This window comes from Hemicordylus capensis, chromosome 2, assembly GCF_027244095.1.
Source record: "Hemicordylus capensis ecotype Gifberg chromosome 2, rHemCap1.1.pri, whole genome shotgun sequence".
NCBI classification, from domain to species: Eukaryota; Metazoa; Chordata; class Lepidosauria; order Squamata; family Cordylidae; genus Hemicordylus; species Hemicordylus capensis.
Window position 1 is genome coordinate 320,674,347 of NC_069658.1, and position 144,179 is coordinate 320,818,525.

At 44.3% G+C, this 144,179-nt stretch overlaps 1 protein-coding gene and 3 long non-coding RNA genes across 4 annotated transcripts in view; all 4 read right to left on the reverse strand.

The window, feature by feature from the left end:
* Positions 1-369, reverse strand: part of LOC128341646 (uncharacterized) — a 21,223-nt gene extending 20,854 nt beyond the window's left edge. The window contains exon 1 of the long non-coding RNA XR_008314500.1: positions 247-369. This is a non-coding gene — a long non-coding RNA (uncharacterized LOC128341646). The remainder of the gene's footprint in view (positions 1-246) is intronic.
* Positions 370-36,588: 36,219 nt separating this feature from the next.
* LOC128341645 (uncharacterized) lies at positions 36,589-94,449 on the reverse strand. Its single transcript, XR_008314499.1, has 5 exons — positions 94,255-94,449; positions 88,541-88,645; positions 76,096-76,184; positions 40,948-41,089; positions 36,589-38,270 (listed from the first exon to the last, which is right to left on the reverse strand). It is a non-coding gene; the product is annotated as an uncharacterized LOC128341645 (long non-coding RNA).
* LOC128341648 (uncharacterized) lies at positions 57,284-59,252 on the reverse strand. Its single transcript, XR_008314502.1, has 3 exons — positions 59,229-59,252; positions 58,963-59,097; positions 57,284-58,865 (listed from the first exon to the last, which is right to left on the reverse strand). It is a non-coding gene; the product is annotated as an uncharacterized LOC128341648 (long non-coding RNA).
* Positions 94,450-123,284: 28,835 nt separating the features above from the next.
* DUSP7 (dual specificity phosphatase 7) lies at positions 123,285-136,257 on the reverse strand. The gene is made up of 3 exons (XM_053300284.1): positions 134,003-136,257; positions 129,690-130,118; positions 123,285-125,689 (listed from the first exon to the last, which is right to left on the reverse strand). The coding sequence occupies exons 1-3, from the start codon at positions 134,415-134,417 to the stop codon at positions 125,382-125,384; spliced, it is 1,152 nt and encodes a 383-aa protein (XP_053156259.1). The 5' UTR covers positions 134,418-136,257; the 3' UTR covers positions 123,285-125,381.
* Between the last annotated feature and the right edge of the window lie 7,922 nt (positions 136,258-144,179).

Consider the following 144,179-nt stretch of genomic DNA (forward strand, 5'->3'; position numbering starts at 1 on the left):
CTTGAAGGTAAAGCTTTTAGATAAAGAGGCAGATAATTTTAAAAAGTGTTTGCTCAGGTTAAGCAACAGTCACCTTGACTGATTGAATGATTTCAAACAGCCAGCACTGACCCTTTTTTTAAAAAAAGGCGAGTCAGTAAGCCAGCAAAGACAAAAGCCTTTTGAACCAATACACTTGTCACTCTGTGTGTTCTTTTCAGAAAATGTGTGCTGTAAAGGCAAAGCTGCAAAGAGGGAGTGCTTTACCTTGAAAAGTCTACCTTCATCAGTTCCGTGTTTCGTTTCCTATGAAGAGCCACTTCTAGTCCTCAACAGGAAGTGTAGGTTAATTCAGATGGGGGAAGAGAACATGAGAGTAACAAAACAGGAAGATTAATTTCCTGTATCTCCAGGGGTTAGCAACACTGTTCTGCTGCTTTGGGTTTTTTTGTTTTGTTTTTAAAATACTTTCCTGTGCCTTTCAAAGAAATTCGCTGAGGTGGCAATTGTGTAAATACAGTTTGGAACAGGGGCAGGTCACCCGTTCTGTTCCACCCCAGCTATAGCAATACAATTTATGAATGAGAGTAAAAAATAAGCCGTCATAACAACCAGAACACCAGAGTACATCAGCTGCTCTAGGGAATTGCTGAAGCTTGGTTCACAAGAGCCTGGTTTGAGCAGGATAAAAACTAAGGCCATGCTTCCCCTAGAGTGCCCTCTGAAACCCCATCCCTGCACTATCCACAGGCATGGAGTGATTTTTCATGCGATGCAGACTCTTGCGGCACCCCAGTGTTCCAATCATAGGAAGAATCTGGCCATGTTTTGCTGCACGTCTGCAGGCAAACACTGTCACTATGGGCAGTGCAGGGCAGGACTTCAGAGCACACACGCAGGGATTCTGATGCAGGTGCAACATCCCTAGTTTGTATGCCTGAACAGGGCTATAGTGTACAATGAAAGAACAAAGCATTGAGCAGCTTAAACTGTTTGATTTGGCAAGGCACATTAGATTAGATGTACAATCTGTTAGATGTACAATCTTATGCCATCACAACAATATTCCATGGCTCAAAACACGACTCACATGTTATGCTTATATAGGGCTGTTAGAAAACATCCTAAATTATCCGGGACATCCTCATGCCCAATCTATACTTGGCTTGAACCTTAAGAGATATTTGACTCTAGACCAGATAGTGCCCTCCCATAACCAAGTCCCAGGGTATAGTCTGAGGACACAGGATTGAGCAGGGCTGCAGATTCTTCCCTTAAGCATTAAAGAAGTCCCCCCACATTTTATTGGAAAACACCCCCCCCCCAAAAAAAGCACCATATTTTTCCTCCCAAAAGTGTCTTTCCCACAAAAAAATTAAATTAAATGAGGAGTTGCTCCTCAAGCCTTCCCTCTGTGTGTACACCGGATTCCAGAGCTACCTTCCTGAACTTATGCAGGACTAGGTCTGGTCAGTGCCTGGATGGGTGATCACCTAGGAAACCCATGTTCACCACTTTGAGCACCATGAAAGATGAAAAGCGGGATATATATGTAATGAGCACACAGACATTACTGTTGTTAAACTTGTGGTTAGAAGCGGGCTGGGGGTCCCATTGACCATGCCTGGAGCTTTCCCAGACATCAGGCTTTACTGCAGTTTAACTACGAGTTACAGATATTTCAAATTTGCCTTTAAAACTGATGCAAAAAAATGAATTTTTTTTACCCCAGACATAAATCAGGCTACGTTCCAATGCACAATCAAAAATCTGAATCATGTATGGGGTGCTCCCTGATAGCTTGCATGGACTTCAACTTAAAGCTGGACGATATGTGAACACACACACTTGCCCTTCTGTGGTTAATCAAAGTAAAACCACCATCTGGGAACGCTCCTGGACTCAGCTCTGACAGAGAATCCCTGCCTCACAACAAGCAACCACCATCCTGAAGAGTCAGGGAGGTAACAGCCATCCCCTCTCCATTTGAACACTTCTACCCTATGCAGATTAGAACTAGTTCTCTGGATGTTGCTTGCAAGTTATTAAACGTGGAAGTATCTTCTTGTAGGCAACAAGCCTTATGCATTTTTTATAATCCACCTTGCACCCTTAAGTGGAAAGGAGGACAGATATGTTATAAATGGTCAAATATATGATGTAGCTACTGTAGTGGTTCTCCTTCATTATCCTTGCCTAGAGCCAGAGATGCCCAGTGTCCCTTATAGGAAAAGGGTTTTCATTGTTCCAAAACCTCACAGCCCTATAGAGTAGAATTGATGTTCTTTTTTTATACACTTCACATTTCCTAGAGCAGAATAAAGGTAAAGTGTGCCCTCGAGTTGGTGCCAATTCCTGGTGACCACAGAGCCCTGTGGTTTTTCTTTGGTAGAATACATGTCCCTTAATTGGACACCACAATATCAGTTCCCCAGAGTTTAGAATGTCTGTTATCTTGCTTTCCTGAGTTGTCTCTGCACATCACAAGAAGGAGCTGACAGACTCAGAACTGGAGAAGACCACTTCCTACCCTGAAATCTTGGGCAATGGATCTAAAACAGAAGCCTCTCCATTGTCATAAATGCAGATCAATTGCAGATCAACTACAGTTGGTCGAGAATGTGGCAGCCAGGTTGGTCTCTGAGTCATCTAGAAGAGTCCTGTGTTGAAAGAACTATACTGGCTGCCGATGTGTTTCTGGACAAAATACAAGGTGCTGGTTATTATCTATAAAGCCCTAAACAGCTTAGGCCCTGGGTATTTAAGAGAACGTCTTCTTCGCCATGAGCCCCACCACCTGTTAAGATCATCTGGAGAGGTTCTGATTCTGCGGTTGCCGCCAACTTGTTTGGTGGCTACTCAGGAACGGGCCTTCTCTGATGTTACCCCTGGACTTTGGAATGTGCTCCCTGCTGAAATAAGAGCCTCCCCATCTCTGGCAACTTTTAAAAAGGCACTGAAGACAAGTTTATTGGTCCTAGATTTCCTGGCAATCAATTTCATGGGGTGACCCCTGGTTCTAGAGTTATGTGAGAGATACCCTTCTTTCCATATCCTTGAAAGCATCCTACCACTTCCCATTTCTCTCAGCACATAAGAGAGAAGGAAGTCCTCTCAGGCCACAAATGAAGGCAAGTTTTGTTGATGTACTTCAGGGCTCTTTTTGCACATTAGAAAATAGGAAGCAAAGGTGGGTGTGCAAGTTACTCACTCTTCCGCTTTTTGTTGCACGTTGTCTTGTCTGAAAAGGAAACTCACGCAGCTCTTTCACAGGAAGCTACATTAGCTCCACATGCATCTTTTGCATTCTCCTACATGGGGGATAAGCAAGTCCCACTTTCAGGGTTTGTTTGTTTAACTAAATAAATTGACTGTCATTATGAGGATGTTGGGACTCTTGCTCAATGCCCAGCAGGGCGGGGCACTCACCTGCCCGAGTGGCAAGCAGATCGACAGCCAGAGATTGCCTGGGTGCACATGAAGCCAATGGCAACCATGCTGGGAGGCAGGGGAGGGGGAGGAAGCTTGGAGGAGGGCTGCCCTTGACTGGGCCAGAACGACCTGAGAAGCCATTGCCTGGCTGCAGCCAAGAGTTAGCAGGTCCCTCCACTCTGCAGAGACCCTGGGGGATGATGCAGGAAGTGGAAATAGTCCTGTAAGGCAGCCCCTTTAAGGGCTAACAGGCAGAATACAGTAGGCTGGGAATGGAAGGCAGGGGTGGGGCTAAGAGAGGTGGCGGCTGACCCTGAGAAGCCAGTGATGAGGAGGCCAGTGGGAGATGGAGGGTGCCTGCCTGCCTGTATGGGCTCCTAGGGAGGAGCAAGCCAGTCCTTCTCCCTGGCAGATGGGGGGAGGAACAGGGTGCTTAGGATCCCCTCCCCATCTTTCTGAAGCCTGTATGCCCAGGGTTTTGGAGGCTTGTGCAGAGGAAACGCCACAGAGGAAAATCACTCTTAAGTAGTTCCATTGAAATTAAAAGGATAAGTTAGGCAATGCCTCAGTCCTTTTAATTTCAAAAGGAGTACTTTGAATACTTTTCCTCATCATGTAGGCCATGCAGCGGCCGGTGGGGGGGGGAGGGGAGTCATGGTACTAACAAACCTTAGCAACATGCAATTAAAGTGTTGAAGAAAAAATACAAAGGGAAGCATAGAATATTGGAATTTAGTGTTCCAGTAAATTAAAAATACAAAAATGTTGAATGCTCTTGTCTTGTTGTGACTCAATGTGTCCTTGTATACAATATGTTAACCTGAACATTTTTGCTGCATTCTAAATCCTCAGAAGGCCCTTCTGAGAAAGGAGGCACAACAGCCTTTTCCCCAGTTAACCGAGATACAGATTTTTGCCCGTGTCAATAAGTTAATTACTAGTTTCAGGTCAATCTCTAGCACCTCATTTTGGAGATAACATAATGAAATGACTTTAGGGACCTGAGGCAGAACAACCTGTTATCTCATTAATCTGATCAATTATAGATCTTCAGAAGCCTTGTATAAATGGACATGTCCAGAATACATGTTTAAAATCTGCTTATATTGCTGAACACCACCAAGAAATGCAGGTTATAAATATGGTTTATTCTATGAGGAGTGAAATATCACTCAAACTATTTTTTTATTTAAAATCAGCAGAGATAAGTCTAGAAGTTACACTTCTCTAGACCTGCATTCTCATTCTTCTTGCACTAATATTGGACTACGGGTTTCCTGCCATTTCTTGCAGACACAGCAGTGCATAAAAAGACAAGACATGGGATTTGGGATGGAGAAGGTCACGCAACTTAATTAACTGTTTCACTGGTTCTGCACTATATATCTGCTATCCTCTATAATAAAGTCCCTGGCGTGTGTCCGTGTCTTCGTTGGATTGTGTGCGTCCGTGTCTCCCTTGGCTGTTCTGGGCATGCGTGGAGCACATGCCCAGAACAAGCCAAGGGAGACACGACCGCCAGCACCAGGCGGCCATGTTGGGAGCGGGCGGTTGGATCCAGGAAGGCCTCGGGGGCCGGAGCGGGGCCTCATGTGAAGGGAGCCTGCGGAAAGGCAGAGACGGCGCTCTTCAAAGGAAGCGCCGCCGAAGAGGCCTGACAGGAGGAGAAGGAGACGGCCAAGGCTGAGTCTGGCGAGACAGCCGTCGCGGTGGGAGGCGGAGCAGAAGGATGGCGGGGCAGCGGGGAGGACAATGGTCTACGGTGGTGGGGCCTGGCCCGAGAGGAGCCGCCGCCCCAACTACAGCAGCGGCCGTGGCTGAGCCAGGGGGAGGGAGCGAAGGCGGCGCCCGCCAGAGACGCAGCGGAGACGGCCATTGTCTGCGGGTCGGCGCAGTGTTCAAACGGTGTCGCGGAGGCGGCTCCGCAGCCCAGTGAGAAGCCAGCTGGGGTGCGGGTGGGAGGGCGAGCAGCAGCTACATCCATGGGGGGGGAGGGCGAGGAGATGCCGCAGCAGCCGCCCTGGCCTTCATTCTGCGGAGGGGTTCGAGGCAGACACCTGCATGACAATAGCACTGGCATTCCTCTTCCGTTTGTCAGCTCAGAGCGGAGAAAGTAATGCTGTCAGTCAGGGGTGGGGGAATAGATAGATGCGATGCCTCCTTTAATTCGTCATCCTCGGAAGCAACGCCCCCCACAGCCCTGGCCCGTTGCCCTAGAAACTGTCGCTTAGGGGAGCCTCCCCCCCATTGCTGCTTCTAGCGCCCATTAAGCAGAGCGGGCGGCGGCCGCCATGTTGGGAGCGTCAGAGCGATGAGGTGACAGGGCAAGAGTGAATGCCGAGCCCAGAAAGGTTGCGGGGGAGAGTTGGGCACCGAGCGGGGGAAAGTCGGGTGTTACTGTGAAGGGGTCACTGGGGTAGATCTGTGGGTGGGGGCTGGGTGAGGTGGGTACCGGAGGTGGGGGGAGGAAGGGGGAGAGTCCTTGAAGACTTGCTGCCCATGGTGGGTAGGGGCTGTGTGTGTGTGAGAGAGAACATGTGTGAAAGGCAGCTCTGATGTGCAGAGACTGCCAGGACTGTGGCTTGGTACAAGCCAAACAGAGAAAGGTTGAAAGGGGCTGCAAAAATAATTGCAGCGACAGCCACACAACTCTTCTAGCGCCCGTTAATGTGATGGGGGAGGGGCAAGAGGGAGTGGGGCGGGGGAGGGCAGGAGGGACTGGGGCAGGAGGCTGACAGGGAGGGGAGGGTGAGAGAGAGGGGGAGAGAGGGCAAGAGAGTGGGGTGAGAGGGAGGGGAAGAGAGGCAAGAGTGTGGGGCAGAAGGGAGGGAGGGAGAGTGGGGCAGGAGAGAGAAGGGAACAGCCAGCCCCAAAGAGCGAACCCATTCCGCGGCCTCGGCCAGAGGAGGCGGTGGGCCCGGCCGGGTGGAGGAGGACACGGTGCGGTAGCTGGCCCCAAAGGTCTACTAGCGCCCGTTAATTTAACGGGCTTAAAGTTACTAGTCTAACATAATATACCATGTGGGACCGTCCTGTATAAGGGAGCACAGAGAAACAGTCTGTACAGTTCCCACCATCTTTGGGTGTTCCCACCCTACTCTGAACTGGAATCAGTTAAGCACTGCTCTCTCGTGTCCTCATCGCTTCACACCTGAATCATGTACTGAGGGCAGCCATGCGCAAGTCACCCCTCACCTCATGCCAGCTAACTTTGGCTGGGGGAATCAGATATGCAGTGGCTGTTGCTGATGTCTCTCTTATGAGCCCTTGGGGGTCAGAAAGCCATTTCATTCATTCATTCATTCATTCATTCATTCATTCATTCATTCATTCATTCATTCATTCATCCATCTATCCATTCATCCATCCATCTATCCATCCATCCATCCATTCATTCATTCATTCATGGTTTGTTTCTATGTAAACTGCTTTGGGAACTTTTGTTGAAAAATATTATGAATAAATATATTAAAAGTATATAAATATTCGCTGTAATACGTGCTGAGACCACCTGTTTCTTTACTGAGGGTATGTATTCAGAATTACACCCCCCCTCCTGAGAACAATTGATGCTGTACCTCCAAACTTCTCAAAGACCAAGGGCAAATTAAACAAATGTTGAAAGGCAGACTTTTAAATGGCCAGCCGCCCCAGCCCTCATCCTCATGAGAAGTACAAACAAAATGTCTCTGAGTATGTACTGTGTGCATTCTGTTCACAGTTGTATGACAGCCCTTTGTACACATCTGAGGTCAGCTGGTAGCTTCAACCCACGTGGCTTTGATACATTAGGAAGCATTCTAGTACCAATAATGCATTGGATAAACAACAACCTTAAATGCTAAGTACCAACAATTTGCATTGGACGTCTTTGGTCCTGAAATAATATTTTGGTGATACTTGTTCACTGAAATGGCAGCTAATTTGGGCCAATTCTTCTATTGACCAGCCAAGATTGTATATGGGTACTGCTCAAGTTTATTTTTCACCCCTCAAGTTGCTTCTCCCTACTCCACTTAGATGGCAAAAAGTCATTCAACAAATCAAGGTTGTTCATATTAAACTCTATATCTGCAAACACATAATGTGTAATTTGAAAGTCAGCCAACTAATCTTCTACATCAAAAGCAATTAATTTTTTTCGCACCTGCCAAGCAAAGAGAGTTTAGATTACTCTTTTTAAGGTTGATGCAGTTTTCTCTGAACTTTCAGAAGAAGTTTTGCAGTGCCCTTCATTAATGTTGCCAATCCAAGCTGCGAACACTTGAAATCATGATGCTCAGGCAGGATATTATCAACATGAAAACAGAATAGCCAGTTTCTGATATACTGACCTCGCCTAGGATTGTATCCATAATGGGGTGTGTGTAATGAAGAGGCAGCAGAAGTCATGGCCTTCTTCTCCTCACCTTCCTGTTGATATCACCAGAAAAGCTGTTCCTGAGCAGCACTCGCTCCTTGCTCTTTGCCGCTTGAGGGAATGTTTTTATATTTGAGCTTAATATTCTAATTGTGTATTTGCATAGTCTTTTTAAAAATTTTCTGTGAACTGCCTTGGGGTTGTTTTAATGAAAGGCAGTATATAGCAATTCAACAATAAATAAATAAATGGCAGTGAGCTCCTCTGCCACCCTGCACTGGCCCTGCCCCCTTGGCCCGAGATGGCAGCTGATGCCACCCTGCCCCCTTGGTGGGCCTACCTGCTGGACCAGACACAGCCCTCTTCCCTGTTGACACCCGATGTGGCATACCATCACTGCTCGTATGCCACAAAGCAGCAGTCAGCTGGCTTATCTTCTTGATCGCTGCCCTAGGGCCAGCTCTTTCTCTCTCACTCACTTTCTCTCCCTCTCTCCTGCTGTCTGTCCCCTTCATCAGCACCAAAGCTGTCTGGACACAAAGTGGACAACTTTGGAGATTGTAGGGGAGACGGCAGGAGGAGGAGAGAGGAAAAGCCAGCATTGTGCAGCAATGAAGAAGAGAGCCCAGTGTTCAGCACTGCTGGTGCTTGGATGCACACCAACTACTGCCTCATGATGAGCAAGCAGCGATGGTACACCCCATCTGGCAGCAAGGGGGAAGAAGGCAGCCTCTGGCTGGCAAGGGAAATGGGGGGTGAGGCCAGGGAGTGGAGGAAGCATGGAGGCAGGAGCGGTGGTTGCACAGAGGAGGTGGGGGCTGTGGCAGCAGGCAGTGAGGTGAGGCCTGTGATGCAGAGGGAGCTGCCTGCACTAGCCACCCCAGAGTGCACTCGCCGCCTGCCATCGCCTCACATGGCCTCGTGACAGAGCCACCCGTGTTCCTGGTGGTTGAGGGCCACTCAGCATTGAGAGAGGATGTCAGACGGGTAGCTGCAAGAGGAGTGGGGAGAAGCATTTTTCTGTGTAAACTGCTTTGGAAACTTTGTTGAAAAGTGATATATAAGTAGTAGCAGCAGCAGCAGCAGCATGGAGATGCCAACTGCTACCGTAGTGGCAGATGAGACTCCATGTGGTTTCTGGGGTCTCTCCCCTCCCTCTGCTGCCACCAGTGCAGCATCCCACACTGTTGCTGAGAGTCCCTTAAACCTCAGGCATCCCTTCCAGCTGCAGGGAGGAAGGCGGGATGGGGAAAATTGCTTGCACACGTACATGACTGTGGACCCATAATAATTCCCCTAGGCTTTATGCCTACCTTGACTTGCCATGAGCTGCTTTACATAGCAAGAAATGGTATAAAGCATCCACAGATTCCCAGAGCCCAGCTTGTTCCCAATGAGCTGCTTTTTGTAGCCCCCCAAAGACAGAGATCACTAGTTCTCTGGCCCCAGTGAATTCCCTCCCTGCCCAACTGCTCATCTGCCCCCTCCCCTCTGCCCTGTCTAGCCTTGCGCCTGCTCACAACCCTGGTCTGGAATCTCACACTCATGAGCTTTCCAGGCCAGCCGGATATTGCTGTTTCAGGGCAGTGTGGAAAGCAGATGCTGAAGCACACAGGGTGGGAGAGGAGAGGAGAAAGTGATTGGGGGCAGCAGCCCAGAGGAGTCTGGCAGAAGACAAGCCAGGTTGGTCTGTGCTGTAGTGGGGTCCTTTAATGGCTTCCCCTGAGCATTACACCAACGGATGTGGGCACCCTGCTCACCTCCCTCATCCTGGCCCTGCAGGCATGTTCCAAGGAGTTCTAGTTCCAGTTCTCAATACGGCAATCCCTCAGAAGCTGGTCTGATGAATACCCCCCACTCCTTTGCTTGATATCCCAAGGCACTCATCAAATTTTCTCCAACATTACCCACACTATTCCTGCCAGATATGAACTTAAAAGGGGGGCTGTTTAAAGGCACACACCCGCACTTGCTGCTGTCCCTAGCCTAGCTGTACAGAATTGGGTGGGGGGGGGACACTGTCCCAAACTCAATGCAAGTTAGGAAGAAGAATTCCTATTCAGCCCCAAAGTAACCAGCCAATCCTGCCAGAGAGGGTATGTTGATATGATGCTGTTTCCAACTGCATTGGGAATGTGAAAGAAACGCTGCACAGCTCCAATTTTGAGAGGTTTCAGCCAGTTATGAGCTCCCAGCCTGGCCAGGAATGCCTCTCCCTGCCTTTGAAGGCAAGGAGAAGCTGTCCCAGCCACACTGGGAGTCTAGCACTCAACAAATTTTACTTCAAAATGTGGCATGTAGCCCCGTTTACTATCATTGCCACGCCCCCTGCATCTGATGTGAGACACGGGGGTGTGGCTGGGGCGCCAGGCGTAGCCCCTAGAACATGGCAGTCTAGGTTCTTTGAACCTGTTCGCTCAATGGACGCTACGAACCTGCCTGTCTCATTTCTCCCCTGTCTGCCCACCCGCAGAACTGCTCTCCTAGCCCACAGCTGTACTGTAACCAGGATGAGAGCACCATTCTGGAAATGAGAGGGTTCATTCTTTATATTTACAATCTGGATATAGATTTCACTTATCAAGCTCCTAGGGTTACCCAGGGTTCCGATTTTAAAGTATTCAATTATTTAGATATTTATATCCAACCTTTTGTCAAGGTGGCTAACAATCAATACTTAAAACAAATAATAATGGCAGAAACACGATAAATGCAAGCAGCATCAGAGAAAAACCAGTATAAGCACTGCCTAAACACTTCAAAATGAAAGTTCGGTTTTAAGGGTGTGGGTGGTGGGGTAGAGAACTAGGGCTGCCATATGGAAAAGATGACCGTCTTCCTTTAAGAGATGTTCAGAAGCAGGGATTTCAGCAGGAGCCCTGCTGGGTGGTGATTTTACTTTGGAAGGGCAGGTGTGCATTCACATATCGTCCAGATTTACATCGTAGTCCCTGAGAACTATCGGGGAACACTCCATACATGATTTGGGTTTTTCATTGCGCATTGGAGCATAGCCCGATTAATGTCTGGAGTTAAAAATTTCACTTTTTGCATTGAGTTTTTGTGCAAATTCGAAATATCCAATATGCCCCATAACTCGCAGTATTTCCCCTTCTTAATCCTGCGGAAAAGTCTGCTGTCTGGGAAAGGCCCAGGTGCAGCTTGTCAAACAGGTAAGAAGAGCTGCCCCTGTTGAAATTCCCTCTTTTGTGCATCTATAAAAGGTAGCGGAGAGTGGAGACCAGTCCTCTTTTCCACATGGCCGCCCTAGAAGATCAAAATAACATGAAAGTAATCAAATGCTGTTGAAAGCTCTAGAAAATGAGATGGACTTTGTCTGGTGCCAAAAAGATCATGGCAAAGGCTCCTGACAAACATACTTGGAAAGGGAGTTCCACGCTGAGAAGGCCCTTCCTCCAAGAGCCTCCTGCCAGGCTTCAAATGGGACACTTGGAAAGTGGCCTCAGTTGAAGATCTTAATGACTGGGCAGCTTTTCTAAAAAGTGAGAGCCACTTGAACACCTTTGAACATGGAGCAGGGAATGGGGTCGCACCCACTGACCATGGCCTCAACCTCTCCACGTCCCAGGGTCTCATGTGCCCAGAGCCTACATGCATATAGTCAGGCATGGTAAGCTCCTCTACATGTGACTCATACCCTCTGTCCTTTCTGCATATAGCTCGTGCATGGAGGTTGGGTGTATATGTGAAGGCTCTGCACACAGCTCCCTTGAAGGCACAGCAGCTGTCAGAATAAGGGGCATGGCCCCAGTCCCCCTGCCATGCATTCTCTCTACCTGAGGGGCTGTTGTGCTGTGCAAATGAGCTCTGCGTTTAGCCTGAACTGGCTGGCTAGCTTGCTGGAGCTCCAGTTTCTGTTGCTTATGCAGCTATCCTAAGCAGAGTTAGGAGAGAATAAGGACCATTGAATTCACGGGGATTCAGTTCTGAGTCATCGGGCTTAGGCCCATGCTGTAGAGCCAAGCAGCTCAGTGCACGAGTTGGAACCTTTGCTCTACTGGCCCAAAGCCCACTGTCTGCACAAAAGCTTGATTTATTTGTTGTTTCTAGTAAAGTCTCAAGCTGCATCTTGGCTTCAGGCTTTCCAGCAAAGGGTCTCACAGTGTTTAGTCAGATCAACAGGAAAATATTTCTGCCGTATGGTTGCAATAAGAACATTATTGTTCACAAGGGACTGTTCAGTTCTAAATTTATCCAGTCTCTGATTTGTCTAGATCATTTTTGTTAACTCAAAATGTGTGTGCGTTTAAACTAAATGTGCATTAATATCACACACTCCGCCAAGATCTGAAGGACCCACAGCTGTGTTATTCTGCATAAGACTGCCATAAGAAAGACATTAGGAATCTAGGCACAAGTCTGCACCAGTTCCCTCCCACAAAGCTGGATTTCGTTTTAGTGTGGAAAGAAAAGGCCTGGCAAGTGTGTAAGGTCAGAGACTTTTTAAATTACATGTTTACCCCACCCTTCCTCCGAGGAGCTCAGGGTGGTATACAAGGCTCTCCTCACCCCATCTGATTCTCACAACAAACTTGTGAGACCTGTTCGGCTGAGGGATACGGACATAATGCACACGACTGCTGTTCTTGGAGCTGGGCAGGAACAGGGGAAGGCAGGACTGCTCCTGCCTTTCCTCACCACAATCGCAGCTGTAGCCCTGCTCACCAGGGGTGGAGCCTCCTTGTGCATATGGGTCCAAAGAGCTCAGCTGCCACACCCTGGGGAGCCGCCCCATCCCACCTAGCTACTGCTAGGTTTACTGACTGGCCCTAAAGATCACCCAGTGGGTATCATGGCTGAGTGGAGACTTGAACTGGGTTCTCCCCACTCCTAGTCTGATACACACCACTGCTACTGCTGCTACGATGATGACTACTATGACTACTGCTTTTTCTACTACTAATATGTATATACCACTTCAACAAAAGTGTTCAAAGCAGTTTTGCCTTCTCTAGGACTGGGATTGGAGAAAGTCCTGTCACAAATGGGTTATTATCCATCCCAATTCACATTTCCACCAGTGAAAATTTTTTTGGTCTCTGCAGAGCATTGGATTGGTTCACATTAGTGTCTGGGCCAGCAAAAGGGCAGGGTGGTGTCAGTGCCAGTTGGGAGGATACATTTAATCAAGATGATATAGTGGACCAGTTTGATGTATCCATGGGGGGCTTATCTGAAACCAAGTGGGCTCTCTTCAGGCATCTACAGATCTATTTGCTGGCTTGTCAGTGGCAAGTGCTCCTAGCCCTCTGGCAAGCAGGACACTCAGCACCACACAGAACTCCTCACCAAAAGTCTCATTTCCACTATCATTTTTGAGAAGGTAAAAGCTGCCAGAATCCTTTCTGAGCAGTAGGAGAGGGCTTCCACTGTTTCTTACCATCTCCATGTCTCAGAGCAAATGACAGAAGACCCGCTTCTCTCTTCTGCCTGTATGCCAGAAAAGGATCTAAGGTAGAGTTTCCATGCCCCCCGGAATTCCGGGTATCACCTGGATTTTAAGCATCTCATCCCAACTGCTTAGCCCACCCGGATTCACCCAGACTTCAGCTTTCATTTTTTAAAGAAAAGCTAAGCTCTAGCCCTTGTGGAAGCGGAGTTATGGAGCAAATGCTGCAGTCACTATTCAATCAATCAATCAATCAATCAATCAATCAATCAATCAATCAGCTTTATTACGGTCAAAGACCAGCATAGGTAAATACTTACAACTATCAGTGAATATAAAAATGTCTAAGAAGCATAAAATATTTAAAATAAACTATAAGATATACTAAAGGGTAAAAGTGGGATAGCTAAAAAATGCGTCGTCATCCTGTTCAACGGCTGGACTTGGATTAAGAGAGGTAGCATAGGAAGCTAGCTAGGAGGATTTCACTTTCACAAGTAATCCCCTGAGAAATGTTGCCTAGTTTGTTATCAGCAGGGGATCTCTATCGGGCAGTTGAGAGGATAGCTTGCTTTTGATGTGACTCACTAGCAGGCTGTGAGGCAATTCTCATGGCCGCAGAAAAGTGGGCTAAGGGAACCTAGCCCACTTTCCTGCAGTTGTGTGCTGCAACGGGAGCTGCACAGCTCCTGGCAGCAAACCGCAGAAAGTACTCCCACCCATCTATCCGATTGCATGTTGCCATGGCGTGGCTCTGCACCACTGCGACTCATGAGTAGACCCCTGACCGGGAGGCTACAACAAGCCTCCAGGCATGGAGGTCTCCCCAGCATGCCCCGCACACTTGCACGGGGCATGTTGGGACTGCCAGTGTCCAGAAGGCCCCCCGATCGCCACCGCCCCTACCAGATCCGTGATGGAGCTGGCAGTCATGAGGGTGGCTGATCCACCCACCCAGCGCTCGGCACTGAATTGTCTGCAGGGAGAGCGGGTCAAGCCCGCTCTCACTGCAGAAGCCCTGCAGGCTCATGTGTAGAGCCTCTGTGGATCATGTGTAGAGCCTCTGTGTATTGTGATGTTTAAGGACTTCCTTGGCTTTACATTCAATGCATGCCTACTTAGAAGTAAGCACCATTGGTTTCAATCAGATCTTCTCTCAAATAAGTGTGTACAGAATTTCAGCCTTAATTAAAAAGCTGTGCATTTTTTTTGTTCCATTGCTGCTGTTAATATGTCAAGGAAAACAGTCAGGCAAAGATATCTTCCCGAACTGTTGTTGGTAGATATCCAGAGCAAATACAAGTCAACTGTATCTATTGTGATATTTATCTGTTTTTATGAATTTGAAATGTTTTATATTTTATATTATGTTTTAATCTGTACACCGCCTAGAGATTTCCTTAGCCCTCTTTCCTGCGGTTCCCTTAGCCCGCTTTCCTGCTGTCATAAGAATTGCCTCACAGCCTGGTAGTGATTCACATCTATATTAGGCGGTATAGAAATTCAATAAATACATAAAATAAAATAATAAACTGGAAAGTGCGGCTGCTAATTTGCACATGCAAATTATTTTCAAGCCATTTTACATAATATGTAAATTAGGCACCCAGATATGGAGAGCCAGAATATGGCAACTCTAATCTGAGGGAAGAGAGGGTGTTGGTGGTGACTATAAATAATGATTGGCTAATAAGCTAAGCCTAAATTTGTGGATCCCTGACTCTCTTCCATGCCTTCTGGGCAAGTGCAGTGGTGGTACTTTGAAATACCATTTTTTTCTGTAGGCTCACTCCACAATACTCCAGGAAAGGAAGTAACGTCATGACATTGCATCCTTTCCCCAGTGTATTACTGGGAAAATACGGCCACACCATGTAGGGGAACAATGCACCAGGGAAAGGACACAGCCGGAAAATGGATGCTGAACATTCCCCTATTGCTTTCCCTACCTGAGGCATTGTGAGACCGGCAAGTCTACATTTTAAAAAGGCAGCATTTTACAGCACTGCCACTGCAGCTGTCTTAAAAATAGCCAATTTCCATATACGTAGGAGATAGAAGGGAACCCACTTCTGGGTTTCAGGTAAGCTCCCATTTCCCAGACTATGGGGAACACCTATATCGGGCAGCAGCAATATAGGAAGATGCTGAAAGGCATAATCTCCTACTGCACAGGAGAAGGCAATGGTAAACCCTTCCTGTATTGTACCAAAGGCAACCACAGGGCTTTGTGATCACCAGGAGTCGACACTGACTCAACGGCACACTTTACCTTTACCCCACTGATACTACTACTACTACTGTGAACATTTATAAACCACTTTTCAACAAAAGTTCTCAAAGCAGTTTACTTAGAAAAATAAATAATGGATAAATAAGATGGTTTGATCTTATTAAATCTAAGACATAGTTTGATATGATACAGTGTGATACTGTATTGGTTCAAATTGTATCTGTTCATCAGATTTATTTTTTAAAATTGGCCCTTGTGCAATGAAAAATTGTCCAATAAGGCTTGTAATGCATCAGTTCCAATTACTGTATGAAACAATTTAAACATTACATTAAAATGGTATCATAAGTCTGTGGGATGGCATGGCAGGAGGGTCATGATTGGCCACCCAGTTTTGCAAATCATAAGGAGACACTTTCCCTGGCTTCAGTCCTTGGCCCTGAGAACAAGCACAAAAACTGGGGACAACAGATTACATGGCCAAAGGGTGTATTAGTGCCAGGGGTATGGCCAGCTGGCAAACTTTTGCTCACCCTCTCCCTGCATACACTGCACCCAGGTACAAGCATCTGTAGAGGGCTCTTGAAGCAGATCATTTGGCTAACCAAGATCTCAGAGTCCTCTCCTGTAAAGAAAAGGAATTTATTTATTTGCATTTATATCGTGTTCTTCCTCCAAGGAGCCCAGAGTGGTGTATATGGTTATGTTTAGCCTCACAACAACCCCGTGAGGTAGGTTAGCTTGAGAGTTAAGTGACTGGTCCAGAGTCACCCAGTGAGTTTCTGAGCGGGGATTTAAACTTGGGTCTCCTCCCTGGTCCTAGTCCAGCACTCTAATCACTACGCCATGCTGACTCTGTGCAGAGTGCAAGTGGAAGTTGTGCCTCCCTGATTGTATCTGCTGTGACTGGTGACTATGATTGTGGTGATGTAGTAGTATTGTTTGTGCTTGGTTTGTTCTTTATGCCATTGCCACAGACCAAGGGTTCCTAGCCTTGAGTCCCCAGATGTCATTGTACTACAACTCCCATAATCCCTAGGTGAGAGTTGTTGACCTAAGATTGGGAGCTCTTGCCATCAGAGCCAGCCCTCGAATAAGCAGCAACCTGGATGAGGAGTGCCTTCAGCGCTCCCCACCAGTGTTCCCTCTAAGGCATACGCACATGCTGGCACTCACAAGTTTTGTTATGTCCGCTCAGTTAATTTTAGATCCCACTAAGGTTGAAACAGCAAGGCCCCGTTCTGAATGCAGGTGCACACACCCTGCCTTGATACTGCTGCCCATTCCGCACACAGATGAAAAAAATTAGAGAGAACACTGCTCCCTAATCTCATGGTTAGTGTGTAACAGGCCCTTTAGTGTCTGTTTAGCAGCCTCACCTCACTACTCCCAGTCCTGTGGGCTGATAGGTTCAATTGCTTCCTATTTATTTATTTATTTATTTATTTATTTATTTATAAATTCATTCATTCATTCATTTACACAGTCAGACAGGTGTTATTGACTGGTTTGTTTTATCCAGACATCGAGTCCTTCCCAAGGACCTGGGATGCCAGAATTTTATTGTCAATGCTGTTGCTGTTGTTATAGATATCGTCGCAGAATATAGGCTGTTCCCAGTAAAGCTGCTTTTTGTAACTGGCCAATGGTGATTTCTGTGGCCCCAATGGTGATGAGGTGCTCTTCAAGGTCTTTTGGAACTGCATCCAGGGTGCCAATTACCACTGGGATTATTTTGGTCTTCTTCTGCCACAGCCTTTCCATTTCAATTTGTAGATCTTTGTATTTTGTGATTTTTTCTATTTCTTTTTCTTCTATTCTGCTATCCCCTGGTATTGCTATGTCGATTATTTTAACTTGTTTTTCTTTCTTCTTGACTACAGTTATATCTGGTGTATTGTGTGGCAGATGTTTGTCTGTTTGTAGTCGGAAGTCCCACAATATTTTTACATCTTCATTTTCTACCACTTTTTCAATTTTATGGTTCCACCAATCTTTGGCTACAGCTAGCTTGTATTTTTTGCAGATGTTCCAGTGTATCATCCCTGCTACCTTGTCGTGCCTTTGTTTGTAGTCAGTCTGTGCGATCTTTTTACAACAGCTGATTAGGTGGTCCACGGTTTCATCTGCTTCTTGACAAAGGCAGCACTTACTGTTTGTTGTTGACTTTTCGACTTTTGCTCTTATTGCATTTGTTCTTAGTGCCTGTTCTTGAGCAGCCAGTATTAAACCCTCTGTTTCTTTCTTCAAGTTGCCATTCTTAAGCTATTGCCAGGTCTTGGTGATGTCTGATTTTCCTCTTATATTGTGCAAATATTGACCATGCAGTGGCTTATTTCTCCATTTTTCTCCTCAGTTCTTGACTTGTTCTTTCTTGTAGGCCTGCTTTGTTTCATTGGTGTTGAATAGTTTCGCATTATTGACCATTTGAAGTGCCTCTTCTTCACTGTCCTTGATATATTCTTCAAGGCCTCTTTGCTCCTCCTCTACTGTTTGATGGACTTGCAGCATTCCTCTTCCACCTGAGCTGCGAGGGAGGTATAGCCTATCTACATCACTGCGGGGGTGCAGAGCATGATTGATGGTCATGATTTTCCTGGTCTTACGATCCAGCGTCTCTAGCTCTGCCTGGGTCCAGTCTATTATCCCTGCAGTGTATCTGATAACAGGTATAGCCCAGGTGTTTATGGCTTGTATGGTGTTCCCGCCGTTGAGTTTGGACTTGAGGATTTTTCTAACTCTCCTGATGTATTCACTTCCCATTTTTCTTTTAACTTCAGTGTGTGCGATGTTATCAGCCTGGAGAATGCCCAAGTATTTGTAAGGTTCTTTCTCGTCCAGGTTCTTGATCTTGCTTCCATTGGGCAGTTCTATTCCTTCTGTTTTTCTTATTTTCCCTCTGTTCATTATTAATGCAGCACACTTGTCTAGTCCAAACTCCATTGCTATATCGCTACTGAATATACGGACAGTGTTTAGCAGTGATTCGATTTCTGACTGGGACTTTCCATACAACTTCAGATCGTCCATGTACAGCAGATGGTTGATTTGACTTGATGTTTTAGATGTTTGGTATCCGAGGCCTGTTTTGTTTAGTATTTGTGAAAGTGGGGTCATGGTGATTACAAACAACAGAGGGGATAGTGAGTCCCCTTGGAAAATGCCTCTTCTAATGCTAACCTGTCCAAGTGTCTCGCCATTGATTGTTAACTGTGTACTCCACATGCTCATTGGTTTTTTTAATAACTATCTGAATGTTTTTGCTGACACCAGTTGTTTCTAAACATTTTAGTATCCATGTGTGAGGCATTGAATCGAAGGCTTTCTTGTAGTCAATCCATGCAACACTTAGATTGGTTTTTCTTCTCTTGCAATTTTCTAATATCATTTTGTCAATCAGCAGCTGGTCTTTTGTGCCTCTGGTGTTCGGGCAATTTCCTTTCTGTTCAACTGGGAGCCTTTTGTTAGTTAATAAGTGTTGCGTCACTTCATCTGCTATTATGCCAGTTAATAATTTGAACATGGTTGGCAGGCAGGTGATCGGTCTATAATTACTTGGAACTGCACCTTTTGCTGGGTCTTTCATGATGAGATGAGTTTTCCCAGTTGTTATCCATTGTTCAATATCACCTCCTTGCAAAATGTGATTGAACTGTTTTGATAGTTGTTTATGAAGGCTTGTTAGGTGTTTAAGCCAAGAGCCATGCAGTTCATCGTCGCCTGGCGCAGTCCAATTTTTAATTTTCTATGCTCTTTCACTTATTAATTCTGGTGTTATTATTAGATCTTGCATTTGTTGGTTACATTTTTTGACCTCTTTCATCCAGCCTGCTTTTTCATTATAATCTATTGGATTGTCCCATAATTTCCCCCAGAATTGCACTGTTTCTTCTTTATTTGGTGTCTCTATGTTTCTTGCAGTTTCTCCTTCTATGCTTTTGTAGAAACGTCTCTGATTCAACTGGAATTGAAGATTCTGCCTGTGTTGTGTAGTTCTGGCTTCATATCTGCTAATCTTCTTTGACACTGCTGTTATTTGCTGCTTTATTATTTCCAGGACTTCTCTAATTTTCCTTGAATCTAAGTGGTATTTTTGGATCAGATACTGTTTGGTGTTTTCATTCTTCAGCTTCTTGTCTTTCATTTCTTTCAATTTACTAGCATCTGCTCTAAGCCTGGAGATTTTATTTTCTAATCTAATCTTCCATTTAGGTGATGTACTACCTTCTTTTTTGACAGGTCCATTGATCTTATATCCGAGCTCTTTTGTTGTTATTGTTGCTGCACTGTACATTAGTTGGTTTGTTTCTGGCAAATTATTAGTTGTTATTTCTGCAAGTGCAGCATTGACATCTTTTAATACCTGAGCAAGCTGTTTTTTTGGCAACTGTTTTTAGAGCTGGAAGTCAAACCCTGGTGGTTGTTTGGTTCATGTGCTCAGTTATTTTTTGCTTTAGTTCTTGTTGCTTTTCTGTTAAACGGCATTTGGGTTTTTGAGGTGAAGGCAAAGGGGAGGTTGCCTGATTTTGATTTTGAAACAGTTCAGCAACAGTGGTATCCTCTATTTCCAACACCTCCTCCACCTGCGCCTGAGCAACTGCTTCAGTTGGTGGTAATTCTTCTTCCATATCTTGAGCCTGTATTGCTCTTTGCAGTTCTTCCAGCTCAACTCCTGTGAATACTTTATTTCTTATTATGAATCTTCTCTGGTCTGCTAGCCTTTGTTCTGTTATTTCTGTATCTGGGTGCTTCTCTTTCCAGATTTGGTACATTCTTTTTAAATAACCTCTTCTAGTTGGACTAGACTTGTAATAGCAGATCATTATTTCCTTGTTGGCATGTTTCGTATATATTTTTTTGGTTTAGCGATGTTTCTTCCAGTAACTTTGCTGTCTTCAGCCCTGGTTGCTCAACTGAAGATCCTGAGTCCTGTTGCCCACTTGCCACCAGATGTCCAGGGACTATAGCACCTGGCGCGGTCCTTGTTGACCCGGGCGACGACCGATCCGGTATAGATTTATTAAAGTTACATCTCACCATATTGTTGATGGGAGAGGCACTCTTTGTCTGGCTCCTCTGGTGAGACGCGTCCAGTATGGTTGGACCTCTGGCATAGCTCTCACCTTCCTCAGAGCACGCAAGCCCCACAACCATGCCAAGGTAGTGCCTCACGGGGGGATGATGATGATGATGATGATGATGATGATGATGATGATGATGATTATTGGAGGATTGAAAGTCTCAGTGCTTGTCTAACTTCTGAAGTTCCTGCATCTGAATAATTGCTTATATTCAAATTGTGATTCATCCTGCCAACACACACACATTCATTCATTCATCTGCCATTCAGATGGGCTCAGAGGTTCTGAATGTGGTGGAGCACAGAAGTTGTATGGTTTGTAGCAACTGGATGCCTTTTTCCAGCAGAGCTTCTGATTCCTGAGAATTCCCTGGGGCAGACACAACCTTCATGTCCATCATTCCACCTTATATCTAAGTGGGTGTTAGCAGAATTGCAGTGCAAAGCAAGCTGGGTTTTGCCTATGCACAAAACCGCCCTGAGCCATTTTGGAAGGGCGGTATATAAATCAAATAAATAAATAAATAATAAAATGATGGTCATCTACTTCTGGCTCAAATGCATGGGGAATTCATGAGGGTTTTTTAAGACAGCTGACCAGGGGTGTAGCTATAATTATTATTATTATTTATTTTTACATTTATATCCCACTCTTCCTTCAAGGAGCCCAGAGCGGTGTACTATATATAACAACCCTGTGAAGTAGGTTAGGCTGAGAGAGAAGTGACTGGCCCAGAGTCACCCAGATAGTTTCATGGCTGAATGGGGATTTGAACTCGGGTCTTCCCGGTCTTAGTCTAGCACTCTAACCACTGGGTTCAAAGAACCTGGGTCCCCAGCTCCTGAAGGCCCCCCAACTCCACACTTCCATATTTTCTTCATTGTCTCCCTCACTCCTAGGGGTCGCTGGGGAGAGGGGTGAACATGGCCCACCTTACCCCTAGCTACACCCCTGCAGCTGACAGATAACAATCAGGTAGATTTGTGACAAATGTACAGCTGCCCAAACTTAGCTCATATTCAGCATGAGAACCATGTGAAAAATATGACAGAGAAAATAACCTATGGCTAGAGTCCTATGATTTTGAGTGAGCCCCATAAGTCAATGGGATGTTCTTCAGCATAAGTATGCCTATGTCTGGGCTGTATATCCCAGAGATCCTACAGCTCTAATTCAATTGTATTTTCCAAAGCACTCTCCAAAACTACTGTTTATTGATAATTTTCTAAGGCCTACTCTTATACAAGAAGCCTCTTTTGCAAGGCCAACTGGCTATTTTTAATTTAGAATACACCTGGGAAAACGCATTAACTGATTTAACCAAAATTTTTTTTAAAAAATACAGAGACGGTGGCATAATATCTTTATAAGGACCAACTAAAAATTGCAACATTCTGTTATGCTGCTTCAACCGCCCCACTTCTCTGACTGATGAGAAGTCCCAGGGGTTTGCAGTGCATCTTTACATAAGAAGAGCCTTTCTGGATCAGGCCCAGGGCCCATTCAGTCCAACATCCCATTCCACACAGTGACCCACCAGATGCCCCTGAGAAGCCCACAGGCAAGAGCTGAGGGCATGCCCTCTCTTTTGCTGTTGCTCGCCTGCAACTGGTATTTAGAGGACAGGGGGCGCAATTTCAGTGCTTGCCCTAGGCGCTATTTTTCCCAGATACACCTCTGTCCACATGCCTGCTGACACTCTCAAAGAACTCCAAAAGGTTGGTGAGGCAAGACTTGTCCTTGCAGAAGCCATGCTGGTTCTCCTTCAGCAAGGCCTGTTCTTCTATATGTTTGACAATTTTGTCCTTAAGTATGCTTTCCATCAATTTACCCAGCATAGAAGTTAGGCTAACTGGCCTGTGATTTCCCGGATCCCCACTGGATCCCTTTTTGAAAATAGGAGTTACATTAACTACTTTCCAGTCTAGGGACGTGTGTGTGTGTGTGTGTGTGTGTGTGTGTGTGTGTGTGTGTGTGTAGATAGAGATAGAGATAGAGATAGAGATAGAGATAGAGATAGAGATAGAGATAGAGATAGAGATAGAGATATAATATAGCTAGGAGATCAGCAATTTCACATTTGAGTTCCTTCAGAACTCTTGGGTAGATGCCATCTGGCCCTGGTGATTTGTTAATTTTTAGTTTTTCAAGACAGTTTAGAATGTCCTCTCTCATCACCTCAATTTGGCCCAATTCTTCAGCCTCCAAGCCTGAGAAGCTTAGTTCTGGAGTGGGGATATGGTCAGTATCCTCTGCCATTAAGACAGATGCAAAGAACTCATTCAACTTCTCTGCGATCTTCTTATCCTATATAATAAAACGCTAGGGTGCCTGCGGCTGTGTCTGCGTCCGTGTCTCCGGCGGGTGTTCTGCGCATGCGTGGAATGCGCGGACCCTGCCGAGGGCCGAGGCCGGCAGCGGGTGGGCAGCGAAGCGGTGGTGGGCCCTGCCGAGGGCCGAGGCGGGCAGCGGGTGGGCGGCGAAGCGGTGGTGGGCCCTGCCGAGGGCCGAGGCGGGCAGCGGGTGGGCGGCGAAGCGGTGGTGGGCCCTGCCGAGGGCCGAGGCGGGCAGCGGGTGGGCGGCGAAGCGGTGGTGGGCCCTGCCGAGGGCCGAGGCGGGCAGCGGGTGGGCGGCGAAGCGGTGGTGGGCCCTGCCGAGGGCCGAGGCGGGCAGCGGGTGGGCGGCGAAGCGGTGGTGGGCCCTGCCGAGGGCCGAGGCGGGCAGCGGGCGGGCGGAGAAGCGGTGGTGGGCCCTGCTGAGTGCCGAGGCAGTGAGGTGGGTGGGCGGCGAAGCGGTGGTGGGCCCTGCCGAGGGCCGAGGCGGTGAGGCGGGCAGTAGGCCAGCGGGTGGGCGGGCGGCCCCGATACTGGGACAGAAGGTGGGGGTGGGGGGGAGAGATGGCTGGCCTGTGGCCGGCCGCAAACACTGGCAAGCGGTGCTAGCGGGCATGGCAGGCCGCAGAGGTGGAACTAGGTGTGGCGAGCCCACCAGCGTGACAGTCCGCGGAGGCGGCTCTCAGCCGGGGCCACGGCGGGGGGACTGGGTCCACTGGCGGCGGCCGCCACACTCGGCCCCACCGGAGACGGGGGGGGCGGGAGGAGAGAGAAAGGTAGCCGGCCCCACTAGCACCCGTTAATGTAACGGGCCTAATGACTAGTCTTCCTTAATAATATCTTTCAAGCCCTCATCATTGAAGTGTCCAACCGGCTCCCTGGCTGTTTTTCTGTTTCTGATATATTTGAAGGAGTTTTTGTATTTGCCTTGGCACTTCTAGCTATCTACTACTCAAACTCTCTTTTTGCATCTCTTATTGTCTCCTAGCATTTACTTTGCCAGAGTATTTATTTTTATTGTTAGATTTCTATACCGCCTTTCATTCAAACAATGTCAAGGCAGTTCACAAAGAAGTTAAAACAAGACTACAAAAAATTACAGAGTTAAAACATCAGCTAAAATATAAAAATACAGATCTGATTAAAAGATTAAAAACAAGCACAATATAAAAAGATACAAAGCAGCAGCAATAGGAACAGTCATGTTTTATGTTTATGTTCCTTTCTGTTCGCTTCATTTGAGCAGGACTTCCATTTTCTGAAGGAAGCCTTCTTCACTTTTATAGCTTCCCTGACCCTACTTGTTAGCAATGCTGCCATCCTCCTGAACTTGGTACCTTTCCTCTTTCTTGGTATACATGCCAACTGAGTTTCCATTATTGTGGTTTAAAATAAGTTCCATGCTTTCTGGAGTGATTTAATCCTCCTGACTTTCCCTTTCAGCTTCATTTTTACCAATCCCCTAATTTTTGAGAAGTTTCCTCTTCTGAAGCCCAACACAGTCACACAGCTCTGTCTCTCTTTGACACCTCTCTGATTTGCTTCTCCAACTCCAGGTCACTCTCAGTATTTTGATCCAGCGGGCGATAGCACATCCCGAGTAACACATTTCCTTTTAGTCCTCATATTGTCACCCATAATTATTTTGTGGAGGACTCCGGCCCTCCTAGGTTTTCTAGCTTGTTGGAATCTATCCCTTCTTGTACAGTGCTACTCCACCCCCAATCCTCCCCTCCCTGTCCTTTCTGAAGAGTTTGTACTCAGGAAGAACAGTGTCCCACCATTCCACCAAGTTTCTGTTATGCCCATTATATCGATGTTTTCATTAATTCTGATTTAATTCTGATTTCCCTTTGGAGGAGAGATCATGGAGGCTTCTGGTGCAATACTGCAAGATGTTGAGAGAGTGGATATAGAGATACATTCTTCTCTCTCTGTCACAACACTGGAACCAGGGGTCATCCCATGAAACTGATTGCCATGAAATTACTGAGAAAAGAATGTACTTTTTCATACAGCACACAATTAATCTACAAAGTTATCTGCCATGGGATGTAGTGACAGGCAGCCACCAGCTTGGGTAGTTTTGAAACAGGCTTCGACAAATTCACGTAGGACAGGTCTATCAATTGCAACTAGTCTTGATGGCTATAGGCTACCTCCAGGTTCAGAGGCAGGATGCCCCGGAATACCAGTTGCAGGGGGAGCAATGGCAGGAGAGTGGGCATGCTTTCATCTCCTGGTTACAGACTTCCCAGAGGCATATCATGGGCCACTGTGGGAAACAGGATGCTGGACAGGATAGGCCTTGGGCCTGATTGTGCAAAGTTCTTCTTATGTTCTTATTGACTTACGGTTGTAATATTTGGTTTACTTACACAGGTATACAGATTGGGCAGGGGATGAAGTTGGAGGTGAGCAGAGCATCCCTAAAAGTCAGCAACAAGTTAAAGAGAGCCCCAACTCTGCATCCTGAGTAGGGCTGCCAACAGTCACAGATTACCCGGGACATCCCATATTTCGGGGAGGGGGGGTGGAATGGTTGTTCCATCCGGGCCACAATCCCCCACCCCGTATTTTGGCTAAATTGTATCCCAGTGGGGAGGAGCACCACAGGTAGGCAAGGAGATGAGGTGAGGGGATGGCAGGGATAGATGGCAGGAAGGGCTGCGCAGCCATGGCAAGGCACAGGCCAGACCTGTTCCTTTTCAGCTGCAGTTGGGCTCAAGGATGGATGAGCAAGCAGGCAGGTGGGCACATGGACCCCACTGCTTTGCCATAGCCCGGCTGGAAGGGAAACAAGTGGTGGGGAGAAGGTGGGGGCTGAAATAGCTCAACCCTCTGCCTGGATCATCCACTGTGCAGGCGCCTCTCAAATCCTCTATCTCTCTGTGTCTCTGTCTTTGTTCAAAGTTGCCTGCTGTTTTCTTTTCACTGACCAAAACATATCTCTGGTGGGAAAGAGAGAAGATCACACTACCCCTTCCCAGAAGCCTCTGCCATGAGGCAGAAGAAAAGTGACCCTAGTTTCCTTGATGGCTGGCTTCGAAGGTGATAGCAGCTATTAACAGAGCCATTCGACAGTGATTAACTGACAAAAGAACTGTCAGCCAGAATGGCTGCTTAGTACTTTACTTAACAAAAAGGAAATGGCCAGCCAATATTAATGCTCAGACCAGTCTCGAACAGCCTTTTGAGATTCCCAGCCAATACCCTTCCACAAGTTTGACATTAAACAGCAAACGGTGGCAGAGCTGTGGGGAAAGAACAAAATAAGCTGCTGGTAAGAATGAAGACTCAAGAAAGAAGGCCATACACAGCAGGAGGTGCATGATTAGACACTGGTGAATGTAGGGGCTACAGAAGGAAAGGGGGCTGCTTTGAACTATTAGTTGTCCCAACTGATACCAGTAGGTTTTGCTTTTCCTCAGGGAATCCTAATCATTTGGGGCTAATTTTGGGGAGGGGAGTGTATGAAAGCAACCTGTTATGATAGCAGGCCATTCTCCTTTTGGCCTTGAGCAAGTCACAGGTTAATAATGTCTTCCTTGCTTCTGAAGGGTGTTTTGAAGATTAGTTCAAAGCTTTGAAATGTGTAGATGAAAGGTGCTGTAGCTGTGCAATTAGGGGAGACTTTTGTGACTTAATAGCTGTCTTTGTGAGCTGGACTTCTGGTCTTCCACACTAATCAATTCTCTTCAGCTTGCAGGGCTGTGTCTCCTTGTTCATATGTAGACCTTGGAGGAGAGAGGAGGAGGAGAGCGAGTGGCTTTTCATCTTGATCTCTGAAGCCCAGACTTTGTCGTCATCTGCCAAAGGGGAGCGCATGACGGGCTTTCAGGAGAACTGTAAATATCACACACTAGCAAACTGTAAACTTGTCCTGCGTGTCTAACAAGTTGAAAAGGAACTGAATGTGTTCCAGCTGGCATCATCACAAGCCTTCAGACTCCACTTATTTATTCAAGGTAAAAGAAAGAAAAAGAAGCCCAGGGTTTCCACTGGAGGATGCTGGCAGGCAGCAGAGCTCCAGGTCTCACACGGCCAATAAAGCCCTTAATAAAAATCATGCTTTCTTGTTTCATAGCCAAAGGTTTTCATGCTGTGTGTACCTCTAAAGAACCAAATCTAGACCAGACCTGTAGCCGGGGGCAACCTACGCTCACATAAAGCTTTATGCAGTAATAATAGCAGCATCACTCAGGGTTTTCCGATAAGTTTGGATCAGCTTTTCTGCATACTAAACCATTTCCAAGGTGGGCACCTCCCCCTACACACACACACACACACACACACACACACACACACACCTCACAATGAAATAGCCAAGACAAAGGAAGCATCTCCCATGTGTCAGAGAGATGGGGCAGATAACTCAGAGAACTCACTGCCTTCATGTTTAGGTGAATTGCCCAAAATAGCTGCAACAATCTCAGCATAGCGGAAAAATGAGGAGATCTCTCTTAAGACCCAGCCCTTATATTAATCAGAAGATCATTTTTGCTGCTGAGTTATATTGTCCAAGCTGACTCACCATGTCCTGATTACAGTCAAAAAGAAGGTTCCAGCACTTATGTTCACTTATACAGGAAATGTAGCAACTGGTAACTCATGGAACTATTTAACCATAACAGTACACTTTTTTTTAGTCCTCTACCATAGAGGCTGCAGGCATATAATACAAAATGTTATTTGCAAGGAGAGGGGGAGGTTTCAAAAGCTAGGAGACATATGGATGAAATCTGTAAAGATCTGAAGAAAGGTAAGAGACAGAGAGCTTCTCTAACCATTTCACATCAAATACTTTGCACACAACATGTTTCTTCCTACAGTGAATGCAAAATTCTACCTTTCTTTTCTCAAAGTTTCTCTTCGCAGCAAAAGAAGCACCAGCCTGGAACTTCCAATGAACTTGGAGGACATAGCTGCTGACAGTACTACTTTCACAGGGTAGCTCAGTGGTGAAAAGTGAGAAACAGAAATGGTCACCGGGAAATCGAATTGATTTGATCTCTACAGGGAGGGGCCATAGCTCAGTGGTAGATCATCTGCTTTGCATGTAAACGGTCCCAGCATCCATCCCAGCATCTCCAGGCAGGATTAGGTAAATCCGCTTTCTGTTTATAACCCTGGAGAGTGGTTGCCAGTCAGTGTAGACAGTACTTAGCTAGATGGACCAATGATTTGACACAATGGCCACATTCACACGTAACGTGAAACCAAAGGTTGGAGAACCCGTGGTTTCAGTTTTAAACTGTAAATCACATATCACAGACGTCTGTCTAACCGCAGTCTGGCAACCTCTGGATTCAGGGGACTGCCAAGGCCAATTCCAGCAAGCTCCATGGCCAGACTGGGCAAAGCGTCAGCACGTCAGTAGAGCGGCCGTGATTGGCCACGATCTTGAAGGGGGGGTGTTGATCACTCCGGCTTCCTCAGGCAGATGATAGCTTAACCCCTTCCTCACTGTACTCCCAGTGATGTTGTCTGAACATGGTACTGTGGGCTGAATACTTGACAGCAGAGGGGCACATCCTCATGCGGGGTGGGCAGGGCGCTCTTTTATTTAAAGCTCTGTGCATTTTGCTGCATGTGAGCGGCATTGGGGTGGGAGGCCTTGGGGAGGGATGCTTGCCATTCCTCCTCCACAAATAATTTTGCCAAATAACTTTGCTTTCCCCTCCCTCCACATCCTCTACTTTCAGAACCTGGGGACTCATGGGCCCACACACCTCCAGATTAAGCAAATCCAAGCCCTACATGCACTGTGTACCACCAGCACAGTCCACGCTGTACACCGTGAATCTTGGGGTGGGGTGGGGGTTCCCATCAGCTTTCCTGCCCCCACCCAACCTCCAAAACCACACATCACCCTCCCTGCTGCCACTGGTAAGGGAGATCCCATGTCCTTGTCTGCCCCACCCAACCCTCCAAACCATTTGGCCACCCATGTCCATCTCCCCACCCATGTCACTCCCTGCCCCATCAAACCCCCCAAACCGCTCATCACCCTCCCTGCCACAGGCCAGGTGTGAAGGGGGAGCTCTGCACTTGCACACACATTTGGAAAGGAACACAAAGGTTTAATAAATAATGCTTTCACTTCCTATCACATTAACACACTAGCAGCCATTTCATAAACAAGGTGGGGACAGGTATTTGCAATCTCTGATCCCACTGCTGCTGCAGATGTGGGCAATGACCCCATGCTAGCATCAGTGGTTTAAAGGGCAGCACGCACTTCCCACCACACACACACACACACACACACCCCTTGGTGATGGGTTGGAGGGAGATGCTCCCAGAAGTGTCTTGAGAAGGCAGCGCCCACTGCCCATGCCTCTCTGCTGCTGCCAAAGACCCTCATGGGCCAGGGGGTCCACCAGCACAGCATCCTTGTCTCTACCAGGCACCCCTCTGCCACCATCACTACCCTCTGGATGTGTGGCCAGGTCCACGGGCTCCTCCAGCAGCATGTCTCCCCTGGACTCTCATTCATTCATTCATTCATTTAACATATTTTTATACCGCCCAAACTTACATCTGTGGGCGGTTTACAACAGAAAAGTTAAAACACTCGTTAAAACAGAATAAATTATAACAGAAAAAGTAACACAATACAATAATTTTAGATTTTAAAAATACTTTATAACAATGTTAAAACTATTTTTAAAAATACTTAATTAAAAGCCTAGGTGAACAGATGAGTCTTTAAAAACTTTTTAAAAGTTGTCAGAGATGGGGAGGCTCTTATTTCAGCAGGGAGTGCATTCCAAAGCTTTGGGACAGCAACAGAGAAGGCCCAATATATTGGGCCAGAGACACCCAGAGACGCAAGTTTGGGGCAGTATAGAAATATTTTAGATAGATAGATAGATAGATAGATAGATAGATAGATAGATAGATAGATAGTGCAGGATTCAGCAGGCCACGATCACCTTCAGTACAAAATCTACCTTCACATCCAGCAATGTGTAGAGGGTGTGCCTTCAGCCTCCTGAACACCTGCTCTACCATGATCCTCATGCTGCTGTGCCCGTGGTTGAAGTTCCTCTCCAGGGCATCTCTGGTGTGCAATAGGGGGTGTCCATCCACTCCTGCAGACTGTATTCCTGGTCCCCAAATATCACTGGCTGAACAACAGTCATAAGTGAACTACAGTTGTAAGAACAAAGAAACAAGATTTATTCAAAGAAGCAGACAGACAACATCCTCTTTGCTAACTTTTGAGAGAAGAACCGCACACTTTGGGGGTTTCAAACTCGTGGGTGTGGGCATTGCTATGGAAGCTCTGTGCAGGCTTGAATGCTTGTGGTTCTGGACTTTGCAGACTTGAGTGGGGGTGGGGGTGGGGGTGTGTGTGTCTATATCTATAGTTCTAAACACAAGGCAATGCAAGGCAGGCTGCAGCTATGTCCCCTACATGGCAACCTCCTGTTCTAGGACATGTACTCAGAGGAGCAATGGCAAGCCTAGGTGGTGGGGAGGATTGGGTGGGGGTTTCCTAGGAATCCCTCCCACTCTGTTCTTGGGAGCAGCAGCCTGTGCATGGCCATCTCCTCCTGTCTCCCTTGTATTCCCCTTTGCCTCTGGGCAGCCCAAGCATAAGTGTGGCTGCGCTGTGCCCTCTAGCACTGCAGCCTTCTTCTTGCAAGGGGAGGAGTGGGTGGGTGCAGCACATTTCTGGATGTGGCCTTGGAGACCCTTGGATGCAAGGTTGCTGGTCTGGGTGGTGTGTTGTGCTTGAACTTTGTGTTGGTGGTGGCCTTGCATGGTGGCGACTGGGATGTCAGGTGCCGAGGGGCTTGCGGTGGGTAGGGGTGTTTGAGTCGATTCAGTTTGCGTCAGGCTCAGCTTGAGCTGGGCTCAAGTTCAGAATAGAACTGGACCAGCCTCAGCCAGTCCAAGTCCAAACTGAATGGGGCCCTGTTAGAACCAAGTCAGTTCAGAACTCTACTTGTAAAGGGGAATCCGGTGAGGATTCCCAGTAAATGGGGTAATAACCAGTAAATGGGGCTATCCTAAGGGTAGAGGGGGTGGGAAGGAAGAAAATAGGTACTTACCAGTGCCTGCAGCAGAAGTGGTAGCCATGGCGGGGGCAGCAGGGGTGGTGGCAGTGGCTGCAGTTCTCCTCACCCCACCAGTCTATTCCAGAATAGGAAGGGCCACCACTTGGCCCAATTCCAGCCTCTGCACATGCGTGGAGGCCATTTTAGTGACCTCTGTGCATGAGCAGAGGCCATTTGCCTGGCCACACAAATTGTAGTGAGGTGGTACCTACAGAGAGCCATCTGGTTGGAGATTCAACCATAGGTGGCCTCATTACGGAAGTGGTTCTACAGTTGGGCCTGCACCCCCTCGCTTGTCCACAGTTCCACAAATAGCCTGGTCTCTGCATCCATCCAGAGTTTCCCTCGGATCTTTCTGGCAGCATCTCCTCCTTGACTGCTTCCTGTGGCACTGGCAGTGCCAGTGCCACCTGTAGATGTTGTGGGAGCAGAAGACTGCTGGGACTCCATGGTGGGAGCAGCTTGCCATCCGAGCAAAACCGGAGTTCGTGGGCCACCAAACTCCTGTGGTCATTCAACTGGCAATGAGGGGGGGTGTATGCAATGGGCTGTCCGCCATGTGCATACTAGTGCAGGACTAGACATGTGTGGGTGTGCCAGGCAAATGGTCATAGCAGCATAGGGGCAGGTGCAAGGACATTGACGGCTACTAGTTGGAGGGCTGTAGGCCACCTCCAGCCTCGGGGGTGGGGTGCCTCTGGGTACCAGTTGTGGGGGAGTAACAGCAGGAGAGAGGGCATGCCCTCAACTCCTGCCTGTGGCTTCCAGCGGCAACTGGTGGGCCACTGTGTGAAATGGGATGCTGGGCTAGACGGGCCTTGGGCCTGATCCAGCAGGGCTGTTCTTATGTTCTTATGACATTGCCCTTGAGGCCCCATCAAAAGTATGTACTGGTGGGGAAAGCCCCAGATAGTGCAGTGGAGTGCAACAAAGAAAGGGGCAGCTGCAGGGCAGTAGATACCGCCAAGGACAACTGGGATGGGAATCAATGACAGATTCATTGAGTGCTCATAGGGAGGAAGCAGGCAGGGGCAGGAGCATGGTGAAAGGTGGCCTTGGAGGGCCCCTGGCTCAACATCTGTGCCCTATTCTTGTAGCAGAATAAGGTTCTTCTGGTGCACCGACTCCCTCATCCAAGCATCCCTGCTGGTTCAGAAGTTAATAAACAACCTTCTTAACAATTGTGAGGCTCGTGTATGGGTAGGATTGCACAATGGATGGGTGAAGGGCACAGTGATCAATTGGAGGGGGCCCTGCTGGGTGCAGTACTGCCATGCAGCGCTGTGTGGTGCACACCTGTGTTTCTACATGGATGGCTGTTGGCTTGGCTGGAGTGGCAAGACATGTAGCCATGGGTGGAACTGCCTCCCCACTGCCCACCATCCCTGTCTTTCCAACCTCTGGATCTGGGAGATGATGCACAGTCCCCCTTGACAACAGCAGAAAGCTGAGAATAGCTGAAAGGTTTGTGTTTCTTTAAATTCTCCAAATGTGTCGCTGTTGCCAGGAAGAATGGGGAAGAGAGAGGATAAGGGCAGGGGGTGGCGCTGTGGCCGAGAGGCAGCCAATGAGAGCCATGGTGTGCACAGAGCAACCATGTCCCTGGGCGGTTCTGCACTGCAGCCTTTATTATTGTGGTTCCAAAACTGGCACAAAACCACAGTTATGGCGGCATCTGGGTTCAGACATAACGCTTCAGCAGCCAAACAGAGGTCCCGGCCTGCGAACCTTACTGCAAACCGAAGGTTCAAATTGGAGTTTGGTGAGGCAAACCAAAGGTCACTTTTGGCTTGAAACCGCGATTGCATGAATTCAGAAGTAATGGAGTTCCAAACTCTCCAACCTCTGCCCCGTTTAACTCCAGTTTTGTGTTACATTTGAATTTGGGCAATGTAAAGCAGGATCTCAGTTTCACGTCCAGCTCACTGAATTTGCTGGTGGCCATTTCTCCCTCCTGCACTTCAGCCTCATGGTGCTCTGAGAAGCAGTAAAGTTGATAGTTCTCCTATGGGCCATGATACACTTTGGCCATCACAATATAGCTGTTATCTGTTCTAGGCTGGCCCATCTCAGCATGACCTAATTTTCAGTTATTCTAGGAGACAGCATGTGTGATTGTTCCAGCTATTCCCTGGAGATATGGGTCAGCTGCCCCCGAAGAAGAGTCTTATGATTTGCCATGCATTGGGCCTTAATATATTTAGTGCACCTTGAAGATTTCTTCTTTCTTTGGTTTCTGTGTTGGTGCCTTCCCTTCCCCGCTGCAGAGCCACAGCTTGCAAGCTAACTGACTTGGGCCAGAGAGTGGGCTTTCTAAGAATGCATCCCTGCAAGAGCTGGTTTTAGCTTTTTTTAGTTCTAAACCAGAAGTCAAGAAAGCAGGACTGCAAAAGAAAACTTTACAATGTGTGTTTTTTTTTTTTAATTGTCCATCTTTTAATTTGGACGGTGCCACCTGTGCTGATCCTAGTGACTCCCAAGTTTGCTATCTGGGCTAGTGGGAGGGCAGATTATCAATGCAGCAGCCCGGGCAGCCGAATCAGCCGCCCACAAGACTCCATCACGGAGCCAGAGGGGGGCTGTGTGGATTGGGGGTCATGTGGCCCCTGGAAGTTCCAGAATGCCCCACGTGAGCGCGCGGGGCATGCTGGAGAGACCCCTGAGCCCGGGAGGCTACTTACAGCCTCCCGGCCAGGGGGTCTCCTCATGTGTTGCCACACCGCGGAGCCGCACCATGGCAATACACAACCAGGAAGCCCAGGTTAGAGGAGCACTCGCTCCACTAACCTGGGCTAAGGGGAGGGCTACTTTGGCGGGCTAGCCACCAGGAATCCACCAGGCTCGCCTGTGAGCCTGCTGGTTCTCACAATGACTGGAAAGCGAGCTCCCTTAGCCTGCTTTCCAGTGATCTTGAGAATACCCTCCTTATGTTGTACAAGTACATGAACACGTGTGCATATTTTTATGTGAATTAGTGCACGTGTATTTATTCTGAAAGTGAAGCTGGGTACAGGCCCCCTCTAATGCAAGGTACAAATAGGAAATTCGCAACTGTCTGTTGAACATAGAATGTAAATAATTGTACATGCATACATATCTGTACATGGATTGCACATGTGTTGAACATAACATGCAAACAGGGCTAGAGAAATTTACACATAGGTGGCAATTAGTTCTGTCAGTGACTGAAGCCCTCATCACACATTTGGGAAAAGCTCCACATGTTCAATAAACGCACATCAGGCAGGAAGTAGCAAAGCAGTGGCAGGCTCCACTCCCTGCCCTACATGCATTCATTGGCACATATGTAATCTACCTATGACCATAGAAGTATATGTGCATAGGCACGTTGCAAACATGCAATGAAACACACATAGGACAGGATCCAGACTGTCAAACATGACAGGGTTTGAAATTAATGGGTTATGCCACAATTTTTTCAATGGTGCTTAACGATGTCTAGCATAGTCCAGGTCCTGCCCATAGGGCAGAGGGGGCAGAGCATATACATGTTCCAGAATGACTATAAAGTGCTGAAGATGTCAGGGATGATTTAGTGCATGGATAGCCCTCCTTTCTCCCGAGGATCTCAGGGTAATGTACATGGGGGCTATGGAAGTCAAGCCTGGGAGGTAGGTGTGGCTCAGAGAGTTTGTCTTGCCTTGCCCCAAACCACACAATAATCTTCATGGGTGAACAGGGATCGGGTCCCAGCCTCTGTGGTCCAAATCCAACATTTCATCCACTATTACACACAGGCTCTTCTAACTTTACTAATGTTGCTAGTCTGGTTACTGATTGCACAAGTGCTTCCTAGAGAAATGTTGGTGGTAAACATATGTGATGCCAATATAAATGTTTCTGCAAAAAAGTTGCATAAATATGTCTGTATATAACCATTATGAAAAGTAGGTCTCCCTTCTTTAAGATTCTGGATCTGGTAGCCTTAAACTGGGTTTACATGGACTCTCATAACGTCACTAATGTTAACTGTTAATTATAATTTGGATTATTTCCCATTTTAAACTAGTAGATACATTTTATTCTGCTGGGATTACTTTAGCCTGAATTTGGACTAGCTGTATATGCAGATCAGAATCTACTGGTAGATCTTGGAGTGATTTGCAGTAGTTCAGGAGAGGTTCCTGAGTCCCAATTCTTTAATACCTGCAACAACAAAAGAGCCTACCACAACCACCCAACTTAGGCTGCAGAAACAAAGAAAACTTGGCGAGAGGAAAACCAGGAGTGTTATTTGTGTGCAAACTGTGAGCTCAGTTCTGGTAACGAAAACAAATTCTGAGCATGTGCTCAGAGGCATCCTATTCATTCAGTCTGTATCGGCCCCCTGAGCCACTATTTTTGCCCCTGGCTCCAGCTGGTGCATGTTGGGGTTCTCCTAAAAAAAAGAAAGTAGAAAACGTAGACTCAGCAAGTCTACCCACCCCCAATCTAGATTATCTTGGGTCTAGGATGGGCTTGAACAAATTTCTCTAAGGCTTTATTCATCATATTTTCCAGCCAGCTAATTGAATGCTCATGATTCATTCTTCTCTGGATATGCATTAAAAAGAACTGGCTGATCCAGCATCTGCACCCCTAGTTCTCCCTGTCTCTCCCCTCATCTTCATTTCATCTTCAGCCCCAGTACGTTCTCCCCACTCCCTTCAGCCCTAGTCCATTCTCCCCCCTTCAGTCTGTCTGATCTCCCCTCCCTCCCTTCAGCCCCAGTCCATCCTCCCTCCTCTTCTGCCCCAGTCCGTTCTCCCCTTCCCAGTCCAATTTCTCTCACCGCCCTCCAGCAGCACTTTCCCTCACCGCCTGCCAGCCAGCCAGCCAGCCCACATCTGTCCCTCCCCGCCCACCAGCCGACCTGCTTGGCTGCCATCCTCCTGTCCCTGCCGCTATCCAGCAGCTACTTGCGAACTCTCACGAGAGCTGCCACACATGGGATTAGTGATGGGTATACCTAAGTGAAATATATATAGATAATGTAGATGTATGATATAGATAAATATAGAAAATGTAGATGTATGATACATAAACATGAGGATGGTGCTGCAGCTCAATGGTAGGACATGTGCTTGCATGCAAATGTTCCCAGGTTCAATCCATGGCATCAACAGGTAGGGCTAGGAAAGACTCCTGTCTGCAACCTTGAAGAAGCTGCTGGCAGTCAGTGTATACAATACTGAGCTAGATGGACCAATGGTCTGACTCAGTATAAGGCAGCTGTCTGTTTAATCCCCCTGGTCTATTAGCATTCTAGAACTGAACCTTGAAATCATTGACTCAGTGCACAATTTGTATGGGGAAAGTGTCATAATCTGTACTGGTGTGTTGGTGCACCCATGGGCATTCTCTGGACAATGTAACATCTGAACTAACTTCCAGTATAGTATGGCCCCGCCTCCCGGGCCCCACGTATGGAGGGGTCCCCCTGTGTCAGCAAGTGGCGGGGAGCCTCGCAGATTGCCCATGTGCTTGGCTCCAGGAGGAGGCTCGCGCAGCAGCCGTGGCAGCTGCCCAACGCCACCATGTGTGCTTGCCTGGGGGAGGGGGGAAAGCCTGACACAGGGGGCATGGCTTCGCTCTGAAATGGGGCTGTGTGCTCTGTTTCAGAGCAAATACCGGGCGCTGGCCAGCATTTGCTCTGAAACAGGGCATGCAGCCCCATTCCAGAGCAAGGACATGCCATCTGACGTCCCTTCACCCCAAAGGGGGCAGGTCCCTTCACCCCAAACCCCGTACCCCATAAGGGGTGGCACTGAGTATGGCTTGCAGGCATGGGGATTCAGGATCAAAATACCTTCTGGGGATTCAGGACCAAAAGACCCTGCTAACTACTGAGCAAAGAGGGACCTTTAAAAGTAGTGATTCTCTTATATTTAGCAGGGAGAGAGCAACTGGCCCTATCCAACCCCAGCACACACACCCCAGCCACTGTTGCTGCTATCTGTCTTATGTTTCTTTTTAGATTGTGAGTCCTTTGGGGACAGGCAACCATGTTATTTATGTAATATTAATTTTTCTATGTAAACCACTTGAGAACTACTTCTTCTTCTTCTTCTTCTTCTTCTTCTTCTTCTTCTTCTTCTTCTTCTTCTTCTTCTTCTTCTTCTTCTTCTTCTTCAGAAGGTTCTATATATGCACAGCAATTAAACATTCCATTGGTTTGCCCACTGCTCCCCTCCTCCTGAAATACCAGACTTGTTTTCAATTGGAAGAAAGAATATATTGTCTGCTATTGGCATTTTCAGTCAGTCTATCTCTGACTGTCACACAAAGCAATGGTTTATGTCTTCATAGTGGGGTTGATGTCTGTGGATCAATGCATTTTGTACAGTAGTGTTCTGAGGGAGAATTACAGCATTCAAAAGGGGAAGTACAACATTGTGGTTAAACGGATGTCACAGCTGGATCAGAGAAAGTTCTAGAATTTTAATACATCTAGAAATGTGGCCACTGTAACCATAGCATAGGTTTGCTTGCTTGAACAAACAGTGCTGGAAGTGGGACTGTCCTTTCCAAAGAATGTGGTGGGGACTTGAATATGTCCTTATCGCAGGCACCTTAAAACGGAAGGAAGCATGCCCACCTATGGGTTTTACAGTAAGATGCTATGTGTCAAAGCACCATCACAAACTATTTTTCCTCACTGTAAACAAAAATAAAAGGATTGGCAGGGAAACAAGGAGATTTCAATAGGCAAATTGGGGGTTCTCAGGCATTATGATCCTCCCTATGAACTTCATAATCCATAAATAAAGGCAAGTAATTAGGTACATTTCTTTCTCCTCAGGAAGCCATACCTGGGAGTTACACCAGTTTATCCTCACAACAGTCCCATGTCACCAACTGACTTGAATGGTTGTGCAAGTATTGAAAACAGACTGATTTTCTGACAGCCAGTTCCTGCCACAACAAACTTTCAGGATTCTATGGTGCCACTATTCTTGTGCTGCTATAGACAGATTTTGGAATCCATAATGCAACTGTTTTGCAACTGTGTTTCCATAAACAGAGGCATCGTTTCAGACGTGGCAGGGTATCTTCAGGGTAGCACGATGAAAGAGAAGATGGTCATTGCCTCTGGGAACATTTCAACAGGCTTTGGAGAAGAGAGAGCGGAGGGGAAGATATCCAAAGTGGCTTGAATGAATCGTGCTGCAAAGTCTGAGATGGTATTTTGATTCCAGTCCTACAGCAAGGCCAAGTGGGGGCAGATGACACGCTCCTTGAAAGATGCCTTTCACTTCAGCACAACGCATCCTCTGTACGTCCAAAGAGCCTTTCGGGAATGAATGAAATAACCCTCTCCAGTGCTTCATTGTACCCTGAGCACAAACAAAACAGCAGAAGCAGCAGCCATGCTTCCACAGGGAAGAAATTAGAGGTAAATGGGAAATCACTCCAGGAGCCTTTTCAGACAGCAACTTTACCACAACTTTACTGTGGAAGTGTGGGTGTGCGTTCACATATTGTGCAGATTTACTCTGAAGTCCATGCAATATTTCAGAGAGCACTTCACACATGGGTTTTTCCCTCCATATTGGAACCTAGCCCAATTTATGTCCGGGGTAAAAAAAAAACCTCTTTTTGAATCCCAGTATCCATTATGCCCCCGAACTCTCAGTAAAGCCTCAGACAGCCTGCTGTCTGAAAAGCCTCCAGGTGAGATGGTTTGCCAAAGCAGGGCTTGAAAAGTGGTGGGATTGCAAATGAATGAGGGCTTCTAAAACAGAAACCCAGAAAAGGTTTGGTTGAATCATCGTTTTGGATAATAATGGATCTGTTATTCTTTCTTATGCTAGAACTGCAGCTCTCCTGCCAGTTCATACAGTTTTCAGCCATATCTGAAAAGAAGCACAACTGTTCCAGCCAAAGACAAATGGGCATTGTGGTCTCCACTTGACAGCTGTGTATATTTTCCATACAAAGGTTTGTCATTTTCCTTTTTAAACAAGTAGGGCTGTTCAGACCGTCAGCCTTTCCTGCTTGGCTTATAGCCAACACCACCACTAGACCAGCTCTTGGGGCTCACAGGACCCCAAGCATCACACCACTCTCATTTTATGGTAAACAAACGATCAGAAGTGACGCTTGCTGGACAATCCTGTGACAAATGCCGAAGGCCTCTAAGTAAGAAACTAAAAAAGGGGGAAACATACAAGTAACCTAGCAACTGAGCCAGGTTTATCACTGAGTAGATGCATTCGACAGGAAACTGAAGCCAATCTTGGCTCTCTGACAATATTCCTTTGTCATAAATGTAATTTGTGAACAATTGTTGATGACATTCACAGACAGTATTTGTAGGTATACATCTGAAACCTATAATGTGTGAAGTGGTCCTTAAAATTGAATATAGGAGGACCGCAATATTCGCAGGGGTTCCATTCCCAGCTGCAACTGCGGATATGGAAACCGTGAATATCGAGGCATTGGGGACTATGAAATCATGGGGGTTAGGTTCCCAGTCACCAGGATAATGGTAAAAAATCCAAAAATTGGCTAAAGCGCAGGGGAGGGACAGAGGGAGCTCCTTACCATGCTTTGCTGCTCCCCACAAGATGCACTGTGCCTTGAAATGCCCCCAAATTGACCAAACAATTCTTTTTTTTTAAAGGGAGCCATTTTAAGGCTCTGAGACACAAAATAGTGGCTGGAAATTACCTCCACAGTCATTTCAAACCACCCCCAACCTGTGGATTTGTGAGGTCAACATGGGTTTTTTCCCTTTTCCCCCACGTATGCCGAGTTTGGGTGTCTTTTACCTGATTGTGGATATGCAAATTCGCGGATAATGAATCTGCGAATATTAAGGTCTACCTGTAGATTGAGAATCTGTAGTGGAAGCTGCCAAAGAATATTAACAGCTTTCTGTATTTAATACTACTGAGTCCCATGTACTGGTACATGGAGAGACTGATATATTTAGTACCTTTTCCACAACCAGAAATACATAGCATAGGGTACCAAAGTAGTTCCTATTAAAAAGAAAGCTTAGTTGTTATGCATATTACAGGCATGATAGACTCCCACCCTACTAAAATCAAAGAGGGATTTTAAAGACATAGTCATACACGCTATGAGACACAGGAAAAGAATACTGGATCAAAAGTGTGGATACGCAGATCCAATTAGCACGAAAACTAGCTTGTATGGTATCTCAGAATAATGTGACACATTCTACAAGAACACCATCACCAGAATATCCTCTGGGGTATTCACATGATCATTTCTACAAACTGTTCTCACAAAGGCATCATTCTCTTCCATGTTCTGTATGACATCACACTAGTATAATACGTTCAGTATTTTGTTTGTTTGTTTGTTTGTTTGGTTGGTTGGTTGGTTGGTTGGTTGGTTGATTTCTATACCACCCTTCCAGAAATGGTTCAGGGCAGTTTACATTAAAATAAAAACAATTAAAATCAATTAACGGTTAAAATTAAAAAAAACAACCTATGAAAAAATATAAAGCCAATTAACAATTAAAACAATTTTAAAACTCTGGAAGGCCAGGCCAAACAGATAGGTCTTAAGGGCTCTCCTAAAGGCCAATAAAGAATTCAGATTATGGATTTCTGCAGGGAGTGCATTCCACAGTATGACATTATACCCACATTAGCTCTGTTCACTCATTATACTTTGAGATACAAGCCTTCTTCACATGTTATTTTTGGAGACTATACTCATGCACAGCCTCCAACAACACACCGGAAATCCCCCCCTCCAGCACATCCCTCACTCACCCTCTAGGAGAGCTACTCATGCTTATAGTGTTCATTTGAAGCAGCGAACACAGTGAGCATTATAGCAGGCACTTCAGTGATTGGGAGGCTCAGGGAAAATATCCGAAGAGGGCTACAGTGTACCTGGGTAGAGGGGGAATGGGAAGTGTGCTGACTAGCCATACCCCTATGAAGACAATCACTGGGAAAGGCAGAGTATGTGGCCATGAAGCATGTCAGCATGGAGAAGGATGGCTAGCTGGCACACTCCTGTCTCCTCTCCCCAGACATACTATACTCAAAATTACAATACCTGATACTGTCCTCCAGTTTTTCCATTGGAAAAGTCATTCAGGAATCAATTATGTGGAGGCCACACATCAACTGGTATGCACTATGTTTAGTGTTTCTTGGCGTTACGAGTGTCATGTGAAGTACCTAGGTTGTCTATGAAACTGAGAGAGAGAAAAGAGAGAGGAATTGTAATAGGTGGGGTTAGGTTTAGGTAATTATTAATAATGTAAAAACTTCCAAAACATTTTTAAAGTGTTATAGCAGTAGAGAAGCTAAATCCAAATGCAGTGATAGCCATCATAACAAAATAATCATATCCCAGACTGCCAAACTTAACCCAGCTTCTTTGAAAAATACAGTTGTGGAGATAGCCACACAAAAAGGGATGGGGTAAAAGGACACTGGTATCTACTCCCAGCTGTCAAGGAACAATGCCTGTCCACTTCTTGCCTTTTGGGAATAGTTTGAGATATCTTTTAGAAATGTAGTATATGTGCATGTGTACCATCACCACCACAGCTACCACCACTATGGTAACTGTGATTTGTATCTACTATTGTAGTTAGTTTACTAACTCACCTTGCTTCAGCAGCTGCATAGGAGAGTGTAAAGCAGACAAAGAACCTCCTTCAGTGAATGAAGTTTTATATGAGTTGAACCACTATGGCTTCCCCCAAAGAATTCTGGGAAATCTAGTTTAGTTGCTGTGAATTCTGTTAGAAATACTTAGCCACTACCCCATCCCACCCCCATACACAGATTAGAGCTATCAGTCCAAGAGTTTCCTGGTCAAAGAAAAAGTTTAAAGTCTATTGTTTGGATATATCTTTATGGAATCACATAATCTGACACCTGGAAGCAAATGCAAGCCTTGTCTCAGTCAATGGGTGCAGTGGAGATAAAACAAAAGTGACAAAGGGAGATCCACCCACCTCCTTGGAAAAGCCACAGCAAGAGACACACACAAACATATGCACACATAAATAGTTCCTTTGACTGTTTATCAAACGCAGGAAGGAAGTGGAACTCAGACAGAAAGATCAGAAGTTGCTGACCCATCATATGACACTCCCTCTCAGAAACAAAAACCGCAGCACACCCACGCAGGAAACAACAAGGAAGGCCTTGAAATAAGCTGAGGACACCACAACCACACCCTGGAGGTGGTGAGTCTATCAAAATTCTTACCCAGAGATTAATAAAAAGCACACATGAAACAGATTTCAGAGAAGAGGGCAGAACTTCTTCACAACACATGCTAGTCTACGGTTGCCAATTCTGACTGAAATCATCCCTGGAAACCTTCCCCCTCAACATTTGTTTCCAATATAGAGCCCTTCAGGGTGACCCATCTTCAGGGTCACTTTTCAGGAGTAACCTGGAGACTGATGCCAGTTCCTGTAGACTCCAGGCCCGTCCTGGAGGGTTGGCAATTCCATGCTACTCATAGTCATACTGAAACAGTAAATGACATATTTTCCAGTATATTTTTTTCAAACATAAATATGTCTCCATATTAAATCTTATTTGTCTATAGTTATCGTTACATCTGTCTTCAGTGTGGAAGTTGTAGGGCAGATACTGTACCTGTGCCTAGACCAATGTTTTCAGAGAAGGAGTCTGAGGAACTGAGTCAAATAAAGGTGGCATGAGATTATATACTAGGGCTTGTCAAGAAATTAAAAATTAATAGATTGTCAGGTTGGGAAAACATCAACCTGATAGTTCTTAAATAGCTCAAATGTGAAACTGTTGAGTTTCTGATATGTAATTTTCCTTCTAAAATGGGTCACCATACTAGAGGACTAGAAAGTAACACTGAGGTAGCACCATTCTTGCAGTGGGGCAGAATCCTGGAAATTACAGGCCAAATAGGTTAACATTTGTTCAGTGTAAATTGGTGGAAAGCATTATTAAAGACAAAATAATAATAATTATTATTGTTGTTGTTGAATTTATATACCACCTAGTATAAAAATCTCTAGGCAGTGTACAGAAAATTATAAAACATGAAGAAGAATCAGCATAGCTACTGCAAAGGAATGTCATACTCACAAACCTTTTAGAGTTCTTTGAGAGTGCCAAGGATATAACGGTAATTGGGCAGACATGTTCTGAGAACATGGGCCATCCCAGGCTCCCCCCCCCCGCCCGAGAAGAGGACCCTATTGAGGGCCCTCACTTACTGTATCACCTCCTCCACTGGTCACTGGCTACCCATCGCCAAAAGGGGGTTGGGCAAAGTTCAGTTATGGAGCACGGATCCCTTCTGTCCTTGCTACGCCACGGGAGAATGTCAGCAAGTATGTGGAGATATGATAGACTTTGTATACTTGGACTTTTGAAAAGCTTTTGACAAAATCTCTCACCAAAGGCTTCTACGTAAACATGGCAGTCATGGAATAAGAGGGTGGGCCCTCTAACAAATTAGTAACTGGTCAAAAAAAGAAGTAAAGAATAAGACCAAACAGACAGTTTGCACAATGGGGAGAAATACATGAATCTATACTGGAACTGGTGCTTTTTAATTTGTTAATAAATGATTTTGAGTTAGGAGTGTGCAGTAAAGCAGTGAAGTTTGTAGGCAATACCAGCTTATGCAGGATGGTGAAAACCCAAGTGGACTGTGAAGAGTTCCAGAAGGATCTCTTCAAACTGTGTTGTAATTGCATGTGTTTTATGTGTTTTTACTCAGTGTTTTAATGCTGTGTTGTGAGCTGCCCAGAGAACAATGTGTTATGGGGTGGCTAAGAAAGTTTATTATTATTATTATTATTATTATTATTATTATTAATTCAAACTGGGTGAATGAGCAATAAAATGGCACATAAGGTTCAATGTTTAGTAAGTATAAAATAATACACATGGGTGCAAAAGAATGCCAACTTCATATCTATACACTTATGTAGATTGAATTGATGGTACTTAACCAAGAAAGAGATACTGGGGTCATGGTGGAGTGTGTGAAGCAGCTGTGAAAATGTCTAGGGATTGTTAGGAAAGGGACTAAAAATATACCTGCCAGTAGTATGTGATTATTGCTGTTTATTTTAAAGATTTATAAAGAGAGATATAAAGATTTATATTTCAAAGATACTCAAGGCAACTTACAATAAGTTACACAATACAATAAAAACGATGTTGCTGAGACAACTAAGAGAGATACTGTAATTGCAGCTGTTGGTTCGTTTGCTGTCCTTAAGGTCCTGTGGTGAGCCCAGGAAAAAGTCCCCTTCCAGGAGTGTGCTGCCAGATAGCACCCGGTGATGTAATAGCCTTATACAAGCCTACAGTGTGGCCACACCTGGAATATTGTGTACACTTCTGGTCACTGCATCACAATAAGGAAATTGCAGAGCTGGGAAAAGTGTAGGAAGGGACAACTAACATGATCAGGGAGCTGGAGCACTTTTCCTTACAAGGAAAGCCTAGTGTGTTTGGTGCTCTTTAGTTCAGAAAAACAGGCATGATAAAGATTTATAAAATTATGAATAGTATGGACAAAGTGAAGAGAGGGATATTATTCTCCCATCCTAAGAAGGCTCATCCACTGAAAGTGACTGGCAGCAGATTCAGGACAGATAGGGGAAATTACATCACATAATATATACTTAATTTCTGGAATTTGATGCCACAAATATAGTGATGGTCACTGCTTTAGATGATTTTTAAAGGGGATTAGACAAATTCATGGAAGAGCGGTATTTTGCTGGCTATTAAGCATCATAGTTATGTGGAACCTCCATGTTCTGAGGCAGATTAGCTTTTAATACTAATTGCTGGGGAGGGGGGCAACAGCAGAAAATGGCTATTGCTTTTGTTTCTACTTGTGGGCTTCCCAGAGGCATCTGGCTAGCCACTGTCAGAAGGAGAACGTTGGATTTGATGGTCCTTATTCTGATCCAGCAGGGCTCTTCTTCTTATATCCTTGCCTATTTGTTTAGGCTCTCACAAGTCTGCATTGGGAAATATTGTGGGGAAATATTGGTCCTTCTGCTGTCTGTCTTCCTGCCCACCGTCACTGCCCACCTCCCACATTTTATCTTTTTGAATTTTTTGGCAGCGCCCTTGTACAATAATGAAGCAGTATGTTATCACAGTCCAAGTAAAACCAGCACCTACACCACTTCCCCCACTTCCCTTTAGAAACATTTACTGTCATTTTTGGCCAAGATTCCCCTTTTGCATAGGGAGTTAGGATGCAAAAATTGGCACGATGGCTAAGGTTTTCAATTGGCATCACCACTGATACTTAATACTTAACTTCTTTTGATCCCCACTGGACTGTCCCTTTTACTCCTCCTCATTACTGACTGACTAAAGGCCACTGAAGTTATTTACTACACAGCAATCAGACATCTCCAACTTTATTTTTAATTAGTTATCTTCTGCTCTTCTGATTACTTGAGAGACCAAATGATTGTGTTCTTGCTGTTTTTCTTTTCATAAACAGCATTTCTTTAAAAACAAAACAAATATTAACATATACAAAGAAACATATTTGGAACAATATGGTAGCTGGGGTGAGGAGGAGGAGGAGGAGGAGGAGAGGAGGAGGAGGACCTGTTGCCTGACAACGAGTGTGCGAGTGTGTGGAGGCTTAGCACTTCCAGTCTTTTCAAAGGTCTCTTAGAATTGCCCCCAATGAGAGCAGTAACAAGGGAGTGGTGAGACAGAATTTTTTTACATAACATCCTTTGATGTTCTTTGCAGTGGCTTGTGCTAGTGCACAACATTGAATCATACAAGAGCAAGAGCAATTTGACAGTGATAGAAGGAGAGGGAGAGGGGCTGCTGTGGATGGAGAGCTGAAGAATGCTTCTTTGCCTAGAGGTTGATTTGTAAATGAAACAAAGTACATTATGGGAGGAAATGTGTGCACGCCCAGAATGTGTGTACATAGACTTGTTTATTTAAATTTCCTTTTCTTATCCAAATTGCATTATACACACTTCCACATATTCACCCATCCATTTCACCCTCAAATACCTGTGTCTTCCCAGAAGAGGAAGAATTCACTCAAGGGATTCAGTCATGCCCCTGAAGACCTACTCAGGTGTATTGGTGGCCACTTTTTCCTCCTGTCCTGGCAGCTTCCAGCACATAGCACATGAACAGGAGCTCCAGTTTAGGACGATGCTCCAAACCACCTTTGGAGGTGATATGCAGCACTGCCAGTTTTGCTTCTGGCCCATTTGACTTGTGCAGGAAGCTGCCATGTTAAAAGAAAGATGTGACCACCACCACCACCACCAACACCACCACAAGTCAGGTAGCAAGCAGGATCCATTGGCCTTTGGCTTACAGTCATTAGAGGCTTAAGGACGCTTGAAGCATGGGTGTCTGTTCTTCGCATGCCTTAGCTAATTGTCACGCGTACAGTGTGATGTGGCTTTGTAGGTCAAAACTGAAACTATATGTGGAAAAGAAAGACTCACTGGATCATATCTCATTCCTGCCAGGGTGGGAGTGTTTGTTCCACACAGCTCAGCAAATATTAATCCAACAGGTCCCTTTTATGTATTGTACTTGTGGTAAGTTTATTCACTCTGTTTATGACTGCTGGAACAAAAGCTTCAGAACAATAGCTGTTTGCAGAGGTACAATGCAAAATGGTCATGAGGGGGAAACATCCTCTTTTGAAGTTGGTCAAGGGGGACTGCTCCCACTCAGAAGCTCACCACAATAGTCTGACTCTGATTCCTGATTTTTATGTCTCATTCGCCATCCCAACCATTATTCACATGTAATTTAAAGATCATTTAAAACTGGGAGAACCCAGTGCACAGTTCAGTCCTGAAGAATAGGCCAGGAAACCTGGCATAACTGAAAGAAGGGAAGCTGCTGTAGAATTCTATCTAAATCTAATTCAAGCATTTGGCTTGCAATCCTATGCATACACTGAGGCTGTTCTCACCAGCAGCCAAGACTGGGCTAGGGCAGAACAGCCGGGAGCTGCATGGCAATTGATTGTGGCTGGGGATGGTGGGAGTTGTAGTCCAGCAACTGCAGGGGAGCCTTAGGTTGGCTACCTCTGGCAGAGTTGTCACCAATTAATTCACCTGAACTGGTTGAGGTAACCATGGGATGACCAGGGCCAGAGTCTGGAGACAAGACAAAGTCAGTCATCAGGAAATCATTCTGAAGGGTAGGGAACAATAAAGGCAGTAAGAATGCAGGAGCACAATTGCATAATAACCTGTTACTCATGCAAGACCTGATGACTGCCTTGGGAATATTTGCAGTTGACTTGGGTCAGCAAGATCCAATCAGTGCCTTGCAGGCTGAGTCTTCTCAATGGCTCCGATGCTGGAGCAAAGTTGCCTGGAGGTTTGTATAAGGCGGTTTCGATCCACATTTGCCACATGATAAGTACAAATGGCAAGATCAGAATAAACCTGGAGCTGTGGTATATCTTAGTCTCCAGTGACTTTGGAATAGAGGGAGCTGGACGTTTTACACTCATAGATCAAATCAAGGCCTTGTACAGTGAGACTCTTTAGCTTCCTCCATTTTTACCCATCACACATGGTGTCCAGATGGTAAACCATCACTCCAAAGTCAAAGTTGTGGCTGAGGCAGTTCATGCATATTTCAGCCTTATCATATGCTGCCCAGGCATTTTGGACCTGATCCAGTTTCTATTTATTTCAGTGGGCTACTGATGTGGCCCTTTCATCATAAAGCAGCATCCAGCCTTAGATATTTTCCTAACTTATGAGTTTATTGCCTCCATATGATGCATATTATGCCTGGAACAAAGCTGACAGTCATTTTTGTTGTTTGGGCTCCCAGGCGGTTTGCAGCCTGAAGTGTTTTGACCCTTGTTATACATAACAAAATTCAATACAGCACCCTGGAGTCAGTCTAGCTTTATTAATCACATTATTCAAAGGGATGTCTTTTGCCAGCTTTTGTGATTGAAGCTTTTTTATGGTTACCCAGCTCATCAACAGAGAAGAAGCACAACTATCTAACTCTGGGGTGACTTCAGTGCTAGCATGAGCCTTATATGAAGAAAGAGTTTAGTCAGGTTTAGATGCCTTGTGTTGAAACAGGATGGAGCTCCAGGCCAGGGCAATTTCAAACACGCACATCCAGCACTCAGTGGCCTGGTTCACACAATCTGTGGGTTACCAACATTGTCATGATTATGTGAACCCATGCCGTGGTGGTTTATAGCCCAAGATGATTCCTGCTTTGGTGTGGGTTCACACAATTATGGTAGTGTTGGTGAGCTACATTAAACCTAGATTCAGATGATTGTGTGAACCAGCCTATTGTTTTTCAACATCAAGTCATTATTTGCATGGTCAGACCAGCCATCACAAATAATCATACGCCACAAAAGTAACTTGTATAGTACTTCAAATACAATCATCATCCCATCATCAAAAGAAGTTCATACATGCAACCGCATGGAGCTGTGGCCTCCACCCATACCACAATGCATTGCTGGAGCAGCGGAGAGGCAGCCCTCAGAAGTGCAGCAGCTCTCTTTTCCCTGGCTCTGCCATCCACAGGACTCTGTGATTAATATGGCCACTAGCTATCCGGGAGCATTTTAAATACATGCAGCAGCACAGACAACCAGAAGATAAGGTAGTAGGATTGGTTCCATTTTCTTCCTACCTAACATTTAAACTGAGTAGTGGATTTGGGCTACCCAGGTTCAGAGCTGCTGGGTCAGGTGGCCTCCCAGCTCTCTAGATAACCACAGATCTCTGGATTAACCCCATCCTACTCCGGAATATGTGTTCATGAGAACAGGCTCACTGACTGTGGAGAGTTGCAGAACAAAAAATTAGGGTTTCCATGCCTGCCACTGATTTCTGACAAATATAGAATTTGAAACAGACTGGTGGAGAGTAGATCTGTTATTGGTTTTCTTACTAGCAGTGGTGGCAGTGAATTAATTGCACCTTAGCAAAAGCCACCTGAAGTCTTTAAAGGACTAATATAAGACATAATTTGCTAAATTGCAACATATACAAGTATTGACTCAATTGCATTGCCTCATATGAACAGTGGTCAATTTTAAGTGAATTGTATTTGTGCATATGCAGGGGCATGATTATAAGCTTTTAAAGATGCTCTCAACATTCATCCTAAATAGGAATGCCACAGGAACCAGAATGTCATATTTATTTGTTCAGCCAGAAGTTGTCACAAATTATAGAAATAACCAATCCTCTCCTGTACATAAGGCATACAGAGCTCCACAGACAGGAGGCTTGATGGAGCATTAAAGCTCCCCCTCCTGAACTGACTCTGGACTGCAGACATACACATTGCAGCCCAACAACCATTGCCTGGGATGGGAAGTCAGTGTGTACCACCACCCACAGTGGCATCCGCAGCCCTGATCAAAGCAGCTTGATCCATAATTCACCACTCTGAGAAGGGCAAAATTCCTAGGTGGGCAGAGGGTACAATTCTGCAACTATCTGGCACCCCATCTAATTACAGTATGTGGATATTTCTGTGGAACTCCTCCATAGGTTTCACCACCCCTGGGTTGGGGGGTGGGTGAGATAGCTATCATAGATACAAACAAGGGTAAACAGTGTCCTCCTGATTCTCTGAGTTAAAATGGAAGAAGAAGAAGAAAAGAATGAAGAAGGAGCTATGCTAGTCATAAGGGAGAACTTAGGAAGAAAGGATGATCATACTAGCAACACTTCCACCCTCCCCATTCAGCAACCCTATGGGGTAATTAAAACTAAAAGGCTAGACAGGCTAGCAGACTTCTCAGCTGGTGTAAGATTACAGGTAAAGGGCAACTGATGTGATTTTGCCAGCAGTAATTCATAGTAATTTTGCAGGTCTACCAAGATCAGCATTTGTTTAACTCCCCAAACTAATAACCGTGTTGCAAGTAGATGTCTCAGGCACATTTTGATCTAGATGGGAGAGACTAATCAAAGTGAAATGTCTCCCTGTTTGCTAAAGGTAATGTTGTGTTCATGTTACCAGTTGGTTTGTCACAAACAAAAAAGATACCTAGACATGCACCAGTCCTGTGAATCTGCTGTGAACCTAGTAGTAGCCTCCAGGATAAATTTAGAATGAAATGAATCACAGCAGCATGTCTGATCAGGACAAGGGAACAAGTGCAGATGTAGAGAGAGGATGAAGATGTATCCTTGTTGCCCTGACCGTCCACCTCCCTACCTCTATGAATCTTTTTCACTTAATATTTAAAATCAAAATAACCCCCCACCCCCCAAAAAGGTAAGAGAAAAATACATAATTCACTTTTTAAAAATGAAAGAATCTTTATTTACATTGTTGAAAGGTGTACAACAGAGATTTTTCAGTATGAAACTATATAAAGAATAAGAAGAGCTTCATGAATAGATGAAAAAATGTGGAGCTCTGCAGTAATGGCAAAATTAACAGAGTTTGTATGAGTAAGAAGAGAGACAAAAGTGGCACACCTATGTGGTTAAACGGAAGCCATTTATTAAGTTTTGAACAACTAATCCCTTATTACCAGATTTTAAAAAAATTAATGTTCTAATGAGGCACTGATGCTATATTGTTAGTTACAATGGACTCCTTGCCTTAGCTCACGGCTGCTCAACTTCAGCCCTTCTGCAGATGTTGGCCTACAATTCCCATAATCCCTGGCTATTAACTACTGTGTCTGGAGATTATGGGAGTTGTAGTCCAAAAACAGCTGGAGGGCCGAAGTAGTTGAGCAGCCCTGCCTTAGCTGCTCCATTCCAGGGTCTCACTAAGATCCTTCCTTGAGTCTTTCCCCTCCAGCAGCTGCCTGAATGTTTCTACACTGACTTAACACACACACCTGGCAGGGGAGGGGGGAGGGAACCAGGTATTCCTACACCTTTTTCTGAGTCTCTCCCAGGTGGTGGGAAGTCTGTACCTCTCTCAGATTTTTCAATGTGGCCAGGAGCCATCCAAGGTCATTTAGAGTCAACATCCTCAAGACCTCTTCATCCTACCCCAGTAAGTAACTGACAAAAGACAGCCGGCCAGGTAGCTAGCTATCCCATAACATAATTGTGATTGCTATATAGGCTTGAATATCCCATAACAGTAACATAATTGTGATTGCTATATTGGCTTGATTTGAAAGCATTTTTCTAAACATTGCACTCTTATTGACTGTGGGATTTTTTAGGCTGTGAACTGCTTGGGAGAAGAACCTGTTTTCTAATCCTTTGCAAAGCACTGAAAAGGTAAGTGTGCCATCAAGTCGATTTTGACTCCTGGCACCCACAGAGTCCTGTAGTTGTCTTTGGTAGAATACAGGAGGGGTATACCATTGCCTCCTCCCACACAGTCTGAGATGATGCCTTTCAGCATCTTCCCATATTGCTGCTGCCCGATATAGTACCAGCGGGGATTCAAACTGGCAACCTTCTGCTTGTTAGTCAAGCATTTCCTTGCTGTGCCACTTAAGGTGGCATAAAGCACTGAAAAACAGTCTAAGAATTCCATGAACAACACTGGGACAGTTACTACAGCTGCATTCCTATGCCCACTTGCATAGGAGTAATAGAAGTAAATCCCATTGAACAAAATGAGACAAGTGCATAGGACTGAGCTGTTAATTTGTGTTTCGGATAAAAAAACATGATTCAAAATGTATTTGACCAAGATCTCTGGTTGACTAGTTCATCTGAATCAACAGGGAATGGGGTTTAAAAGGTCAACAGTTTCCCAATACAATTTCAAATCTTCTGTTCTGCCTCATTTTAAATGGGGTTAAAAGGTCAACAATTTCCCAATACAATTTCAAATTTTCTGTTTTGCTTCATTTTCATGATCCACACTTCAAGCACCGAATGAGAAAGGTAATCAAGTGGGTTGATGAGGTCTAAACCAGTTCAATGCCATGGGGAGGCAGGGGGCGGGCAGCCGCAAGTGGGATCTTTAAAATGGAGGAGAGCTCTCAGCCGCCACATACAGCTTCCTGCTGCCATGGTGCTACCCTCAAGAACCCGCATGTTGTGCCAGGATGCACATGGCATCCACGCATACGTAAGGACCTGCTCTCCTCCTTTTTAAAGATCCCACTCACTGCTCCCCACTTCCGCCGGCAGTGCTGAACCAGTTCAGCTCTGAAGCTATGCATGAACCTCGGTTCGTTCTCATTCCTATGTAATAGCCACGTGAGCTGTGTCTAGTTATTTGTTACCTATCTTGTGGAAGTACATTCCATTCCAATAAAATGCATATGTCGGAGTATGATTTGGATTGCCAAACACATTTGATTTTATATAGTCCATACATCACAGTCACATAGAGGCTAAGGAATGCCCTTAATTTCAAAGCATCACTGTTTCAGAATATTCTTTGTTTTTGAGAATCACTTAAGCCTCAGTTTACATGCTAAACAAAATGCCAAAGCTATATGTTGCTTGAGTGTTGGTATATTCATTCATTCATTCGATTTCTATACCGCCCTTCCAAAAATGGCTCAGGGCGGTTTACAAAGAGAAATATAAATAAATAAGATGGATCCCTGTCCCCAAAGGGCTCATATTCCAAAAAGAAACACAAGATAGACACCAGCAACAGTCACTGGAGGGTACTGTGCTGGGGGTGGATAGGGCCAGTTACTCTCCCCCTGCTAAACAAAGAGAATCACCATGTTAAAAGGTGCCTCTTTGCCAAGTTAGCAGGGGTATATGGTATTCTACATGCAGGCTTTAAAAAAAAAATCAGTCCTCCATTCACAACAATGTAATCTTAAACTATTAATGTAACCTGTGGACTTCTAGCATGATAGACAATCGGTGGAAATATGTCCAGTCATCAGGTACACATTTTCTCCTTCACTCTCTAGACCAAACACAAACCATAACAGACCATGATATGAACTTGGAAGTGATTAAAATCCAGATCCTGGAGTAAACACATGGAAAGTATTTTGTCTACAGGTGCCATTTATTGCATTCTCCCAAGCCATTAGCCGTGGCACACAGCCTATGTTTCCCCCTCCCTCTAAACAGATATTTTTCCTCTATCATGCTTGCACTACTATTACCTGCTAGACCATCTTAAGCCTTTCGGACTGAACTTTCTGCTTCCATTTACCTCTGGCCACTCCACTGCCTATACATACACATAAATTAAATTAAATTAAATTAAATTAAATTAAATTAAATTGCATCTCTGATTTAAACATACACATATTGTGAATGTGCTGCAAGTGATCATTGCCTTCAGCTGTGGTCATGTGTGGTGGTGCTGAGAGGTGATGCTGAGCTGATGTTGCAATTATGCTGAAGTGTTTTGAAAAGATGGTTTTCAAACTTTGCACTTTAATTGTGATGTAGTTGTTTGGGAAAACTAAATCTTAGAATAAAATTATTGAAGATTTTGTCCACGGCTGTCCTCTGAGACTTATTGGTAGTATGATATGATTACACATATCTCATAAATGATCCATCAGAACTAAGATATATTCATAGTATTGGACTAGGTCTGGGGAGACCCAAATTCAAATCCCCATTCAGATATGAAACTCACTGGGTGACCTGGCCCAGTCACTTATCTCTCAGCCTAACCTACCTCACAGGGCTACTGTGAGGATAAACACAAACGCGTATGCCGCTCTGGGCTTCTTGGAGGAAGAGCAGGATAAAAATGTAAAAAATAATTAATTAATGCAAGGAAGTCTCTGAAGTAACAATATTCATTAGCGGGACTTTCTCAGAGCAATGAGATTACTTTTGCTTGACACAACTGCAAATGTTGGTAATATAGTACAGTAGGACCACATTATCCACAGTTCCAAATATCCATGGGGTATCTAATAGACACTTATTTCCAGTATCTATGGATACAAAAGGGTTAAAACCCATGTATCTGTGGTTCCTAAAGGGCTGGAAGTGAATGTGGCGGTCACTTCTGCCTGCCATTTTGTCTGCAGGAGCCCAGGAGGAGACAGGAGGAGCCATTTTGTGGCTCATTTCTTTTAAAAAATGAAATGGTTGGGGGGGGGGCTTGCATCCTTTGGGAGCATTCCTGGGCCTATGAGGGGATTCCTGGAATATGGATATGCCACAGAGTACAACAACTAAGGTTTTTTAGTTGGATTTTTGCCATTTTTGCTCCAGCCCAGAACCTAACCCCCCTTTCCCCATAGGAATAATGCCTCTATAATTGCGGTTCCGTTACCAACGGTAGTAGGTGAGGATCAGAAGTCCCACGAGTAATGAGGTTCTCCTGTATTCAATGTTTCTCTTCATGTGAGGCCAATAGAATCATTTCCTAGCCAAGGCAAAGATCCATTTACTACCAAGATGTCTCATTTCTTTGTGCAGTTCATGATATACTAAGGTCTCACATTTCTGTGGTAACACAAGTTGATTCCCTGACTTGCACAAGTTGATTCCCTGACTTGCACTTGATATAACAAGCCTTCAGAGTTCACATACAATCGGTTCCATTCCCTCAGTAAAATAAGACTTCCCTTAGTATGGACAGAGTTGGTAGACTTGTGCCCCAAAGCCTTATGCCATAGGATGTACGAAATGTCAGGATCTGCTCTCTGGCCTGCTCGGGGAGTTCTTCCCACAAGATGGGATGCAGTGTACAGTCCACACCTTCCTCAAACCCATCCACAACCCATGGATTGCTGGTCTCAGCCGTCACCCAAGATATAGTTCCCTCTTCCTACCTATCTGCAGCTTGTAAAATGGCATCCACAGTATCAGTAGTAGTTGTTTCTTTAGTACACTGTCCATATCAACAGGCATCCTAGATAATGCATCAGCATACATATTTGATTTTCCTGGCCAATACCTTATGCTGACATTCAAATCAGCCAGTTCTACTACCCATCGATGAGTTGTGGCATTGAGTCTTGCAGAAGTAAATATATATGTTAATAGGTTATAATCACTGTACACTTGAAACAGTGGGCATAATATAGATAGTCTCGGAACTTGTCCGTAACTGCTCACTTCAGGACCAGAAACTTTAGTTTCCCTGAATGTATAAGATATTTTTTTCCTGTTGCTGTTAATGTCCTTGACCCATACCCAATAAGATGGAGTCAGCATTCCTGCCGTTGATAGAGAAATGACAAGAAACAAGTCCTTTGTTGGAGGCATCTACAGTGGTCCCTCTACTTACGAAATTAATCCGTTCCGAATGCACATTTGTAAGTCGAAAAGTTCGTAAGTCGAAAAGCGGTTTCCCATAGGAATGCATTGGGAACTGATTAATGCGTTCCGGAGCCTAGAAAAAAGACCCAGACCCCCAGTAAGGCTTGCAAACTGCACAGGAACATTTCTTTTCAAGAATAAACAGGCAGTAAACAGGCAGGCAAGTCAAGGAAACCGCATGTAAAATTCGTAAGTCTAGGAAACCCCATCTAAAAATTTGTAAGTCGAAAAAACCGCATCTAAAACCGGATCTAAAACTGCCGTTTGTAACTCGAAAAATACTTATGTCGAGTAGTTCGTAAGTCGAGGGACCACTGCACATGTAAAATAAAGGGCAATGACATATCTGGGGTAATCCCCATTACTGGGGCTTCCACTAGGTGGTCAGTTGGCTCAATCAACACCCAGTAGTGTTGATGATGTTCAGTCCAAGTGATTGGTTGTTTGGAGGGTATAGGCCCTGAAATTCCTTGTGTTCTTGCCATCTTTGTGCCTTTTTAGTCACTGTGAGAATAATTCATGTCAGATCTGAAAGGAGAATTTAACAAGTCATAGAAAGGTTTAGCTGTTCAAGAAAAATCTTGGATATACTTCTAGTCCAGATAGAAGCTATCTGGAAGGGGAAAGAGATCTCAGTCTCGCAAAACTGAGACACATTATGAGGTCCTACAACCAGGAAAAAGATGCAACAGAGCTGTATTTATCCTTGTCCAAAGCAGTGCAAGAACCCCAAGAGACATCCCAGGATTTCCTAGTCAGACTAATGGATTTGATCCCCCCCCCCCAAAAAAAAAAAATCTGTTTGCCTCTCAGGAAGCAGACTCTGGCTTAGAGTGTGACCCTGACCTTGTACAAAATATATTACTCCACTCCTTTCTGACAGGACCTAAAAGTGAGAATACCCAGATCTTGATGCAACCTCCTTTAGAGGACAGCCAGATCACTGATGACCTTTTATTTGAAAACCTGAACATGGTTGTCAGTAAGGAATGAGAAAAGAAATAGGGAAGCAGGGCCTGGGCTAAGACTGGGGAAACTCTAATGGTACAACACCTGCATCTGAGGCCAAGTGCCGGGGAAATAGCCTTAATTACAGCTTCTATGCAGGGGTCTAGCTATAACTGAGCTGACGGATTCAAAGAACCCAGGGCCGCCAGCTCCTGAGGGCTCCCCAGCGCCAACCCTCCCTATTCCCTTCATTATCTCCCTCACTCTGAGGGGCCGCCAGGGAGAGGGGCAAACATGGGCCCCCCTCCCCCTAGCTACGGCCCTACTTCTATGATTCCTGCCTCACGGTAACCCTTTTGAGCTCCACCCTCACACTTATAGGCCAAGCTGGTGAAACTCAGTCTGTCCTTTTGCAAAGTGTTACCTATCTATCCAGTTATCTTATAATCTTTCCTCTATTTTGATTGCACTCTCAAAGGTGATTCTTTTTCTCCTCCAAACGTTTCCTGTCTATCTCCTCCATTATTTTTTCTGGAGCCGATCTTCTTCTAATAGTTTTACTTTCTCAATATATTATTTCTGTAGTCCCTTTTCTTTAGTTTCAGTTCTGAACTCCTCAATCTGATCTTTCACTTTCAATAATGCAAATAGGCCCTCATCTTCTAGTTCTCTTTGTTCAGCACTACTCAAATGTCGCACTGCATATCTGAGTAAAGAAAAATGGCCCTTGCTTGCAATCTTAGAACGATTCGGCCCAGAAATGCTCAAGGAGTCACACACTTCTTTTAACTTTGTGTGTAGACAGTGTGGTTAGTGTGTTGGACTAGGACCAGGGAGACCTCAGTTCAAATCCGCATTCAGCCATGAAACTCACAGGGGGACTGAGCCAGTCATGCATCTCTCAGCCTAACCTACCTCACAGGGTTGTTGTGAAGATAAACTTAACCATGTACACTGTTCTGGGCTCCTTGGAAGAAGAACGGGATATAAATGTAATAAATAAACAAATAAATAAATAAATACTGTTTTTCCTGCAGTTGATACAAAAGTCCTTCCACCTACATAAGCAAGCTTTATAAATCATTACCAGTCATAATGCCTCTTGCCTGTGCAAGGCCCCTCTTCAGGAATTATGGTCTTCAGGAATTCCCTATTGTAGTACTTGGTCCTCCAGAACAGGATAAGTTCATCTCTTGGGGGTGAAGTCTGTTACATTCACCCTTCTTCCTGGCTTGCCAAAAAGTCACACGACAATGCAAGGAGATGGTGAAAAAAACCAAACCTTTATTGCTTCACAACTCAGAAGATACTTTTACAAGCTTGTTGCTCTCTGTGTAGGGCCAACCCTAGAACTATTCTGAGGTTTCCCCCTTCCTTTTCCCAGAGTTTCACTAGGCTCTCCTTTTTAAACTGACAGTGCCATATTAACAATTAATACCAACAAAGCCTTAACCACTCTGGATTGCATTTCAGGTCCTTTCACACAAACAATACTGTACACTCTCCACATTCCAGTCAGAAGCCAGCAGCTTGCAACTGAGTCAGGGAGGCAGGAGGGGAGAACAAAGAGTGGGTGGTTAAACGGGCAGCGGACCCCTCTGCCACATTTGTCCCTCCCGTGTTCAATTATAGCTACACCCTTGTTTATGTGTTCAAATGTGTGAAGGGTATGAACAGTGCTGCATTCACTGAACCTACTCCCAACCTCCTTGCATTCAACCGAAAATCTGAACAGAGCCTACATGCATTCAACTGTGCTGCCTGTCAAAGTCCATAGTCCTCAGACCTTGATTGGTTCCCAGGTCGCCTGTGTGATTGGCAGAGAACCCTACATAAACCTGATGCCTCTGGGAGACACTCAGTCCTGAACATAATGCCAGTAACCTGGACACTTGCACACCATTCCCAAGAATGACTGACTACTTTTCTTGACTTCTGTTTTTATCCTCTCCTGCCCTCACACAAATAGACTGATTCTTTGGCAGGTAGCACCTGCTTAGCCTGCTAGATCCTGGCAAATGTTTTGTCTTTGCAACTGACAGATAAATGGATCCCTTTGTTTTGACCCAATTCACAGGATTCAGCACTGCTGTGGGACGATAAATTATGCTTTTGTGGAGGATCCTGGAACCCAACCTCACCCAAAGCACAGGTTCCCCAGGTAGCAACTCCCCTTCCTTGTCATCCTAAGAGCTGTTTATCAGTCTGCGAGTGAAAAGGCAGGAGTACAACTAGCTGGCTCCCTTAGAGCCGGATGGCATTGAGGCATGTGAGGAGGACACCACAGGAGATCTGCTCTGTGACCCAAATGACAGTTTTCACTGTGGCAGCTGAAGCCGATCCATACGTTCTGTCTCAAAAATGTTAACCCTGCAGACTGTGATCATTTTAATAAGGCTACACCATTAACACTTACAACATTAAGGTCATAACTCAAACAGGTTAACTTTTCCCGAGATTTTATCAACTTGTGTATTTCAGATGCAACCTGCTGAGGGCAGGCCCAGAGAAGTGATAACACATCTTTCATACTGAGGAAGTCAGTGTAAACACCACTTATCATGCAAGTGCATATTGGGCCTGGGCTTGGTTTTCTTCCTCTTTCCAAACGTTTTTGTACTGTTCATGCACAGATAAAAAGTAGTACGTAGTATGCTTTTCAACTGTTTTGCCGATTAAGAAACTGGCTGGCTTGCATGTGACAAACTGACATCATTCTGCATAAACTGCCTCCAGTTTGGTTCAGTTCATGCCCTTCTTTCATTCTCCAGCATGTGGATCCAGTTTCTCGCTTTCAGAGTAGTCAAAGAGTCCAGCTTAAAAAGAATCTACTTCAGCTATTCTAAAGAGACAAACAACAGGGAATGGGTATGAACTTTCTGCCCTGCTTGTGAGCTTCCAATGGTATCCAGTTGGCTACTGTTGGACTAGAGACAAACCTTGGTCTGTCCAGGAAGCCATTTCTTCCTCACTGCCTGTGAGGAGGAGAAAGGAAAGCCAGCAAGGTGCCCACCACCACCACCATCTGCTGTTTTTATGGTGTTTAATGCTGTCTGTCATCAGCCTTGGAGTTTCTGAATAAAAGGCAGGATACAAATGCAATAAAGAAATAAAATAAATGCCACAAAGAAATGTCAAGTATTAAAGAAGAATAGGTTAATGCTTTAATGCTATAGCATAGTGGAATGACTCTATCCATACATACCTTTTAAATGGCAAAGAAGAAGTTTAGAATTATCCTGAAAAACAGAATTAGGAATTCTGGAGACCTGCCTGTAAAACAGCTGTTCTTATCTAAACTCTAAATGGCTTAGGACCAGGTTACCTAGGAGAGCGCCTCCTTCTGCATGATCCCAACCACACATTAAGATAATCGAAAGAGGATCTCCATCTCCAAATACCGCCAATGCGTCTGACGGCAACTCAGGAGCAGGCCTTCTCTGTAGTTACTCGCTCCTAGGCTGTGGAATGCACTTCCTATAGATATTTGTGGGTTAACATCTTCACCAGCCTTCAAACGAGCCCTAAAGCCAGGCTTTTAGTAATTTCTGAATTTTAAACTTTTTTATTGCTGTTTAGATTTTTTTATTGCTGTAATTTCTGAATGTGTTTACATTCAGATTGCAGTTTAAAACCTGTCTCAGAGCATCAATCTTGGCAAAACACAGAGATAAATGAACATCAATAAAATAGGCAATTCAGAAAGATTAAAGAATAAAAGTCTACTCTAACTTCTCTACTCAAGTGCTATGGACTAGATTATTTCCAGCGCAGGCCCAACTCACATATCTTTATTAAATATGACAGCCTTTTGCAGGATGAAATCTCTCTCCTGCTCTCACACAGACAACACAGACCCAGACACATATATGTAAAGAATGTATACACCTGCACAGAAGTCCATGAATCTGAGTATGGAAGCCCAGCGAAAAGTGTCTGGGTTAAAAAAGAGGGAGAGGAAGAGGGAGAGAAATGAGATACTATTGTGGACGTTAATTATAGACCATCTGGCCAAGTGGGACACATGGACAATGTCTTTCTTAGGTGGATTACCAAATCTGCAAAGGGGCTAGCTATCTTGACATCTGCTGGAAGTCTAACTCTGCTAAGAGTGGGAGGTTGAATAAACTCTTATCCTTGCTGATGGTAGCTTCCTATATTACACAAAGGCCAAGTGCCTGCAGTGGGAAATTTAGGGATCTCTCTTTTCTCAGGATCCACTGGAGGCACAAACATAAATACAGACACTGGGGAAGAGAATAAGGAGAGTTATGGAAGTACAGAACAAGGGATAGTGTATACATTTAAGGTGAAAGATAAACAGTAACAGGAGAAAAAAATAGCTGGATTTATGTTATCCCATTAGCTTTGCTAGTGCTATACATCAGACTGCAAAGTAATTAGCACTCTTGTACGGAAGAATTTTGAGAGCCTTTTACATTAAATGTTGTCATCATAATTAATAAGCCCAACCAAATTCCCTGCCACTATTTATGTACTTAACATCAGAAGATCAATTATTGTCTCTGTTGTAAAAAAACAAATGCCATGTGGCATCTTGAAGTTGAACCAACTTATTGTAATTTAGGTGGACCATAGTCAGTTAAAGCTACAGTACATTTCTTTCACTGATTGATTGATTTTATTACAGTCTTAAACCAAACAACAAACAAATACATTTGTTAGTCTTTAAGGTACCATAAGACTCTTTGGGTTAGGTTCCAGCTTTGCACAAGTAGCATGGAACTTCCATTTGCCCAAGGAAGGCAGGATTTCCACCCACTCCCCCTCCATCAGCACTTGACACTATTCCTAAGGGTCCTCTGATCTTCAGGTTTGGATTGGGGGGAGCACTGAGGGTTACAGGGCAGAGGTGGTGGCAAGAAAGCTCTGTTCTGCATGTGGTGCAGCACTGCTCACAGTTCTCTGGCTCCAAGCTTTTATTGTTTGTGCTGCAACATGGCTTAATCTCTGGAAGTTCTTTTAAGGAAGAAATTGTGCTGCAGAGCCTAAAAGACTCTGAATCTTCAGGGTACAACCCAACCCAAACCCCGTTGTACAGAATCTCTTTGAATACTGTCTTACATATGTTTCAGTTTGTTTCAAACATTTCTATCCCTTTTTTCATTTCTTGGGGGTGGGGAACAACCTCTTCTACAGTAGCTAAAATCAATCAGTCCAAAACACACACAATAATTTTTAAAGCCAGATAAAAAGCAGTACAGAAAACCCCAACATAAAACAATCCATCAGCAGCAATAAAACAACACAAGGAATGAGGGTGTACTGAACAGTTGGTTGGAAGAGATTGTGGAATGTAGAAACCTCTTCCTACTTATTTGAAAAGCTCACATTTGCCAAGGCACATCATCTTATATTGATGACTAGAGCACAAGACCCAAGGGAAGTGGGATGGGGGGTGCAAAACCACCCCTCCCACCACAAGGTTCCATATCAGCTTCTGTTAAGTCACACAGACAGGCTTCTGGCTGAGATAAACACAGAACAGCCGTTTACAGCAAAACAAAAACACGTATTTTCATTTGCTGCCTGTGGAGAGGCAATGTGCTTCTGACTAACACTGGAGACAAACAACCAAGGATGTCTAACTCCAGACCATGCACTGCTCGTGAACTTCCTGGGGGCCTTTGGCTGGCTACTGTTGGGAAAAGTCATAAGAATGTTTGTTTGTTTGTTTGTTTGTTTGTTTGTTTCTATACCGCCTGATATGTACATCTCCAGGCAGTGTGAGATGTAATACAAGGAAAGCTCTGCTGAATCAGGCCAAAGGACCACCTGATCTAGTATCTATGGCCAACCAGTGGCCAACCAGATGCCTCTCTGCAGCCCACATGCAAAGCTTGTAGGCAAAGGTCCTCCTCCAGGGTTTGCCCTCTAGATACTGGTGTTCAAAACCAAGCTGCCATAATATCTAGAGTTCTATTTAGCCTAGAATGTCATTGGGATGGACTTGTTCTCTATGAATTTGGATATCCCACTCTCTTTTAAAACCATCTAACCCAGTTGGCCATCACCAAATCTTGTGACAATAGATTTCATAAATCAGGCAAAGCTATGTTGCAATGCAAACTAGTCCATCACTTGTGTCTGATGCAAAGGGACCCTGAAGTCTTTGCTTACTTAGGGCAGATTTTCACAATATTTTTTTTAATATCACAAGCAGAATTTTTGTAGTCACCTTATGATGGATATCCATACAAATGTCATTTCTAATCTCAACATACATGTTATACTATAGATGTTATACATCTATATAATATATATATACAACATACATGTTATACTATACTATATATTTTTCTATATATATAGAAAAAGAAAAAGATCAAGACTTTCCAAAGTGCACTGGGCAATAGGGATGTGCACAAAACCGGTTTGCCTGGTTCGGTTTGAATTCGAACCAGGTTAGAACCAGGAGGGGGTGGTTCGGTTTTGGTTTTGCTCGAACCTCCCCCTGGTTCGGTTTGAATGCAAACAGTTTTGAACCAGTTTGAACCAGTTCAGAAATCCAAAAATTGGTAGGATGGTAGCTGGCACCCAGGGGTACCTGCCACCCAAACCCCAAAGCAATCGGACACTTGTACAATTTTTAATGAATTTTTGAAAATTATTTTTATTTTTTTCTCATAGGTTATAATGGGACTCAAACCAGCCCATTATTCCCTATTGTGGAGCACCCATGGGTGCCAACAACCATGCAAACCCCGAAGCAATTGGACACCCCTATGATTTTTTATGAATATTTGAAATATTTTTAATTATTTTTCTCATAGGGTATAATGGGACCCAAACCAGCCCATATCCCCTATTGTGGAGCACCTAGGGGCACAAAAGTGGGATGGGTGGTAGACAACCAGGGGTGCCTACTATCCACAAATTTCCAAGGCAATCAGACACTCCTCTGATTATTGGTGAATTTTAAAATTATTTTGGAATTCCTCATAGAGAATAACGAGGATTGCAGCAAATGTATCGCTTCACGTCGGGGAGAAAGGGGTGTCCTAGAGTGGAGTGTGGTGGGTGGTAGTTCCCAAGGTGGGCAAGGAAGCTATCAGAATTATTTGAAAGGAATTGGGCAAAAGGCTGATTTTTAAGTGATTCCTGAACTTTACGTGACTTTAAGGTTTTTCTCCATAAAGAAGCATGGAGGTGTCAGCAAATGTATAGCTTCACGTCGGGGGCAAAGGGGTGTCCAAGAGCAGAGTGTGGTGGGTGGTAGTGCCCAAGGGGGCCAGGAAGCTATCAGAATTATTTGAAAGGAATTGGGCAAAGGCCTGATTTTTAAGTGATTTTTGAAGTTTATGTGTCTTTAAGGTTAGCAGATGAGCGTGGATTCATGGTTTGTCACTGAAAATCTTATATGCTACCAAAGAATCTACACTCAGAACACTTCAGAAACAACAAAACCCAGTACCCCATGGGTTAGCAACCCATGGAGGTGGTTGGCACCCTCGCTCTGGGCCACCCCAGCACCCCCCAAGTGCAGTTATGGGGCTGCTGAAACCTGCATTCTTCCCTATGGAGAAAAACCTTAAAGCCACTTGTGGGGTGCTGGGGTGGCCCAGAGTGAGTGGTGGTCTAGTGCAAAGAGGGTGCCAACCACCCCCATGGGTTGAAAGGGGGGCACCATTTTTTAAAATGGAAAAAAAAATTTAATGGCCACCGAAAACAAAATGGCCATCGTGCATGCTCAAATGGCCTCTACAAGGCCCTAGGCCAGGCATCCCCAAACTGCGGCCCTCCAGATGTTGCTGAACTACAACTTCCAGCATACCCAGCCACAAAAAATTGTGTCTAGGCATGCTGGGAGTTGTAGTTCAGCAACATCTGGAGGGCCGCAGTTTGAGGATGCCTGCCCTAGGCTATGCCAGGCCTCTCAGAGGCCAATTGAGCATGTGTGGTGGCCATTTTGTTTAACGCAGCCATAAAAAAAAACAAATTTTAAACATGGACACCTCACATGCTCAAATGATGGTTGTGAGGCCCTCAGCCCAGGATGGGCTGCAGCAGTGAATTAAGAGGCCAGCAGGGGCAGGGGGAACCTTTGCAGATCCCCCCCCCATAGTATTTGGGTATTTCATGAGCCCCAGCATACTGAAGTTTGTAGTTTTACAGCATTTTTTGGTCTGGCTATGTCCACCGCTAAATAGTTTTTGAAATATTAAAAGATGAATGAGCTTGACTTGTATTTTTCACCTGATATTATGGTAAAGTTATCTGAAAGATGGGTGTCAGTTGTTTGGACTGGGGGCGCAATTTCAGTGCTTGCCCTAGGCGCTGTTTTCCCTAGATACGCCTCTGCACCCACCTGCCTTTCTTGGTAGTGTTACTACAACTGAGATGATCCATCCAATAGGGAGGCACAGCTCAATTCTGTGGAGGCTGCAAGTGGTGTCTTCTCTGTGCCCTCTCCAAAAGAGGTCAACAGAAAGAACACTGCAGCCGTGTGCTGTGTGTTCTTTCTGTCCCTAGCCATTAGGGGCCAAGAGTCAGTCCACCAACTAGTTTTCCACCTATATGTGTGAGTAGTTTCCATCGTTACCAGGCACACACCGCTCAGGCAAATGCAATGTGTGAACCAGATGAACTGATGCCTAACCTACTGCACAGCATGGTTATTATGAAGATTAGAAAAATTATACTGTAGCCTGCCCTGAGGTCTTGAGGCAGGGCTGGAAAGAACTAGAAACAAAAGTAAAGCACAGTGTCTGGGAGGCCTTGCACTCTCCAGACTCTCTTGAAAATGGGTGTGGGGTCTGAGCTTGGGTTTGAAGATGAAAAATTGAGTGGTGTTCATAACATGTACTCCAACTTTGTTAATAATAATAATAATAATAATAATAATAATAATAATAATAATACAACCAGTTTCATTTGTTAGCTGCCCCCTAACAAATTGTTCTCTGGGCAGCTCACAACAGAGGATTACCACATACAATAAAAACACATGACATTTATGCACGTAGGGCCTGGGGCATCTCAAGGTATTGCAGCATATGAAGTGAGATGCCAGCTGTTGCCCTGCTACACGCCCCTAGTGGGAGCCATCCCCGTTTCAATGCTTGGAAACGTGAAAGCAGCGTGGGGAGCGAAGAAAAGGGAAGGTTGCAACCTCTTCTCATGCTTCTTGCAAGCTTTGCAAGGAATCTGAGGAGGGCAGCCCTCTCTCTTTTCCCAACACTCCTTCCAAAGCTTGCTCGAGTCAGATTGATCCGAAAGAGCGGCTTCAACGGTGGAGTGTGGGCATCTTGCCACCCTGTGGGTGCCCCAAATAATCCACTATTGGAAGTGACTGCCTTGCCTGATCTCATAAAAGTGCCACCCCTGCATGTTCCCCAACCATACATCTGAGCCCACGTGCATACATTTTATCTGTGGGTGGCAATCATACAGAATGAGGGGACGCATTCAGGCAACACATTCAGGCACCATGGTCACATCGTCTGCCTACACCCACTCATTCTACAGCTGTTCATTGTGTGAGCTTTAGAACATAGAATTGTGCCCTGGATCTCTGTACTAGTTTGCATTCCTACATCTCAGTGTTCTATGGAATATTACATTACAAACAAACATACAGAGAGAATGCCCAACATGCAGGTTAAACCAAAGACTTCCCTTTGACCAATAAACTCACCTTGTGGTGAAGTGGTGGGGCGAAGTGGTGAATTCTTTTTTACTTTCAAAGCAAGTCCACTGACTTCAGAGGAGAAATCAGAAGCGGACTATGATTGTTGCCTCATATTCTGCACTTTAGGAAGCAGGGGATTCTTTCTCTCATGACACTACTGTGTGCCTGAGGACTGAAGAACTACTCCTTAACACTCCTTAAGCCCTGTCCTGCTGCTGCTCTGCCACACCAAACCACTGATCTGTTAAGCTATAAACCATGCTAAATAAACATGTGACAATAGAGAGCACTTTAATAAAAACTTTAAACTCTTCACTCTTTCTTTCCTATCTTCCTGTCATTTTGTTCTTCCCAGCTGTCCGCAGATATATTTTGAGGTCTCACATCCAGACCACCCTCCTTTTCATCACAGTAATGATGTGGAGCTACTTTCTTTGATCACACACAGGCAGACAGAACAAATGGTGCCTCTAGAGACCATACTCCCTGACAGCAGTAGGCAGGTGTTCCTTGAGCAGCTGCCAAGGCACCACCACAGGCTACCTGGCAGAATATGGATGATGAGGTACATGCACCTGTTTCTTTGAAATCCAAAAGCTAGAAGACAGAACAGGTTACCAGGTGGAGGATGCCACTCCACCAAAGAGTAAAAAACTGGGACTTGACCTCATTACTCATTTGCATCATAAAAGGATACAGAAAGCCAAGGTGAACTTGACCTTTCAGACCTGCCAAGCAGAAGACCAACATCCAACTCTTCTTGGTAATTATCCAGAGTAGGAAATGGGCAGAGGGCACCTGAGAAAGTTGTTTTAAACAAGTTGTTCTGGTAAGAACTAATCTGCCTACTTTCATTTAGCTATAATCTTAATTGATAATTACCATCTTCACAAGTTAGCCCACTTGTCCTCAACCATTCATACATCTACCATCTTGAATTGGGATGGATGACATAATTACAAACTATGCCATTGAGGTGTCCCTATGTGTCACTCACTACAACTGTACCAAATTTGGTTCAAATCGTTCGGCAGTCCACAAGTTAGCCCACATGCGCCTCAAAGATTCACACATCCACCATCTTGAATTGAGGTGATGACATCATCACACACTATGCCAATTAAGTGTCCCTACAACTGTACCAAATTTGGTCCAAATCAGTTCCCACTTGCACCTCAAATGTTCATGTGTCCGCCATCTTGAATTGGGCTGGATGACATCATAACTATGCCATTGAGGTGTCCCTCTGTGTACCTACAACTGTAGCAAATTTGGTTCAAATCGGTAGGGAGTTCACAAGTTAGCCCACTCACATCTCAAAAGTTTACACATCCACCATATTGAATTGGGGTGGATGATATCATCACAAACTATGCCATTGAGGTGTCCCTATGTGCAACTCCCTACAACTGTACCAAATTTGGTCCAAATTAGTTCCCACTTGAGCCTCAAATGTTCTTGCATCCGCCATCTTGAACTAGGGTGGATGGCATCATAAAAAAATACCTGTTGTCTTTAAGGAACATAAAGAGGGTGTCCCATTGCGACATCCCTATGTGTCCCTACAGCTGTAGCAAATTTGGCTCAAATCAGTTAGGTGGTTCACAAGTTAACCCACTTGTGCCTCAAACGTCCACCAGCTCGAATCAGGGTAGATTACATCATTACAAAATATGCCGTTGAGGTATTCCAATGTGTCCCTACAACAGTACCCAGTTTGGTTCATATTGGTCTAGGCATTACGAAGTTGATAGGGGGACACATACACACACACACACACACACACACACACACACACACAGAATGCCGGCTGATCTCATAAGCTTACTTTCCTTAAGGAAAGTAGGCTAAAGACAGATTTAAACAAAGGCAAGTTAGGCACCAGGGATATTACCAATCTTCACCCATAAGCCAAGCACAGTAGTTACATATGCCAAATTCATTCAATTGTACCAGGACATTTTAATGAACATATGAAGAATAATTACTGCTAAAGAACTATCAGTTTTATCAGATAAAATAAGCTTTGTGTGACGACTCCTTGGAACTGACTCATCAGTCTCAAAACCATCAGCATATGCTGGGCTTCATATAAAACCTTGGGTGGAATTTTCTGAAAAGTCTTTCTATTTGGATGTTTTCAGATATGAAAGCAAGGACATCTACAAGATATGAATAGACACACACCACAACCTAAAGTTTCCTATTTCCAAATGACATTCAAGTTACATAAATATCCAATATGGTTATAAGCACTAAAATCTGATGGTTCAAAGTCTCATATTTACAATGAATCTGTCCGCCTACAGAGATCAATAGAGATTTAGGGATTTATTTTGTTTCATCTGCATTGTAAACATTGAACCATTTCATATCATCATATCCATGGCTGGAAAACGGAGAACCTATTCCTGTGGTCTGAATTTTCGGCATTGTTGGGTCAGCACTGTGCCAACCTGACACTTATCCAGGAGCGACAGCCAGAGTTCAGATATAAGATTAACAATCTGGGTAAATGTCAGATTGGCAAGGTGCCAGCCCAACTTCACAGAAAATTTCTGGGTTCACATTGTAGGAGTTGGGAAAACACACCCCATGGGAATCTCAGATTCCCTGTTTATCAGCGATGGATCTGATTGTGTGATCTGGTCCATAAAACTCCTTAAAAGTTTTTTTTTTAAAGAGACTTTCCTTAAAGACAACAGACACAATCCAAGCAAACACTTTAAAGTGACACTGATTTCAGTGGGAACATTAAATTGTGCTTAAATCTCTCCAAATGAAACCAATGGAACTTGAAGAATCACCATGTTCAGTTCTGCAATTTCTGGGTTCACATTGTAGGAGTTGGGAAAACACACCCCATGGGAATCTCAGATTCCCTGTTTATCAGCGATGGATCTGATTGTGTGATCTGGTCCATAAAACTCCTTAAAAGTTTTTTTTTTAAAGAGACTTTCCTTAAAGACAACAGACACAATCCAAGCAAACACTTTAAAGTGACACTGATTTCAGTGGGAACATTAAATTGTGCTTAAATCTCTCCAAATGAAACCAATGGAACTTGAAGAATCACCATGTTCAGTTCTGCAATTCTTTTGAAATTGATGAGTCTTTTACTGAAAAAATTCACGGGGCGAGGGAACAGAGTGTGAAATAGCTGAATAAGATTTTATAACAATGTGTGATTCTATTGTATCTGGTCTGAATAACGACCAATAATTTCCATCACATTAGAGTTAATTAACTCAGCACCGCTAGAAGGATGTTATTACCAGTCACTACTATTGTTAATTATCATGACACTTATCTTGTACTTTGTCACTAGGTGAGGTGTTTGTGTTTCTTGCCATTTGATTCTCCTGATTCTCATTCCCCCATGTGTGAGTATGTGTGTGTGTGTACCTGCTTACTTGGGATTAAATTTCATGGAAGGGTGTGCAAAGCAGTTCAAGCCCGAACCGGCCCAGTTTGGCTGGTTCGAGCACAAAACACACCAGCCCTCCAAAAAGGGGGGCCAGTCTGAATTCGAGCTGAACTGGGCCTAGTTTGGATCGAACCAGTTTGGCCCAATTTGACCAGTTCTAGTGCTTGCAAAGGGGAATTCAGTAAGGATTCCTTTACAAGCACTGGGAGAACGGTACAGGGTTGGAAAAGGGCAGGCGGAGGGGTGAGCGGAAGGTTACCTCTCAAGCCTCACCTCTGTGCGGCTCCTAGGGGGTGGCAGCCAGCGGTGGCTCTCCTAGGCCCTGCTGGGGCTCCAGTTTGACCACAGACCCAGTTCAACCCCATTTCTAGGCATGAACCAAACTGCTGGCTGGTTCGTTAGAGCTGGTATGCAAACCAGGTGGTTCAGTTAGAGTTAGAGTCTAACTAAAACCCAACCATTCATGGATCTAATGGTGGACTGTACCCAACATAAACACATACTACAATAATGTAGTATGAAACCATGAAACTTTTTGTTGTTTTTGCTGCTGCAGACTAACATGGCTACTCCTCTGGATGATAAAGTATAATAGATTAAAATAAATGAGAAGTTCCTTCTGCTCCTTATAAGTAATATTGTAAAATCTGTGAAGATTTTTTTAAGGTAGCCTTTCATCAGTTACATTACAGTTGTTCTACATCTTTGAAGTTCTCTCTGCAGTCAAAACTGTAAAATGCACAGTTCTTCTTAAAATATAACTGAACAGGGGGAATCTAAAGGGAGAAAGCATGGTTATCACAATATATTCCAATGGTTTTTCCCATGACACTCTATAGATGCAAAAGCTGGACTTTAAAGAAGCAAGATAGAAAAAGTATTGATGCTTTTGAACTTTGGTGCTGGAGAAGATTTTTGAGGATACCATGGACAGCCAGGAAAACAAACAAATGGATCATAGAATAAATCAATCCAGAATTTCCACTCAAGGCACAAATGACCAGGCTCAAACTATCATACATGGGACACATTATGCAAAAACCTAGCTCCCTTGAGAAGTCCATAATGTTGGGGAAAGTTGAAGGAAAGCAAAGAAGAGGATGACCAGCAACAAGGTGGATGGACTCGATTACGACAGCAATGAATGCACCACTGAGATACCTTAAAGGCCAAGTTGAAGTCAGATCATCCTGGAGAGAATCTATCTATGTGGTCGCTAAGAATTGACACAGACTTGACGGCACTTAACCAATCAATCAAACCCAGTTTGCAGCTTGAGATCAAGAGTCAATGGGTCAAAATATTCTTTCACAACATGCAACAGAAAAAACATTTGGTACTGCAATTCAGGCAATCATATAGAAGAGGGACTTATTCACAAGAATGAGTGGCCATTTCCACATTTGTTTGTTTGTTTGTTTGACATATTTTTATACCACCCAAAACTTGCATCTCTCAGCGGTTTACAACAAAATAACATGATGGCCACATGATTGTGGCCAACTGATGAATGCAAAAAGTTATCTTGCAAAGAAAGTTGTGTGAAATAAATAATAAAATACCCTGAGATGTCTTCCTAAGAGTGACATCAGATATATCTGTTTCTGTATCTGGTTTGTGCCAGTATCACACCACTTATCTGTTCTTGGCTTTAGCAAGAGGCCAGCTCCTTGAGATGTGCAACTCCTGTTTGCTCCAAAGATCCTCCCTTCCCTGCAGGTATCTTTAAGCTAATTGCACGTTTCCTGTGCACTCACCCCATGACCTACCTGATGTTATTACAATAAATAAGTCTTAGCAGCAGTTCTGAAGAACCAGAGTAATGGGAAATGTGTATTCAGTTGGATACGCTCACAGTGTTTTCACATATTTTTCTTTGCATCATCTAAGTACAAGGAGTGGCTTGCTGTTAATGCATTGTTTTGACAGAACCAACTCAATGGATGGGTGGGGGTTGTTGGAACTAGTCCATGCTGGTAGATGCTGCTCTTTTATCCCACTCATTGCTACAGCTACTGTAAAAATCTATGGCCTAACTCTTCCCTAGGACTGGCTAGCATGGATGACTCCAAGGGTAGTGGGTGCTCCCTGCAAGATATTCCTTGTTCCCCAATCCACCAGACTGCAACTTTATAGCAAAATGTCAAATAATACACTCCTAGTATATTATGGACCTATAGCTTGAATGAATTATTTTTAATTGTATGCAGCCTGAGCATACACACGACCCTGGTCCTGGGGCTGATGTTGCACTTGTGCCCTCTAACCCCTTAAAGGGCCAGGGCTAAAATCAGGCTTGTGGAGGAGGCAGCACCAGTATCCGCCTTAATCCAGCTGCTGCACACAAATAGCCCAACCTACGTTGGGCTGAGCTAGTCTGGGTTGGGCTGCTAGTGTGCACAGCCTGAATCTCTAGTAATAGGTGAAAATCCAGTTAACAGGCACAGATTAACACAGAGGAAGCGTCTGCCTACGGCTGCAAAATTTGAGAAGTGGCAGCAGCAGCAGCAGCTCCAGGGAGTGGGGGCGAGGGGGGATTAGTTTGAATTATATTTTATTGGTTTTAAAGATACAAATACAAAAATTGGTTTTAAAAATACCAAGATACAAAGATGAAAGAAAAAATGAAATTAATATAGGATCAAAGAAATGATGCATCTCCAAACTTACAATATCCATGAATAAAAACAGTTTTACATACTTGTTTAACAAACTTATAATCCACAAATAAAGTACCATCTTATCATCAGAGTTGTCTAATCCGACCAAACGTCCTTTTTAAACAAAATCCAAGAGAGAGGGTATAATGATGAAAAATGGCAACTCGATCAGTTATGAACTTCAAATTAAACCTGAATCTCATTGGTTTTTATATCATTCATGTACCTAACATATTATCTCTCAAAAAGTATTGGATGATTGCATCAAGGCAAACTAAGATGGAAATAGAAAATACCAGAAAAATAACAAAAATGCTCAAATTAGTAAATATAAAAATCTTATTTCCTACTAGACAAAGGAAAACTAGTAAGCTAATAGTCTTTAATGGAATAGGAGGGAGGGGGAGCCTTTTATTATCAATGAGCCAGGCCAGTTGGTAATGCTATTAAACTAAATAAAAATAATAAAATGAAGGAACAGGAAGAAGCCATAACATAAGAACTTGAGAAAGCTGAAACCTCCCAACGCAGCATATTCTAACTTGCCAGAGGACTGTGGGGGTTATGTTAACTGCTTCCTCTCCCCTTTGGAAAAATAGTTCGTGTTATTTTAGTTGTCAGATAATAACGGACATGTGTTAATCTGGACTTTAGTGCCTGATACTAGTTGGGGAACTATACTATTAGGTAAATTCTTGTATTAACTCTTGCATTCCCTGTAAATATTACGTGGTAACTCTTTATTCGGTAATTCTACATTACCAAAGTATAGTCAAGCCCAAGTATTCCCTTGTCAATTCTGCTTGGTACTGCTGTTAAGAGGGAATTCAGTTTGGGCCTATTTTTCAGTCTGTAGGAAACTCCTCTGTGAAGTTGCTTTTTGAAGATTATACATATATTGAACATTATTATTCCCTGTGAAACTGCTTGATGGTAAACAGAGTAGGGAATTTAAGTAGGGTTTAACATGTCTGTTAAAATGATGTCTTACAACCAATTTTTTCTCTCAGTTATGGGAGAGCTTAATAAGATCTCCTCACAAATAGACAGTATGACTGCAAAGTTATCTTTTCAACAGGAGGGGTTTCAGACCAAACCAGAGGTTAGATCTCAGATGATTTCTAGTAAGACAGTGCAATCTGAACAACATTGCAGGATAGTTGCACTAATAAACAACTTCATTGCAGGATAGTTGCACTGATAAACAAATGTCTGAAGATCTGCATGTTACTCTATCAGACCTTGGAAATGACCATATGATGAGGGAATTAGTTTATCCTTTTCCTTGGATTTGGAAAAAAGCCATGGTGGCAGTAGCTGCAGGGAGTGGGGCCACCAGGTGAGGGGAATGTTCTCCCTTTTGCCCCTAAAGATTGCTAATGATGGGATGGGGCGCAGCAGTGGTGGCTAGCTGTAGCTGCAGGGAGGGTGAGGGGGTGAGGAGAGGTGCCCCCTTTTTTTACCTCTAAGCCCGCTGTGTGGGCAGCAGCAGCAAGCTACAGCTCTTTCCTCCTCCCCTCCTGCTAGCTGGCTGAATGGCCAGGCTCCTGCTAGCTGACTGAACAGACGCCGTGGCTTTTTTTTTCAGATCAAAGTAAAAGGGGGAACTTTCCCCTTGCACATCCACCAGAGGTGGGTTTTTTTAAGGGCGGAAAAAGCTTTTTTGTCTATGGGAGGCAAAAAGGTTAATCCACCCCTGCCAGTTATACCACAGCAGAATCAAGAGAACCATGATCTGAAGTCTGTGTAACTCAGTGGTGTGGTATTGGTGAGGCTGATTACAATCTTCTTTCTTCTGCTACTGTTCCCACTATTCAAGCAGATTCTGCATGGCCAGTAGTTCTGGGAGATTCAAAACCTTGCATACTGAGTCTACTTCAATTAGTCCAATTAAAGATTAGCAGTTTACCTATTTTGTATTTTCTGTCCTTTCAGAATTCAGAAACCAGTATCTACTGTACTCTCCCACATTTGTTGTTTTGTTTATTTAATGTATTTATTCCCTGCCCATACATCCGGATCCCCCCTTCTAGAGGTGTGTGAGCTGGCTCGGCTTGAAGGTTCAACGACAAACTGAACCAGGTCCAGTTTGGTTCTAGATCAAGCCAAACTGGCTCTGGCAGGGTTTGAAGCCCCTACCACACATTAAATAGGTTTTTTAGTGGTTATTCACAGCAGCAGCAACTGCCACAGGGGTGGTGGGAGTGGTTCCTGTGACCCCTGCCTGTCTCCCCCCCCCACCTGAGTGTCCAGGGCTAGCTCAGGCCCAGTTCAGGCCCGATTCAAGCTGGTTCAAGCGTTCTTCAACCCATTTGGGGCCTCTGTGCATGTGCACTGGCCATTTGCATGACCTGCTAATAATGTCATCACACATTATTAATGATCCTGCCTGACACCCCTGTCCCCACAGACGGTTTTTCTCATGAGTTTTGAAGGGGTATCTCCATGGGCTTACACTCTCATGAGTGATAGGTCCACTCAGGAATGACATCCAGTGTCATCGCAGAGAAGGAATATTCCATCACTGTTGGCAATGCTGAACCTGCTGTCCGGCCCTCTAGGGACTGCACACATTCACTCAAGGAGAAGAGCCTGTGCCTCCCTTCCCCAACATAATTGTGCAAAAAATAGGCCTGAGCCATTCAAGAATTCCCATCCCAGTGATCTAACGGGGTTGCCATGTTTATGTTGCCATTGCAACTGCATGTGCTTGTGAACATACAACTTTATAGCTTTGTTTTTTGAGAGCTAAGCACATAGTGGCCATCTTGCTATCCTGTCCCCTTTCTCTCCTAACTGCCAGGAGTGGGGAACAAGGGACAGAGTGGGAAAAGGACATGCTCTCATATTAGTACTACTACTACTACTACTACTACTACTACTACTATTATTATTATTATTAATTCGATTTCTATACCGCCCTTCCAAAAATGGCTCAGGGCGGTTTACACAGAGAAATAATAAATAAATAAGATGGCTCCCTGTCCCCAAAGGGCTCACATTCTTAAAAAAACACAAGATAGACACCAGCAACAGTCACTGGAGGTCCTGTGCTGGGGGTGGATAGGGCCAGTTACTCTCCCCCTGCTAAATAAAGAGAATCACCACAGTAAAAGGTGCCTCTTTGCCCAGTTAGCAGGGGATATAGCTTTCCCATTCGACAGGTTTGGAGGCTTGAGTTGTGACGTAGTGGCATCCCTGCTGCTGGACAACTGCTTTATTAGATCGGAGACAGGGAGCGGGGTAAGTGCTCAGAGAGGTGGCCAGTGAGAAGCACCACAGCCATGGAGTGCGCACAATCCTAGGCAGATCTGGGCCACCCTCTCTAAGATTATAGTCCCAGAAACTGCACGAGATGGCGTCCACATTTGGATGAAACACTGCTGCCAAAAAACCTCAGGTTATGGCAGTGAAACTCACGATAAACCAAAGATTCAAACCGAAGTTTGGCGAGGAAACTGCAGGTTTCTTTTGCGGCAAAATCACAGTTGTACGCATTCAGATGTTCACAAATTCAAACCTCTGCTCCATTTAACTGCAGTTTCGTGTTGTGTGTGGCTGCAGCCATAGTCAATACTTCCAATTACCGAGGGTGGGGGTGGGGGGAGATGCCGATTAACACAGCACAAACAACTTTTCTGTTAAATTCACCTTCTCTTACAAGCTTGTCCTGAACTTGGATCTCTCACTGGTTTTAGTCAAACATTTTTGAAACCTTAAGAACCACAGTTGTGTCCTACACCAAGTACACTGCTGGTGTTGTCAGACACTCAGCTCCAGCAAACAACTGGTGCTCTTCCAACATGTAAACTTTTGCTGAAAGTGTCAGAAGTGCTCAAGTCTAAAGCGACTCAGCCTTTTGAAGTCCTTTTTTTAAGAATGGTTAAACAGAACATTTCATTAATTATCCATGAGCACTGAATAACACTATCCAAATAAACTCTTCCCACCCCACCCCCCAGAAACTAGAATGAGTGGAAAGAGAGCTGACTGAACCACTCCCACCAAGTGATTTATTGAACAGCTTGATCCCTTTGCTTTTTCTACTCTCAAATTTGCTAAGAGAATCTCCAGTTTTTATTGCTTTGTTCGTTATGTTCAATTATTCAGTGACTGGTTTTGGAGAACATAGTTCAGCCTGTAAATTATTTACAAACTATTCCTGTGATTCTCTCTGTTTCCTGTAATTCTCTATTGACAGGCATTGGTTGATCACAAATGATTTCCAGTATTATTTTTCACTTGGAAGTTGAAAGTCTTCAAGTTCAGAAGTGAGAAATTTTAATTTAATAGGTACTGATTACAAGAAAATGAAAGGAAGGGTTTCCCAGACCTTTCTTCTCCAGAATCCTCATCAAGTTATCCTTAGATCAGCACAGTCCCCTTATGAAGGTAGGGGTGGATAAAACTCCTGTCAGGCACCTGCAACCAAGCAGAATGTAGTATTGTTAAGCAAAGTGTTCACTTGTTATCCTCATTCACATGTCATGCTCAATGCATATACAGTAGTATATGCTTCTATATGTCCCCTGCATTGGAGGAGAGTAGTATATGCTTCTATATGTCCCCTGCATTGGAGGAGAGTAGTATATGCTTCTATATGTCCCCTGCATTGGAGGAGAGCTGTATCCAGGTTCATTTTTAAAGTGAACTCATGGACAGTCATTCACACAAAACCATGCACACGTGTACAGACATCTGTATGCATATCCAGCACAATGTCCGAACTGGGCTTATGACTTTATTCTAAAGCTAATAGAGTTCAAGCTGTTGAATCTCATAAAGACCAGCAAGCTCCTTCTAAAAGTCTACATTCGTATATGGTAATACATTCCACAACTGAATATGAGTTTCGCTTTATAAGTAAATTGCTAGCTTGTTCAAACAGATGGTGCTGTGAGGAAATAATTTATAGGAACCGGAAGTTATATAATTAAGAAACCATACTGAAAAACAAGCACACTCATAAAATTCTATTTCATAAGAATGGTCATGACTTTGTTCACAGCACTTTTTTTTAATGCCGGCTGTTATGCAAAAGGGGAGAACCATGTACTTAGTCCAGTCCTTGTGGGTGATTAGAAGTTCCAGAGTAGCAACAGGGCTTTCACATCCCCCCCCCACACCTGCCCCCACCACAAACTCAGCAAGCAACAGCATATTGCTGACAGAAGCAGAAGGAGCTGTTCCAGTCAAGCCATGCAGGCAAGCCAGGCTGTGCGGTGGGGTGGGGGCCTGGGAAGTGAGGGTGAGCACTTTACACCTCACCTATCAACAGTTCACACTGCAGAGTCTTACAGCTCTAGCCTTAATACATGTTTTGATTGACCAATGGACTTGTAGGGCAGGACTGCACAGCTTTGGCCCTCCGGCTGCTGTTGGCCTACAGCGTCCATCATCCCCAGCCACAGTGACCAATAGTCAGAGATGATGGGAGTTGTAGTCCAACATCTGCAAGAGGGCTGAAGTTGGGCAGCCCTGTTGTAGGGTGTTTCTTTTGGTCTCCATTCAGACTTGAAGTCAAAGATTTCCAGAAGTATGTGTGTATGCATGTATGTATGTATTTTTACATTTATATCCCACTCTTCCTCCAAGGAGCCCAGAGCGGTGTACTACATACTTGAGTTGCTCTTTCACAACAACCTTGTGAAGTAGGTTAGGCTGAGAGAGAAGTGACTGGCCCAGAGTCACCCAGCTAGTCTCATGGCTGAATGGGGATTTGAACTCGGGTCTCCCCGGTCCTAGTCCAGCACTCTAACCACTACACCACACTGGCTCCACTCACAAAGTAGCCATTCCTACACTTAGAGGTCATTCACATGAGCAGCCCTACCCTGCTTGTGTGGAGCACCAGGTTCAACCCCAGTCCTGGCACTCTTCACCAGGGTAGCCTGGTGGCATTGTTTTTAAATATAGTGAGGTACAAGGGCGCGAGCCCATCCTTCTACCCCACTTCCCAGTCATACGAATGTTTGGGCTGCTAGAGCACCCGGCAGCAGGGAAATCCCCCCATGCACGGCAGTCCTCTCATAGTGCAGTGTGGGATTTCTGGAGGCCAGGCTCTGTCCCCCCAGCCTCCAGATGGCTGCTCTGCTCGCTGCAGCACAGATCGTGTGAGGGCACAAGGGGCCCAGCTGAAGGGGGGCTGTGCTTGTGGGGGGGGGATGGTAGAACTGATCCTGCCTCCCCTCCCCCCTGCCCTGCCCTCCATGGCCCTGGGACCGACAGTCATGTGAACAACTTTTTAGTGTGGTACTTTTCTGATTGATCCGTAAATTCACCTCTTCGGCCATCTTCCCTGTATAGGTTTGCTGAGAGGAAAAGACCAATGTAATGTCGGGTTAGCTATTCCGAACACAAGCCCTGTTTGGAAAACATCCCCCCTCCATTCAGTGAACACATGAGCGGGGGAACAGAATCATATTTTAATTACATTATTTCTGGTCATTCTTAGACAGTTTATGATATAGCTTGTAGAAAGTGTTTTGTTGTTGTGTTCTTAACACTGATTTCATAGTTTTTGTTGTTCAGTCACTCTGTTTTCCTTTCAGATAAAAGCATGATATAAATGATAAAGAATAATCAAATTAGTCAGTTAAGGTAAAGAATAGCTTGCCTGGATGACACTCCCACACTTCTAGACATGTAGTGGGTAAAGGGAAGAAGCACACAAACCTGGGGTCCCTCCCCAATCTCACAATCTATCTATCTATTTATTACATTTTATATCCCACTCTTCCTCCAAGGAGCCTAGAGCGGTATATTACATACTTAAGTTTCTCCTCACAACAACCCAGTGAAGTAGGTTAGGCTGAGAGAGAAGTGACTGGCCCAGAGTCACCCAGCAAGTCTCATGGCTGGATAGGGATTTGAACTCGGGTCTCCCCGGTCCTAGTCCAGCACTCTAAGCACTACACCACACTGGCTCTCTGGATTTCTCTCACTAATCAGAGAGGTGAGAGAGAAGAGATGTTGCCCAAACAGGCCAAGCAGGGGCAGCCCACAGTATTGTGGCACCTGAGGCACAGTGCAAAATGCTGCCTTGCCCCCAGGCCCCTGGTGGGAGAAACCCCAACTTCAAAGCCAACCCCTGCAAGTCTGGAAAGGGCATGAAGGGCGGAGGGGGGAGAGGAGGGCAGGTTGCTGCCAACCTCCTCTTCTCTCCTTCTGCTTCTTGCAAGCTTTGCAAGGAGTGTGAGGATGAGAGGTGAGGCTTGCAAAATGTGCAAGGGTCAGGTTGGTCTCAAAGAGCTGCTCTGATGGCCATGGTAGGGGGCATCTTGCTGCCCTGCTGAAGCCCCAATAATCTGCTGGCTGGGCAATCACCTCACCTTGCCTCAGGAAAGGGCCATCCCTAAGGCCAAGTGTCTCTCCCCCCCCACACACACACACATACTCTTTTGACTCTCACTCATTCTGTGTGCTCATTTTGACTTTTAAAAACATATATTGAGTGAGAGTGAGAATTGTTGATTTCTGTAGTATTTGCATCTCAAGAGTCCATGCAGAGCCACCTTGCCCACTAAAATCTCATTTTCATGAGTTGAGGTTTTCCCCAGCAATATATATATGTATATTCACTTTCTCTTGCTGCGGTACTTTGAAACAAGCTCCATATAGCGCCAGCCTGTTGTTACGTTATATTTATTTATTCAAGTTTTCACATGAAGTCACATGCAGAATTGCAAAGTTCCTTCCACACCAGAGTAGATACAGTGGCTGGAATGCCGGCTAGCCCTCCATCAACACTAGGGACACCCCGGGGTTGCTGTACAATTTGAAAAGCTGCCTCGGCGGTAGTGGGACAGGGCTGCTGCGGAATGCCTTAGAATTGTTTCCAGGCAGTCCTGCTGTGCTACTTCATTTGTTTGTTTTACTACATTTATATCCTGCTCTTCCTCTAAGAATCCCAAAGAGGTGAACAGGGTTATGTTAAGAACATATAAGAACAGCCCTGCTAAATCAGGCCCAAGGCCCATCTAGTCCAGCATCCTGTTTCACACAGTGGCCCACCAGATGCCGCTGGAAGCCACAGGCAGGAGTTGAGGGCATGCCCTCTCTCCTGCTGTTACTCCCCTGCAACTGATACTCAGAGGCATCCTGTCTCTGAGGCTGGAGGTGGCCCACAGCCCTCTGACTAGTAGCCGTTGATAGACCTCTCCTCCATGAAGTTATAAGAACTTCTAAGAACAGTTATAAGAACTGTTTATCCTCACAACCCTGTGAGATAGCTGAGAGATAAGTGACTAGCCCAGAGTCACCCAGTGAGTTTTGTGGCTGAATAGGGTTTTGAACTCAAATTCCCCTGATCCTAGTCCAACACTCTAACCGCTATATCACGCTGGCTGATTTTGGAAACAATGGAAGTACACTGCACGGCTGCCTGAAAGCAGTTTTAAGTCATTCCACAGCAGCCCGATTGCACTACTCCATTCCACTACTCCATTCCACAGCAACCCGATTGCACAACAGCCCCAACAGGTCCCTAACATCAACAGAGGGCTGCCTTTCATGGCAGCCAAGGTATTTTGAGGACACAGTAGACTGACCTTTCCCCTTCTACCTCTCATGTTTTGGTTGCCATCGGCTGTATCTGTACCTTTTTTTTAAAAAAAGACATAAAAGTAGCACTAACAACAGTCAACAAATGTGGCAATTGTGCAGTTACAAGTTTTTTTAAAAAATGTTAGATTTTCTGTGTTAATAATGTGATGATTTAAGCACAGGAAAAATACAGCCGGACAATGGATGGGTGTCATGTGAATCCTGCATTATGCATGAGTAAATAAAAGGTGACAACTCTAGAGGAAACACCCACTCTGTAGGTGCCTCTGGAGAAGCTGCTTCACAGATTTCTACCAAAATTTCCCAGCTTCTGCTTGGCATCCTGAGAGCTTGTGTGGCCATAGTAATATATTCACTGAAAATGTTGGCTCAGCATTCTGAGGCCATGAAAAGGGTAAATAAATATTAGGAATTTTTAGGAACCATTTTGAAAATAAAATGAAAATAGTATGATATTATAGACCTCCATGGTACACACAAATTGAAGCTGCCTTCACACATAACGTCAAACTGGAGGCAAGCAAGCCAAAGGTTGCATTTCATGGTCATCTGAATGCATGAAACCATAGTTTTGTCACAAAAGCAACCCGAGGTTTTTGAGCCGAAACTGTAATCTGAACCTTTGGCCTGTAGTGAGTTTCGCTGCTCCATCCTGAGGTTTGAAGGCAGCAATTCTGCCGCCTTCCATTCTGCCACCGTCATAACCTGGCTTTTGTGCTGTGGCTGCTGCCAAAGCCATAAAAAGGGTGGCACAGACCAGACCAGAGACATACCAGCTATGTGCCTGCTGCACCTCTCGCTGCCTGCCTCTCCAAGCACTGGCCCTGCCCCCTGCTATCTCCGCATTCCTCCAGCCATTGCCCAGCAACAGGGATGTTGCGTTGCCATGTCTCAAACTTAAAAGCAAGTAAAGAGAAAAGCCACATTAGGGGATGTCCGCTTTCCGCTGTGTCCCCTTTGGCAATCTGCAGGAAAAGGGGATGGGATGACAAGATGGAGACTTTGTGGCGAGGTCTCCACAAATCAAGTGATGATGTATTTGCACAAGAACATGGAGTCCCAGTGGCATCATGAACTGGGAAACCCAGCTTTTTCCCAACAAAGAGAATACATGCCAGGGGTGTGATACCTGGGGACTGGGTTGAAAGGCAGCCCCTGGAACTCTTGAGTGGTTCTGCTCTGTTTTTTGTACAAATTAGTATGAGAAAGGGGGCCCAACACATTGTTGGTAGTGGTGGACTGCAATGTTCACTTTAGGACCAGGTTGTCTGGAGCAGCTCAGGAGTTCATAGAAGTTTTGACAACTACGGACCTATCTCAAGTGGTCTCAGGATCGACACAGAATGGTGGTCACATGCTCAATTTAGTCTTTTGCTCTGATCAGGGTAGTGTTCTGTGGATGGGGACTCCTGTTATTTCCCCATTGTCCTGGATGAACCATCTGGTTAAGTTAGGATTTGCAGCCACAACCCACCTCTGCAGGGGCGAAGGGCCTATTAGGCAGGTCTGCCCGAGAAGGTTATTGGATCCAATAGGATTCCAAGAACCTTTGGAAGAGTTTCGAGTTGGCTCGGCCAATGATTCTGTTGATGCTCTGGTGCAAACATGGAATAACGAACTCTCACTAGAGCAGTTGACACAATTGCTCCTAAGTGTCCTCTCCAACCTGCTTCAAAATTAGCACCATGGTACTTGGAATAATTATAGGAGCTGAAGCGGCAAGGAAGATGACTAGAGCACAAGTGGAGAAAGAGTTGATGCAAATCCAATAGATTACAACACAGAGCACAGATCTATGATCTGGCAATACAGGTGGCAAAGAACTAGTTCTTTTCTTCTGCAAGTTAATGTCCAGCAGAGTTGTCTAAGGTTGTGAGAAGGCTAGTACATGCCCACTGCCCCTTGAACTCGAATGTGGAGCCTTCGGTCACCTGCTGAAGACCTTTTTAATGACTATTTTTGTGGATAAAATCTCTCGTATTCAGGCTGAACTGGATTCCACATTTATTGCAGAATCTACTAGGGAGGTGTCCAGCAACTCATCTTATGGGATCAGATTGGATCACCTTCAAGTTTTGACTCCTGAGGATGTGGACAAGCTGCTTCAGACTGTATGTCCTGTCACTTGTTCTCTTGACCCTTGCCTGACTTGGCTCATTTCATTTGCCAATAGTACTATCAGAGAAGGTCTGGCTCATATTATAAATGCTTCTCTGATGGAGGTCAGGATGCCTCCTAGCCTTAAGAAGGCTATTATTAGACCTTACTTGAAGAAACCTGCACTGGAACCCTCAGAGCTAGCCAATTATAGACCTGTCTCCAATCTTCCTTGGTTGGGAAATATGAGTGAGAGGATGGTGGCCTTGGTGCTCCAGGCAGTCTTGGAGGAAACATTTCAAACTGGCTTTTAGGCAGGCTATGGGGTTGAGACTGCCTTGGTTGGCTTGATGGATGATCCCCAGTTGGGTATTGACAGAGGGTGTGTGACTCTGTTGATACTTTTGGATCTCTCAGCGACTTTTGATACCATTGACCATGGTATCCTTCTGGGTCGCCTGAGGAAGTTGGGATTGGGTGGCACTGGTTTACAGTGGTTGTATTCCTACCTCTCTGGCAGATTCCAGATGGTGTTGCTTGGAGACTGTTGCTCTCCAAAACAAGAGCTCTGGTATGGAGTCCCTCAAGGCTCCATACTGTCTCCAATGCTTTTTAACACCTACATGAAACTGCTGGGAGAGATCATCAGGAGATTTGGTGCAGGGAGTTATCAATATAACATCCTGCACCCGGATTACCTGGGAGGGGGCCTTCTTCTGCATGATCCCTACTTCACATTAAAGTCATCGAGAGAGGTCTGTCTCCGGATGCCACCAGCTCATCTGGCAGTGACTCAGGAACAGACCTTCTCTGTAGTCACTCCTGGGCTATGGAATACACTCCCTATGGATGTTCATGGCTTAACATCTTTACCAGCCTTTAAAAGACCCCTTAAGACACATTAATTTAGCCAGGATTTTAGTAATCTTTGAATGTTTTAATTTGTTTTAAATTGTTTTAACAGTATGTCTTATTTTGCTTTTCTTGTGTTTTTGTGAATCACGAAGAACCTTTGGAGTCAGGCGGTATATACATAAAATAAATAACTAATAAGATACATAATAAATATGCTGAGGACATCCAAATCTATACAATCGTCCCTCGCCAATCGCGAGGGTTCCGTTCTTGAAAAACTTTATGGTTGGCAAACTTGCAGATGACAAGGCATTATAACCAATAGGATACAGGGGGTTAGGGGAATCGCGGTTGCAAAAAGACTGGGAAAAACAGTTTAAAAGTTTTTCCCCGAAACCCCCTGGCCCCCCCAAATCACCCCTGACCCCCAGAAATCACCCTTGACCCCCAGAAATGACCTCCTGACCCCCAAAATTCCCCCCAAACCCCCAAATTCCCAAAAAATCTTGCCAGATGATGCCGTTCAGCACCTTCCTATATCACTGTGCCATTAGGTGGCTAGTAATCAGTATACTAAACAGTTTTTTGCTTGGTCAAATACCTGCGTCAGGCTATTCATGTGATTTCAATCAAAACATTCTCAATAAGCATGGTTTTGACCAACCTTTCTATGCCACAGTTTACATGATCAAACCCTCAGTTTTATGGTGTTAGACATCACTAATCTGACAATGTATTAACTAAATAGATGGCTTGCAAACCAAGAGTGGCAATAAAAGATGTGAATCCTAACCAAGTGGGTCACTGAACACATTGTTTGCATGGGCTAAACAGGCAAGAAGTTAAAGGTGTTTTAACAAGTCCAAACATGTGAAGACATGCTGGCTAGACATTGTTGGTTCTCAAGAACTTGCAACATGGCCTTTGAGGCGTGGTATTGCACTTTGCTTAGGTAAAATAATAGGCGCACACACCCTATTGGATAGTAATAATTGTTCAACTGCATTAGAGTATTAATTCAATAATCACTGTGTTGCGGAACTTCTCTTCTTATGTTCCTATACAAGCTTGTAATTGTTGATTTATTTTATTACATCTGTTTAGACTTTTAAACACTTTGTTTTGATGGCTCAAGCAAATATACAATACCTAACATTTGTAATTCCACCAAAATATAATATATAAGATAACAAACATGAACTTTTAGATTGTGAGTCCTTTTGGAACAGGGAACAATTTTCTCTTTTTGAAATGTAAACTTTAAAAACTTATTGCTATATAAACTATACGCTGAAAGAAAAGTAAGAACTAGCTGAACCTGCACAGATCATCTGTCCGCTAGGACTTTGTTGTTCTCCTTGCCCCCTCCCGCCACAGCCCCTGCTTTATTGTTCAGTGTCAGCCACCCACTCTCACTCAACCCCTCCCCACCGCTCGCTCACTCATTAACCCCCTCCCTTCTGCTCACTTGCTCACTCCCTGCTCACTTTCTCACTCGCCCCCTCCCCACCATTCACTCGCCACCTCCCTGCCACCCGCTCACTCATTCACCCTCTTCCTGCTGCTCGCTCTCTCACTCCCTGCTCGCTCTCGCTCACTCACTCCCCACCACAGGCTTGTTCACACACCCTCCCTGCATCATGCTCTCTCACTCACCCCCCCTGCTCCTCACTTGCCCCCTCCCTGCTGCTCACTCACTCACCCTTCCCTGCCACTCACACCCTCCCCTCCACTCGCTCACTTGCTCGCCCCCTCCCTGCTCACCCCCCTGCTCACTCGCTCACCCCTCCCCACCGTCTCACTCACTCGCCCCCTACCCACTCCTCTTCCCTATCTGCATATAGAATCCCCACTGCCCAATCACCACAGTGCTTCTGTTCTGTTACCTCCAATTGGTAAAGCACTGTGTGGGTGGGGCTTACCATGTATGACTTTAGTGTGTGTATGTATGTATGTATATATATATATATATATATATATATATATATATATATATATATACTGCAGCTTTCTGGCCCCAGAATGCTCTGTGCTGGGGCTGCTGTGGACATGGAGGCCACCCCAATAATGTTCAGAAGGAGTGGTTGCACAAGCAGCGCTGCCACAGTTATTATTCCCTTTTGCCACAATGGGAATAACTCGGCAGTGCTGCTGCACAACCTCTTGTCCATCCTACCTTCTGCTCTTCTGTAAATTTGATCTCATCTGTTCACATCCATTGGTTCCCCAATCTGCTGCTACTTCAAGACCATTTTTTTAAAACTTGAAAATGCTTTTTCAGTGCATGGTTCCAGACAATCATGGATCATGTAGTAAATGATCCATAGCACTAGTGGCAGCTTTTCCATGAGGCAAGGTGAGGCATGCCTCAGGAGTGGGAACAAAGAGGGGTGCAGGGCGCAGCAAACACTTCAAAGCCTCCCTGCCACCTGCTTCTACTTGCTTTTCTCAACCCACTGGGACAAGCTTTTCATTTCCCACTCTTGCCCCACTGGGGCACACCCATTCTTTCCTTACTTCCCTCATACAACATGACGTAGGAATGCCTCTGCCACTACAGCCTGGCTTGGTAGCATAATCTGAGAATGCTCGCTCACTGCCTCAATAGCTGCCTTAACAGCATGGCCCTAGAAGCTTAGCACTCATCCACAGATGAGGGTTGTGTGTTCTTTGCCTCAGGAAGCGAAAGGTCTTGCCCCACCCCTGCAAAGCAACTTATAACCAATCAGGTTTGGCTACATGGCAATATCCCATTGCCCTGACACTGTGAAGGGCAGGGACCAAAAATCCATTTCCTAGGCAGGCCTATGCTCCATGTCTTGCCACACTACAGTGCTATCAGCACTGCTCAGCAAGATTTTCACCCTGAACTAGCTCTTGTTGCATACAGTGACACAATTAGTTGAATCTGAATGTATGGGAGTGTGCACTTAAGAAAGCATCTTAATATGGATCCCATTGAAAATAATGCACTGAAAATGGACTACATCTACATGCAGATGTGCATTTGGATGTGAATATTGTCCGTCCACACAGCATTGCTTCAACGCAACGTGCATTTGAATGCACAATTCAATTCATATTCTATCCCAACTAGTAAACTATACATTTCTGGATTGGGGCAAAGGAGCACTGGCCTAGTTGCCTTGACAATAGAGCTACAGAGCTACAAGGCCCCTTAAGAACAATTTCACACTCTCACAAAGGGGTGCAAATTCACCCAAAAGGGAAGCGAGTTTTGCAGATGTGGAAATGTTTGCAAAGCACGCACAAATCCTCATCTCTGTTTGGCCTAGCACTAGAAATCAGGGAATTAATTATATCATGAAAAGGAGTAGGCCATACTAGAGAACCTCAAAGCACAATCCACCCACAAGTTCTTCCATCCAAAACCTATTGAAATGAATAGCACAACAGCACATTAGTTTAAACAGAACTTGTGTTACCAGGCAATGTCTTACCTCCACCCCACTCCCCACACCTTGTGGGGAAACTCTGGCTTCATGTAAGTGCACAGCAGAAGCACAGCACAGGCAGGCATTTGGTGCCATGGAGAAAGTTGGCCTCTGTTTGAATCAAGCAGTAGTGTTATGCAAACTAGACTAGGAAGGGTAGTATACCCCTCACTGAATCATGCACAGTTTGAGTTCCTGGCACAATGAAAGAAGAACGAAAAATGTGAGGCTGAAGAGCCTTTAGTCTATGACCCTGGGACAACAATCAGGGTCAGTTCCCCAAACCAGCTAGACAGATTGGGCACAATAGAGCCTTTTTTGTTCTGCACTTCCTCTGAATAGCTCCTACTGCATTCACACCTTTCTCCGGTCCAGTCCACTTGATCCCTTTAGAAACTTAAAGTTTTCGTACCCTTGGAATTTTTCATATGATAGAATCCTATTAAAAGTCCTGTCTTGTCTAGACATGTGTGGTGGTTTTTCTGTTCCTCATCGCTGCTGCTACTGTAGGAGTCTGGCAGCACGAGATGACAGCTACTATTCCAGAACACCTGCCTGACCAAGTACCTGACCTTGGTACTTGGTATTCACCCCCTTACCCCTCTCTGAGCCGAATCACTGGCTACTTAGTCTCTAATTTGGAAGACTGGACCATGGGGTCCAGAATCATAATATGAGCTGAAATTATGTCATGGCAAATTACTAGCCCTGAGTGCTCCTTTTGTAGAACTGCTTCAGGGACACCTCCCTTGAACATTTTTTTTTTTTAAAAATCTGAGCCTTTGAGTCACTTGCTGTGTGTGCTTGCCATGGGACCATCCATGTTCCTGACTACCTGAGAGCCTCTAAACTCTCAAAAGGAACCCTAGAGAGAAAATCTCCTATATGGGCTTGCTGTGTGCTAACTTGTGTGCTGATACACCTCTAGCTATGGGCATATGCAGCAACAGTCCTTGTGCTGCACAGGCACCCTGCTGCCTCTCCTTGTCCTCCTTTGGCAAAAGGGACCCCAAATGTTCTCCAGGGTGGAAAGTCCTCTCTTTTGGCATTGCAAAAAAGAAGAAGAGGGAAATCCCCTCATGTGACTGAAAGTAAATCTCATCCTCCTTAATTATATTTAAGTTTGGTTTTGCAGGAAAAGTTTGTATGAGTGAGTTAAAGACAAAAAACAGGGATTCTGTAGTCATCATGAAGTAGTGTTCCATGGAAACCTTCACTTTACAGAAAAACCATTAGTTGAACTCTACATTGAATAAAAGTAAAGTGTGCCAATCAAGTCGATTTCAACTCCTGGCGCCCACAGAGCCCTGTGGTTTTCTTTGGTAGGAGGGGTTTACCATTGCAGGAGGGGTTTACCATTGCCTCCTCCCATGCAGTATGAGATGATGCCTTTCAGCATCTTTCTATGTCGCTGCAGCCCGATATACTACCAGTGTAGATTCAAACCAGCAACCTTCTGTTTGTTAGTCAAGCATTTTGCCGCTGCACCTCTCATTGAATACCACATTTTAATAGATAATTTGATCCTCTACAATTTTCATATATAACATTTTCCAGTTGGAACACTGGTTTGTGAGATATATGCAAAAAATTCTTTTTGGTGGCAATTTTTTCAAGATGGCAGCAAAAGCTCAACTCATAACAATCAGGACTTTTAGCATGCTACTTACAACAATGTCCTTAACATCTGTACCAATTTTTAAAACTTTGGGGTTTTTTTTTTCATTATTTGCTAAAAATTGTCCTAAAATGACTGAACCTCTATTCAGACATGCCAAAAATAGGGGGAGGGGGTGCTGTACTCACATACAGCATTTGAAGAGTGTCCCTGGAAGTTCTGCCCTGCTACTACTGGCTCACTCAAAAACCCCGAGCTTCCATATCCATGTTTTGCATGCGTCCAGCATTTGTCTGAAAAGGCAAAAAACATAAGTGTGATGCTGTCATCCACTCCCTTCACTTTTGTGGCAAACCTGGATAGCTGCTTACCACAGCAGGTGAAGAACAGTCTAAGCAAAAATTGATCCAAACCTCGAACTAATTCCCACAGAAGGTATTTCAGGTTCTTCAGATTCAGGACATTCCAAAATATGGAAAACCAAAAATATACAGTTATATACACATGCAAAAACAAATGACAGGGGTTTTATTGTGAAACTCCTCTGTGAGTGCAAAAACGCTGCTTGATACATGAATTTACACATTTTAACAATGTGTGGTGCTTTCCCCCCCATTTTTTTTACTGAAATGTGATTGCTGGTTAGGAATATAAATGTTTGAACAACTTGCTAACTACATGGTATAGCTGGTTAATATAACTGTTCATCCTCATTTTAGTCTTCTACATTGCCTGCATTCCTACAATCCTTCCCGCAAGTTTTTGCAAACAGCAGAACAAGGATTTGCCTGCATTTGCACTTTCTAGGTGCATGGCCCAGTGACAGATACTTTGCAGGCAGTGTTTCCTCTAACAGGGATTCCCAGATGTTGTTGACTAGGTAAAGTGTGCCGTCAAGTTGATTTCAACTCCTGGTGCCCACAGAGGCCTGTAGTTTTCTTTGGTAGAACACAGGAGGGGTTTACCATTGCCATCTCCCATGCAGTATGAGATCTTCCTATATCGCTGCTGCCTGATATAGGTGTTTACCAGCGGGGATTCAAACCAGCAACCTTCTGCTTGTTAGTCAAGCATTTCCCCACTGCGCCATTTAAGGGGACAACAACTTGTTGACAACAACTTCCATAATCTCCAAGCAAAAGTCATTGCACCTAGGGATTCTGGGAGTTGTAGTCAACAACATCTGGGAATCCCTGTTAGAGGGAAGATTGTTTGCAGGTGCAGTGGATCATGTCCAGTAATGTGTCCAGTACAAATGCAGGCACTGTAGAAGACATAAATGAGGATGGACAGTTACATTAACCAGCTATACCAGTGATCTTCAAAGATTTTCAAACGGGCACCACTTTGTGTGTGTGTGGGGGGGGGGGACAACCCTTCAATGTGAGAGCTATTTCACACTGTGCTGACATCTGCATGGTGCTGCACTTTTCTCAGTGCTGGGAGGTCCCTTTAAGAGAGACAGAGCTCTCTTTTAAGAGCTCTAAGAGGAAAGTACTAGGAATGGCTATACTTCCCAGCACACTACGTATGCTTTCCAAGATGGTGCAGGACTCAAGTGGGCTAACTTAAATGAGCCCCACTGGTGCTGGGCAAAGTGCAGCATAGCACAATGGAGGAAATTGCCTTCACATGGTGTAGGGTGGACTAAGCAGAGCACCGTATTTACCTGAATCGAAGATGACTCTGAATTTGAGATGAACCCCTTAGAAAGTAGAGGTTAACTACAAGTCACACCTGCATTTATTTGAAAGGAACAGGACTCTGCATTTAAGATGACATCTGATTTCTAATATCAACAAGTTGGTATAGTAAGCACTAATCTGCCTACTTTCCTTTCACTGTTCCTGCAACTGGATTAAATTTGGACCAAATGGGTTAGACAGTTCACAAGTTAGCCCACTTGCACCTCAAACGTTCATACAAACACCATCTTGAATCAGGGTGGATGACATCATTACAAACTATGCCCTTGAGCCATCCCTATGTGTCCCTAAACCTGTAGCAAATTTTGGTTCAGATTGGTTAGGCGGTTCACAAGTTAGCCCAATTGCACCTCAAATATTCATGTGTCTGCCATCTTGAACTGGGGTGGATTACATCCTTATAAACTATGCCCTTGAGCTGTCCCTATGTGTCTCTACACCTGGTTAAAATCAGCTGATTCACAAATTAGCGCACTTGCACTTCAGATGTTCACACGTCCACCATCTTGAATTGGGGTGGATGACTTATCACAAACGACACCATTGAGGTGTCCCAGTGTGTCACTCACTACAACTGTATAGAATTTGGTTCAAATCGATTAGACAGTCCACAAGTTAGCCCACTTGCGCCTCAAACATTTACACTTCCACCATCTTGAATTGGGTTGGATGACATCATCACAAACTACACCATTAAGGTGTCCCTATATGTCCCTACGGCTATAGCAAATTTAGTTCAAATCAGTTAGGCAGTTCACAAGTTAGCCCACTTGCACCTCAGACATTTCCACATCTGCCGTCTTGAATCTAGGTAGATGATATCATCAAAAAATATGTCGTTGAGGTGTCCTATGTGTACCTACAACTGTACCTGATTTGGTTCATATTGGTCCAAGCATTGCTAAGTTGATGGGGTGGGTGTGTGGGGACACACACATGGAAAGCCGGTTGATCTCATAAGCCTACTAGAAAGTAAGCTAAAAAACTTAGGGAAAACCTAGTCTTGGATTCAGCTAAATACAGTATTAATCTTTGACCAAAGCTTTGAACAGGCTCAAGAAACAGTTAGCCAGGCAACCACATTTAGGATTGGTGGGGCACTGCTGTCCCCCCAAGCCTTACAATGAAGAACACTGAGCTATACTATGTGCTTAGCACATTATTCAAATATTTACATTCTTAACCAGTAATCACATTTCAGGGTTGTTGTTTTTAAAGTTGCTAATAGTTAAAACATGCAAATTGGTGTCTCGTGCAGTGTGTTTGCACTCACAGAGGAGTTTCACAATAAACCCCCTGTCATTTGTTTTTGCATATGTATATTATTGTATATTTTTGGTTTTCCACATTGTGGAATGTCCTGAATCTGAAAAAGCTGAAATATCTTTTGTGTGAATTAGTTCTAGGTTTGGATCAATTTTTGCGTATATTGATTGAACAGTGATACCTCAAAGTCTGTTTTTTAAAAAAGTGCACATTGATATACTTCTGTATTTTTGATATGTTGAAATACAACGTACATTCTTAAGTTTAAAACAAAAGCTGCTTCTATGGGAATTTATTCAACCTCAGTTGCTATATCTAATGGACTAGTAAATGCCAACCTAAATGCCTGCCTGGAGGCAGTGATTGGCTGGATGAGGGATAACAAATGAGACTGAATCCAGGTAAGATGGAGGTACTTATTGTTCAGGGTCGGAACTCAGGAGTCGATTTTGATCCAACCATTTTGGATGGGGTCACATTTCCCCAGAAGAAATAGGTACTCAGTCTGGAGGTGCTACTGGAGCCAAACCTTTCCCTGGTGCCCCAGGTTGAGGCAGTGGCCAGAGGTGTTTTCTATCAGCTTTGGCTGATACACCAGGGGCATCTGTTTCTTGAGATAAATGTCCTCAGAAGAGTGGTACATATGCTGGTTACCTCAGGACAACTACTGCAATGCTCTTTATGAGGGGCTGCATTTGTACATAGTCCAGAAACTGCAGTAGGTACAGAATGAGACAGCCAAGTTGATCTCTGAATCATCTCAGAGAGACCATATTACTCCTATACTAAAAGAGCTACACTGGTTCTTTTCTGGGCAAGTTTCCAGGCAAAATACCAGGTGCTGGTTATAAACTATAAAGCCCTAAACAGCTTAAAAGTAAAGTTGTGCCATCGGGTCGGTGTCGATTCCTGACGCCCACAGAGTCATGTGGTTTTCTTGGTAGAATACAGGAGGGGTTTACCATTGCCTCCTCCCGCGCAGTGTGAGATGATGCCTTTCAGCACCTTCCTATATCGCTGCTGCCCGATATAGGTCTTTCCCATAGCCTGGGACACACACCAGTGGGGATTCGGACCAGCAACCTCTTGCTCCCTAGGCAAGTTACTTCCCTACTGTGCCATTAGGTGGCTGTCCTAAACAGCTTATGCCCTGGGTACTTAAGAGAATGTCTTCTTCACCACGAGGTCCACTACCCATTGGGATCATCTGGAGTGGTTCGTCTGCAGGTGCCACTGACTCATCTGGTGGCTACACAAGGACAGGCCTTCTCTGTTGCTGCCCCGAGACTCTGTGGAATGTGCTCCCTGCTAAGAGCCTCCCCTTCTCTGACAAATTTAAAAAGTCTCTAAAGACTTATGTTTCATCCAAGCTTTTTAATTTAACTGTGGTTTTAAATTGTTTCAAGGTTTTCATTTTTAATCTGTTTTATGTTGTAAAACACCCAGAGGTGGAGGTTTGGGGCAGTCTACAAATGTGAAAACGAAATAAATAATAAATAAATAAGAAAAGATAATCGTAAGTGGAGGGCAGACAACAGGACCATGAAAGAAATGGCCAGGCAGAATCATGACTTCCTCATCTCCCAGTGTATTTGTTTTTAAATGTATATGTCTGGGGTCTGGAGAAAGATGTAGCAGCTCTATCAGAGTTTCATCTTATACTGGTATCGAAGGCAACAGTGCTTCTGCACCAGTTTAATATCTGAAAGCATAGTCTCAGATGCAGTGGCTTCCACATTTCTCATTTCTTTTTTCCTTTGTTCTGCTGCTTTTGCTTTCCTTTTCTTGTCAACACTTTCTGAGAACATGATCAGATCTGCTTCCAAGGTTCCTCCCCACTGATAAGGAGTATCTAGCACATGCCTATGTCAAATGGAGACAGGCGACACTGACTAATTGAGTCATTAATGCAATCAGCACTTAAGATTAGTGCAAGATAACTTTGTTACTGATGTAGCAGGAACACTGTGTGGGAGCACATAGCAAATCCAGGTACTCAGGTACTTTGCTCTAAGACAGGCCTGCACAACATAAGGCCTGGGGGCCAGATTCAGCCTGCAGGGACTATTTTACTGGCCCCCAGGTCTCCTGCAGCAACACAGGAGCTGGAAACTGCCTTATAGTGCCATCCTATGCATGTTTTCACAGAAATATGTTCCATGGTGTACCCAGTAAAGCTTACTCTCATGTAAGCATGCCTAGCATTGCAGCCTGAAAGCAACTACAATTTAGGGAGAGGAAAGAACTTGGCATTTGTTTGGGGCTGGCATGCACTCTAGGGGGCCCACTGATTGAGCAGGGACAGGACCTATTCTCTGGCCACTATCCTTGGTTAAAACTATGGATCCATTGACAGGGGAAATAGAGCCACAAACAGCTAATAATATTTAATTATAATGTAATAATGTGCTAAAAATTTGACCTCGGCCCCTGCACACCAAGTTGTGGATGGTTCCGGCCCACCAGGGCATTTGAGTTGTGCAGCCCTGCTCTAAGATGACAGAGGGCTATCCAGGCATTGATGGAAGAGAGTCAGATTTATCCCTCAAAACAAATGGCTTCTGATTTTAAAACAACAACAACAACAACAAGAAGAAGAAGAGAACAGGAACAGTCCAAATAAGCTGATTCTCTTTTCAAGGGATTCTTCCTTTTCTTTTCTTTCTTTTTTTTGGCCAGTGTTTGTGAGTTGATCTTGTGGAAAAGATTGATAATCCTGATACTGTTAACAGGAGAGAGTGTGGTGGATTGAAGATGTGAAACCTGCGATGGACAGTTTATCTTTGACTTGACGGCACTGCAAATCTGCCTCATGACACATTACATCCATGTGTGAGCAGCAAATGTTGTGATTTCACTGCACAACTGCAAGGTGCAGAGTCACTGTACAACTCCTTGGCCCTACCAAAAGTCAAACACAAACAGCTTACCCTTCTTCTTTCCCAGCGTTATAGCGCAAGTCTCAAAATGCCCTTCTTTTGTTCCATGATGATAATTGTATGGTAATCATAAGCAGAGTTTCTGGTCCATCTAATCTGGCAATTCATTCCCTACAGTGGCCAACCCAATGTGTCCAGAAAGGTCACAAGCTGGGCATGAGACCCACAGTTCTCTCCTGCTGCTGTTTGCCCTCCAGCAACTGACATCCTGTTGTCATGGCTACTAGCCATTGATAGCGCTGTCCTCCATGAATTTATCTCATCCCCTTTTAAAATCATCCATGATAAAGTGATTATCACATCTTGTGATAGCTTTCTCCTTATAATGCCTTTCTGAATAAACTCTAACATGGAATTTGTCTTTTCCATCATGGCTATATGCTGAATGGGCTTTTTCATTGAGCTGTCCACCACTACAAGTCCAAGAACACTTTCATGAGTTTCAGCTAGTTCACATTAAGTCAGTTTGTTTGAGAATTTTTTTGTCCCAATGTCCATCACTACACACTTATTAACACTGGTTGACATTATAAGGAAAATTACTCAAAGCTGTCCCATTAAAAATAAAATGTCAATGTCAATGTGACTACTCCAAGTAATTTTCCTCATCATGTAGGTCATTGCACTTCATTAAAATAGTTCCCCATGCCCCCAGTTTGGACAGATACTTTTGGAGCTCTTCAGTCTTCACTAGTGACTTGGATTTTCACTGTCCTGAATAATTTTATGTCATTGGCAAACTTGGCAGCCTTACTGCTCACTTCTAACTCCAGATCATTTACAAGTTACCTTAGCACTGGTTCCAGAGAAGACCTTGGGGGATCCCACTGCTTACTTCCCTCCACTGTGAAAAATGTCAGTTTATTGTTAGTCTCTGCTTTCTGATCCTTAATCAGTTACTGATCAATAAGAAGAAGATGTGACTCCTTATCACATGATGGCTGAACTTACTCAAAAACATTTGGTGAGGAACTTTGCCAAAAGCTCTTTAGATGTCCAAATATAACATCTATTGCCTGATTATAGCCTCATTCACAGGTTATGTTCAACACTTGTACAAAAAGTGTACATGTTCACAGGTATATATCTGTACACAGGTACAGTCATTCACATGTTATGATGAACGCAGGTACAGAAGTATTTTTCTATCTGTACCATGCATTTGAAGGGCCTGTATCCAGGTTCACTTTTAAAATGAACCCAGGAATGGTCATTCACACAAAAACATGTACGAGTGTACAGATATCTGTACACTCTTATAACATAATGTCTGAATGGGGCTTATATGTTATTGCTATTCTCAATTATTCTAAAAGAACTAGCTGGCCTGGGCACAGAGCATCTGCGCCTCTAGTTCTCCCTTTTTTCTCCCCCCCCACACCTCGTTCTTGGCCCCTTGTTCTTGGCCCTCCCCCCTCTTGGCTCTCCCCACATTCTTGGCTCCCATCATTCTCGGCCCTCCCCCTCCTCTCCCCTCCCCTCCCCCTTGGCTCTCCCCCACCCGGTTCTCAGTCCATTTCGGGCTGAGTACGGTCCGACCAGTCATTTGGGCAGCAGGCGAACCCAAAGAAGGAGGTTTTGCCACCCTCTTCCACATCTGCTTGGCCATCCTCCTCATGAGTTGGCCGGTTGGAGGCGACGTGCACTTTCCCACTGGCTCACAGTGGAGGCCACAGGTTGGAGGTGGGGTGTGCTTCTACTGGACCTCCCTCCCCCCAGCCACCGCTTACTCTCCCCCCTGCCCACCATTTTCTCTCTCCGGCCGGCCACCTGACCAGCCACTGCTGCCACGTCCTCTCCCCCTGCCCACCCTTTCACCATTTTTCCAACCACCTGCTACTTTCCCCCCATCCATCTGTCGCTTTCTCTCCCCCCACCGCCAACCATTTTCTCTCCCCCTCTGCCCGCCTGCCCGTTCGCTTTTTCTTCCCTGCTGCCATTGCTGCTTTCCTCTCCTGCTCTCAGCAGCTCGCTTGTGGGAGCTGCCACACACAGGATTAGCCAAGGGTATGCCTTAGAGAATTATATAAATAGATGGTGAGGCTCTATTTTGCAGAAGCCATGCTGATATTCTCAGCAAAGTGTAGTCCTCTATATGCATTAACAATTTTATCTTTGATTATGCTTTCCATCAGCTTACTCAGAACAGATGTTAAGCTAACTGGCCTGTAATTTCTGGACCCGACCCCACCCCTGCCGGATCTCTTTTTGAAAATTGGTGTTCCACTGGCTACCTCTGCTAAGAAGGCCAATTATAGTGACATTGCAGAACTTTGTCAAAAGATCAACTATTTCACAGTCCATTAGGATCCCTTAAATATATGCCATTTGTGAATTAGTCCAATAACTTCATATTTTGTCAGCTCTGTTTGAATTAGAGCTCAAATGCCTTTGCATGTTTCTTCAGAAGTAAGCCCAGCAAGTTCACCAATGCTTACTCAGACTTTGTTCAATTAGCAAGTCCCCTACTAAGTGAGCAAAGAGGCACCTTTTAAAAGTGGTGATTCTCTTTCTTTAGTGAGGAGAAAGCAACTGACCCTATTCATGCCCTGCACAGCATCCCTCCAGTGGCTGTTGCTGGTGTCTATCTTATGTTTCTTTTTTAGATTGTGAGTTCTTTTTTAGGTCTTTTTTAGATTGTGGGATGGTATGGACAATACATCCAATCAACCCCATCTATTTCACAGTTAGGGGCATGCACATGCACGTCCCACTCCTCCTTCCTGTGAGCTGTTCCACATTGTATAATTGTGTGAGGGCTGTTTCCTCCAAACTGCCCTTCACACACAATTTATATACTAAATGTAGTTTTAAAATTGTGTATGATGGGCTGGATCAGATGACCCAGCCCATCATGCAATTATGAAAAACAGAACAGTTCAAAGAGGGGAGTGGGATGCATGTGTGATCAACCACCTCCCTGATTGGTTTCCAGTTTCTGACACATGTAAGGAAAGTTTTGTTTGTTTTATTTTTATTTTTTAGTATTATGCTTCTCAGTTTTGATTTGCTTGTCTTATTGTCTTCTAACATTTTGGGAACCCGAGGCTCTCATCATTAGTAAAGCAAGAAGCTTGAAATAAAACTTTGCTACTATTACGTGTTTATTGTTTGTGATAGTTGTAGTGCCATGATGACATCAGCTCAGTAGAAGAAGAAAAGACTTCTCTTGTTCTGTCCCAAAGGGTGTGTCTGATGACCCAGCTGGTTAGATCATGTGTTACCTAGAACACTAGATGCAAGTTAGTTCCCATGAAGACAAGGGACTAATGATAGTGGTGAAAGCCAGGTAACATGAGGGCAGGAGATGTTCAATCTCATAATGAGGAGTAGTCATTTAGTTATTGCTATTGGCACTTACCGTACTTGTGTAGCTTTCACTGCTGATGGAATGAGATAATAGAGCTCATCTACATTAACAAACACGTCTTTACTGACGTACAAACAAAACAGGCCTCTCCCATGGAGAAAGCGTTTGCATTACAACTGAAACTTTGTGCTGGTTCCAAACAGGGAGAGATCTACTTTCCAGAGAAAGATGGGTAAAATATCACATGTGCTAGCTCACACGTGCTAGCTCAAATTCATCTATGACAGGACCACACACATATTTTTACATGAAAAATGTCTAGCAGGGGCACAACAAAAAGAACAATCCTAAAACACATAAAATAGTTTATGATAGTTCTCCAAAATACTAGAGCTGAAACAGGATTTGATGTGGGGTGGGGAAGTGGAAATAAATTTGTTGCAATTTCAAATTTTAGAATTCAGCGGTGGTTTGTTTTTTTACTTTGACATTTAAATCTGATTAAGTTTGAGAGCTTTAGGTTTGTTGGACAATGTCTTGGTTAGACAATTATTATGGAAAGTTCAAGATGATATTCTCTGATGGTTTTAACATTGGCTCCTGACCATTTAAGTTTTATCCAGCTAAGGGTCAGTTCAGACAATCGTACACTGTGCCACACAATAATGTTGGAGGTGTGACAAGAATGCACCCACTCTGACATCAGTGGCGGACACTCTCAGGGTATCCTGAATTGCATGAAGGAGGTGTTAATCTGAATTGCCCCTCTGCACATGCTTCAAAGCTCTGATTAGAACTTGTGCCTATTTTAAAATTAGGGCCAAACTAGATACCATGTGAAAAATCTATGAATGAGATCTTTCTTTCTTTCTTTCTTTCTTTCTTTCTTTCTTTCTTTCTTTCTTTCTTTCTCAAAGCAGATGCATAGGGCAGGGGGATCTGATCAGGTCCCAGGTACTTCTCCCCACCTCAGTCAGCTACTATTTGATTTACAAGTAATTTTGGGCTGCTTCAGACAATATGTCCACCAGCCCCTCCACATCACATTGGGGGAGCAGTGTGTGCATGCTCCCCTCCCCTCCCACTCAATCCTCCACCCCACTGCCATATAATTGCATGAGGATGGTTCATTCAAATCACCTCTCAACAGGCAAATTAAATATTACTTTAAAGTAGTATTTAATTTACATGTCAAGAAGCAGTTCGGGTTAATAGTCCTCTCCATATTACATGATAGTAGAATGGCGCACCAAATGAGGGGGAGTCATGCTTCTCTCCCATGTGATCCAGAGGGGCCGGCAGATATATTGTCCAAACCAGCACATAAAGTTTTGCCCTAGAGGGCAAACAGCAGTGAGAAGAGTGCTATTTCAATGGGGGAATGGCTCGGAGAAAAAGCTTAAACCCCTCTTGCTCTGCAGGTCAGGACTGGCAGGCCTTGTGGATGCTTTGATATTCTTAAAAAACAGTAGGAGGTCTTATTCATGGATCTCTCACTTCACATCTCGTTTGGACCATAGAGTGGGCCACTTCTATGGACCACTCTCATCTCTCAAGACTGTGTGCTTTATTTGTTCTGCTTCAAGCACAGGAGAATAACAAATCTACCTGAATCCTTGAAGAGGCAAAAAAGACAGGACATGAAGAGACAGGAAGTCCTCTCACCTGGAGTTGTGCGTTATTGATCCTGTTCTAGTGTTCTGGGCAAAGAACAGGGGAATTTCTCTACCTGATTCTTCCTTTTCAAAAAGGCTTTTGAAATGATGATTGAATGGTTCTCTTAAAATTATTGATTCACCAGATCAATATTTTTGATCTATTAGTGACATCAGTAACAGAAAAGATCAGATATGTTACTGTACCAATATACAGTATTGTGTAATTCAATTAAAAACACTTTTTGTATTAAAACTGTGTGATATTTTAACAGCACAAATATTACTCTGTCATTTCAATGGTGAACAAAAGAAATAAGAAGAAAATAAAAGGAAATCCAAGTGCGGAAAGTATTACACAAGTAGCAATATCCATTTTGAAGAATTAAGAATGAAATGCTATTCAAATACATCCAGAAAATGAGAAAAAGTTAACCAAAACACACACACATCACAATCAAAAGCAAATGCATGAAATAATTAGACACAGGCACCCCAAAACTGAAAATGACTTGATTAGCAAGCCAGAGGTTGCCGGTCCGAATCCCTACTGGCATGTTTCCCAGACTATGGGAAACACCTATAGCAGGCAGCAGTGATACAGGAAGATGCTGAAAAGCATGGTAAACCCCTCCTGTATTCTACCAAAGACAACCACAGGGCTCTGAGGTCATCAGGAGTTGACACCGACTCAACGGCACACTTTACCTTTTTACCCCAAAACTGATTGAAAACAAAAACAAAAACCCTAGAATTTAACTATACTGGGTTTTTTAATAATCCTCAATAGTGTCAGTAAAAGTAATAAAAGGAACCTACTTTTCTAAAATAGAATAAAAATGCTAAAATACATTACCTGGCTAGAAAACACCCGTTTAAGCTGGGAAGCTGTTTTCTCTATTTCTAAAAATTCCCAATTTATTTCAGTCCTGAATGGAAGGAGGTTATGTCTCCAAGTGCTTTTGTTTGAGAGTTGGAAGCCATTAACCATCAGTTTTCTCTTTATTTGTGGTAGTGGTTCAGTAATTGTTAATGCAAGTCGATTCCCAATGTCAAATGCAGCCCCAAGAAAAACTATGTCTTTTCTGAGAAATACTCAAAGCTTGGCATTTTGTCTACCATTTAGTAACTTGAGTCAGTTTTTGGATGAAAATGAGAAATGTTGCTTCATCTGCCTTTAATAACAACCCGCACTTCACGCCCTTCACATGGCTGCGTACTTCTATTAACAACAATAACAAAAAGCTCTTGGTACATAAATAATCGCAAGAGAGTTCTAGTACTCAGCTTGGTTATCAGTGCATGTTTGGGCACAGGCAGGCACACACTGAAGTCAGCACAAGTTAGGAAAGACAAACACCTCCTACACAAAGTGGAGACACAACGGAAGCAGCAATAACTTTGAGACAGATAAAGGGACCTGTCAGAACAGGACTGGACAATCCCAGCAGGCAAAAGCTGTCCAGTGAGCCAACCTGGAGAATGAGGGAATATTTATTAAGTGTTTTAAACTTTTCATTCTCTTCCCCCACACCTTTGTTTTCAACCAAAACTCAGAAATACACCCAAACTAAAGGGGATTTCAGGATGATCCATTCCTGAGGAAGTACTCAGCCTATACCAGATGGAAAGCAATTCCCTCTGAAGGAGCAGGTGCAGAATTTGGGAGTGCTCCTGGACCCAGCTCTTCTCCTGGATAGACCAGTGACAGATGTGGCCAGGCATGTTTTTGCTCGGACTCTGCTGGTACACCAATTGCAGCTTGCTTTTCTGAAGAAAGCTGATTTTCCCACACTTGGTCACTTCCAGGCTATACTAATGCAATACGATCTACATGGGGTTGCCCTTGAAGAGTGTCTAGAAACTGCAATTCATGCATTACATTGCCGCTGAGGAAGATGGGAGTTGGAGCCTCAGCTGGAACCTAAGGTTGGCTGCCCCTGCCCTAAATAGTTTAGGACTGGGATATTTGAAAGATGGTCTCCTTCCACATAATCTTCCCCTCACCCTGAGGTAATTGGAAAAGCCTTTTTGCTTATCTCCCAGCCGTTTGAGGTGTGGAGGACTGGGGCGCATGACTGGGCCTTCTCATTATCAGAACCAGATTATGGAACTCTCTGACATGAGCAGTTTGTCTCTCTCTGTCTGTCTTAGCACATTCAGAGAGCTGGGTTTATTCAAACACACTTTTCATTGTATCGGGTGAAGATATAGAGGCTATTCACACGATTGTAGAAAATCGGGCTAGCCTCTGCTAGCCCAATTTCCTACAATCGTGTGAACCACCAGGCTCGGCTGCGAGCCCGGTGGTTCTTGAGTGGGTAACCCGCTCAAGTAGCCCGCCCCTTAAACCGGGGGACACGCGGCCCCCGAACTCCCCAGCCCCCGCCAGCTCCGTCACAGAGCCGGCAGTCATGTGGGCGGCCGATCCAGCTGCCCAGGGCTCCCACCCTGCTTGTCTGTGTGGAGAGCCCGCTTAGCCTGCTCTTCCCGCAAAACTGGCAAAAGCGGGTCTCACTGATCATGAGACCCACCTTGTTATGTTCTCTTCTGAGTCTCTGGTTCTGTTTATTTTTCTCTGCTGTTGATGTATGGGTCATTTTGTTTGTTTCTTTGATAGTTTTGTATTTTAGATTGTTGTTAGCTGTCTTGAGGGTGTGGGTGGAAGATGTGGGATGGAAATTATTTTATTAAACAAATACATTTCCATGACGTGAAATGCAGGATTGTTGCTCATTGACAGTTACATGGATCCACTATGCAAGATGTCAAAATAACAGGCAGTGGCTAAAGGTCAAACTATACGCAGGTTTAAGCATATGCTATGTAGCTGCATGCTCCCCCACCCCACCCCACCCACCGCCCGTGTAAAATAGTGTGGGATCTAACCTAGATCAGGACTGCAGCAGGAACACAGGTTATAAAGCTTTCCTCTACTCCCACTGTGGTCCTGATCCAGACCAGGACTCCCAGAGCACCCTAGCCCGATTCAGACAGAGTGTGCAGATGTCTGTACATTTGTACACGTATTTGTGAACCTGGATACAGGCCCTTCAAATGCATGGTACAGACAGAAAATGTACTTCTATACCTGTGTTCAGCACAACATGCGAATGACTATACCTTTGTACAGATCTGTCTGTACCTGTGTACATGGTACACTCGTTGTACGAGTGTTTAACATAACATATGAATGGGCCTTCTATTTTAAATTTCTAATTTGGAGCAAGACCCATGTGCATATTATTTACACAGAAAAAAGAACCACACAGTTTCTTGGTGCATGCTTAAAGCAGAGCTGCTACCAGATTGATTGACTGATTTAATATACTGCACTTCAAAAAATGGCCCAGGGTGGTTTACAACAAAATAAAAACAATTAAAATCAATTAACAATTAAAATCCAAACTAAATCAATTGAACAATTAAAATCATTTAAACATTAAAAGCATTTAAAACCAACATTGGAATTTAAAACCATAGATCTAATTAAAAGCCTGGGTGAATAAATGTGTCTTCAGTGCCTTTTTAAAAGTTGCCAGCGGTGAGGAGGCTCTTATTTCAGCAGGAAGCACATTCCAAAGTCCTGGGGCAGCAACAGAGAAGGCTCATTGAGTTGGCGGCAGCCCCAGACGAACCTCTCGATGATCTTAATAGGCGGTAGGGTTCATGGTGAAGAAGACGTACTCTTAAATGGCAGGGGTAGGGAGCAGTACCAGCCTATGTCTCAAGGCTGTGCCACCACTCAGCAAAGCTGCTCCAACTGCAGTGGGTCGCTGGCATCAGAGGGGGCATCTTGCCACTTCTGTGGCTCCCCAAAATCCATTGCTTGAGGCAACCGCCTCAGCTCAGCTCACTGGAGCCTCATCCCTGCTCACCTTACAGGGCTTGTGTAAATATTGCTCAGAGAGCACATGTGAAATGATTTCAACACTCAAAAAGTACTATATAAATGTTAAGCATGGTTATTATTTTCCACTTTAAAATGACACACAGGTTCTATCTACACAACATGCTTATATTGCTCTTTCATTGCCATGTCCTTCCATAAAGCATCCTGGGAATTACAGTGACATGCTAATAATACTAGTATCTTTGAGATCTCTAGCCATTCCCCATACAATGGCAATTTCTCCAGGAAGAGGGTGTGGCGGTTCATCCAGTTTGCCTCTCTTTCCAGGGTGGGGAGCAGAATAGTCCACCTGAAATCACTGTTTCAGTTCATTTTGTGGTGAGGCCTTGTCATGACTCCTACCAGAGCTGGGGGGGGGGGAGAGCTCATTGGGGTTGAATCCTTGTCTGTAAGCAGTTCACAATAGGCAGCCACCATCCACTTTATTTTGATGTGGGAAAACCCACTCTCCATATAAGATTCTGGGGGGGGGGGGTGGGGGGGAGTGGCAAAACCCTCCCAAAAAGGGCTGAGTAGTCCTAGGCCTTCAAAGGCATGTGACTAAGGCAGATCCAAAATGAAGAGTAGCACGCTTCACCAACAAGGGTTTATTATTACTTTAAAAGAAAAACAAGATTATGCAATAAGATGAATTGTCTCTTCATAAAGCAGATTGTAAAAGAGAGAGAGTTTTCATTAAAGCTGGCAACTCAGATCCCAAGCAATACAGAAGAGAAAAACATACGTTCCCTCAGTGTCTAACTCCCTCAGTGGTCCTAATGTGGCTACGGCCTTCCCATTTCCCCAGCAGCTCTCAGCCCACTGCTTCCTCAGGGCCCTCCTGGGACAGACTAACTGAGGACTTATTCACACATGGCTTGATGCTACGGGGTAAATGTTAAGCGAAGCCACTTTGAACTATACTCGTAGCATTGAGGGAAGCAGCCCCTCCCTCCTGCTCTCGGATTTTATTTTGAAACAAGTTCACATGGCATGCTCCATGTTTTCCTTCTAGCCAATGGGGGGGGGGGAGCTTCCTAAAGAGTGATATCTGCATTTCTAAAGAGAGCATCCCTCTTATGTTAATGATTGTAGTCAGTGCCTCTCCCTATTTGTCCCCGTGTTCTCAGAAAAAGTAGCTAAAAAACGGCATTTTAAAAATCTGGAAATAGGTCGAGATAAGTTAGAATTTGAATCACAAAGCCCGATTGTGTGTGGAGTGAGTCCAAGAATCTCAAAGGGACTTCAGGGTAAGTTTGGCTGATGTGTGAACACACACACTCTCCTCTGAAGTAGATTTGGGGTAGAAGCCCTGTGTGAAAAGCCTCAGAACAAAGCTTTCTCCTCTCCAGAAGGTGGCTGAGTGTGCAGTTCTCACCCAATCCTCTGGACTGGTCCTTCTGTTTTGAATTTCCTGGGCTTTTCCCTTTATTAGGAAAGGCCCACCCTCCCAGCAGTTGCTCTAAGTGAGGCCTAGTCCTCCCTCAAATCCTTCCCATCACTAAAGGCATGCACTGCTTTTGGCAACATCGGTTTCACTCACTGCCTATGGCCTTCACCCACTTTACTGAACAGCCACAAGAACAGCAATGGAGACAGCTGCCTGAGGTCAGTCTGACCACACTGTTGTTGTCAGTCTCTTGCACAGGAGTGTCTCACTAAAGATCTTGAGAACAGTGGCTACCATACAGTATACAGTGCCATGGCAAAATAAGGTGCAGAAGTATCAGAGAATAAGCCTACGGCCCGTGGCCTGATTTTTCAAGATGCTGATTGTGCAAGACAATCTTTTGGCTACATTTGAGGTTTTGAAATGCTTTTAAAATTGTATTTGTACTTTATTGCACTTTTGTTTAAGAGTTTTTCAACATAAGCAAACAACCAGTAAAAAGAGGCACTATGGCAAAGGGAAGTAATAAAGAACAGAAGGAAAGGAAAGACAGAAGGGTTTGGAGAATTAAAAGGAAGGTTAGGGGAAGGAGACAGGCCACAGGTTTCTGAGGGAAGAGGGAAGGTAAGAAGAGGAGAGAAAAGAAGGAAGGGGGCAAAAGCACAGCTGATGTGTGGTTTACCAGCTGGCACTCAAAAGAACCTCTGCTTCCCATGAACGGAAAACTAGGCATAAGTGTTGGTATCCACAATCTATATGTTCTAATGTTTCTTCCTGGCATTGTCTATAGTACATGACAAACTCACAAATGGAAAGACTCGTCAACCCCTCCATCCCCTGGATGATTGATGGAGGTGTTCTGGTCTTCCAGACTTCCAGTTATGTACTATTAGTCTCTGGGCAGCAAGGGCCTCTTGTGGATGTCCAGGACTAGCTCTAGATTTGAGGGGGCTTTCAACAAAGTGCCCTCTGTGTGTCTCCTGGGTGCCCCACAAACCATGTAGAGGTTATCTTTGCATTGTTGTGGATTTTAGACCCACACCCACCCTCAAATGAGAGATTTATCTCAGAAGCCCCACACCTCCATTTCATTCCCTGTGACTGCCTTCTGAAAAGGCAGAAAGTGGGACAAAGTGGGTTAGGAGCAGCTACACTTACTGTAGTAGTAATGCCACTACCAGCTAGGGCAGGGCAGATCAAAGTAAGCAGTATAGTGGCAAGTGAGGTACTGGTGGAGGTGGGCACAGGGTCCCCACCACCACCTCCACCAATCTGCCACCTTAGGTGGCTGGCTGCCTCACCACATCTCATTAGCAGGCTGACACTGGCACAGGGGGTCAGGGAGTGACAATGGACCCTCTGGAAGGCCCCTAGGATGCCAACCTCTAATGCCAGCCCTACAGAAGCCATTTGTAATGGCCTATGCCTTGATTTTTTTTTTTTTTAAGAATGTACCCTAATAATAGGGTTACAGTTGTCACTTGAAGAGAGGTACACATTGCCCTGACCAAAAGCTAGCCATCACCGGAGAATTCCACATCATGCGCACCAAAGTATCTTCTGGGTGATGGCATCACCAGAGCTAGGAGTAATCTTCATCTGCACCCTCTGGGCATCCAGGAAATACAATTAAATTGAAATTCAAATAAATTTAAGTAGCTGTCTTGAATTTTATGAAAGAAAGGTGGGGTTTAATTTTTCAAAATAAGTTCTGAAGAGCAGGTTTTTTTAGTGATTCAGTTCAGTCTGAGCAGAAAATCAAAGAGCAGTTTTCAACTGCCTGCAGATTACTGGGTGTCCTAACTCTCTGTTCTATTCTGCACTCAATAATTGTATGTTAGGCTTGAATTTACTGGAAAGTTGTCTGTATAGTAGATTATATTTGTGACCTGTGAATCTATGCTAAGTGCTTTTGAAGAACTACAGGCCTTCAAGTTCTGGTGTCAGGCACTGAGCCAGCTTTTATTTATTTATTTATTTATTTATTTGATTCGATTTCGATAACGCCCTTCCAAAAATGGCTCAGGGCGGTTTTCAGAGAAGGTAGTAGCCTCACCTAATCAGATTATCATTCCAAAAGTGAAAACAAAAGCACAGAGACACGAACTAACCAAACCCTTCAATTAAGTGAAGCTTCTCTATAAAAACGCTTTCCAAAGGCCTGTCATTTAGATGTATTGTGATGCAGGACAGGGAGGAACATGCCAAATCAAAACAAAGCCACTGAGGACTAACTTTGAATTAAGATCTGGCATTTACCATTTCCCTCTTACTTTATGATAAACCAGAAATACGTCATCCAAATACTCCAAACTTTCAAGTAAAGTAGACGTCAAGGCTAGCATTTGTAGCTTCAGCCTGGAGAAAAAGAAATCTCTCTAAGGTGTTATCCACAAGTAATTCTTATTAACTTAACGTGGACTGTGTATAGTTCCTTATTACTGATGTCCCTATAATTCTTCTAACTATCTCCTGTTCTTGATGGTGTTTTTAGAATATGTACAGTTCAATTTCCTTAAATTGTTGCTTTGGCTTTTGAGAAGGATGGATGGAAGGGAAGCGTTATTTTTTATTATTCATACTGTATTTCAGAGTCAGACAATTTATAAGCTTTTTGATATGTAACACTGAGGAAAAGTAGCTATATCATTTGTAAAGTCATAAATCACAAATATCTTCCTGGAGATGCCAGTGGGATGCTGTTTGGAAATAAAAACCTTGCAACATCTGTATGCAGTAAGATTAGTGGAGTTATAAGCATTCAGAGTCAGTATAACTTTACTGGACAGACCATTCTCATGACCAAAAGCTGGGTAGGAGTGACCGGTCCAGCTAGCTAGGTTCCAAGGCCTGGGCACACTCCCAAGAACCACCACCACCACCACCACCACCACCACACACACACACACACCATAGCCCTGATCCAAATTGGGGTGGTGGTGGTTCCTCACAGCTGGTTTTTGAGGGAAGGAATTACTTTCCAAGCTCCAAACACAGAGCTACAGTATAATGCCCCTACTCAACTGAGAGCATAGCATTGTTTAACTCCCATGTGGGAAAGACAGTGTATAGGAGCATAGGAAGCTGCCATATACTGAGCAGGCTCACAGGGCAACAGGGCATATTCCCGGTGCGCCCCAGCCACATGGCGCCCCTGCGCCCCAACTCCCGCCCTTAATTACCTATTCTGCTCAAAACTCGGTGCCCTCCCCACATACATTCTACCACCCTCTCAGTGCCCCCAGTCCGGCCCTGATACTGAGTCAGACCATTGGTCCATCTAGCTCAGTATTGGCTACACAGACTGGCAGCGACTTCTCCATGGTTGCAGGCAGGGATCTCTCTCAGCCCTATCTTGGAGAGGCCAGGGAAGGAGCTTGGCACCTTCTGCTCTTCCCAGAGCGGCTCCATCCCCTGAGGGGACTATCTTGCAGTGCTCACACATCAAGTCTCCCATTCAGATGCAACCAGGGCAGACCCTGCTTAGCTAAGGGGACAAGTCATGCTTGCTACCACAAGACCAGCTCTCCTCCCCAGAAGTGTTATGTTACTTTACAGCTATGCTATGTAGTTTCAAGCTCCTCGTAGACATGTGCCTTTGACATCATCAGTGTGCCAGCCTAACCCTTTCAGAAGTAGAAGGCACCTGCCATTCTCATTTCTCACTTTCTTCTGCATATGATAATTCTGTGTTCAGTTAATACATGGGGAGAAAAGTGTAAGGAAAGAGATCTGAAGACATAAATATTCAGGACACAGTCCATAAACTCTTTCTTTTCACTGTTTCAGCGAATATATGAATGCAAATTGCAGTCTGTTTTGGCAATATATACACATGATTGTGTCTGAGGCCCTACTAAAATATGTATCACTAGCTTTTTTTACAGCAACTTTATTTTTAATGCAAGGCTCATGGGAACTGGGTCATATGAGGCACAGCTGCAGATTCTCTCCAGCATGATATAGCATTACCAGATTTTGTTCTATAATCCTTGTGCACTGGCTGGATTAGCAAACCACAGCTCTGCTTAGCCCCTTTTCAGAGTGACTTGCTAGCAGAAACATTTGGTGGCACTTGGGAAATACAACCCAACGGGGCCTTCATTCTTTCAGACACTGGACTCTAGGGCTCCTTTCCAGAAGCTATCCTGGCCAGAGGAACAGCATTACTATCCGAACCAAAGTTTCTCCCCTTTTGAGGAAGCAGGGGACCTCAAAGACATTCTGCCTTCAGTCTGGCCCTTCTCCTGCCTTCCTTGCAATCACCATCCCTGGTCTTTTCCATAAGGATCATGTACATCTCAGTTCCTGCCTGGCTCTTTGAAGGGAAATTATTAAGCTCCAGAACCATAAGTAATCTGCCAAAGGCCACCAACAGCTGCTTTGAGAATGAGTCTCCCTAAGGCAATGTATATGCCTCCAGGTCTAAACAGAGTACTAACATTCACCCTACACACACCATCCCCCCACCCCACCACCCCCATTGCACTGTATTGCTCTGAGTCCACATTGTGGCTCGCTCTGACCTGCTCTCTGTCTCTTGCTTTATTGAGCAGTGAGTGTGTGTGCAGCAAATGTGCTGCACTTTTTTCTCTTTCCCTGAATATGTTCTGTTTGTAGCATGAATATGAAGCATCCTGTTCTGTTTATAGCATGAATAGGTTGTGTTAACCAGTGAGCAGCAAATGCATTGACTGAGGAGAGGAAATGGAAGCATTCGGTTTTTATTTCCAAATGATATAGCTACTTTTCCTCAGTGTTACATATCAAAAAACTTATACATTGCCTGACTCTGAAATACAGTATACATACTTTGAATAATAAAAAAGAGCACTTCCTCGTGCTTGAGCTGCCACTGACTAGCCTCTACCATTTCTTTTCTATTTCTCCCCAGCTTCATACATCCCACAAAGAGGGCGGGGTGGGGGGGACCTTAAGGACAACAAGGGAGGAAAGTAATCTTGTTTACGTGTATATGAGAGAGAGAGATCTTAGTAAATACCTTACATACAAATGCCACATATGAATACATCACATTGAATTACTAAAGACAGGTGAACTCCTCCTTTTATAAGATTGCCCTAAACGTTCTTTGTAAAAGGGACTTAATAATGACATTCATTTTCTTTTTTGCAATGTTAGGAAGATTGATGAAATTTTGATCTTGAAATAATCCACCACTTTAAGGTTTGCGGGGGCGGGGCAGTGGGGAGGAAGCCCAGCATCAGCGAAACCCTGGCTACCCGGGGTTCAGTGCTGACATTTCCCAGCCAACAGTCCATGGCCACCTTACAGGTTTTTTTCCCCATTCTTGGTGAGCCAGCAGTAGCAACAATAGTATTCTGACTGCCACCACCTTGTTTTTTCCATCCACAGTGCCTGTTTATCTAGGTGGTGTACAAAGTTCAAAACAATATAAAAAGTCACGGATTAAAATCCATTTAACACAATAAAGATGATCACATAAAACAGTTATTAAACAAATTATTAAAATTAATTATAATTAAAAACCTGCGAGAACAGGTGAGTCTTGAGGGTCTTCCTGAAACCAAACAGAGAAGGAGATGCTCTTATTTCAGCAGCGAGCATATTCTAAAGCTCCGAGGCAGCCACAGAGAAAACCCGGACCCAGGTTGCCAGCAGATGAGCCCGCAGCAACTGTAACTGGATCTTTCCAGAAGATCATAATAGGCAGCAGGGTCCGTGACCAAGAAGGCACCCTCTTAAAAAGTTGTTGCTGCTGCTGCCGCCAGCCCATTGGAAATGTGATGTCGAATGTGACCCCACCTAGGTAACAAGGGGACACAAGAGGTCACCTTGTCAAGGACTCCTTCAAACTTGAAGCCAGCCTTGGTGACGGGCCTGCAAGACAAATAATACAGTTCTCTTCTCTTTTATAATTAGCCTCTTGAGTCGCACCTCCCTCACCAAAGCCTCTGCCAACTTGCCATCTTCGTCCTGTTTTCAGCCAACACCCTGTGTCAGCTTTGCAGACAGCATCCACTTGTTTCAGTTCGAAATGTTTCTCAAAACATTTTTTAAAATTTATCCCTTGTATATCCTCAGAGCTGACAATGGGACATACTTATCATTTATCCTTCACCTTTCCTTCAAAGAGACCAGGGAGGCATGTGTGGGGTCAAGGCGATATGCCATTTTATCTTCACACCAAACCTGTGAGGTGGATTAGGTTGAGAGAGTTAGGCTAGCCCTGGCTCAAGATCACCCGGTGAGCTTCATAACCATTCAGGGATGCTCACCTTTCTCCAGTCCAAGTTCTACACTCTAACCACTACACCACACTGGCCATCCTAAAAGTGATCATGGAAGCCTCTCCAGCAGCTGGCCTTACTGGCAGATCCACCCACCACATTGCTATCCCACAAACAGAGACTTCGCTTCCTCCATTTTGTTGCTTTGAACAGCTAAAATGGATGAAAGAACTGGATGAAGGAGAAATTGACTTGCGCCTGTGCCTGACAGAATATTCTATATATCCCTCTGCCTATATGACACAGAGAGAGAGACTGAAATTATATAGATGCTAATCTTTCCATGCTGCATCTTAGAAGTCCAGTGCTGCAGGTTGAAATGCATATTATTATTGAAGTGTATTATTTAGCACCAGCCCTTTGCTAGGTACTGTACAAACCACAGAAGTGATACACCCTTGTGAGCAAATAGCACTCAAGCACCCTGTACAATTTAAGCTGTTTTTCCATGACACTTGCTTGAAAGAATCTATCAAATGTTTGGAATTCCATCGCTTCTATATCTCCCTCTACCTATTACTTCCTCCCCAGTTATAATAAATAATGAGCCCATTATCACAAGACTTGAATAGATCAACAGCTTATCAGACTGACTCTCACATACTCCTGTGCTATCCCCCTTTCCTTTTCTCAACTGATGAGGAACTGGTGCACAGGGAGTTTACCACAATGACACACATGGAGACTGGCACAGGAGGACGACAGCTCCTATGGGGGTTGGCCCAAGACATTTGGTGACACTGTCCTGTATGGTACCATCGTGTGATCTTAGAAGCATACCTCAGCTCAGCAAAGGATTGTGGGGGGGTGGGGGGGATAGCTCTTGCTTATGTGCACTGTTTCAATGGCATCTCAAAAAACAGGAGGATAACCATGACTATATGATTCATCTTACTAAAAGGATATATTATTAGGTCACTATCTTTGCTTGGATCTTTTTCTCAGTCCCAACTCATGCTCAGTGGAAACCCCATCACTATCTGTGCCAGCTTGTTCCTGACAGTTACAGCGAACATCCTGGCAATCTACCCACCCAAGGCATGTGTGACCCATTGGCAGGTCCCAGCCCATTACTTGGGATCATGGGTATAGCCAAATGAACACGGCACGTGCAATATTGCTCGGCAGAGGCAACTTTATCTCCATCAAAATGCCAGCCCTTCAGGGATATAATAAATAATTATCCAAGTAACAACAATACAAAGAACAAACAGGAGATCAAGCAGGAGGAAGCTGAGCGGAAGAGCAAATGCCACCATCTGATAAGACTTCCTGTGACATGCACGTCTACTGTATGGGCATTGCCGCTTCTGCTACTTTGCAGGAGGGTCTCAGCCTCACCCCTTTTCTACAGCAACAGAGTTTACAGTAAAATCTCCTAAGGACTGGCAGTTGGCTGCACGTAGCAGCCCAGCCTGTCTTCCTCCTGTCCTGAGCCACTCTCTCCCACACCCTATTTTGCAAGCATCTCCTTCAACATCCTGAAGGGAGCTAGGATTAGGATGTCATATTGAGGCTGTGGAATAACTGATTGATGCTGGTTGGGAGAACAAAGCAATGTACCATAAACCTAAAAGGTACGTGAGAATTGTGGACAATGCATTGAGGAAGGAAGGAAGGAGACAATCCTTTCTGAAAACATTCCGTGTAGACGCTAACGAAGGGCAACCAGTGTCATGCTTGGGTGGAGGGGGGTGGGGAGAACATTCACACTGATGTTCCCACTGAAAAAGAGGACTGGGTTCTGAATTAAAAAGTATGCAAAGTTCTGAATTAAAATTACATTTGCCCGCTGGATACCATGGTGACTAATTATACTGGAACTGGAATGAGCCTGATAGGGAAAAAGAAATTAGGTATCACTCCCTGGCTGTATGGCAGACAGAAATTCAACAACCACTTTTTTAAGCCTAGAGATGCAATGGTACAACAAAATTTTGCCAGCTGATTTTCTGCATGTCATGCAGCTGGCAAGGCGCAGGAGTCCTACCAGAAGAACAATATAGTGATGCAGTGCCACACCACGAGCTTAAAGTTCTTGTCCTTTTACTATCAATGAGACTACTATGAGTAGTTTTCTTCACCATGTCAACCAATAAGCAGACAAAACAGGAATACCGTAACTTATGCTTCCTGTTCCCTGCTGCACGTTTCAACTACAATCCATCTTGTGTCCACCTGGATTGTGGAGATGCACCTTCTGTAGGTGCATCTCTACAATCCAGGTGGACACAAGATGGATTGCAGTTGAAATGTGCGATCACAGGCTCTCAGGTACATGAAATTGACAAAGCAGACAACTGCAAGGCTTAGAAAATGCATGTCAGTCACTCTCACATCCTGTCTACCTCCCATTTTGGTCACATCACATCCAGCACAATGCTAGAAGTTCCAAACTGCCACTCTGCCAGTGGTAGGCAGGGTTTATTGTTGCAGGTCCATTCACCCTTGTAGTGGTTACAGCTGGGTCCTTTTCTGCCGAGCACAATTTGAAAGAAGAAAAAAAGTAAATAAGCTGAAAGTACCTGAGAGCCTGTGATCGCAATGCGATCACTTCATGTGCTGCACTTCACGTCAAGCATGTGCCAGTCTGCTATAAATATAACAATGTGTTGATTAGCAGAACTATTTACATGCTCTCAAGTTTTCAAGGCTACAAATGTGAGTGTGTGGGAGGTGGGTGAGTGGAGGAAAACCAAGCCGGCTGCTTTAGAAAACCAAGACCAAAATTCAATTTTTGTATTAAGGTTATGTTTCCATGTTTGTTTTCCTGAATTACAATCTCCAAGAAAAGCTCAAGGTTTTACAATCAGTGTTTTATGTCATGGTGTACCTCTGGGCTCCATATTGAGACTCTTCTCATGATCCATGAGAAGAGCCTCTAGGGGGTTAGCGGGGAGAGCAGGCTTAGCCTGCTTTCCCCGCACATGAGTAGGGCGGCAGCCCTGGGTGACCGGATTGGCCAACCACACGGCTGCCGGCTCCGATATGGAGCCAGCGGGGGCTGGGAGGATCAGGGGCCACATGGCCCCTGGGAGCTCCAGCATGCCCTGCGCGAGCGTGCAGGGCATGCTGGAGAGACCCCCAAGTCGGGAGGCTGCTTTTCAGCCTCCCAGTCGGGGGTCTCCTCGTGAGTAGCCGTGGCGTGGAGCCATGCAGTGGCAACACACAATTTAAAAAACCAGGTTTATGGAGCACTCACTCTGCAAACCCAGTTTAAGGGGAGGGGTAGTTTGGTTGGTTAATTGCCTGGAGATTTTCACGGTCAGGTGAAATTGGGCTAGGCTCCCCTAGCCCGATTTCTCCTGATCATGGGAATAGCCTCATTGTCTCCGGTGTTGTTTAACATCTACATGAAACCCCTGGGAGAGATCACCAGGAGATTTGGTGCGGGATATTATCAGTATGGTGATGACACCCAAATCTATTTCTCAATGTCAACATCATCAGGAGAAGGCATAACCTCCCTAAATGCCTGCCTGGAGGCAGTAATGGGCTGGATGAGGGATGACAAACTAAGGCTGGATCCAGATAATATGGAGATACTTATTGTGCGGGGGAGACGATTTTGATCTGACGGGTCTGGATGGGGTAACACTCCCCCAGAAGGAACAAGTGTGCAGTCTGGGATTTCTTCTGGATCCAAACCTCTCCCTGGTGTCCCAGGTTGAAGTGGTGGCCAGATGTGCTTTTTATCAGTTCAGCTGATACGCCAACTGCGTCCGTTTCTGGAGATGAATGACCTCAAAACAGTGCTACATATGCTGGTAACCTCTAGGCTGGATTACTGCAATGCACTCTATTGGGGGCTGCCTTAGTCTGGAAACTGCAATTGGTTCAGAATGTGGGAGCCAAGTTGGTCTCTGGGTCATCTAGGAGAGACCATATTACTCCTGTGTTGAAGGAACTACACTGGCAATACATTTCTGGGCAAAATACAAGGTGCTGTTTATTACCTATAAAGCCCTAAACAACTTAGGCCCTGGGCATTTAAGAGAATGCTTCTTCGCCATGAGCCCGTTAAGATTATCCAGAGAGGTTCGTCTGTGTTTGCCACCAATTCGTTGGCGGCTACTCAGGAATGGGCCTTCTCCATTACTGCCCCTGGGTTTTAAATGTTTTCAGTGTTATAGTTTTCAAATTCTGGAATTCAACCATCTAGAAAATATTTACAGTCTGTTTTGGGCTCTTCTGTTTCCTGCTCTTCCCCCGCCCCTGCACTACCATTTTTTCTACTTCTCCTTATTGAGTTTGGCAACAACAATATATAAAGTTGTCACTCTCCCAGCAATTCACATAGTGAGGAAGTCTCAGAGGTAACCCATACCACAGAGAGTGGCTGGAACAGGCTAGAAAAATCCCTGGCTTTACAGGCCTTGTGTCTCTAAAGCCAGGGATCAGAGGAGCAATGTAGATGTCACCATACAGACCATTTCCCACCCCCACCCCTACTTATGTCAGGCCTGGGACCCCCTTCTTACATTATGTTAGCTAGTGCTATTTTTATGCATTTAAAGTATTTCTACCCCATCCCTCCAGCACACGGCTGCTTGGGGCAGCTTACCATAAAAGCAACAATAAAATACAGTTAAACACAGTGACAAAAAGATTGAAAACAGTAGCAGAGACTAAAATTGGTTAAAACTTGAAAATGGATTAAAATCTAGATTTAAAACACCTCTCAGAAGAGGAGGGATTTCAAGCTCTGAAAGTTTTCAAACCCATGCCTGGCTGGAAATTAGAACTACACTAGCAGAGTTAAGAGCTACAACTGGTGCTTCTCCCACCTGGTCTAGGGCTTCTAATATTACATTGGTAATATTTTATTTTATTTTATTTTGATTTGTACACCACCCCAAAATTTTGTCTCTGGGCAGTTTACAACAACATAAAACAAACTAAAACAGACATTAAAACCTTGAAATGATTTAAAACCACAAATCTATTTTAAAAGCTTGGGTAAAAAATGTGTCTCTGGTGACTTCTTAAAAGTTGTCAGACATGGGGAAGCTCTTCTATCAGCAGGAAGCACATTCCAGAGTCTTGGGTGGCAACAGAGAAGGCCTGTCCCAGTGTAGTCACCAGACGAGCTGGTGTCAACTGCAGATGAACCTCTCCAGATGATCTCAATGGGCGATGAGACTCATAATGAAGTTCTCTTAAATACCTAGGGCCTCAGCTGTTTAGGGCTTTATAAGTTATAACCAGCACTTTGTATTTTGCCCGGAAACCTATTGGTAGCCACTGTAGTTCTTTCAGTACAGGAGTAATATGGTCTCCTCAAGATGACCCAGAGACTGACCTGGCTGCCACATTCTGTACCAACTGCAGTTTCTGGACTACATACAAAGGCAGCCCCAAATAGCGTGCAGTAGTCAAGTCTGGAGGTTACTGCCTGAGAGACAGGAGCAGAACCACTGCATAGCAGTACCTCCCACCCCCAACTCCCTCAGATGCTCCAGAAGGATACTATGGTCAATAGTATTGAAAGCCGCCAAGGGAACCAAAAGGACCAATGGAGTCATACTTTCTCTGTCAGTTCCCCATTGGACATCACCCATCGGGCCAACCAAGGCAGTCTCCACCTCCAGCCTGCCTGAAAACTAACTTGAAATGGGTCTAGATTATCAGTTTCCTCCAAGACCGCCTGGAGCTGGGAAACCACCACTTTGTCAATCACCTTGCCCAGTCATGGAAGGTTGGAGACAGGCCTGTAATTGCTTAACTCCGAGGGATCCAAGGCAGGCTTCTTCAGAAGCGGTCTAATAATTGCCTCCTTAAGGCAAAGAGGCATCCTGCCCTCCCTCAGAGAAGCATTTATGGTCTCTACTAGGCCTTCTACAACAACTTCCCTGCCAGATAGTATAAGCCATGTCGGGCAAGAGTCAAGAGAACAGGTGGTAGGCTGCACCGCTCCAAGGAGCTTATCCACATCATCAGGAACAAATTGAAACTGATTTAGCCTAACCACATAAGAGGAGTTGCTGGACACTTCTGCATTAGACTCTGCAATAATTGTGAGGTCTACATCGGCCCGAATACAAAAGATTTTGCAATATGGAAAAGAGCTGCGCTGCAGAGGGCTCCATACTGTTGTGGAGGGTCTGGAAGTGGCCTTAGATGTTCCCTCAAAAAGGTAGGGACCACAAACAATAGGTGTTTAAAATGTCTTCAGGGGGCAGCAAATAGTGAGGGAGGGAACTATAATATTGTGCAGGCCCTGCACAATGTGTATAAAACAAGAGGTGCATGTACTCATTTTAATGTGTGATCTTTCTCTGCTTTTTTTAGAGGGAAGGAATACGTGAATCAGGCATGTGCATGCACACACATACAGTCCATTTCACACATGATAGTATCCTATGGGAAAGGTTCAACCCCCTTATGTCCCACCATGCATGTGTGAGTGCCAGTATAGTAACGATGTGAACCAACTCTTTTGTCTAAGTTGTGCCTGCATCTTTCATCAAGCTGAGCTCCCCTTCAGTGTCTGAGGCTAAGAGGAGCTGCCTCTGCCCTATCACTCCCTAACCTCAAACAGTTCCAGCATAAGGAATCTATGGCTGCGTGAGATAACACGTTAATGGGGAATGAAAGCTATTCTAGATGCTTAGATCAATTTATTTTCTCTTAGGCCTTTATACCATGAGAGTATAAAGAGGATTTATCTCCTCCTAACAGTAATGTACTTGTAAAAAAATTTCTAGCTATACTTTAGGCAGCACCAGAGGGGGACAGGGGGCAGACACCTCACCCAGAAAAGTAGCTTGCCTCCACACATTGTTGATCTCCTGTGATTTTAATGGAAAGGCAGTTTTCACATACTGCCACCCCAGAAATGCAATTCTGTGCCCCCAATATTTTTTCTTGGTGCCACCAATGACCCCATCCTGGGTGCCTGTCTTTGGTTCTCTCCTCCTCCCAAAAGTCTCTGTTGTTAATACTTCCAAAGTTATATAGCTTGGAGAAAAACCTCTATAAAAAGGGGGTGAACCCCAGAACTCCTTAGAACACAAAGATAGGAATATAGGAACATGGGTTTTACCACATGGCTGAACTTCCACATTGCTTGATCCTTTATCCTTCGAACAGCACCAGTAAACATTCCTCTCAGTACCCATTGGGAGATACCACTCAGCTTGGCAGGCATGGATTCTGAGTAGGAACAAACCACATCAAGTCTAAGAAGAAAGGCTAATCAAACACAACAAGCTTGTAACATTTCTAGACATGTGAGATCATTGTGGGGCACTCTTCATATTACCCCGTTTAAAGGCAATGTAGCTTCTCTCACACAGAATGGTTAAGTTGATCCTTTTTTCTTCCAGTTAGATGGCTAAGAATAGCTGGTGTACTGTTCTAGAAAGCCGCAACCAAGCTACTGTGAAAAACCCTCTTACTTAGCTGATGCTAAGTGCTATTATTAACCTGAATCCTGTCCAAGGATGTCTTAAGAGAGGTGAGCGTGTCAGACTAGGGGAATAAAACAGCCTTACTGTACTAATCTATGGGAAACCAGCTGATATACATGTGCCCCTTCTATAGATACACATTTGTCCTTATATGTGCTTTTAAAAATCTTCCTCATACACACACACACACACACACACACACACACACACACACACTGTGTAGTAAGAGAGGTATTGATGCCATCCCTTCACACATAATTTTTCTTCATTGGTTTACATCCTTTGAAATATGTCTGTGCATAAAGCTTTCAGTGAAGAGCTTTATGCACAGGAGCAAGATTGGCACCTGGTTAGTTTTAACCTACCCACAGGTTTGCCATCAAGTTTCTGTTGTAAGCTGAGCCATAATGCAAGATAGTGGGTCACTGTTATAATGTACAGGAGTTAATATACAGGATTTAATAGTCATTTTCTCCTCTTTCCTCCCCTCTGATACATGGGGTAACAAATATGATTAGAAAAGGATGGATATACAATGAAGATACAGCTGCCAGTCAGCCAGAAGGTAGAACTTATCCTCCAAGCAGCTTACAATTGGTCAAAGGCTTGATTAAATCAATGAGTCTTGAGAACTCAATGAGTCTTGAGAACTCTTTGAAAGGCTATCAGAGATGGGGAAGCTCTTACACCCACGGGGAGTTCATCCCATAGTCTTGGGACAGCTATGGAAAAAGGCTGAGTCCTGAGTCGTCACCAGAAAAGCCTCTCCACAAGATCTTAATAAGCAGTGGGGATCCTGAAGCAAGGGGCACTCTCTTCAGTAGCTTGGGCCCAAGCCTTTTAGGGCTTTATAGGTAATCACCAGCATTTTATATTTTGCCCAGAAACATATGGGAGAGGAGAGCTGGTCTTGTGGTAGCAAGCATGACTTGTCCCCATAGCTAAGCAGGATCTGCCCTGGTTGCATCTGAATGGGAGGCTTGATGTATGAGCACTGCAAGATCAAGTTCCCTCCCTGGCTTCTCCAAGATAGGGCTGAGAGAGACTCCTGCCTGCAACCTTGGAGAAGCTGCAACCAGTCTGCGAAGACAATACTGAGCTAGATAGACCAATGGTCTGACTCAGTATATGGCAGCTTCCTATGTTCCTATAATGTTTTTAAAACAGGAGTAATATGGCCTCTTTGGGTTGCCCCACAGTCCAACCTGGCTGCTGCATTTTGTATCAACCGCAGTTCTGGATTCCATATAAAGGCAGCCCCACACAGAGTGCATTGCAGTAGTCAGGTCTGGAAGTTACCAGCATATGTACCACTGTTTTAGATCCTTCTCCAAAAATGGCTGTAGCTAGCATATTAGCCTAAGCGGATAAAAAGCAACTCTGGCTACTGTCTCAGGCTGAGAAACCAGAGAGGCCTGCGTCAAGAAGTACTCCTAGACAACGTACCTGTTCCTTCTAGGGAGTATGACTCCTTCTAGAACAGGCAACTCTAACCCACCTCCTGAGTTACGACCCCCCACAAGAAATACTTCCATCTTGCTTTGATTCCGCCTCCAGCCTATTACCACAGGCAGGCAGGTGAGCATTTAGGGAAGTTATGTCATTCCCTGATGAAGATGGCACGGAGAAATAGATTTGCATATCATCAATGTACTAGTAATACTCCACACCAAATATCCTGATACTCTCCCCTAGGGATGTGCATGGAACCAGGTGGTGGAGGCTCGATGGTGCTGTTTTAAGGCCGGGGGAGTATCTGAGGCACCTGTGCGCGTCGGCGCAGGCGCACACATGTCAAGCCCGCTCTCCCCACCAAACCCTCCTTGGCTCTCATGCGGAGAGCCTCAATGTTTCCTTCAGGATTGCCTGGAGCTGAGAGACCACCCACTTCTCAATCACCTTGCCCAACCATGGAAAGTTAGAGACCAGCCTATAATTGCTTAACACTAAGGGATCTAATGCAGGGTTAATTATAAGTAGCCTTATAATTGCCTCCTTAAGACAAGGGACTTATCCTGCCCTCCCTCAGTGACATATTTAAATAAATAAACAGGACTACTACTGCAAGGTCAGCAAGAAAGTAGAGGGCAAATGTACCATAGTGTAACAGTCAACTTGAGAGTTGGTCACCACCAATTACCAACCAACCAAACTTGTGTCAGTTCCTCTGTGGAATTCTGATTAATTAAAACTTGCAAGCTGGGCTTACAACAAGCAGAACTGGACTTCCTTTTCAAAAGAAGCACGGTTTTAGTTGTCTGTAGCTGAGATGATTTTGGCAAGTGTGCCTTCTTCCTTGTTAGCAGCATCCACACAAATATACAGCCCAATAATATTTCTTCTCTGACTTAATCTTCTTGTTCCCTCTTCCGTGAATGATTGATTGTTCCTCTTTTACTAGCTTTTCATGTTACACTGAAGAGACTCGAGAAATGACTGTTTAGTCACTTGTATGCACCATGGTACAATTTATGTAAGCACAAATTAGCCCTATTCACACATTATGTTCAACACTCATACAATCTGTGTACAGTGTACATAAGTACAGATCTGTACGCAGGTACAGTTATTCACATTATGTTCAACACAGATACAAAAGTACACTTCCTAGTTGTACCATGCATTTGAGGGTCCTGTACGCAGCTTCACTTTTAAGATGAACACAGGTACAGTACAGTCATTCACACAAAACCTTGTACAAGTGTAGACATTTGAATGCAAAGTACAACATACTACATCCATGCACACTGCCATTCTTGCTGGCGGGGAGGAAGGCTCCTACCTGCCTCCCAGCACATGATGTCCATCCTCATCCAGGCTCTGCTGCTCGCCTGACAACGATCGGTGCCACGACAAGCGGCAGAGCAGGGAGACAGAGGAGCAAGTCCTCCAGCATCCCTCAATGCACCGTGCCAGGAGCATGGTGCATTGAGCTCTTGCCGCCCGGCTCAGTGTATGCTCAGGCTGCATGCAGCCCAGGCATACACCCAGAGCCCTTAACCCTGCTATAGGGTGCGCATCCTGGCTAAAGGCCAGCGCAAAAAGTAGGGTTAGGCGGGGTGAGATTGCCAGGATCCACATGAGCAGCCTGGGTTGGGCTGCTTGTGAGAATAGCTTTAGTGTTGAATATGGCTAGAGAGACCTGGTAATCTGTAGCATCAAAGTACATCGTAGTGCAGTAATCAACTGAACTCCAAGGGAGTAGAGTAGAGGAGTGCTAAAATTCTCTCAATTCCTGGCCAAACACTAGGTTTCCTGCATAGCTATGTACAGTGCAGTAAGTTTGCAAGCAGTGACTGGAAGCTATGTAGCGACATCTCTGATTCTAGTCCAGAGACATGTCCACTCCTACTGCATAAAGTTAGCTTGGGATCTTTGTTTTCAAAGGCTGCCATGTTGTTGTTGGCTAAGACCAATGGTCATAACTGTAAATAAACAAAGCTACTAAACAAACAATGATGCAGATACTCATTGCAGGGACCTTTAGTACTAGAGACTGGTCATTTAGGAAGGCATGAAAATCAAGTTTCTTCTTTTGCATCTGTTCTTAGGATGGGAAAAGTGACTGAAGTGAAAGAAACTTGGAGATCTTTTTAAACAAAATAGTGCAGAAATCAAGAGCAGATATACACATATGGTCAGAGGGAGTAATAGACAAATAAATATTGAAAAGGAATTGGGATTCCTGGCTGCTTTTATTTGCTAGTACAGTATCTAATATTCAAGTTTATTTTAATAAAATTGTTAGCCCCCTTTCATTTCTTTAGGTTCCTGATTGTTCACGGTTACCATCTTTTTTGCTGTACCAGGGCTGCACAACTTTGGTCCTCCAGTTAGTTAACTACAATTCCCATCATTCCCAGCCACAGTGGCCAAAATGGATGATGAGAATTGTAGTCCACTACCTGCGGGAGGGCCAGAGTTGTGTAGCCCTGCTCTACACTTCAAAACATGCACAGTATGACAGACACAAATAAGATAGGCAGTTTCCCCCAGCCTGGAAATGCTGCAGAAACAGTCACTTTTTGCTCTGCTGAGGAAAATTCTGGGCAACTACAGGAGAGAGCCTACTCTCTGAGCCAACCCCTGCTAACTGAGGCAGCTTTTACAAGTAGTGATTCACTTATATTTAGCAGCAGGGAGCAACTGGCCCTCTCCAACCCCAGCACAACATCCCTCCAGTGGCTGCTGCTGGTGTCTACCTTATGTTTCTTATTAGATTGTGAGCCTTTCGGGCCAGGGAATAATAATTTTTTTATTTTTCTATGTAAACTGCTTTGCAAACTTTTCTTGAAAAGCTTTGTATAAATAGAAGTATAAGTAGTAATACAGAAGAGGTCTATCATCACGTCAAGTTCAGTGGTAAATCACAGCATAATAGTTTGTGTTTACAGCCTAACAGGCTGTAATCAGAATATTTGGGCCAGGTGGGCAGCTAAGCCTCCAACATGATGCCAACTTGAGCTTCTTCCCCCAACTTGATTTCAAGTGGCATTCAAAATAAAGTTCCCCTTGCCAAATGAAGGCCCAAGCAGCATCACCCTGTCATGGTTCATGAGCACTTGTCACTCCCTCCAACACTAATTTCTATCAGGAGCTTAGCACATCTAAGAATCAGGCACTGGAAGGGCTGGATTAGTCAAGGTGCTAGCTGTCTAAAGGTCCTATTGACTTCTGTTGGACTTTTAAGTGCTCAACATTTCTTAAAATGCAGGCTCCAATGGCAACGGATTTAGCCGATGGAGCCCATCCATATCCGCCATTAAAACAACTGGCAAGATCCCAATCAAAAGTAACCTGTGGCCCACATGCCCTGCCAACAAATGTGTTTCAGCCAGCAAGATGAGGTCAAGTCTTTCAGAATTTTCTTTATATGATTCAATTTAATTCAGGCCTCTATCCCCAGACGTTACCACAGAGCCTTAAAAAAATTAAACTGTGTGTGCAACCAAATACCACACAAACATAGATCAGCAGCAAACACCAGCCATGGTCAGCCTAATGTGTTAATTAAAGACGAAGGGAATAATATTCTTTTTAAAAGTCAGGAAGCCAAACTGCCAAAGCAAGCATTTTGACACAGAAACATGTTTTTTTAAAGAAAAAATAATATTTATTTGAAATATAAACAGAGTCCCAATATTGGGTTCAGGATATATAGGGTCAATATTTTTCCTTCATAAACACAGAAAGCAAAGCTGTCTCTCACTTAACAAACTCGCATTTATACAAAAAGGATGCATCTTGAAGAAGACCACCATTGGCACAGGAAGCCTTTTTATACAAACCAGCTTAACAAGATACAGATGCACTGTCTAAATCCCTGAAAAATAAAAAGTCCCCCTTGAGGTAAGATGCAGTTAGGAGATTCCTCATTTACTTGTTCATCCACACCTAGTGCTCCTTTTTTCCTGCCCTGATGACCCAACAACCCAAACATTGTTACATTGAAAAAAGAACAAAAAACAAAACAAAAATGCCATTCCAATATTCTGGTAATATCTCTCTTTTAAAAAAATGCATGTGACAGCATTAAACATTCTTCCACAAAGAGATTTATCTATTTTGAAAAAAGTATAAAACTGGATATTTTGGGGGGGGAAATCCGTGGCTTTTAGAAGTTACTTTGAGAGTAAAAGTGAAAGTGAAAAGGGAGATATGAAAGAGGAGGAACTATACTGCAACCAATAATATTTCTCCATGTCCGTTCTGCCTCCTCCCTGACAAAGATAAGCACCACTTCTCCCTCTTCCAGTATAATACAAGATGTATTCTCCCATACATCAGTGAGAAATATAAACAAGACTTCTTGTTGTAGAAGGCACAGCAAAAAAGTCACCCAGAAAAAGAAATTAACCAGAAGGTTCCAATGGCCTCAGAAATCCACCTGTTTCCCTACCCCTTTCTAAATAGGATAATTCTGTGCCCTCCTGTGGTTCATATGAGAGTTGTCCTCTGGCACTGAAGAGTCTCTGCTCTGCTCCTTTTAAAACAGTGGATGTTTCTCCACACCTCCCTGCTGCTGCTGCTCCTCCTCCTCCTCCTCCCTCCACACACACAAATCAAGTGTCCCAGATATGTGCCAACTTCATTGAAAGTATTTTCATCGCTTAGGAAGCTGGAATGATTTCAGGCTAGCTGGTGATGTTAACAGTCATAACAGGCTGCGCAGTGCAACTGGGAGCCTCAAAACAAGCTTCTTCCAGCTCTGAAGGGAGGTTATGCGAGATTTAATCTCAGGTAACATCAAACTGAGTGGTAATTGGTGATAGATAGGGTTTAGTTTTTTGGCAAAGGTGGGCTTTTGTTTTCATTTTAAAAGCACATTGGCGCTTAGTCACCTTGGCTGATTCAGTGCAGAAGAGACTGTGAATGTGAGTATGGTGCAGAGGGGGATTATCACCAACTGGCCCTCACAAGTCATGAAAATGCCAACCAGATGCTAACAGCCAACAGCAGCAACAGGTGTCTTTATCTCTCACACTTGCTCGCTTGCCCCCGCCTCCCCCCAGTACCCAGTAACATGCCAGAATATATCAAGGCTTTACAAAGTGTGCAAAATGCATTTGGTCAATAGAAACGTTTGATTTTTCTTTTCTTTTTTCCTTTCTCTTAGAAACACGAATCGAACAAAAACAGAATAAAATACTGGTTTTGCAACCTTGTCTGTACAAACAGTCAAGAACATACATATTTAAAAAGAGTTTGAGCCCAAGAAAGAGCAAAGATCACCTCCTTTTAAAAAAGTAAACTGGGTTTTAAAACAGTCTCCGGCCAACACTTATTGGTCAAGGTTGCCAAGTGCATAAGTCTCCATTGCTTTCCATACCAACCAAATACGCACTAGTAGCTTTTGTAGGTACGTGCGATATGCTTGTGTGTGGTTGTGCATTGTGTCAGTCTCTACACACTCAGGAAAGCAGTTATTGCCAGTAACAGCTGTGTTCAGAATGCCAGGCTATCCCCCACATTAAATAACTCTGGTAAGGTAACTCCTCTGAACCCATTTTGATTAGCATCAGAATACTAATAAATAGCATAAGCCTTTTCAGTAAAGCAGCAGTCAGACAGCTCTGCTTGGAGAAACCAGTTCTTTTCAAGGCTGACTGGAAAGACTTTCCTTTAATTACTTTGAAATGCTCAAGAGAAGCTATTCAAGGCTTGGGGTCCCCCAAAGAAAATCCCCTTCATGTGGACTCCAAAGTGTTCAGCTGAAACAAGTTGTGATTAGTTGGGGTGGTGAAATAGAGCTGCTCGCTGGGGGAGCGGTTGTCACATGGGCTGTTGAGTCCCAAAGTCCTTTCAAAGTCCAGGAGCTGGCCCATGAAGTTAAAGTTTGGGGAGATATTGGACTTTTTCCTTTTCACAAAGTCATAGGCATCGTTCAGAGACAAGTTGAGCTTTTGCATTAAATAGGCAACAGTTACCGTTACAGACCTGCTGATGCCGGCAAGGCAGTGAACAAGAATACCACACTTTTTCGAACGAGCCTCATCTGAAATAGGAAGAAAGGCGAAGGTTAGCATTCTAGACCAATGGAAGCTTGCATCTACAAACTCAGGTAAAATATTTCAATGGATTCATTAATTAAGAGAACAATTTGTTATGGGGCAGCTAACAAATACATTTTATTAATAAGCAGTTCCATTTATTATCAGATAGCCACTTATTTTCCTCCACAGCTATATGCTCTCTTCAGGTGTCACATGCCTTATAGTTGCATACACAATGGCAATGAGCACTGTAAAGTCCAGACAACTTACAGATACTAGTTTTTTCACATGTTGAATCAACTGCAATGTGACAATTATAATAAGAGGAAAAGGCGAGGGAAGATGTCAGAATGTTAGATGATGCTAAAGATTCAGCCCACTGTAGTCTCAATATTCATGCTAAAATTTAAGCAACACTCAGGTATCTGGGTGCTAGTCAGCTTGGCAAAACTGACACATGACAAAGTATGACTACAAAGGCCATATTTGCCAGCTTTTTGAAGGCTCTTATATATTTTTAATACAGGTGGACCTCGTTATACGCTATTCACGGTTCCATGTATCCACTGTCCTAAAATAGGCACTCAGCCTCAGCAAACATGGAAGACAAAGGGTTACGTTCCACATATCCGTGGTGTTGGAGTGGCCAGAAATGTCCATCTGTCATTTTGTGATTAGGAGCCTTTTTGGGGCTCTTTCTTTTAAAAACCATCATTTCCCCCCTGTGATTTTTTGTGGACAAATGACAGATTTTGGACTTGAGGGGTGGCCTTCCTGGAAGGCTGGAGACCCACCAAGTACAGTAGGGCACTTTCTTTTGCAACCCCCCCCCCACTTTCTTTGCCAGGGTTTGCCCATTTTCTCAGTCTCTAGGAAACTAACCCCACCCCACTCCCATAATGCCCCGCTATCCGCACTTCTGATATCCACAGTTCCAGCGGAGAATGGGACCCCCACAGACAGTGGGGTTCACCTGTATAGCCAAATCATTGTATGGCACTGAAGAAATGAACATGTGCTAAGAGTGATTATTTCTCGGGGGGGGGGTAAGCACACATACACCCCCCCCGCTAAATTCATCTCAACGTTTCTATTATTCAGGCTAATAATAACATGTAGAGAAGGTGGACTACAGTTAGTGGCAGAAAGAGAGAGTTTTACAGACAAAATGATCCACCAGTCATTGAAGCATGTGTTAACGATGTCTGCATGTGAACGACAGTGAAGAACAGGGCTCCAGCCCTAAACATGTTTAACTCAAGGCTAGCCCCACTGAGAGCTGTTTATTTATCTATCTATCATATTTACAAACTGTCCAAAACTTATGTCTCTGGACAGTTTACAATAAAAACAATATAAATTAAAACATTAACACTAAAACAATTTAAAATTTAACACAATGTTAAAACTAAAAAGTGTTAAAAATTGCAAATCTAATTAAAAGCCTGGGTGAACAAATTAAAAGGTCTTGATTGCCTTTTAAAAGGTTGCCAGAGATGGGGAGGCTGTTATTTCAACAGGGAGTGCATTCCAAAGCCTTGGGGCAGCAATGGAGAAGGCCGGTCCCTGAGTTACCACCAGCCAAGCCAGTGGCAACTGCTGACAAACCTCTCCTGATGATCTCAGTGGGCAATGGGGCTCATGGCAAAGAAGATGTTCTCTTAATACCCAATTTTGGTACGTTTAACATGGTGATCCAAGTCAAAAGCCACAATCCTAAAACACACTTATGCAGAAGTACAGGTCGTTGATGTCAATGGGACAAACTTCAGAGTATTAAAGTTTAGGTCTTGGTGCTTGACTAAAGTACTTATGGAGAAGTCTACAGCCTAAGAGGGAAATAATACAGCCCAAGAGACAGCTGACAAGAACAGGAAAACAAATAATTGACCTATCTGACATCTTAGCCCACATCTACTAATCTGACATCTTAGCCCACATTCTACTAGTCATGCTATTAAGCAATGCTAAGTAACAAGGCCTGTTCAGCACTGTCATTTCTCAAGCTAAAGTGTTCCCCAGAGGTGTTTTGATGTTCTGTTTAAGTACAGGTGCTTCCCCCCCCCATTCAGCTTTATAGTGAATGAGTGAGGTAATCGTTTCCTGTCATGAAAACCAAAGCACAAAGTGTGGTTTTCACAGAAAGTATGTTTTTGACTGAGGCTGTGTCTATGTGCCACACTCCACCAGCAGGTCTTTGAGCAAAAGAACAAATTGATCAAGCGATAAGAACAATGAGGAGGAAGAAGAAGAAGAAAAAGATTTTACTTTTTTTTTTTTTAGATCTGTGGTAATGCAGAGCTATGCATATCTGAACATTGAACTGCCTTTGAATCTAAGCTTATGCTTTTCCTCATATTCAAACTACATGATGGTGAATGCATCTTTAGAATATGTGCATAACCTGGAAGTGAACCAGAAGTGGTCCTTGACTTAATGTAGCCCTGATCTGGGCCAGGATCATAGTGGCGGGCGGGGGGCAGCAGCACTTTCCTTCTGTGCCATTTATGCCCCCCAAATCCTTCCCCTCAAGTGGTGATTTGCCATCAAATCTCTGTGGAAAGGCTTTCTGAGGTGAAAAGTGCACAGGGGAAAATATTAACCCTTTACCTCATCACCTGCTACACACTCCCAGCCTGAATCAGGGTCCTATTCAGCTTTTTTCTTTCTTTCTTTAAACAAAGGACCACTTCTGGTACAGTTCCAAGCTGAGGAGTATGCCTAGTGTACCTTCTAAAGATGCATTGTCACATTTAGTTTTGCCCTCAGTGTGTTGCTTTACAAGAGCAAAAAAGCATCAAGAAAGAGGAATGCAAGCAACATTAGCAGCTTTGATGTAGCCAAACTTTTCAGTGTGTTCAAGCATACCAGAATTTGCTCACTGTCTTGACTACCACAGTACGACAGATCTGTGCCTACCATAGTGGACTATATTATGCATCATTTATAATATACAGAACGTTCAATATGGACAGTTTCCTATCATAAACAGTGCACAGTCTATACTACTAAACAGATCAGCACTACTGGTGAGTTTAAGTACTATGAATATGCCCAAGAGTTGCACTATAAAATATTTTTTCATCTCTGTAAACATCTGAGAAGTGAGTAAATCTAGTCAGGTATGAAAGGCCATTTCATTTCATGCCAGTTCAGGTCCACTAGGCAGGCCCTCAGCAAAGATAAGTTTCCTTTTGCAAAAGGACACTTGAAAGCAAATACAAAGTTTTGTGAAGTTAGTCTTAGGAAACAGTAGCGTAAATGACCATTGACATCATATGGTCTGAAATTGTTAAACATCAGTCATCATGTGGAAACAATGTGCATCAAAAAGGCAATTACAGATAGCAGAAACAATCCTAGAAAAGTCCCCTTTAGACACAGGGAGTTTCTCAATGCATCTCAAGATTTAGTTCCTTCAGGTGATCAGCACAGAGGTTTTCTCCCAAATATCAAGAATAAATATCACCCATAATAATGGGATAAGAAAGCATGGAGTGTCCTAAAAGCTATTACCAAAGTAGTTTCTGAACAATATATTCTCAGATGTAAAATCTGTGTTGCAACTAAAATACTCATGGGCAGTGTTCCCTCTAACAGGGATTCCCAGATGTTCTTGACTACAACTCCCAAAATTCCCAGCTGCAATAGCTTTTGCTTGGAGATTATGGGAGTTGAAGTCAACAACATCTGGGAATCCCTGTTAGAGAGAACACTGCTCATGGGGGCAATTCCCCCCTCCCCCGCCTTTAAATATAGAGCACTGGGCTCCTAGAACAAAAATGAGACCACCATACAAGACAGCCTCTTTAAAACTGTTACACTTGGATGCCCAGCACTGGCATATCACCAGGTACTAAAGTTGGAGGTGTAAAATTGGGCAGATCAATTCACCACAGGCAGAAACAATGAGCAAAGTTACTGCAAGCTTTAGACTAGCTGTGGAAAACTACTGATTGCTAAAAGGGCTGTTCCATTGAGAATAGGATGTCCAACACCTACCAATGAAAGCAATGGCCTCAGGAAAGAATTGGGAGAGATTCTGACTCCAGTGATCCGAGATGGGAATCTGCTTGTACTTGAATTCTCCGTCATGCTCAAACATGTTAGGAAGGTTGGGAGTAACGTTCAGGATGTACTTGATGCCGTATTTGCCCAAGACATCCAAGTTGCTGGAATCTTTGGCACAGCCCAGATACAAATAGGGGAGGATCTGGACAGGAAAGGCAGGCTGGTTGTTTGGGATTGGACTCCCGTCAGATTCTGTGGCACTGCTTGGCTCCCGATCAGACTCGCCATCTGAACAATCAGAGCTTATCCTCAGCCCTCCAAGACCAAGGACAGATGCAGGAGGAGAGTTGGTAGGAGAAGAAGTGTCAAGATTGGTTTCACAATGCTCTGAGTATTCAGTCTGAAATTTGTTGAATCCACCTGTGGAGGGCAAGAGAAGATACATTTTGATATTATTGTATTTTAAAGCGACCAGTGACCAAACAGTTATCGCCAGGTGGAAAAAAGAAAATGTATTTTTAGACATTCTCCTTTTTAGCCAAAAGCTTCTGAGAAGTCAGTTTCCCTACATCTTTAATTCTAAATGCAGGGCCTGACTGGCAGCATATTGATCTCCAAAGAGTTCCATTGAAAACAATAGCCCTATTCAGACATTATGTTGTATGCATGTACAGATGTCTGTACACAGGTACATGGTTTTGAGTTAATGACACATGTGTTCATTTTAAAAGCAAACCTGGATACAAGCCTCATCAGATGTGGATACAGATAGGAAGTACAGCGTACTACTGTACACATGTTGAACATAATGTGTGAATAGGGCTAATGGCAACTACTTCTTGCAGGAAGAACTGTGTATGAATAAGGCTGCCAGAAACAGTTGCTTTGCAAGGGCTCATTTTCTCATGTCTCTTCTTGCCAACTAATCAAACACAGGCCAGGCAGAAATCAGGAAGTGAAATATTTCATGGAAACAAGTATTATCACCTATTCATGTCTGCAGAACAAACAGCTGTTAGAAAAGCACAGGAGCAATGTCAGAAAAGAGCTTGGCAACCCTAACAGCAGTCCAACAAAGCATGGACTTTTAAAGTGAATGTTGCACTTTGGGCTTGATCACACATCCATTACAGTGGTTTTACTGAACTGTGCTGCAGGACTTTTTCCTTTTTGTTGCAACAGTCAGGGATATGCGCATTTAGGTTCAAAACAGTGTTTGGGTTGTACTACTTTAGCCCGCAGGAGGTGGAGGTATCTGTACTCTTTCATACAAAATGATTTCTTGCATATAGAAGACTAGCATGTCAGGGGGGGAAAGGCTAGATGAGTACAAGTAGACTAGCCCAGGCACAGGTTTACTACTGTAAGCATTTGGCTTGTTTGATCCAGTTTAAAAAAACCTTTTATTACCTCTTGCATAATTGGAATACGTAAACACAGATGTTATGCATGCTTGACTTTGTGAATAAACCTGATGGGAGTAAATCTAGAGAAACTAGAGTTGCCATCTTTCTTTCCCTCCTCACCTCCACAGAGGCCTCCTGTGCCTTTAGCAGCATTCTTATTGCCAGAAATTCAGCCACTGCAGCTTTCCAGTGTGAAGATGAAGTGAAAGGGAAAGTTTCACTGCTTGAATGTTTTCCTGTCAAAAACCCACAGCTCTGCCCAGAAAAGGTGGCAATCCTGATGAGCCTTAGAACAAGAAGGCACCAGTTCACTTTCCAGTGAAATTACCAACAACTCTCTCTAGTAGGAGTCAGTTTAGCTTTAAAGACATGAGATATTCCTAAAGTAATAGAATAAAGATTCTCACTGACAACTAGAAGCCATTGTATATCTGAGCTACTTGTATATCTTTAAGATATTGCTCAACAGGTGGTGAAGGAATTTACAAAGGGGGAGGGAAAGTGAGAGAATATGACAAATTCTTATAACACAAGGTTCCTTTTTAAAATTAGGATACTTGGACACTGCACTGCAACATCACAACTGTATAAACACACACACACACACACACACACACAATCCCAAGAGGAGCCACTTACTCCAACACTGTACAACTGTTTATTACTCTGTTGATGTTCCAGGAAAAGGCAGAACCAAGCTCTTCCTCCTCCTAATCACTTATTATCATTTTCCAATGCCTCTTTTTCATTTAGCAATTAGAGAATATGTACTTTCTTCCTAATGTACATAAGCAAGCATTTAGCCATCACTATTTGACTTTGATAAATAGTGTCATTATAAGAGTCTTATGGACATTTTAAGGGGCTTCGGGAAGTTACGGTTAGGTCATTGAACAGATTACACAACCCCCACCATATTCATTCATAAAGAAGTAGGGGGGGCAGGTTCCCCTTTCCCCTCCTCAAAGAGAAAGACAATATGGAGAAGCCATTTTGGAATTTTAATTGGAAACATTTCCCTCTGAGGCCCCTGAAAAAGAGGAGAGGAAAGCAGCAGTTTAACTCTCCTTTTCTCTTACATACAAGTTTAAAGGAACTATAGAAAGCAGTCAAAGGGGGCAGGGGCAGATGAACAGAATTCAGTCTAGATAACACTAAAAATTCATGAGAAGAAGAAAAAAGCAGCTGAAAGAGGAAGAGGAAGTGTTGTGCATCCAGTCTGTCAAGAATTGCTAAAGAAAGTCATGTGGCAGCTTTAAATGCAGCTAACAGGAATCTATAGTAGAAAAGAAGAGATCCCAGAACCCTTTAGAGCAGCTTCATTCTTCTGCTAAACCCCACAGACTGGCCAATGCTTCCCTTTCCTCCCCTCACCCACAACCACTGGAAATCCCAGGATTTTAAATATATATATATATATTTAAGGCAACAATTTTGATTCCAATGCTGGCTGCTATTTGTGCCTCAATCCCGCCTCCCAGTGACCACAGTGGTGTGTGTACACTGGAGAAAGGATGGCTATCCTTGTCCTGGCAGGCTTTACACTGAGAACAACATTGCACAATGGCTTTTGAGAGAGAGAAATTGCTTTAGGACATCTGAATGGAGAGTTTAATGAATTAAGACCTTCATTCAAATGCATTTCATTCAGAGATTGAAAAGAAGCATAGAACCAGAATGGAGCAGAAACATTCTCAATCCAAAGGTAAGGCCTTCCACAGAAAAAAGCACATTTTACACACAACACACACGTGTTTGACTGCAGAAGGGAAAGAGAGTGACAAGCTTCCTAGGATCAATATGCCTTTCTGGGATTAACTGTGGTAACTGCTCTCAAACAGCATGTGCATACAAGCAGTAATTTAGGGGAAGTGGGGACCACGGAGAAGTTAGTTTTATGCAACCTGCTTTGTACTGCTGCCACCTCCCCTTCTCTCCATGCTGTATAGGGAAGATCTGCTAAGGGGCAGCTAAGCAGGGGTTCGGTGGATGCAGCAGATTACAGATCAGCAGAGGGTAGTTTTTAAACCAGTGTCTTTCTTTGAAAAAACAAAAGATAAAGAGTGGTGATCATAAATAGAATGAGAGGCAGAGAGAAATGGAGGAAGCTATCCCACCCTCCACCCCCTAAACAGATCTCACCACGAAATGAGGTAGGAAGATCTAGTTGGTTCATAAAGTCTGTCTACCCCATTCACAGATTATGGAAGAATCTGGCAGGGAGGAATAGACCTCTTTCTGGAATAAAGGAAGTGGGAGGGAATAATGCCTCCCACGCAAGTTATATCAAGAAATGTTTCTACTGGGGGAATACGTTTCTACAGCGGGAATAATGCAGATCAAGAAGAGAAACCCGGAGCTCGGTGGCCAACGACTGTATGTGCTCAACACACATGGAACCATTTTGCAAAAAAACAGAGATTACAGAGAGCATAATCCTTCGCCAAAAAAGAGAGTTAGAACCTCCGCTTGGAAACCTTATTGGTTTTTAATTTATTTTTTGTAGAGGGTTGAAGGGTCCTTTCCAATTTGGAGAAGATTATTTCTCAAGAGCACTAGCCCCCACCACGGTAGACGAATCTTCAGGAAGTAGGAAAGAAAGAGCTCGAGATCTGGAGATCCGGCATGCGTGGTGGTGGTGGGAGAAAGATCCCGGAAAGCCACCCACGGAGGGGAACGTGAAGAGTGACAGAGGGGGTGACACAGATCCGAGAGGGGGTTGTGAGGCGCGAATCACGCCGGTTACTCCCCCCAACCCTGCTAAAGGGAGGGTTGCTCCGTCCTCTGTAGGGAAGAGAGGGAGGATGGGGGAGGGGAACTCCCCGATCTTGTTGCAGGAGAGCTAGGGGGCTGTGATGCCTCCCCCGCCACGACCCCCCACCCCCACCCGATTATTACCTTTCAGGTAAAAGGCTTTGCACCCGTCATCGCGTAGTTTCTGCAGCAAGAGGCCGAGCACGGAGGTGGGAGCGCCGCTGTCCTGCTGACACTCGGCCGTGGCCTCGTCGTAGAGTAAGACGGTGTCTGCCTTGCAGTGCTTGACGAAGCGTTCCTTGTCCTCGTTGTTGGGGATGATGGAGCGGATGGGCAGGTTGCCCTTCTTGAGGCGCCGGAGCATCAGGCCCGGGATGGCCAAGTTGATGGCGGTCTCGATGTGCGAGGACTCGAAGAGCTCGTGGGGGCGGCAGTCGAGAAGCAAAAGCGAGCTGCCCCCGCTGGACTCCAGCTCCTCCTGCAGCCACTCCACGCTCTTCCACGGCATCGCTGCAGCCATGGGAGCTCGGGGGGAGCTGCCCCAGATGTGATTTTTCATGAGGATCGCAAGGGGGGTGGTGGAAGAGAAGAGCTCAAAATTAGGAGGAGAGAATGGTCGCGCGTGGAAAGCAAATCACGGTGGCCGCGGGGGAGGGGGGAAAGAGTGCCTTAAATCTCCCGCAAACCACCGAAGACACGAGTAAAGCGAAAGATTAGAATGCAAAAAAGGCGATCCGGGTGGTACCACGGGGCTCGCGTAGCTCTAGCTATCCCAAAGCTGAAGCAGATGGTCGCTCCCGTTCTCGGTCTCCTCACTTGCTGCAAAGATGTTTCCATCCACTTGCAGGAGCAGAAGGCGGGCGGGGGACTGGCTCTTCTCTTCCCACCTCTGGGGAGGAGGATACTTGCTGCGGATTGCAAGCCTAGAGGCTTCCCCTCCCCTGGAAAGGTGACTGTTGCTCGCTTAGCTTTAAGACGCTGCTGCTACAGTCACTGCGTCCTCTCGCTCGTTTCATCGCAGGCTCACCCTGACAGCCTCAATTAAAAAGAGGCTTCGCCAGCCACGGATCGGCGTGTCATGCATCATAAGGAGGCGGGACCTGGAAGCGAGGGAGGGGGTCCGAGACCAAGAGGGTAGGCTTAAAGGGGACGCAGCACTTTCAAGTTTGGACAGGGTTCACTCCTAATCTTCCTTTTAAGATGACCGGTACAAACGCTACGACTAACTGGCAAAGCGGTTACGTGGTCTTCACATCAAACGTTGGACTCCTGGAAGCACTATTCTTGTTTACTCCCTCCTCCAGCCTGGGCTGTTTCAATTTCAGTAACGATCCCTTGTGCGCATTTATTTGAAGTCCCATATAGCTCAGCTGCTTCACTGGAAATGTTATTCTGAGTAAACACAGGGTCTCGGATTATAAAAATGGCAGGTTCAAGAATCTGCGTTCATGGGGAGAAGAATAAGGAGGGATCGTGCATGAACACTTGTGACGTGTTCATAATGCAAGCGATAGTGTTCGCTGTGTCCAGAAAACTCCTGGATTCTCTCTTGCAGAGGACGAGAGCAAATAATACTTGTGTCCTTTTCTTTCAGATGCCGGGGGGACCTTGCTTGAGGCAACCTTCAGAATCACTGGAATCTGAGACTAGTTCTTCAGTCGCCAGGAGTCTACACCGACTCGACGGCACACTTTACCTTTACTCTAGTGGTTTATGGACTGCAGTTTTTATTGCTCAGAAAGGAGGAGCCGGAATATTTCTATTATCGTTTAAAATATTCCAGCTCTAGACTTAGCTGTTTCAGTGTCATTCATCCATGAGACGCGTATGATTCATGACAGCGAGGAGCGTTCTCACATCAACGGACTGCGCGGAGCTGCAATGGTGCTTCTCAACTGATGTGACGACTATAATCAGACTATTGGCATTGGCTGCTATGGTAGATGCAGTAATCCCCGCCCCCATTTATTATGCCTACCCTGGAACTGGGATTGCCCTCTTTGCCCCTCAACCAAAATAAAACTTTGGCTTCTAGTCGTACGAAATCGCGTTCAACTGTTTTTCTCCTGCGTACACATAGCTGATATATAGCACAGCAGTGAGCTCCATCATCCTATGCATGTTTACTCGGATGTAAATCCCGCTGCAGTGTCCATAGGATTGTTTGCAGCCTAAAACTATAATCCGGATTCGATCTTTCCTTTCCTTTCCTTTCCCGCAACGCTCACAACAATACGATTTCCCAAGTTTCAATCTACTCCAGTAACTGAAAGGAGCTTTATCAGCGGGACAGCCCAAGGTGGGTGCAAAGGGTTAAATATGAATGGAATACTCAACACAGCAGGCACTGTACCGCTTCTGCCGGTAAACAAGCATTGCGATAGGACTGAGCATCCCACCACCCCACCCCCGGAGTACAAAACGAATACAACAATTGGAATAAATTGAGGGGGAAAGATCCGGCTGTTAAGGGCTTCACACACAAAGCACTCCTCAGGCCGCACGTGTGTGTTCTCAGCAAGATCCACAGACATAGACCGGATTCTGGCTCTTGAAAGATTAACAAACAGAGACGTTAATTGACTGAACTATTGCTCCACGTGACTTTCCGCTTTAAAAATGTTGCTCCTCCTCTGCTGTAACCTTTTCGTGAGGCGCCAATGAGCAGCTTGAGTAGGCGGCGCTGGCCGCTTACAGCAGCTCACTGAAGGCAAAACGCGGGAAAGGGACTCTGGAAGAAACAAATGGAGAGCCTGCTTAGCAAAGGAGATAATTCATGTTCGCTACCACAAGATCAGCTCTTCTCCCATCAAGCTGGATGTTGAACAAGGCAAATAAAATAAAATGTACGCTTAAAATATGTAAAATATGAATGGAAGAAGAAACACATAATTGCAACTTGTGCATCACACGGTTACATTCATGAGGTAGGGAGCTGTGCTTGGCTGCCATTCTCTCTTGAGTACACTTGCTCTTGCTGACGATTTGTAAAATGGCCCTTAGGGTGAAAATGCTGGTGAAGGTACTAAAAAGGAATATAATATATCAGGATTTTCTACTAGTTCAGCTTGTTCCTCCAAGGAAACACTCTGAAGTAAGCTGAATTTATATATAAATATATATATAATCAGGATATAAACAATTTAGAATAAGTCTATATAAAATAACCTCACCTACATTTCTTGTTTTGGAGTGTGTGTGTGTAGATGTGTGTGTATATATATATATATATATATATACACACACACACACACAAACACATCTACACACATACACTCCAAAACAAGAAATGTAGGTGAGGTTATTTTATATAGACTTATTCTAAATTGTTTATATCCTGTCTCTATTTTTTAAGCTATGCGTTTTACAATAATGTATCAAAAAAATCCAACAATTATAAAAATGTTTCCAACCCATCAATATCAAGCCACGATCATACCCAGTCATAATCAAATCTCAGTCAAATTTACACCTAATTATATGCTAGGAAGAACTGTGGTGGGAGACTTCAGAAGTGGCCAACTAGTGTTTGAAATACAGCACAAGCTTTCTAGGATTCTTCTTCAGGACAGATGTTTGAGAAAAATCTCTGGTAGACCAAAATAAATCTCACAAAGACAGGACAACTGGATAAACATAGTGACTTTTCCTCCTTCCCTGTTATAGTTTTCTAAGGATACTGTGAGAGAAAAGAACCATTGCTTTACACTGTTCAGACCTAGATCACAAAGGGTAGAGCTTGTCCTAGTAAGCAAGCATCCCTAACCAAGATGAAAATGTGTTAGACTGCATGCCGAACTGTAGCTAAGGGAGGAATCAGAGTGCAGTTTTGAAGGGGAACATGTAAATCCAATTGTCCTTGCTCGTCCATGAGAATTTGACTCTTTCATCCTGAGCTGGTGCCGCAGCCCTGCTGTATAACCCACTTGGCCAGAGCAGTGTTCTATCACTTCAAGAGGCCTCCCAAGCTTTCATCTTGCACACACACACCCCAAATCAAGAGCATGGGAAGTGTCCATCTGGACATGCACTTTAAAAACAAACAGCAGACATTTTGCTTGGGAACACCCTCTCTTGGGCACATTCTCAGGCAAAACCTCACCAAACCTGTATGCATAATGTAAACCATCTCTGTCACCAAGATAACATTCCAGGTCTTTACTGGAGATGATATATTCCTAGAAATGCATCAGTGCTGTGAGGCATTCCAAGGAAACAGGCAGTATGCATTTGCTAATACCATGCAAACAATATAGAATTAAACATCCTAAGAACTGCAGCTTTTCCTTTTCTTTAAGGCATGGTTTTAATCATTATGACTGCCCAAGACAGGCCAAAAACATGTAACAAGCAAATGTCTGCTCTCTCCATAGCAAGATGGAGGCTCAGCTGGAGGGGGAGGGGTGCAGATCTTCAGCTTCCTACATAGTTTTTTTGCCCTTCACTATGACTGTGAGTCAGGCATGCATGGCTAGGGAGGACCCACATGTTGATTGTCCCAGGGGGAGCCACTCACTCAACACCGGCAGCAGGTCCACTTAAAACCTACTGAGCTAGAAGCCCCAGAGACTGGGGAGCCACACCAGGCAATTTAGCTCGGCACATCACTGCAGCTGGGACCCATGGTTGGGGCAAGTCCAGGACTTATCTCACAGTCCCAACCTATGTCAAGAAGATTGGTGATCTGCCCGGAGGAGGAGGAAAATGCCAGGTACCTTCGCCAGCGTGGTGTAGTGGTTAGAGTGCTGGACTAGGACCGGGGAGACCCGAGTTCAAATCCCCATTCAGCCATGAAACTAGCTGGGTGACTCTGGGCCAGTCACTTCTCTCTCAGCCTAACCTACTTCACAGGATTGTTGTGAAAGAGAATCTCAAGTATGTAGTACACCGCTCTGGGCTCCTTGGGATATAAATGTAAAAATAACAACAACAATAATAACAATAACAGAGGGAGATAGTCCATTGGCCACAGCTGAAGGCAAGAGACTTTCACTGTAAACCCTTTCAGTGGGTAGCCAGCAGGTGAGAGCCATGAAGGAACAAGCCAGGGCCAACCCAGCAGAGGATGGAGTGATGCTACTGCTGCCCTGTTTGTGCCAATGAAAATAAAAACACAATAACTACCTATATTGAGTTGGGATATTGTCTGTGGAATCAAACCAATGAATGCCCAGAGCCCTTTTGACACTGAACTGCCCTACAAGGAGGAAAGTCCCACAAAGACTAAGAAAAGCAGAACAAATAATACAAAGCAAACAACTGTGCAAATATGCTCACTTTGCACAATTGAATAAGGTCAGCTTTTTCTGGCACAGGAATTTAGGTGATGTTACAGAAATTTCTTTAAATGGTTTTATCACAACCAACGTTATTTTATCATTGTTTACAGAGCCTTGAGCATATATGTAGTATTGAACCCAAATGTTGCTGGTCCCAAATGTTGTTGCTCAACCCAAATGTTGAGCTAGTCTTGTAGTAGCAAGCATGAATTGTCCCTTTTGCTAAGCAGGGTCCACCCTGGTTGCATATGAATGGGAGACTACATGTGTGAGCATTGTAAGATATTCCCCTGAGGGGATGGAGCTGCTCTGGAAAGAGCATCTGCAGGCTTGCATGCAGAAGGTTCCAAGTACCCTCCCTGGCATCTCCAAGACAGGGCTTCCTGCCTGCAACCTTGGAGAAGTTGCTGCCAGTCTGTGCAGACTATACTGAGACAGATGGACCAATGGTCTGACTCAGTATATGGCAGCTTCCTATGCCTCACTTTGCATATGAAACTGTTATTTTGGGGGAAAGCAAAATGACAAAAATACAGCTCTCCACTTCTCCTCTCCCACAGTCCAAGTACACCCAGGAGCTGTGGTGAAACCACTGTGATTCAACCAACGTTGCTACGGAAGTTACAAATGTTGATGTGTTCCTCTGTAGAATGTGGATGAAATCAGAATTTACAACTAGCTGACCTTTTGTTCCTGTTATCAAAGGGCTTCTAATTCTTTTTGAAAGCAAGAAAATCTGTCTACACCTACAAGAATGACTACACTCTCATGCAGAAAATCTCCACACTGGACTATTTCTTAATCAACCTCATTCTCTACCATTTGTTAATTGCATGAAAAGAGGGTGTGTACATAATGCTACCATAATCCTTCCAAACTGGGCAAAGAGGCAGCTTTTAAAGTGGTGATTCTCTTCCATTTAGCAGGGAAGAACAACTGTCCCTATTCAGTTCCAGCACAGCAGTCCTCCAGTGACGGTTGCTGGTGTCTTCCTTGTGTTTCTTTTACATTGTGAGCCCTTTGGGGACTCCATTATTTTCCTATTTGTTTTTCCCATGGAAACGGCTTGAGAGCTTTCGGTTGAAAAGCAGGATGATAATAATAATAACAATAACAATAATGATAATCATCATCATCATTTTATATGCCTCCTTTATACTGCCATAAACAAGGTTGCCAAGGTCTGTCTTTCTGTCCATTTAAATCTAATAGGCACCACACAAAAATAAAAGATAATCTACCCACAAGCGTACAATCTAAATAAGACAGACACAAAAACTTGCCATTTCAGATGTTTCCTTAATGCTTGGGCTGTTGATTTTGCTTCATCCAACTATTTTAAAGGCACATTTCTCTTTTTGCTGTTGGAAAGAAGAATTTGAAAAAAGCATGCACAGTTAATGCCATTGAGCTTAGACAGATACATAAAAGTTCACCTTTTTAAAAAAAATCCCAACATATATGAGAGGATTATCTTCCTTGGAGGCCTTCAGGAGAGCTTTAAAGACCCATCTTTAGCTTGGCTTTTAGTGACATTTAATTTTAATTTTAATCTGCTTTAAAAATAATTATTATGTATTTTTTATTTTAGTGTAAACCTCCCTGACCCACTTTAGGAATGGTGGTATATAAATCTAAATAAATATTAAGACAGTTCATATGACTATAGATCAGGAGCTGTATGCATGCCCATTTTGTGTTAGTGTGTGGGGGAAACAGCAAGGTTGGAGGGGCAGGAAGTGACTGTCCAGGAGAGAGGAGCTGGGTCAGACGTCGCTGTTCTACCCAGCTCTTGTACTCAGCACTTTACCAAGGTAGGAACCTATTCCAGCTCTTCTCTCCCAGATGATCACTTCCTCCCCTTCCAACTTTGCTGCTTCCCTCGCACACCATCACAAAATGAGAGCTCACACAGCTCCTGAACTAGTGTCCTTCCCTAATTATAATAATGTGAACTGACTTATAATATCTAAAGGGAATGAATGTATATTCCTTTGGCAAATCATACCCTTTGTATGGTATATGTGAAGCCTGAGTTTCAGTCCTGGCACCTTCTGCTGACGAGTGGCAGGACTGGGGAAAAACATCTGCCTGCAGAGTTGCTGTCAGTTAGATTTGACAGTACTGAGTGAAATGAGCAATTAGACTTACTACAAGACAGTTTACATACCCTTATAGAAATAGGTCTACTGTGATCTGATTTGTTACCTTCTGGTTCTGGCGACCCTAAGTAAATGGCAGCGCCAGATGTATGCCAAGGAGAACCATTCATTGAATGTTTCCAGGTCCTGTTTCCTAACTTTATGTTGAATTTTTAAGGATTAATCTCTGCCTTTTAAAAGTGAAAGCAACATTTGAGCCCACATAAATGCAGGAGGTTGTGGGAGAAAGAGTAGGCGGATGTTACTCACCACTGCAGCAGTTGGTGCGATGTGATGTTTGCATTATGTTTTACAGTACTTTGAATGTACGCTAAATGTGGACTTGCTGGTGAATCTGCCAGGGATAATCAATCACCTCTCATGTACAATTTCCCCTGCTTTCTACCCTTTTTCTTTTTCATTCCTAAATTCAATAATCTAAATTTTGTCTTCCCAACTGCATTCTCTCTTAGCATACTCTCATTTACCTTTCCAGAATTGCTAGTTCTTATATAGGTTGCTTGCTCTGTCTCGCTCATGTAATATACTGCTATAATGCCTAGACCTGAGAAAGTAGGGATAAGCCTCCCTTCCAAGGGATTTTTCAGAGGGTCAGGGACTCTATGCAGATTTACTTGGAAGGAAGACTCACTTTGTTTAATGGGACTTACTGGTTAGTAAGTGTGCACAGAATTGCAGGACACATTTGCACACATCTTTGTGGACAGTAAGGCAAAATTGTTGAGAATAATTGAATCCTGATTGCATTATCTCATAGATAAGCCCTATGAGAGCAAAGTGTCATTCCTGGATCTGGCATATATTTGATTTCCCCATAATTTCTAGTTTGTGGTGACCAACAAGATTCAGACTGATCAAATGTAGAAAGTGATCGACAGAGCTGTCAACTGATTATTGTTTGTAATGTACTAATGTTCTGACGTTCTCATTTTAGTCATAATTATTCTCCTTCAAATTAATTTTAGTAAGTATGGGTTTTACAGAGCTTCCCCAGTCTGTGGCCTCTCTTCATCCAGGCTAAAGGAAGTGGGTACTGCTCTTAACAGAGCCAGCACAGTTGTTTGAATGTTGCACTATGACCAGAGAGTCCCAGGTTCATGAAGCTCATTGGGTGACTTTGGGCCAGTCACTCTCTCTCAGCCTAATCTACCTCAAAAGATTTTTGTGAGATACTATATATACTGCCCGGAGCTCCTTGCAGGAAGGATGGGATAACATTAATGAATAAACTGGTTGATCCCAGGAAACTCAACAGTCTGCATCTAATGGGACTTTTCACAACATTTTATAACCTAAATTGCCATTTGGAATATCCAGGAGCCTCTCCCAGGGTCCTTTGTGGCTTTTGGGAAGCACAATGTCTGAACTGGGCTCGTTCTCCAAAGTGGAGATGTTTCAGGGGATGGCATTAACATTTTCTCTGGGGTTTTTTTCTTTCTTCTGAAACCAATGGATTTCTCTTCCTAAACAGTGTTAACTTAAACACACACACACACACACACACACACACACACACACACCCCTTTCCCCCTATATATTAAATTTCACTTGTTTTTAGCTTTTTCTTTTACTGGAAGCTTCATTTCTCTTTCCAGGTTTTCCTCAGGCACAAAATATTTTAAAAGAGTTGCAATAAGAGTACTGTAAAAATGTCATTAGAAAGGAATATGCACTCATTTGGAATCCTGTGCAATAGAGAACAGTGTGTATGTGCGGGGGGGGGGGGGGGCAGGATTAACATTCTGAAAATATATATTTCTCTTTTTTTTTGCTTCTGCTCACTTAAGCTTTCTTCCAAAAGTAGCTTGAATATACATATCCCTGCCCTCTGCTGGACAGAATAAGTGAGGCAGGATCAAAGGCTGCATTATTTCTGGTAGCAAAACGGAGCACCACAAACTGACTGCATAGGGATGTTGCAAATTATTGCCAGACAGTTAATGTAAGAGTCTCACTAAGTTAAGGGGAAACTCTACTCAGGTTCCTACTTCCTAATAATCTGGAGATGGACTTTGACCTTTTGAACTTACAGATGAGCAATGTGTTGCAGATAATTTTTGGCCCTTGAGGAAGTCAACCTTTTCCGTCCTTCCCTACCAGCACTGAGACAGCATGCATCATCCCTGATCTGCTGCCAGCTCAAACTTTACATGGAGATGATGAAGGTGGACAAAGGGCTGGATTCAGATCCCTTATGGAGTGGGCCAGCCTGAAGAATGTCTTGCAGATCCTCCACGATTTCCCCTTACTTGCCTTCCCTGTTTTCTAAAGAACAGAAGAGGAACCAGTTCCAGAGGTATATCCTCAGTAATCCTGATACTGGTACTCAGGTGGATATCCAATGTCTTAAACCTCTTTATCCAAGTTTCAATAATATGTTACAGGACATTGTAAGGATTCCATCAACACAATACACACGAAGCACTCTGCACACCCAAAAAGCTAAATATTATTGTGGTCACGTTTTACCTAAGCACTGCTTAACTGCTTTCCTTCCTCTGTATCATTATTTACTATGATATAAATAAATACCCACTTTCCTCTTTGTTTTTATCCATTGTTTATCCATTGACAGTCATCTCTCACCTATCACGGGTTTCCCAATTGTGTATGACTGGGAAATTGTGACCACCCTCGTAAACAGCAACCTGAGTATTCACAGTTTGGAGAGGTTTAAAAAAAATTGGTGGGTTTTGATAGGTTTGGTGGTAATTTCTTGGGTCAGAGGGTCATTTCCAGGGACAGGGGCGATTTTGCGGGGTTTGGGGGCAATTGGGAGGGCGGAGATCTGTTTTTCTTACTTTTACCCCTGCTGCTGAGCAGCAGGGACGGCAGCGAGAGCTCTGCCCACCTCCCAAATGGACGGGTGCTGGAGGCGGC

What these genes read in the sequence shown, in the direction of transcription:
- DUSP7 (XM_053300284.1), bottom strand. Translation starts at nt 134,417, where the DNA reads ATGAAAAATCACATCTGGGGCAGCTCCCCCCGAGCTCCCATGGCTGCA. An exon ending in CAAAGCCTTTTACCTGAAAG is followed by an intron (nt 130,119 to 134,002) that starts GTAATAATCGGG and finishes TGCCCTCCACAG; the next exon opens with GTGGATTCAACAAATTTCAG. An exon ending in TGAGGCCATTGCTTTCATTG is followed by an intron (nt 125,690 to 129,689) that starts GTAGGTGTTGGA and finishes TTCCTATTTCAG; the next exon opens with ATGAGGCTCGTTCGAAAAAG.